General features: G+C 42.0%; 3 protein-coding genes and 2 long non-coding RNA genes across 7 annotated transcripts; 3 read left to right on the top strand and 2 right to left on the bottom strand.

The window, feature by feature from the left end:
- Nucleotides 1-5,720: 5,720 nt before the first annotated feature.
- On the top strand, nucleotides 5,721-22,426 carry LOC142150635 (uncharacterized). The gene is made up of 4 exons (XR_012691097.1): nucleotides 5,721-5,777; nucleotides 8,780-8,920; nucleotides 20,463-20,558; nucleotides 22,332-22,426. It is a non-coding gene; the product is annotated as an uncharacterized LOC142150635 (long non-coding RNA).
- ATP5F1D (ATP synthase F1 subunit delta) lies at nucleotides 15,416-33,681 on the bottom strand. The gene is made up of 5 exons (XM_075205824.1): nucleotides 33,493-33,681; nucleotides 20,873-21,026; nucleotides 18,852-18,940; nucleotides 16,495-16,623; nucleotides 15,416-15,481 (listed from the first exon to the last, which is right to left on the bottom strand). Exons 1-4 carry the CDS (start codon nucleotides 33,613-33,615, stop codon nucleotides 16,501-16,503), a joined length of 489 nt encoding a protein of 162 aa, XP_075061925.1. The 5' UTR covers nucleotides 33,616-33,681; the 3' UTR covers nucleotides 15,416-15,481; nucleotides 16,495-16,500.
- LOC142150643 (uncharacterized) lies at nucleotides 25,704-27,476 on the top strand. The gene is made up of 2 exons (XR_012691098.1): nucleotides 25,704-25,909; nucleotides 27,055-27,476. It is a non-coding gene; the product is annotated as an uncharacterized LOC142150643 (long non-coding RNA).
- Nucleotides 33,682-58,161: 24,480 nt separating the features above from the next.
- On the top strand, nucleotides 58,162-65,797 carry CBARP (CACN subunit beta associated regulatory protein). Of its 2 annotated transcripts, none has more exons than XM_075205849.1 (10): nucleotides 58,162-58,302; nucleotides 59,479-59,536; nucleotides 61,578-61,720; nucleotides 61,799-61,860; nucleotides 61,937-62,099; nucleotides 62,360-62,555; nucleotides 62,807-62,962; nucleotides 63,075-63,267; nucleotides 63,727-63,889; nucleotides 64,063-65,797. In XM_075205849.1, the coding sequence occupies exons 2-10, from the start codon at nucleotides 59,489-59,491 to the stop codon at nucleotides 65,132-65,134; spliced, it is 2,196 nt and encodes a 731-aa protein (XP_075061950.1). In that variant the 5' UTR covers nucleotides 58,162-58,302; nucleotides 59,479-59,488; the 3' UTR covers nucleotides 65,135-65,797. The 2 variants fall into 2 exon arrangements, with proteins under 2 accessions (XP_075061950.1, XP_075061956.1); XM_075205855.1 differs by having other exon boundaries at nucleotides 63,102-63,267.
- Nucleotides 65,798-65,981: 184 nt separating this feature from the next.
- Nucleotides 65,982-100,787, bottom strand: STK11 (serine/threonine kinase 11). 2 transcript variants are annotated; one of them, XM_075205866.1, is made up of 10 exons: nucleotides 99,785-100,569; nucleotides 98,041-98,124; nucleotides 96,530-96,619; nucleotides 96,015-96,147; nucleotides 95,786-95,922; nucleotides 95,432-95,559; nucleotides 86,047-86,104; nucleotides 69,855-70,042; nucleotides 68,299-68,500; nucleotides 65,982-66,405 (listed from the first exon to the last, which is right to left on the bottom strand). In XM_075205866.1, exons 1-9 carry the CDS (start codon nucleotides 100,063-100,065, stop codon nucleotides 68,319-68,321), a joined length of 1,281 nt encoding a protein of 426 aa, XP_075061967.1. In that variant the 5' UTR covers nucleotides 100,066-100,569; the 3' UTR covers nucleotides 65,982-66,405; nucleotides 68,299-68,318. The 2 variants fall into 2 exon arrangements, with proteins under 2 accessions (XP_075061967.1, XP_075061975.1); XM_075205874.1 differs by lacking the exon at nucleotides 65,982-66,405 and adding an exon at nucleotides 69,184-69,253 and having other exon boundaries at nucleotides 68,411-68,500; nucleotides 99,785-100,787.
- Between the last annotated feature and the right edge of the window lie 43,392 nt (nucleotides 100,788-144,179).

The following is a 144,179-nucleotide window of genomic DNA, read 5'->3' on the forward strand; positions in this document are numbered from 1 at the left end:
TTGTGTGGGGGGGGGGTGCCTTAATATAATGTGGGAGGTAGGCTATGTTTATATATTAAATGTGTTTGCTATCTAATGTCAGGGTTGGTTGGAGGAAAGAGATCTATTTAGCAAATGTGAATATTATTTTAATGTTGTGGTTGAAGGGAGGCATAATTATAAAATGTGGGTGCTATTGATTCAACACTGTGACTGGTTGGAGTTTTCTAAATTTTATGTACCCATTTTTTTTCCAAATAGGGCCTCCAATATTCCAGGATCCAGACAACCAGCAAATGAGCTAAAGTAACCAACAAGTGGTGACAGTGACAAGAACAGGTAGGAGAGAGTAGGTAGGAACTGTCCTGAATCTGATGGGAGAGTCACAAATTTGGGTGACTGTTTCGCTTAGGACAGTTGGGAGGTATGTCCCGTGTACTGCTCGTGAAGGCAGAACTGTGTGCACCTAACAGTATTGCACACAGTATTGCCTGTGTATTTGTGTAAAATGATAACCATGTAACCATGCTACATCATAGGAGGTTACCCTGTCTAAAGTGCCCAGGCCCCCCAGAGCCTTAATCCAGCTCTGGGCCTGGGCATAAAAATATATATATAGATTAAGCAACACTAAAAAAGCCTCTTTTTATATAGATAAATATATATTATACCAAAAACCACCCTTTAGGGATGGGCCTACTTATGGGCCAGTGCTGTGTGCTTGCCCCCCGGAATAAAGTCTGCCAGCTCTCCCCTGAATGTAGCCCTAAACTTGCAAGGAACCTCCACCATTCTGGTAATCAATTCCCATCTAATGTCAGGTGATCCTTTAAGATGAATACTTTTTGATCCTGCAGGTAGAAGATCATCTTATATTATAATTAAACAGTGGATTCTGATCCTGTCCTAATAATCTTCACTAAAAAGAACATAATATGTTACAAAGAATTGGCACACTAATTACAAAGTTGTGCAATGGGATATATGATCAATAAATCCCTAAACAATAACTATAAATCGGGCACTGATACTTTAGCTATACTTTAAAATAGGGCTGTATACTGCAAGCTAATATGGCACCCCCCGAGGTAATTATTTTGCAGCCACAGCGCTCTTTAAATCTCAACTGTGCATTATATTATGATAATGTCTTTAACAGGATCCAGTGCATGAATATATATGCTTTCAAATAAAAAAAAATCATAATATATATTAAATATATAGCACTTCACTATGGTAACATCATTCTTTATTTGAACCCAACATTACTCTGACCCTGTCCGTGACACCTGAAGTTTCACTAAATAATACAGAAACTTAGCTCTGTCTAACCACTCTGGAATAGATTGGGGGGAGTAAACTTTGTTAACCCTGTATATAGCATTGCTTCATTGTGTAGTGTTCAGAGTTCTATGGGATATTCCCTCACATGAATTACTCTATTAATAAGGATCACACATCCCTCTCTATGCCCCGACTTCCCGCAGCCCGTGAGTTGCTATTGTGAGTAAGAGACACATCCTGGGCAGACAAAGGACACAGTGTACAGCAGGGAGGAAGCTGCTTTTCCTTCCGCAGGTCACTCTGACCTTGTAGGTTCTGCAGTTGGAGATTCCCTTCATTAGACACAGTAAGAGTTTACACCAAGGAGACATGGTTATATAGATCCTAGAAAATGGCCTTTTGAAATCACAAGTATTACTTGGTACAACCCACACTATAATGTGCCCTGCTACCCATTACATATGTCAAGGTCATGATCTATCTATAAGGTTCACATTATCCATAAGTTAAGAACGGGAGATTATGTGATAATAATGTTCCATTTGTTGTCAGAAATATAGACCAGACATTTGAATAGCTAAATCCATATAATGATCAGTACGATAAAAACAGCTAAATATTGTAACCGGTGCATAAATAAACACTAAGGGCTTGAGTCATTAAGGAAAGCAAGACAAAAAAGAAGTACATTTTCTCCTGGACAAACCATGTTACAATGCAAGGGGTGCAAATTAGTTTATTATTTTGCACCTATGTTAAATACTTGCTGTTTTTCCATGTAGCACACAAATACTTGTTTGCTTTATAGTTTGATCTAGGACATGCCCTGTCCCAAATATAAATGTGTCTGCACTTTTTAAAAATTTACCTCCCCCTCCAATGTAACATGGTTCTGCCCAGGTGCAAAGTTACTCCTTTTTTGTTTGCTTTGCTCTCCTTATTCTCTTAGGTCCTAAAGATACAATTAAACTTTTCCTTTTTTTTTTTTTTTTTTTTTAAAGTTACCCTGAAGCACTTAACTTCAGATACACTTCTAAAATGCCCCTTCAGTCACTTGAAGGGTGTTAAAAAAAAATAGGTGTGTGTGCCAAGAACACACTTTTTGAGTGAAAATTCTTTGCGTTTTTACATTGTTTGGGTGCAAAAGCCAGTGAAGGGCACACGGGGGGGGGAGGGGGTGGGGTGTCTGCTCACATCCATGGAGGGCACGGGTGTGAGTGCGCTCATGTCCATGGAGGGCACGGGTGTGTGTGCTCACGTCCATGGATGGTACGGGTGTGAGAGTGCTCACGTCCATGGAGGGCACCGGTGTGAGAGTGCTCACGTCCATGGAGGGCACAGGTGTGAGAGTGCTCATGTCCATGGAGGGCACGGGTGTGTGTGCTCACGTCCATGGATGGTACGGGTGTGAGAGTGCTCACGTCCATGGAGGGTACGGGTGTGAGAGTGCTCACGTCCATGGATGGCACGGGTGTGAGAGTGCTCACGTCCATGGAGGGCACAGGTGTGAGAGTGCTCACGTCCATGGAGGGCACGGGTGTGAGAGTGCTCACGTCCATGGAGGGCACAAGTGTGAGTGTGCTCACGTATGCAAGTCAGGTTGTTTACAGCATTAATATTACATAGAAAGAGAATGAGGTGGTATATTCAAGCAAGTCACAACAAATATTGCCCTCCGCTCTGATTGTTTGAGAGACTGTAGGCACAGGGGCACCAATGCTTCATATATGGTGGTCATGTCATTTATCAACTCCCTTTTGTGCTAAAGTACACAGACTCCTTAACATTCTCTTTAAAGGCCCGGTGGTAAAGGACCCTTGGATATTCTTGTTTTGTTACCCTCCCCAAGAGCTCAATAGATGTTACAGGAAGCTAGCTGCACAAAATTGGAAAAGCTCACTCTCGATTCCCTTGGTCCATGCCTGGCGATAAGTCAACCGCTCATACTACCCCTGCCCCCCCATCTTTGTGATGGTGCCTTCTCGATATTCCCAGTACCTAGCGACTCTTCTCTGTGAATTATCAAGGACACTGCTCTCCTCTCCTTATTAGTTCTGCACCATTTTTTCCCCCCACTCCTCTCCAATCTTAAGTTTTGTTACCCTTAAAACACTGGTCATATTTTATCACACCTTAGTTCTATGTTCATGCTTTTGTTAAGCCACTCATGTTTGACTATTACATTTCACCTTACATTTGTGGTTTACTATTTACAATTCAATTGTAGTGTTATATGTACTCGTTACATAATTCACCGGCTAAAATAAAGAATTCGGAAAGAAAAAAAACCCATTCAGGATAAGGATTATATTTGAGCAGTATTGAAACAGACATTAAATCTAAAATAGGAGTTCATCCCAATATAAGAATGTTTCTTTTCATTACATTACTACAAGTGTAATATAAGTGACCTTATTCTCTAGTTCCCTGTAAGCTCTATTATCAGTCAATTTAGACTATGTAGTGTTTCTGACCAGAAGTATGGCATCATGGAGAGAGCTATTCATTCTATTATAAATGTTAACTTTAGTTCTAATAAGATGCTATTAGTAGCTAGATTAAATTGCGGCTTGTTACAATAATGTTTGTGCCTTCCAGGTTCTGAGAGTTGAAGGATAGTCCGAGTCTATGTGTTGGAGAGAGGTCTGTAAATGGTTGGTAAAGATGGGGTGCGAACAACTAGGATACCATGAAAGTGGACCTCAGAGTAGGAAGTTACTTACTGCTGATTATAAATAGCAACTATCAGTTTATTACATGGTTTATTCCCATATTGGAAATTCAATTTGTCACCGTGTGGGAGATCCTACGGACAGTAGCACAATCTTGCTAGTCTATAATCGAAGCATATGCAAACACAAGGCATGAGCCAGAGCTACAGCGCTGAGCCTTTCAGCACTAGTTATTTCATCTCCAGAAACTATTTTTATTAGGTGGTGCCAAAAAAAAAAAAGTTTCTAAAATTTGCCAGCCAGCCCTTCAAAAAAAAGTAAAAAAAATTTTTTTTATTCTATCTTAACTAATTCTGTTTTATGTTAGCTACACGTACGTATTTTCAACTGAGTAAAACTCAGTTGAAATGAAGAAGGGTGGTGGTATAAAAATCTGAATGTGTATTATTATAAAGTATAGACCAAATTATTTCATCAACATGACATCCTGTGTGTACATGTGTACAATAACTTCCTGCGTTGCTCCTCCCCTTTTCAGGAATCCCTGCTCACTTCCTCTTTCACACTGGCTGTCAGAGTAGTGTACTGAGTCAGCATTACTTTTGAAGACGGCATGTTCTTGTCACACAGTACCCCACCTTCATACAAAGGCTCTTCACGAGTCACCTACAAGTTCTTTCTAGAAGAAGAGAACATTGGTGAAGGGATTCCAGTAAAGTAAAGGAAGGGAAGGGTACCCTAGGTGACACAGTCATGAATAATTTATGATGGGAAAGAACACAGCAGGAATACACTTTTGGTTTTCTATACTTCAGGAACACACGTTATGGGACATATTCAATTGTCGGCGGAAACGCAGAAAATCTTGCGGCGCACGCACTATTACCGTAAATGCGCGTAAAAAACTATTTCAGCTCGCAGCTCCCTGAGCCGCGCGCTGACATCCAGCTAACCACTACCGTAATAACGGTAGTTTTAACGCCGCAGAAGCCCGCAACAATTGAATATGCCCCTATGAACTTAATAATTTGAAGCAGTCCTAGGGAACACGGACTGACCACTTAAACTGGACACACTAATTACACGTTTTATGGCTTCACGGCATTAGTTCACACACTAGCTGCCTGCAGCTTTACCATGCACACGTGCATATGTAATTCATATGCCCAATATGACAACCCTCCTAGCAGATCTCTGACATTTTGTTGGCATATATAGCAGAGTATGGGAAGTAGCTATGCAGAGCAGCACACTAGGACTGCCAAAAAAAAAAAAAAAAAAAAAAAAAAAAGAGACTACCCACAATTTAAGGCAACTCAACATGGTGACCCCACACACATCAGAAACATTTGGTGTAGGATTTTCTACATTATGGTTATTTTTCTAGGACAGGAAGAACTTTACATCCTATTTCATACCTGGCAACGATTCTCTCACAGTGAGATAGTACAACACCTCTTTTTTTTTATTTATTTATTTTTAACTTGTTTTACAACTACAATGACATGAGATGGGTTAATTATGTAGAGTTAGGGGCATTTTTATTTTTAACATCAGTTAACAAATTCAACCCTGGCTATTGACATTGGAAAACTAGTGTGAATAAAATAAACTATTCTCTCACTGTGAAAAAAAAAAAAAAAAAAAAATCAGGTTGGCCAGTAGGCCATGCATTTCAGAAAACAATTCTAGATTCATGTTTCAATAATGTGTCTATGGTCATACAGCTCTGATGGCTGTCTGACAACATGTCTTGTAGTGAATGAGTCATAGCTAGGGAAGGGAGAGATGTTGAAGCCCAGAATAAAGACAGATTGGCTGGATTCAGCTTCAAACAAGCAGGTATATATAACATTAATATATGCTTACATCAATCAAAAGGAAGCAGATACCTTAAAAATATAATTGCAAATTAACTTAATTAGTAATAAAGATTAGAATAATGCTTCTTTTAATGTTTAATTATTATGATTGCTAACTATTCTGTATATTTAAACTAGCAATTCTTCTTCTCTATTAATCCAATATATGTCAATAAAATCTACTAGGTGACAGAGTGAATACATTATTACCAATAACTTGAGGCTTTTTACTATGTACCACAAGGGATTCACACTAAAATGGTCAAAATGTTATAGAATTTATTTTCCCATTTTACCTGGATATTGGAAACGTAAAATCAAAATTGATCATCCTGAAGTCAAATTAGGTTATTTCAAATTAGTTTAAAAAAAAAAAGAAACACAAAGGAGCTTAATTATTTCAGCAACAGCATTCAAGCCAGAAAAGGTCAATGTCACTAAAGGGTCCTTCAGCAATTTGGACAGGTAACCTGGACATTCAATTTTCCTAATCTCCGCATGGAAAAGATCACATCAGGACCAACCATGTTGGTCCAAATGGTCTTCAAATGCTATGAGAGCAAGCTGCCCAACGTGTGATGATGAGCAATGCACAGGCTAAGTTCCTATGTGAGCTGGCCTCATCCATCCAGTTTGGTCAGACGATTGTGTGGCCAACTTCAACACAAACCTGATTACTCAGCTCTTATTTTAAGAAACAAACATCCACAAAGCTGTTTACCTTTGTAATGATGAGCTATCATATCTTTAAAGGCTAAAGCCTTAGTTTCATGGGGCTCCTAACTTTTTCCCAGCATGTCTGTGGGAAATGCTGTTTTATTGGTTTGGATATACAGGACTCAATGGCCAGCTAGGATTTCTAGATTAAGTGGCATTACTCATATTCTCATTTACAGCACTTTGAATAATACAAACAAACTTATTCAACACTGGGAATTCAGTGTATTTTTACAATACAGTATATGTCTAGATGGTCCAACATCACTGCCAACCCAATTTTCTATCTTGTCAGTTTAGAGTGTCCGGTTTATAAGACCTTGTGAGTAGGGCCCTATTTGCAGCAAGTCTTTAATTGGCTGATATACTCACAACAGTGGAGAATATGGTAGAGCTGTAAGAAATTATAATCATATACAAGAGAACTCTTTGTCTGTTTTACCCAGTTTGTTTATTAGTTTATTATGTCTGTCCCCAATTATATAGCGCTACGGAATATGTTGGCGCTATATAAATAAATGATGATGATGATGATAACTGCACATGAAGTGTGAAAGGAAGTATCATAACAGGAACTAGTTTCTGATCTCTAAAACATATGTGTCCTTGTGTACAGAGATTGGCAATTACTCCAGTCACAGGAGATGACACAAGTGATGTGCGCACTGGTAACACCCAAACTGCCTGTAATTGCACATGAAATATGACCACAGCCATGAGCATTACAGTAGAGTTATGGAGTCATCCTCATTTCCAATTTTAGGATAACCAATGGATTCAGCAACACCATTAGTGTTCTTGCTTCCAGTGAGTTACATAAACCCAATACCTGTCACTGCAAGCTTTTAAAAGGACTATCATCATAATGAAAATATTCCTCTATAATTGTTACACCTCATATACATTTCCTTTTTAATATAGTATTGAAATTCATGTATCGCTTCTACATATCTTTTGATTGTTCAGAACACAAGAAAATGTCCCTATAACCGATGTCAGTCAAAGCACATCTTTCATAAGTGCTTCAATTTCTTTAACCTTAAAAATAGGTCTTCTACACTACAGCATGTGGCCTTTAATCATTGAGGGTAAATGTAGGCTACTCTTGTACTATAATCTACATGCTGCTTACAGGACATCCTTAAATTGACTATTTATCTAGTTGTCTATCAACACATTACTTAATCTCTCACCAATAATTTTTAATTTATTATCTTTATCTCCTTTTAGCTTTTCACTGGCAGGGTACTTGCTTGTCTGTGAAATGTATAAGTGACCCCTCCCCCCCCCCCACCTCCTCAACGTCAAGGGCTTTCTCTGGACGTCATAGAGGATATTTTCAGGAAGGTCGGAATTTCAACATCCTGCATTGCAAAGAGCTGACATTTACACTAACACTTCATTCACAGGTCTGTCAAGCAATCGTCTGTCCTTAAATCTATTTGACATTTAAGAAATATGATGGTGTGTGTACATATATATATATATATATATATATATATATTATACATACATACATACATAGATCAGCCACATACATAATGTGTAGGCCACCCTCAAGACGCCAAAACAGCTCTGACCTGTCGAGGCAAACACTCCTGAAGGAGTCCTGTGGTATATGGCACCAAGACGTTAGCAGCAGATCCTTTAAGCCCTGTAAGTTGCGAGGTGGGGCCTTGTCTATGCTTCGAAGGGTCAGAGCTGTTTTGGCGGCACGAGGGACCCTACACATTATTAGGCAGGTGGTTTTAATGCTGTGGCTGATCGGTGTATGTACATATACACATTTTGAAGGCTGTGATCCAGCACCCAACTATCCATAGATGTTATCAATCATAGCAGCATACAGTCATGCTTACACTAAATGAGACAAGTTCCATAGTATAAAATGATATAGGTACCCATCTGAATGAGGTCACGTGACATGGTAAATGGGCATCCACAGTTTGATCAAACTGTGCAGTAAGAACCATTTTTATTCTAGAATTTATATATTATAGTTTATATTATTGTACAGTTTAACATATCTGTCTTTAATTATGTATAAACATGTTCTATGTGCCTCTGCATTTTGGATTGTATGTATATATACCAGTTTAGTTAGACATTAACTTCTCCAATTCATGTCACTTCTTTGGAGGCTAAAAGGATATGTTTTTCATAAAATACTTTAAAAAGATAAAAAAACAAAAGTAAATGTAGAGGTTAAACTAGAACGTGACCATATGTCCTTTGTACATGCAGTTTTATTATCCTACTTCGCAGGAGTATGAGTCATCAGATGCTGTCACCTGTCCAGGTGTGTGCATGAGGGGCGGAATACAATGACACACAGGATGTGCACATTCCATGCAATGACACAAAAGTCAGGAATGAATTCCCGAAATTTGGAACTCCCAGAGAAAGGTGCGTCTTTCAGCATGTCTGTCATCTGTTCACTATCTATCATTTTCCTGTGTGTCAGATGTCTACATGGGCATGCTGATCCAAAGCTGTCCCTGCTTGCTGGGTGGTATAGATACATTCCATACAGGAGTTCAAAAGCAGAGACCACCAGCATAAATGGTTAACACTGTGCGTCAAACTCCCCCTTATACGGCAAAGCCTGGTAAGACAGCTATTCGAGTGTGACGTGGAAGGGAGAGTTGTGGGCTGCAAGGGAGGGAGGATAATGAGAGTAAGAGCAGGGAGGGAGCATGAAGGGGAAGGCGGTTGTAGAGGGGGAAGAGAGCTGGGAGGAGAGGACTTCCAAGAAAAAGCAGAACAGCCTGTAAGGAAGCTAGGACAAAGGAGGGAGGGAGGGATAGGGGTAGTGGGAGTTAACCTATTGACTGCCTGTAAAGTCACAATAATGTTTGCATACATAGAATAGTTCTTCACTGAGGTTATTAGGCAGGACATCTGAAATAAATGGACACCCATTAACTGCAGCCCACTGGTAGCAGTGATGAATCACCTCCGGTTTATTTAGAAAGTAATAGGGAAGTCATGGTCATGCTTACAAAGAGTTAACTATACTGAAAGTCAACCGAGGTATAACATCTACATTTCCTATAAGCTTATGTGATATATATGTTCATAGATTTTCTTTAAAAATAAGAAAAATACCAAATGGATGAGCAGACCTGCTACTATTCTTACAGTGATAAAGATATATTACATAAAGCTTCTATAATGCAGCCTTACATATCCATACCACAATGAGTTAATCAGTCAGGTTCGTCATGGCCCGGCTGAGTCACACATGACGTGTTTATAGAGTAGTTGGTGACAGGACCTGATATTACCTTAGAGTGACACTCGGCCAGACCTGGGCGAGTCTCACCTGCACCCAGCTCTATTATTTTCTCCTCCTTTCCAAGAGTAGCAATAAAAATTAGAGCGACAAAAACAAATGTTGCAATAACACAGGTATCCGGTAGATCTAATCATCATTACATATACACAACATCTCTACATTTCAGAATATTTCACGCCGTTAACAAGGGTAGGTTGAAAATTATGGCTGAGGACCAAAGATAGGAGCAAGCACATCCTCAGGGCTAAGATGTCCGACTTACCTATAGTCCTGCCCCAAAGAATGCATCACAAGATGATGCAACAATTAAAAAAAAAGACCACAAAAATAAACTAGTCAACAACCACAAGAATCCATTCAGCATATTAAAATTGAAAGGGTCACTTTTCAGGTATTATCTTAATATACCTCAAACCACCTTTAACTGCTAAGGGCATGTGGGACTCACGCTCTACATGCAGCCTAAATGGCAAAGGAAGTGCCAATCATCATGCAGATAAAGGGTTAAAAACCCACTGATCAGTCTACAATGATCAGTAGGATTTCTCACACCAACATGAGGTTACTTGTGTGCTTAACATCACATCATATATCGTGAGATCACAACTAGCATATACTGCCCTAGACAATAAGCACTACTGTCTTTCAAAGCCTCAATATCCCTATTCCTGGCTAAATACAGCGCTTGGGGGCACCCTTGTTTGGGGGGGGGGGGGGGGGGGGGCGGGCGGTGAGGGGGGTCCCTCTTCCAAAAGAGGCTGTTTAAATAGGCAGTACATTACATTGATAAATAGCAGAAGGATGGGGGGCTCTAAAAGCCTTAATAGCTCACCACTTTGGCAACAAAATAAATGGAACACAACTTAGAGGGGTGCCCCTCTGTCAAACTAGAGTGCTCCCCTTTAGTTTCAAGAATTTTCTTTGAGAGTCATGTTTCAAAGGAAAGAGAAAAAAAAAAAAAAAAAAAGGGGGGGGTGGGGGAGTCCCCTCTTTCAAACTAGAGATCCACTATTTATCTATTGTCTGGTGAGCAACCGTGAACAAAAAACCTAAAACACACAATATTCCAAAACGAGTGGGGCAGCACTATTATAACCGAAAGTTCTAAACCCACTTTGTAAAATATGTAGTAGCACCTACCTTTCAGAGAGGGAAGTCGTCTGTTTATGTAAATTAAAGTGGGAGGTGCATATTTGTACTACTGGATCCCCACTTTCCCCTATGTCAGCCCATACAAATGGGATACCATTATTATTGTCATGCCTGCAGCTGGTCAGAAAGGTTAAAATAAAAAAATATTCACTTGTTTGCTCCACTATAATTATGCAAGTAATGAAAAATGTACAATATCTGCTATTACACCACCTTCTGGAAATTATTGTGCATTACAGACTTGGGATAAAAAGATATCTGACCCTTAATTTGATACAGTGGGTTGCCTACTTTTGTAAATTTGGAGGCCCCCCCGCTATTTCCCTCCGCAAATTATACAATGCACATGTCTCACTTTAGAGAAAAACCTTCCCCCCCCACCCTCCAAATAAAAACAAAAAACAGGTAGTTGTATATTTGTATTCCTGGCTCCCTCTAAGCCAAGTAAATTGATGTACCATTGAATCTGGTGACCTGAAGTTATTCGGAAAGGTATGATCACTCCTTCTTTCAACTTTTTGCTCAACATTTTTTAGATCACAAGTGAAAAATGTGTTATTTTCCACGATTGCATCACTTTATGGAAACTACTATATGCAATCTCATCTTGAGTTATAAAGGAATTTTCTAAAAAATGCAAGGTCTTATGAAAAAATAGATGTATTATTTGTGTAGGTACTGAATAGTAAAAATACTATTGAAGTTTGAATGTAATTAGTACAAAAGTAACAAAATAGGCTCAGCTAAGAGGTGAAAACAAAATGCTTTAGCATAGAAAGAAGTTAAAGGTTTAAAGATCTGTAACATGCTCACCACTGGATTCAAGCGATCATTTGAGTATCTAGCAGAGAGCACTTCTATCAATATATATAACTGATGATCTAACATTTTCAAACCAGCAGGTTTGAGTTTACAGCAGTTTTTGCTAGTTTCCTTACCTTGTTTGTAGTGTGCATGCCCTCTTGAAATGGAGAACATTCAGAGTTGGACGTACATCTATTTGTGGAGAATATATGCATTTCCATACCACAAATGCATTTAAAAAGGTTCCTTATTTAAATTTGAGCGTCAGTCTCGCGGCTCCTTACCCCAGCAAGGCAGAATAGGGACGGAAGGTGTAAGGTAAGCAAGAGTGTGTTTTTAATTAAGTTTAGCACACCTCCTGGAGATGTAACCTAATGAGATTTGGACGCATTCCCAGATATGCTTCTTAGGAGATGCATTTTTTTGGGGGTACCAAAGGCCTTGTGTATGTAGTGACAACACCACCTGCAGCACTATTTAACCATTTCTGATCTTACCTTATTCCTTGGCATTGCAGCTATATTATGTCAAATTGTGACTTAATTTTTTTTTTTACTAGTCATTCCTATATGAAAGTGCAACTTTCACATTTTTAACACTGTCATAGCAAAGAGATGTGGCCTCATTTGCCTTACGTAGAAATATGCTCTTTTTGAGTTGGACATTGTCACGAACGCTCAGCCTGTCTCAGATACAGCAATCTGAACAGCTGGCTGTGACTGGTGTTACCTCATTTAATTAACAATGAACACACCTTTTCTGCAACCACAACGGATTTATTATGGTGTCCTTACGTTCACCAGAACCACTAATTAATGTTTCACACTTAAATCACATAGATATGTAGCATGAGCCTGCCTGGGCTTCGCAAGTTCACAAAGAATCACGGGGAGTATATTAGATAAAATATAGTTAATTTGAAAAATGTTTCCAAGACTTATTTACAAAAAGGTAATAAACAGACATACAATAGGTTGCACAAATGAGTTTCAGAAAATAAAACAGGAAATAAAACCAAACCAAAAGAAGAATGGCACATTTCAGTCGTGGTAGACCTTCTTTAAAGAAATGGACACTACTATTGATACAAGGGATTTTTTTTTATTTTTTTTTAAACCCTTTTTTGCTGGCTCTTCACCCCCCCCTTAGGAATTTCATTTTTCACCTAAGTTAGATCGATGCCCAAAATGACACAGTGCTTTTAAAGTAAATTATGGATGTCCGAGACCTGGGATTTTCACATGACCCGAGTGCTCGCCTCTGCTGTTCGGCCTGGCTAACTCCTCTGCATACACAAACTACTCAGATGTTATCTGTCGGCCTGGCTACTTTCACAAGACCATTGACACTTGCCTAGGTCAGACACAGATCAGTTAACAAAATACACTTTGAAAGGTTACATAAAATATTCAGAATGTTACATATAAATTCAACAGAAAATATCAGTCATTAGATATACTACATAATCGCCACAACATCTCTCATACGTGCAATTTAAAATACAAACATACAACCGCAACTTTTGCGACCAAATTTTTATGTGTATGTTTGGGGGACAGAATGCGTCAAACTCTAAACCAGGCCCTTTATGTGTGTACACACAATCAGCAGACACTTTATTAGGTATACTTTTCAAGTACTGGGTAGGATACCTGAATTCTTTGTAGCATAGATTCAAAGTGTTGGAAACAGTACATTCTGGTCCATGTTGACATGATAGCAACACACTGTTGCTTCAGATTTGTCGGCTGCATATTCATACTGCAAATTTCCCTTTCCATCACATCCAAAAGGTGCTCTGCTGGATTGATATCTAGTGAATTTGGCAGCTATTGGAGTACACTAAACTCACAAGGGAAGATTCAATTAGCCAAAAGTGGCACTGATGTGTCTCCGGAACAGTACGCGGAGACACTTCATCTGAGGTTTTTCTCAAGTCTCCACTTATTTTCCTTCACATCCCAGAGATGAGTGAAGAACATGAGTGGAGACTCTAATGTATTGGTCAGCAATGTGTACAGCTGGACATTGAGCCAATGTCCATCAGCACCTCAAGGCCAATTGAAGTACCCCCATAGTCATGGAACCAGCTTGAGAGGACATGGGTTTTATGACCTGGCAGCTTACCCTGCTGGAAGTAGCTCATATAAGATGGGTAGATTGTGGCCATAAATGGATGCACATGGTTAGCAACATCTCAGGTAGGTGGTATATAAACAATGCTCAATGTGTGCCAAGAAAACACTCCCCACATCATTACACCAGTAGCCTGTACCATAGACTGTAAATTTGCAAGCAAGGTCCTCTTACCTCTCTGTTTGTATTGTTTTATTACTTTGCTTGTTCCCAATTGTAAAGCAGTATGGAATTTCCTGGCGCTATCTAAATGTTGATAACTGGCACAATGTAGGATGGATCCAAGAATTCATGTTATTTGTGCCAAATTCTGACCCTTCCATATCACTGCTGAAATAGAGACTCGTCATGCAAAGTGACGTTTTTCCAATCTTAAACTCCATTTTTGGCGAGCCTGTGCCCACTGTAGCCTATTTCCTGTCCTTCACCAACAAGAGTGGAACCCAGTGTGATCTTTTGCCGCTGTAGCCCATCCAAAAACAGACATTCAGGAGCATTGCCTCAGATTTTGAAAAAGTTAATCTTATAACCTGACAGCGCTCCATAATGGTCCATGATTTTGAAGAGTTTAGAAAGGGATATATTGGGTTGTTGGAGTTAATAGGACATCAGCAAATAATGATATTTCAGTTGTCGAAGGCCTCCTCAGTGTTAATGGAGAAGATTATAGCTGGAGTTTTTCTGAATCAGGTCAATGGCCCTCCTTGTTTTATTACTGGCCTGTCGGCTCAGGGTGAAGCCCATCTGGTCATAGTGATTCAGGAATGGTAGGACAATGTTCTGTCTGCTTGCCAGGATCTTGGCGTACAGTTGGAGATCACTGAGCAACAAAGGTATTGGGCGGTAGCTGGCACAGGATTGGGGTCTTTGCCCTCTTTATGAATCACCGAAATTCTGGCTTCTGGTGCTTCACTCAACCAGGGGGTACCAAGAACTGCCACTCATTGGATGTTTGTTTTGTACACCATTCTCTGTAAACACTAGAGACTGTTGTGAGTGAAAATCCCAGGAGATCAGCAGTTTCTTAGATACTCAAACCCAATTGGCACCAACAATCATTCCATGGTCAAAGCCATTTCAATCACATTTCTTCCCCATTCTGGTGTCTGTTGTGAACAAGATGTCTGCATGCTTTTATGCATGGAATTTCTGCCACATAATTGACTGATTAGGTCTATGCATTAACAAGCAGGTGTATCTAATAAAATGGCCACCGAGTATATTTTACAGTCTGGTATATCAGATTGATATACATCTGCTAGATTTGATTGTTATATCTGATATTTGTTCTGTTCTTAATTTCACCAATAGTATTGTGGTCATACATTTTATAGTGCTGCAGTTTACTCTAAACATTGAACTTCACATTTGTTTTTTTATTTGCTTTCGATAATTAGAGGGATCCATCTATAGCTTGCATACATATTTATATTTTCTCAAAGCAGGTTTTGTTTTTTAAAAAAACACAACCGATTTTCTAGGCTCACATAAATCACACAAAGACCGGCAAGGAAGATTATTTTTTTTTATTGGGGGGAGGTGGAGCTGGAAACAATGATGTAGACGAGGTAGAAGTCCTGCAAGAGAACATAAAATGACTTAGAAATAAGTGTAATTAAAATCACTCTCAAGCTTCTATGAATCCAATGATAGATGTAATGATAAATGAGACATTACAACGTTACCGCCACCTGGTGGCGCAATCCTATATGAAAGGTCAACACCTAGCTCAGTCTACTTACAAAGTGTAGTCTCATTTGATACAATGATTTGTAATTTTACATCTGTTTACATACCTGTTATAAACACATCTCAAACACAAAGATTTAAAGCCAAAGTGTACATAGCCTTAAGCAAAACACTGATGAGGTATAAGATCAATGGCTTATTAAACAAGACTGTGCTTTAAAAGGAGAAGAAAAAAAGCACAACACAACCATAAAATTACATACTATTCAATCTACTGTACAGTGCTATACAGGTGCTCAAGTTTTACTATTTAATCATTTTTAATTGTAAAACATCTACATATTTCAGAGCATACAGGGGGTTGGGGAAGAAACACATTTAAAGCAATGAAGAAGGATAATAGAAAATGCAAAAGCCTTGCTAGAGTATAATGTGTAAAAGTAAATTACATTTGTGTTTGCTACATGTGCTGAAATGCTTATGCTGTACTCTAAATACAACCTCACTTTTAACATAAATGTACAGAAACGGATATATGCAGAAGACAGCAGATGAAAGAATGTGCATCTGAACTAGTAGTATGACGGAGGAAGTACATGCACAGAATGAATGAATATCTGTGTGCGCACAGACTGGAGAGGAGAGTGGGGATGAGAGAATGAGGAAGTATTATACATAGCATACAGACAGATCTATGTACTCAACCATACAACAAGAAATGTGCAAGAAGCCGTTGGCTTTATAATATACATACTGCTGGACTACACGTAATATGGAAGCACATTTGTTTTAGTTAATGTGCAGTAGTGCTAAACAGAAAAATATGCAGATTATACCAGGAGTATGTGATAAGTGAATGCTCAAAAGACCAGCTGTACAAAGGGGGAAGCGAGATACATACCTGCCGTTATTCCAGGGCTTTAACAATGGCTTCACAGGCCTCCACATTAATTTGAGCCTCTGCCTTTGCCACCTCATCTCCTGCGCTTTGCAGAGCTGCCTGTGCCTTTTCCAGGTTTGACTTTGCAACCTATTGGAGAAGAACTTGTATTGTAGATCAAAGTGGTATTCCATTATCATTCTCTCTCATTCAGACAATGATAATAAATATAAATATGAATATAAATTGGAACCAGGATAATAATGACCTCTGTTTTTTTCATTAATAACTATGGTCTAAGCAACCCTCTACAATTTTTGCCAGCAGGATTAGCTGTAAACACACTATGGCAGTTTTCCTCATTCTAAGTTTTCAGTTCCCTGTTCTCTACAGAAGCAACTGCAAACTTTCCATTAACCACGTAATGACAGGCTGATTTTCTATTTGTTATATGAATTAGATCTCATTAAACTTTATACAATTGAAAGTTTCAAATCTGAAACATTTTGAGCAGTAAACTGGCAACATGCATCATTCCTGAAATGTGCAGTGTTTCATAAATCTATATAATTCTTTACCACCCCCTTTCAGGTATTTCTCCAGCAAGAGAGCACACCAACACTTTGCGCAGCTCCTTTAGTTAAATCCAGCATATCCCTGTGCATGACAACATGAGTCAGCATTTACACATATAGCACCATAGTATATGGGTGTGGAAGAGTTAAACTACCAATTTGCCTCCTAATTGCTGCATATGTGAGCCACACAAACTGATCATCATCAGATCATCACGTCAGTTAAATATGCCTGCAATCTAACAATGTGCACCAGCACTGGCTGACCACATTAAAATGACTAAAGCAGCACGTTGGCTTAGCGGTTATCACTTCTGCTTCACAGCACTGGGGTCATTAGTTTGATTCCTGACCATATGGCCTTATCTGTGTGGAGTATGTGTGTTCTCCCCGTGTTTGTGTGGGTTTCCTCCGGGTGCTCTGGTTTCCTTCCACACTCCAAAAACATGCGAGTAGGTTAATTGGCTGCTATTACATTGACCTTAGTCGTGTGTGTGTGTGTGTGTGTGTGTGTGTGTGTGTGTGTGTGTTAGGGGATTTAGACTGTAAGCACCTATGGGGCAGGGACTGATTGATGCGAGTGAGTTCTCTGTACAGCGCACTGGAGAATTAGTGGTGCTTTACAAATCGATGATGATGATTGACTCCATAATCGTCTAGCTAGACTGCTAAATAAGAGAATGTCCATGACCAATGAAACAAACATGAGTTACCAAAATGTACAAAGAGGCAGCTTAAGATAACGGCTTATGGGTTTGGTTACCAACACAGTATTTGTAAAATGGCAAGAGCTTGGGAGTTCATTTACAAAGAGTTGGTTGTTTATTTACCAAAAATATAAGAGTGCATGTGCCTTCCTGGGAACAATGAGGAGTATGTTTGGGTTTGGAGTAACACATGACAAAAAGAAAGGAAATATTTTCCAAAAACAAATATATTTGCAAGAAAGAAAGCAGAGGCTATCTGCAAGCAGGGCTGCAGTATAGCAACAGGGTTGTGTGTGTTTTGTTTACTACTAAGGAGAAGGAGATATAGCAGAGATATATAAAAGGGCAGGATGCTAAGAACTTGTAGAGAAGGGTAGTTTTGGAAATAGAGTGGGCTGTTTAGCAGAAAATAATTTGGACACTAGCCAGGGGGCGTAAAACTACGAATAAGGCAACTAGAAGAGGGCAGTGGTTGTTTTCTCCCCAGAGTAAATGTGTTGTCTGAGTAGGTCCGTTCTGGTTGTAGAAAGCAAAATACATATCACTGGGATCAAAGACAACATTACATCTCTCTCTTCAATCTGTCCATTTAGACAAATGTAAATAAAAACCAGACTAGTCTTCTAAACAAATTAAAAACAAAAAAAAATAAAATCATATTTTTCATAGCTAGTTAAATTGTTTCAACCTGGAGCAATTTGTGCTCTGCACCCTACTTGATATTTCCATTTGCCTGTATAGTGGTCTCCTTAATCTGTGTTTACACACTTCTCATTATAGTGTATATGTGGACACAGTATCCAACATGGCTACAGGTGGTTAGAAGACTTGTTATACCACTTTTATGTGACCACTTTCATCATTTCATATAACGTAAGCTTTGTCACCACATTGCTACTGTACTAAATCTACAATTTTGAAAAAAATACTCTTGTAAAGAAGCTGACTTTGGGATAGTGGAGAATACTGGCTAAACACATAAGCCACTAAATGTGCCTGTCCTTCATCCAACCAGCTACCCATTGTATTCCCTACTTCTCACCAACACTGTACCTCTCAGCTTTCACCATTCCACTGAGAGCAGCTATGAACTTACACTTGGATCCAGCATGTCCAGGGTCGCTGCTTCCTCAGCCAACAGCTGCACAGAAGAGTCTGCATTCACTGTCACTGAACCGCTGCTTACTAGAGAGAAGGAAAGTGTTTTGCTATGATTACACTATTCTACTATAGGTTTTATGGTCCATTTAAAAAAAATAAGCAATCTTATTTATTGGTAATACAAACTACATTAACAGTCAGTTCCCCATAACACTATTAAGAGAAAAAGTTTAAACAGATTTAAAAATCCAAAACATCTCATGAAGCATCTGCCCAATGTGATGTAACTGGATCTGTCACATAGTTGATTCTAATTAGGTTACATCCACCAAGATGGTTTCTCATTGCTAATGTGTGTAAGCATGGCAACATGTATACCTCCGACTTGAAGACTATGGTTGCAAGCCTTTAAAGGGGGCGTTTATTAACAATACCTCTTCATTATTTGCTGAAAAAACAAAGTATTGTTAAAGAGTTTCATGGTGATCAACAAAATACGGTAATCTTCCTTTGAATGTACTGCTGTGCAACACACAACAAGTAGGTATAAAACGGCCTGTAAGAAGAATAGTGTCTCCTAATACAACCGATTAAACACTTGTTGGATTCTACTAGCAAAGGAAGGTTTAACCATTGTTGGATTTACTTATTCTTATAGCCTTAATGCTACTATTACTTCAAACCCACAAAAGACAATCTGAAAAAGGGTTATGAAAAGTAAATGAAAGCAGATCTGGACACCAAAGATGAAAGAGGTCCACTATATTTATAGTGGGTGGCCTGTTCTTAGTCTATGACGGATTAGACATAGGTCTGCACAGAACAAGGGATATTTGTGGACAGGTTGAGACTGACCATGTCTAAAAGCCTCATCTGATCCACATGTAGAGCACATTGATTGAGTGTACACAAGTTCTAAAAGAGGGATTACAATGTAAACACTCCACCATATTAATAGAATGGTAGGGATTCCTATTTCTTAAACAATGTGGATGAGCAGGAGATTTACATTTGGCTGGATTGATTTCACTCTAGATTGGTAAAGAATACTCAAACCAATATAATGTTTACATACAGCCTGACAGGTCTGTCTTCAACTTTCAATCCCCCTATACAAATTTTGTATCCTTGATTGATAACCATGCACACACATTCTATATTTTATGTTCTTCATGGTTTCCAGTCCAGTATTGTATATTTATTAATAACTACCTCACCAGTAACGATTATGTTATTTTTCACTGCTCTATCTTTAGTATCTCAGTGCATGCACCGGCAATTTAATGCATTGCGAGTCCAGCTGTTCATAGAGAGTTAAATAAGTATATGCATGGTGGATGCACAATGCCACCTATGCATACGCAATGCACTATGTCCCATTTTTAGTTTGCCATTAAAAAGGGCGAGGGGGACAGTTTATTTTATGCTCAAGATGAAGTTCTACACTATTTGGAGGAAACATGAAGTGTATTTTTTCTGTACATTGGATTGTAGGACTTTGCGTCTGGAAGGAAATTAAGAACTTGGACTAAGTTACCATAAGTGTACCAGATATGCCCATTATGTTTTTATATTGATGTATGTGCATTTTTACTACTTATTAAAGGATATTTTACACAAGCGGTTTTCTCTGCTATCTCTGTTCCTGTACTCCAGTGAGAGGGATCAACATTGGACAACTGCAGATCCAGTCACCCAACAGGTATGCTTTCACATTACTCTCTGTATGCAGTCACTGACCTTTAAATCCAAGCAGGTCGACATAATACACTATTAAGGTGCCATGTACTTATTATTTAATTACAGATTAGGCAACTGCTACCAAGAGGTGCCTTCAAGAGAAGGCCGTCACCTTAATATTGAGCAGAAGTGTGCCATTTTTAACATTCACTATTTGTTTCTTCTACACCATCTTCTCACTGGCGCTTTTTGCCTCAACATTTGCCGATAAATGTTTACATAGGTTAAAGTTCCAGTTTCAGCCCCACACATAATTGTGATTATGGGTATACTCACCAAAGAACTTGGTTGCTGTTCCATCATCACTCAACACCGTGACAAGGCCAGGCCTAAGAACTTGTAGTGTTGGTACATGATTTGAGAGGATTCCAAACATTCCTGTTGTTGTGGGAACATCCACTTGCTTCACACTAGCACCATTATAAAACACCTGTTTAAAAACAAAACTGGTTACAACTAATGGCACAGCCATGTATAGTTATTCTTTGTTTTGTAGCCAATCTACAGATTGCATTCACACTTACTGACCACTACAGCATTGTAGACAATATGAAATCAGTGTAGATCATACTTACAACAAGAACATGCATACAAACAGTTTTCATAAAAGAAGTTTAACTTATGGAACCCATTAACTTCTGCACATAGTGGATGTGTAATGTTTTAGTTCAGATCAAAAGATGTCAGGAGGGAATTATGAGACAAATGGTCACTTATGCATACGTATGCAGCATACATGGGCAGTTTAAATTAAACTTTTACCAATTGCATTTGACAGGTGAATGGAAGTGAAATGATTATATAGAGCTCACTGAAGCACCATTAATAGAAGACAAGCTGCGTTGTTCTTCATATAGATCAACCTTAAATCATCCATTTCCCAACATTAACCTGTCAAAACTGAACAGATGAAAGATGGATATAAAGATGCCCAATACACATATACCTCTAGTAACCACGGCATAAAAACTTAACTTCTTATAACAAGTATGCCATGCATTCACATCTAAATATTTCTTTAGCCAAATACAAAGAAAAACAAAATCTACCTTTAAAGAGCAACCACACCTAACACATAAGTTGCCTTACACAAACCTATCTGTAAAATGTTAATAGCTTATGTACAATTTCCGATAATTTGGCCGTAATGGAGATATGTTACATTGTATAAATCTTTTGCCATGTAGTAATTGTTGTTCTACGTTGACAATCATTTCAGGCTGAGGTGGAGACTTGCTATGTCAGTGGTTCGAGTACCTTAGATCAGAGAAGAACATTGACATAAAGCAGGTGGCCACTGGTGCAGAATCCAAGCAATGCTCAGTGACTGACTAGCATAATCTCCTGTTTGGGCTACTACAGTATCCAACAAAGGTAAAAAGTGCACACAGGATTGCTGCGCTTCCCAAATTGACAGTGCTCTTTGGAAACACAGCAATATACTAGTATGGAGAAGAGTGTTAGGTGGAAGATCTCTTAAGAATTCTAAAAGTTTAATTTAAGGAAACCCTCAATGCAGTTCTGAAAATACGGTGTAAACTTAAATAGAAGTGTACTTTGCAATTTTACAGTCCGTTTTCCCCCTTTACCAAACCCATTCTTTTGAATATTTCCTGACTCACTATCTATATACATAAACATTATATAGACACACAAATACATAGAATACTGACAATGCATGCATGGAATTTATAGTCTATGAATAGAACTGTGACGGAGTTTGTCGATTCTGTAGTGTGGTGGGAGTAGGACTGGGAACACTCAGAGGCCAAATCCTGATGACGAAACAGAAAATTGTGCAGCTCAGTGCAGAAAGAGGTGAATATTTTGTGGAACAGTTGGAAAAATGTTGCCTATATCCATTCAGCAGCTTTGATGGCATCATACTGTGTACTCTAACAAGTGTAGTGGGAATATTATTATATAACTGTTTGATGCACTGCTGTTCTTTTCTTATTTACATGTACTTTTTATTTCATGTCTTGTATCGTGTTTGCAAAGTTTTTTCTTTTGTGCTACATTGCAATCATTGTAGTTACCACTTTGGTTCCTCATTTTCTGGCACAATGCCAATTCTTATTATTTATATATGTTATTCAGATTTTAATTGTATACAAATGTTCTGGCATTAGACAAGGTCTTTTTAAAGTTACAACAAAACCCAATACAAAAGATGCCCTATAGTCGAAGCAAATAAATCACTGTAAATTTCCTTTCCACTAAGGCAGCCATTACGAATAGGTTAGCTTCTTGCTCAGTTAACAGACAGGAAAAGGAAACACCTCACCAGGTATATAACCTAGCTCCTCCCCCTCATGTGTAACTTCCCAAGCTGTTCCCGATACATAACATACAACAAGGACAGTATACATCAGGGCTGTCATTGAGTCCTTTCGAGGAAAGGAAATTAAATAATTTGCTTATTTCCTCCTCAAAGTCCCTTACAGCCAATATGAATGGGATGTACCGAAGCAATGCCAGGATGGCAAATAAGGTGAACTGACCCCAGTATAATGCAAATAAAAGATATTTATTCACCATCCTTAAATGGTATCACATCCAGGAGATAATGCCTATAAAAAGTATGCAGTGGTGACCATCGTGCTACTCTACAAATATCACTTGTTAAGGCATAAGCTTTTTGAGCCCAGGATGAAGCGACTGCTGATTGAATGAGCTCCGACAATTTCCAGCACCTCATGCTCTTTCCCCTTATATGCCTGTATTATAACTTTTCTGATCCATCTTGCAATAGTATCTTTTGAGGAGCAAATACTTTCCAAGCTCCCGTAGGAAGGATAAATAGCTGGTCAGTCTTCTAAAATTCTTTAGTTCTGGAGAGATAAGTAGAAATTTCTCTCACAAAGTCAAGAGTATGTAAGAGTTCTTCTTTACTTGATAGTTGTGAACAAAAGGAGGTTGAATCTTCTCACTGATATAGAAGGTTGTCCCTACTTTGGTAGGAATTCAGCATTTGTCCAAATTCAAGAAAGGCTGTTTGCACCATAGGACATGTAAGCTTTCTAAACCTTCTAGCAGAAGTGGTTGCCACTAGAAATATTACTTTAAGAGTGAGCCACTGAAGTGAGACTTCCTGCAAAAGGTCTAATTCTCTTTACTGCTGGATATAATTTTAATACAAGGTCATTTGATGCAAGTCTCGTTTCCAAAACAAGAATCAAAGTTTATATCTCTACCTTGAAGGTATTGAATGCAAGACCTTTCTCTAGTCCTTCCTGAAGGAAGTCAAGTACCTGAGGCAGACCAGAACTGCCCAACTATATTCTTCTTAGTTCAGAAGATAAACTTTTCCAGCTTATGTAATAAGTCATGGATGAATTCTTCTTGCTAGCTTGTAAAAGCACTTCAATTAGCTTACTGGAAATTCCATTCTGTTTGAGCAGTGCCTGCTCAACCTCCATCCCATCAAAGCAAGCGTGCCTGGATTTGGGTGATAAACTGCACCCTGACATAGAATGTCTGGTCGAAGGGGCAGCAAAGAAGGGTGCTTTAAGAGCATTTGCCATGCTATCAAGAACCATGGTCTGCAAGCCCAAAAACGGAGAACCGCTATTACTTCCACTTTCTCTCTTCTGATTTTCTTCAGTACTTAGTGAATGAGGGAAAAAGGAGGGACTACATAGCTCAGATTAAAGACCCAAAGTATTTTTAGGGAATCTGTACATTCTGCTTTGGTGTCCTTGTGACAAAAAAAGAACCATTTTAGCTTGGTATTTTGATATGTTGCTATCAGATCTATTTGTGAGTAGCCAAACTTCTCTGTAAGCATGCGGAACACATCTTTGTGCAATGTCCATTCTCCATGTATCTGACAACAACTCAGGTAATACACCATCACATTGTTTTTCATTGCTAAATGGAGTGCAGAGAGGGGGACTTCAGGTTGTTCTCTGTCCATGCCATCATTGTTGGCAGTTCAGTCATCGCTGCTTAAGGTACACCTCCTTGTATGTTTATAAAGGCCACCACTGTCCAGTTGTCGCAGATATTTTTTCAAATGATTGTGCCACAGAAGGCACTGGAAGTGTAACATTGCATTCCAGACAGCTCTTAGCTCTAGGCTGTTCACATGGACATTCTTTATGTCTGGTTGCAATGAACCTTGAACCACGCGAGTGAACGTGTGCACCCCAGCCTGTGGAGCTGGAATTTGTAGTCATTATCTCCCATTCTAGGTCTTTGAAAACTGAGCAATCGGGCAATGACTCTCAAAGTGATTTTCTTTCTTCTTTGGTGACTGACGTCCTGATCTAAATCTTCCTGACTGGGACTCAAATTTGTTAATTTTAATTGGAAATCACGCATGTGCCACGTTGCTCAAGGTATAATTCCTATCATGGAAGAAAACATTTTTACTGACTCCAGGCTAGGTACTGGAGAAGAAATAATTACTAACCAATGTCTCTAAAAGAACAATACCCACCTTTGAGTTGGTGCTTTTTAGCTTCTTTGGAGCAAACTCCTCGTCCATAATGTATAATACTTGTGCATAAAATGGACAAATTACTTTAGGGAGCAGCCGGCTATGCAGCTCCACGCTGCTGTTCATATGCCAAATAACTCGCAAGTACGCGGCAGATTGGCACCTATTAATGAAGCATCCGCTTGTTCTCTCTTTAAAGAGAAATCCATCATGCCCCTGCTTTTCCTGCATCAGAGCAAGCGCGCTGCGGCCTGGAGAGTCATCCCCATCTCGACCAGCATTCCAACATTGGCGCAACACAGAGTTCTTCGTGATCCATCCCAGGTAAAAACCAAGATAAGTATCTTTATAATAGACAGGAAAAAGATATGTGGGAAGGAGGAGCTAGGTTATATACCTGGTGAGGCATTTCCTTTTCCTATCTCTGTCAGCTGAGAAATGGTTTAAGACAGGTAGTCCAAGGAGGTAAAAAAACATTGCTAAACATACTTTCTTTTTAAGAAAACCCAAACTGAAAATATCAAATGAAATTATCACCACGGAGAAGATTATTTATGTGGGTACATCAGAATTCCTCTCTTTAAAGCACAAGATTGATGATCCTTTATGTGCTCAGTAGTTTTTTTTGTTTTTTGTTGGGGGGGTGAGCAGGGCTGGGGGGGTTATAGCAAAGCCCCTCTCAAACATGTGTGTGCTGTGACCAACACATACTGTATATGTAAATGCTTTTTAACTGCAACTCATACTATTTACAGTGCTCTCCTATTGAGATTTATAGGTTTTCAACTGTGTGATGCACTGAAATGGAGCATGTGTAAAAGAAAAAAGAAAAAGAAAAACTGCAACGCATATTAAAAGCACGTGAAAATGTAAATATGTATGCTCCTATTTGTCATTCCAATGTTACTAAAATACATTTAAAAGTCCTGTATATTAATATACAGGGTGATTCAAAAGTCGCAGTACACCCTTTTATTTCAAAAACTCTACAGGAATTGGGCCGATTGGCTGATTTCAAGATGGCGCCCATGTTTGGTACATACCGTAAAAAATAGACCACGTCACCCATACCTTACTAGAGTATTCAGGTTTCCCAATTCCTGTAAAGTTTTTGAAATAAAAGGGTGTACTGCGACTTTTGAATCACCCTGTATATTCCTAAATACTATCCCAATGTTTGCACCAACTATAGGCCTACAACTTTGCTCAATGTATACCAAGTTATTCACAAAATTTCTAGCAAACGATTTGTATTTGTTACTGCAACACTAGTGCATCCTTACAAAATAGGTTTCATACCTACCCATCAAGTTTCTTAGAACCTTAGGAGAATAGTTTATCCATACCACAAACAAACTTGTAGCACCTGCACTGGTGTTGACCTTAGATGTGGAAAAGGTCTTCGAAAGGCCTGATCATTCCTGCAATCACCATTATCTAATCATAATGCTAATCACTAAGCCACCATGCCTGCAACAAACTTTCTCCAACATAACTATTAAGGAGACTGTTTGACGGAAAATATATTGGCACTATATCATAAGCCTTCAGCTTCTGGTTATGCCAACAGCTATGCTTCTCCTATATAACGGCACCAGACAGGAATGCCTCACCAGTATTTCAGGGATAAGAGAACAGATGAAATATATCTGTAGGCAGATGATATTGTACTCATCATTGATTGACCTCACATGTAAATCCATAATCTTTCAAGGAGTTCCAGACATACAATGAGCTATTAAACTAAGATTAACGTGGATAAAACCAGAAATACTAGCCTTTAATCTCCTATCAGGTACTCATTACTTAAGAACAACTCTGCATTCTGCTGCCAACCCCACAATTTTAAATATGTGGGTACCTATACTCAATTGCATATGGAAACTTTCCAGCCCCTAATTGAGTTAGTAAAGAAGGCCTTACATAAGTTGGACAAACTATTTTTTATAATGGAATGGATGAATCACTGCACAAAAAATGGACATGCTGCTAAATCTTTTATTATCCATTTCAGATCCCTCCACACGTCCTTAGTAATTTACAATAGAAGATATCAAAATGAATCTGGTCAGGCTGGAAACCCAGGATGCACATGCAATTGAAGGGAAGGTGGTCTAGGCATCCCTGACAAACTAAAATACTATGCAGCTGTAAACTGTAAACAATGCAGCCTCTGGCACACAGCCACCTTGACTACAAGCAGAATTAGTTGGGCTACTCTCCACATGCACGCTTCTTTGACACAAAGCCAATGATAGACCAATGACTGCTAAAATTTGCCATCTATATGGGATTGTTGCACGCACGCTTATAGCTTGAACTCCAATCCCGCCTGGATGACCCCTTTTTGGATAATCCTGCTTTCCTTCCTGCTCTTACTCCAAAAACTTGTCACCAGCTGGACCAAAAATAAATAATTAAATTCTTCCTCTACAATACTTCCAAAATACAGCCACATTTTATTCTGCCTAACCCATTTCTACCACACTTTCAACATTGACACTTTTACGCTAATGTACGCACATGTCAAGCCGCATTACAAGCCTCTACACTAGAATCTCTTTGCCTGCACAAATCTATATTAAGAGTTCTAATATTTACAATCTACTGTTTGCTGATTGCTCACAATCATGGATATTAAATGGGAAGAGGACATAGCGAAGACGCTTGACCATGAGTAGAGGGCACGCATTTGTTTGCTGTGTTTTCTCTAATACAATATATCTAAACTTCACAAACTTAAGAAATTTACCATCTTAAGTCAATCACGTAGATCCAACTCCTCATACTGCCTATTACAACACCACTTTCCAGGAATGCCCAAACACAAATTAAAGCTTCTAGGGTACATATTAAATTCATCCAAATGCTAAACAGCCAGCTGGAAATACACAGATCCACCTTCTTTCACATCTATTAACTGGATATAGCAAAGCCATCATCTAGAACATATAGGATATAAGATGCTTACAACTCAGCATACGTAAATAAGCGATTTTTACAGGAGCAGCATTTAGGAACGTAAATTATGCCCCCAACTCAGCACCATGATTGTATTCTTGCAACGTTACATGTGGTGGTGTTAGATATTGGTATCCATTTGCAGACACTCTTAGAGAAGTTGTTCTTATGGAGCTTTCATAATATAAATAGGTTTTATTTCAACATACTGAATATATATTACATATATCCAGTGCTGCGGATAAGCTGTTGGGTTATCTTGGAGTTTCTGATTTTCAAGGGGAGCTGGCAATTCCCTTTATTGTGTGTGTAAATTTATATATATATATATATATATATATATATATACACACACACACACACACCGTATATACTCGAGTATAAGTCGACTGGGAAAACTTATTGACTCGAGTATAAGCCTAGGGTGGGAAATGCAGCAGCTACTGGTAAACAGGAGACATATGTAAGTGATGGAGGGGAACTAATATCTTACAGTTTCTGGTGGATCCAGCAGGACATTGCAGATAGGTTGGGAAAATAGGAGTCTAATATCTCCCTGAATATGTTACCTAAACTAACATTTTAGTTCCTGTTTTTAGCAACCATTGCTATCAGCGCCTGAAATATGAGCAAATTGATGCTGTAGTGATTAAAACCCTGGTTGTGGCGGGCTACTAAAAGTTGCTGCACCTTACCAGAATCATGGAGTTTTCCTCCCTCGGGGTCTTCTCCACTGCGCTGTTGGGATCGCTAGATTTTTATAATGAGTGTCCACAATTAAGGGTCCAATGTGCAAATAGGCTGCAAGTCAAAGCCCCAGTTCCATGTCTCCTCATTGCGCCAGTTAATGCCAATTACATTTGATGCTATTGTTGCTGAGACCTCCTCCGCAGTGGAACGCATGTGCGTTCCACAGACAGGAAGTTCGGCATTTGGAACGCAAGTTTGCGTTCCAAATGCCGAACTTCCTGTCAGTGGAACACACATACGTTCCACTGTGGAAGTTAAAAGCTGAGGGACGGGAGACAGGAGTTCACTCGTGTATAAGCCGAGGAGGGCTTTTTTCAGCACAAAAAATGTGCTGAAAAACTCGGCTTATACACGAGTATATACGGTATATATATATATATATATATATATATATATATATATATATATATATATATATATATATATATAGCACTATATAAATGTTGATGATGATGGAGATGCTTCTATGCCTCCAGGACAAGAAAACTTGTCAAAATAGCCAAGTGGATGGCACAAGATATAGATAAATCTTGAAAAGAAAACCTACCATTTGTCTGAAAGGAATTTAGGAGATGGTGGGATTCAGCCGGTTCTCACCAGTTCGCCAGAACAGATACCTAATTTTAGGCTCGGTTTGGCGAACCGGTGACTACAGGCTGAGTCCACCTTCTTCAGGGTCCGCGTCGACACTCCTCCTCTTTGCTCCATCCGCACTGTCGTGTGTGACGTCATCACACCCAACTTTCAGTGAGGAGCGGTGCAGAGAAAAAAAGAAGCCGATAGAAAAGGTAAGTAAAGGAACGGAAGCAAGGGGCAGCACAGGCAGAATGATGAAGAGGGGTAGCATAATTTGAAATGGGGCACTACTGTGTGGCATAAAATGACTCATTACTATTATTATCTTGATATCAGCAACATAAAATATTATTTGAGTCTTAAATGTATTATTTGAATATTAATATGCATTACATGCATATCAATTTAAGTATTAAATGCATGAAATATTAAACTACCTTTCGGTATATCTTTTTGTATACTTAAAACGGTCATTAGGGCAGAGAAAGGGTTGTTTATTTATTTGAATCTCACCGCTGAATATATTCTTGCAGGACAATGATACAGCAAAAGCCACATTTGAGTGACTTAGATGTAAACAACCCAATTTCCTACAGCAACTAAGTCAAAGTTAGTTCAGATGTTAATCCCATTAAGAACCTGTACAATGATTTGAAAATTGACATTCAGCAGCAATTACCTATCCATCCTGATGGAGCTCGAGCAAAAGTGCTTACAAAAATGGAGAAAAATGCAGGGTCCAGACATATGAATGTAGTAGAAACATACCCAAATAACATCCTCATGTGTCATTGGAGCTAAAGGTAGCTCTACCAAATACACTACAGAATCAAAATGGATATAGGAAAATAAAATGTGAAAAATGCCAATTAGAGAAACTTTTTTTTTTTTTTTTTTTTAATTTAGCCACTCCATATAATACTTGCAAATATGACACTTGTATGGGAAAAATATTATTTCAACTTTGGTTGCCAAGAAGGACACTGCAGACTTTAATAATAAGCACTTCTGGTATTGGGATGCTACAATGAATTATGTGGGTTATCACAAAGTAATCTTAGATACAAAATTGGAAGGGTTGGGTGGCAACTTCCCTTTTAAAAAGAAACTGCCCTGTAATTTGTGGCATAAGCAGCATTCCTATGACAAAGTTGAGGGTATGTTTTCATACGTTGCATGTGAAAAATCTGGTATACAACAAAAAAAAATATCATGGTAAATTTTGGTGACATTTTTGCAAACACCCATGTGAATGCTGTAAAGAAATCCTATTAGGATGAATGGCCTCATTTCCTTCTCCATGTACATTTCAAAACCTTAGGGTCTATTTATCAACAGGTCCTGTTTTCATACTGAATTTTTTTACTGCACTAAAAATTCTTTACCGCTGAAATTTCTCCAACAAAATTATTGCCATGTCAGATGCGTGATCGTCAGCTGCCCCAGCGATACTGGTACAGAAAGGTAAGGGTTAACTTACCGCCATCAAACACTAAAAACAGCACTGGATTTCAAAGTTGCCCGTAAAGAAAAAGTGAATGAGTTCATGAATATATTGGTAGACACACCATTCATATTGCCTCTGAGGAAATCGTGCTTTACGATAAAACGCGTCAGTAAGGTGTTATTGAATTATAAAAGCTAGGATTGTTTATACTCTCAACCTGTCCACTGAAGTCTGTACCTCTGCTGTGAAAAGATTACAAATTGGATAACAGATTTGGAGAGCACAGGATCTATGATTTACAGCACTGAGTGAATGAGCTACAAAGCGCCTCAGACATCTATCCGGACGTTTTTAATGGTGAACTTGCATATGTATTGGAGTGATCACTCAGTATAAGCTGTGGCTAATCATATAGTGCCGGGCGGGATCCTGACATTTTATTCACTAGTTATACACGTGTGGAACCAAGTGTGTTAATTAGAACTTCTCTCCCACAAACTTTAACATTTCAATTAGCCCTTATTTGTTATAAGACTGTTGCTTCAAACTCTCCACTTACCATTGCTAAAACACCTGCCCTTTGTATTATACGGAGGTTATATTGAATGATCAGGTGTCCAACTATTATTGCACATTACTGAGGGCTAAGGAGCTGGAATTGAGACATCTCCGTGATATTCAAGATCACATTTATATCGGGACTTTGATCTATGGAATGTTATACTCTAAACACACATATATATTTATTTTTAAGATGGTCCATGTTTAAAAAGCGACAGTCAATTTATTGAACTGCAGCTTTTTTGAGATTTTGCCTTTTGAACAAAAGTGATATTAGCTCCGACATCATTGGAGTGTTTTCGCTCCTAATCTATTGATTTGCATATTTATATACATATGTGTACATTATTAGAGGCACCTATTGGATTCAGTTTACAAAGCTATTGGACAGAATTATTTAGGTGTCAGGTGATCAGTCGTTTTGTGTTATTTGTGGTATGTTTTAATAAAGTATATACTTTTAATATATTCATGAACTCATTCACTATTTTTTTTTATTACAGGCACCTTTGTATCCAGTGCTGTTTTTAGTGTTGATTGCTCACTTTTTCAGAAGAGTTCACAGACTCTTCTATAGCTGCAGGTGCATTCTTGTCTTGGTATAGTTAGTTCGTTTAAGATCTTCCAGATTCATCTGCCAGCGTCAGGGTTTCTTTTAACTTACTGGGACAGTTTCTGGCAATAGTGAAACTGAAATACCAGATTTGCCCCAAAAAATTGTTTTAAAATAAAAAAACATTTAAAGGCCTAAACACAAAAAATGCTTTATTCAAATAGCAAGCCTGAAATTGTGATAAACAGAAGAGGTATGGTAGCAGCACCGCTACTTGCTAAACAGGCTTCCCCATGCAAAAGCACAGGAAAGCCTATGAGGCCTATTTATCAATTAGATTTTTACATAGAAAAATCCTGAAAAATTGCAGTTTTTTGGAGACAGCAACATTTTTAAATATAGTTAAAATTTATTAATAGTGCATGGCTTTGACTTTCTTCAAACTAAAAAGCAGTCCCCATAAATGTCTAGGGGGAATGCTATTTAGTGCAATTTAACAAGTTCTGAAAATCAAAGATCTTCGGAACTTGTGGCCGATGGCTAATGCCAGCTGAAGCTGGTGTTAGCCATTAAAGCCTATGGGGAGAGCATTGTGGTAGAGGAATCTTCGGATCCCTCATCGCATATACCTGCTCTCCTTTACAGTCACTATTGCAAATGTGGCTACTTTGCGATAGTGACCATAGAGGACATAAGAGACAGGTCTTCACAGGAACAGCAGTTTTTAGTGACTGCTGTTGCAAAAGAAGAATTTTAATAAGTAGTCACAATATTTAAATTTTTAATCTTTGCGATAAGGAACTAAATTGATTGCGTTTAAAATGCAGTTCATAATAAATATGCCCCTATAAAACAAGTATCAATACAGTAGTGTCATCACTTGCAATAACCCTTTGTGCTATAGGTTCAAACTGAAAATAAATTATCCCCTATGAGTACAGCATGAAATAAAACAAAACGAATAACCATGTGTGATATGCAAGGGTATCTCAATAAAGGTCAGACCAAGAACTTATTGTGATCCAGTAATAACCTTTAGAAACTACATAAGCCTCATATCCTTTCCTGAAAAACACCACAAATGAACACATTAAAGTATGTTTGCTTTAAATGTAACTGGTAGATTAGTGTAGCTCCTGCAATGTACATTTTAGACTTCTCTCAAAACATTGTTCACATCAGTATATTAAAAGAGATTATTAGTGCCATGGAATCCAAGGACAATACAAATTAGACGAGTTGGAATAAGTAACGCTTCTCAAGCCATTACATAAAAACGATACAATGTGTATGTAGTCATGAAAATGGGCAATAAGCAGGTGAAATGAGGTGTGAAAATCAAAATGTGACCATGTATAAAGGTCGTTTGCCCTATGCTGTCTATCCACTTATAGAGAAACAATATTGGTTTTAGCAAATTTCTACAATGAAAGTGACAAGAGACAACGTACGTATATACTTTGAAAAGTAGTATAACCATCATACATTAGAATGAAGTCAACATAAAACATGATTACTAAATATGCACTTACTCTATAAAGACATACATAAAACACAAGTGCAGACCACACACAATATACACTATATACTATATACTATACGACCTGGCTAGGAGAGGCAAATGTAAAACTCATGCCCGGTGACCCAGCGGGCGCTGCCTCGGCATAGCTTCGTACGTGCCCCAATACCGACCGGCGGAGACTCAAAAACACTCGGGCAGACAGCATGGTGAAGCCGGGCAAACTGTGACCGAAACCAAGGACACCGGATCAGAAGCTAGGCCTGTGTGCAAGGCATCATGGGAATTGTAGTCTGCAGCCTGGCGTAATGCACCGCCTACACCATAACAAGGACTTCATGTCCCAGCATGGTGTGTCAGAGAGGAAGGAGGAGGCTGTCTTGCTGTCATTGCACTGGTTGATATATTTGTTAAAGGAGATGCTCAGGTTTAACAGAAAGTTACACATTTAATCTCTGGTGGATCATATTATTTCAATTAGAATGACATATAAATCAACACGGGAATACTAATAGTAGTGAAAGTAGTTATCAAGATTAATTTATTACATAAAACACAGGGGGACTAAATGTTGATGTTTATTAGTCATGTTTCTATCTTATTGTTGCCAACTTTTATACTCATTTGTGGACAGTACATGCAGGGGCTGGCTGGGCTGGGGCACAGGGTGCGTCTGGTCCCATAGTGTCCTTGGGCTGGGTTACCTGCATTTTTTTTACCTTTTTAAATGTTTCTAATAGGCTGCTGAGTCTTCCCCCTAACTAAAATGTGACAGCCAGCCCATGAGTAAATAGAATGAACCATAAAATGGGTAACTATGTATGGGACTGGCTAAAAGTGCTCACCCCTGTGGTTGGACAAAGCACACTGCTAGATGAGTCATTTGCCGGCAGAATAATAAGGGGGACTGAGCAGGATGCTTAACTAAAAAGAAAAAGCTCCCTGAACTGTACAGTGAGACAAGTTTACTTTGAATTTGGCAGATAGATGGTGAAACACTGTCTTCATTTGTAATTGAGTGACAATAAAAACAATTACAGTTTTATATATATATATATATATATATATATATATATATATATATATATATGTGTGTGTGTGTGTGTGTGTATAGCAAATTGAAAACGCGAGGTATTAGTTCATATTTTGATCATATATATATATATATATATATATATATATATATATATATATATATATCTGTCAATAACATTACTGCCAGAATTAATTGACAGCATATGAATGATACTGAACTTGTATACATAAGCTTGTTAAAGGTTTTCTCTAGGTTAGAACTGTTAGAATAGGTATTCTATCATGACACGAGTAAGCATCAGTGGCAGGACAAGATACCAAACTGCAGTGGTGTCCTTAGATCATGATCATCATACTTGGCTTTCATACTAATATTATACAGATGGGTATTCTGACACAAAAAAATGTATTTCAGAAGATATGGCAATATAGAGTCTTTGCAGCAAGAGACAACTTTTATTTCCATTGTTGAACTGGCATCCCAAGTCACTGTGAATTTTAAGCAGTTGCCTCTTCTGCCCAGCCATGGTCTGAGTCCCAGTGGCCTAGATCACTCAGATTCTAAAGTTAGATTTTACCCTAGCTATTATCCTTAGAAATATTGTTTTAAAATATTTCTTTTTCTTGCTTTGTATCACTTTCTAAGGCAGCTAAGGTGCAGCACCAGAATAAAAAGGCTGATAATCAGGGCAACAAGCAAATGAAGTCAAACAAGCCAAGTTGGTACACAGTAATTTAGTAGAAGATAGAAGATTTCAGAGACAGAATATGTTGCTCGGGCACTGGTCAAGTGGTAGAAATGTTTCAACATGGGTTTCTTATTATTCCATCCTTGGGAGGATAAATGAAAGCTTAAAAGGCACTGATACCAGGCTTATGGACACCTTTCTATTTGAAATATTTATTATGTAGTATATTTGACAATAAAAAGGGGGCAGGGTAATCCCCATTCACCTGGTAGACAGCCTATAATTTAGTGCGCCCTGTATGCTAATTGCTCAACTCATCTTACAAGTTTAGATTAATATCTGCCAAGTTTTATCTGATGCCAGCTTCCTATATATGTTAGAGCTTAAGCACACAAGTTATGAGAGAAACCAGCTCGATAGAGTCTGATGCCTGCGTCAGAAGGGGAGTCTTCAAACTGTTAGTTGTCACAAATTCTGAGGATGATCTAAGGATCCCCTCAATCTGCCAGGTTTAACACGGCTCACTCAAGGGTGTGGGTAAGTGGTATTCACCAGGAACCCCCGCAAGGAGGTATGGTCTTAGCAGCCCCTATCCGCAGCTCGCGGTCCCCTGAGAGAGTATTGGGCAGAGTGGTAGGAGGAGCCAGAAGCAGAGGAAACAGGCGAGAGCTGGACACAAAGAGGTAAGTCAGGAAAGAAGCAATAGAGCCACTGGAACAGCGGTAGTTCAATATAGGCAGCAGAGTGGAGATGTAGAACTAAAGTCCTCCCCTCCACTCACTGACACTAGTGAGTGGAGGGGAGGAGACGGAGCAGAGAGGCAGCGGTGGTGAGCAATAGCCTCTCCCCCTCCCCCGTGCATCTGAATGCTGTGCGGCGGCCGTGACAGGTATGGTCAGTGGTCGCCGCACAGTTTTAGAGTAATTTACATTCTTGTGGCGCCCTCCAGAGCCCGGCGCCCTAGGCAAGTGCCTAACCTTGCCTAATGGGAGCGCCGGGCCTGGTACTGAGTGATGCTCAGTGATAGTCCACCGAGAGATAGTAGGTGATTTGCAGCAGCACACTTGGAGAGATGATAGCGATGATCTGCAGAAGTGACCACTAACGAGTGGAGCAGGTAATAGGTGATTTGCAGCAGTATACTTGGAGAGATGGCAGCGATGATCTGCAGTAGTTACCACTAACGAGTGGAGCAGGTAATAGGTGAGTTGCAGCAATACACTTGGAGAGATGGTAGCGATCAACTGCAGGAGTTGCCACTAACAAGTGGAGCAGGTAATATGTGATGGCAGCAGCCCAGCACTGAGAGGTGCTGGGAGGAGCCTTATAAATGAGAGGTAACCAATGGATGAGCGGGACAGGTGAACACAGGTGAGATGATTACCTGCACATGTGCAGAGCCGATTGCTGGCCTGACAGCCGGCGAAGAAGCAGGGAATGAGGAATGAATAATATTCAGGTTACCGGGTGGCAGCTGTGGGCGTGTGACACTTAGGATACTGGCTATAGAGTCACTGGAGCAGCAGTAGTTCAATGTAGGCAGTGGAGTGGAGATGTAAAACTACAGTTGAGACAATGATGGTAACTCAGGATAATAGCAATGGAGTCACTGGAACAGCAGTGTTACGATCTTGATGCCTTAGTCAGTATTAGCACAGGCTTACCTAGGGCGCGGAGTCTAACGGCCTTCCGGTCTTCACCAAGAACCACCGCAAGGTAGTGTGGGCTTAGCTGCCGAAGAACCGCAGGTCGCGGCCCCCAGATTAGCCTACTGACGTAAGGGAGAAAGTTCTAAGTGATGGCAGGCAGACAAGAAAATAGACAATGCGGTGCAAGTACAGGCACTAACCGTGAATTCCAGGCGTAGTAGGTCTGGAACAGTAACCGGTAGATGCACGGAGGCAATGGGTGGGTGGCAGGATCCAGAGAATAGTCGGTAACACAGCCGGGTCGGTACACAGAAGGAAACAGGTATACGGTGCCAGAGGGAGATCCAGAGAATAGTCGGTCACACAGCCGGGTCGGTACACAGGAGGTATCAGGTATACGGTGCCAGAGGGAGATCCAGAGAATAGTCGGTCACACAGCCGGGTCGGTACACAGGAGGTATCAGGTATACGGTGCCAGAGGGAGATCCAGAGAATAGTCGGTCACACAGCCAGGTAGGTACACAGGAGTAGGAGGAATAGAGGGGTTAACAGGGAGCAGGATCACAGGAGTCAGGACACAGGAACTGTAGCCAGGAACAGGAAACACATTGCTCTGACACAGGCAGCGTGTCAGAGCAGGGAAGATATAGGAGTTTGAATTCCCCGCCCAGGAGTCACATGATCAGCAGCAGAGAGAAGCAGGAAGTGCGGCAGCGCTAACAGAAGCAGCGCTGAAGACATGGACACCGCTGTCAGCTCCCTCTGACAGCGCAGCGGAACGGGGACAAGGTAAGTTCCTAACAGTACCCCCCCCTTCAGGGGTGGCCTCCGGACAACCTATAAGGCTTTAGAGGGAACTTGGTATGGAATTTCTTCAACAAACTCGGAGCATGAAGGTCTCGTGCAGGAATCCAAGAACGCTCTTCAGGACCGTAACCTTTCCAGTCAACCAGGAACTGCAAGGAACCTCTGGAAATCCGAGAATCTAGAATCTCCTTCACCTCAAATTCCTGATCTGGTGCAGAAATAGCAGCAGGAGGTCTTCTTGAAGAGAAGAATTTGTTAACAACAAGTGGTTTGAGAAGGGAAATGTGGAAGACATTGGGAATCCTCAAGGTAGGGGGTAATTTTAATCTAAAGGCCACCGGATTAATCACCTCAATGATCTTGAAGGGACCGATAAATCGGGGAGCGAATTTCCTAGAAGGAACCAACAGGCGAAGATTCCTTGTAGACAACCACACTTGGTCACCAGGAGTGAGTAGTGGAGACGGTCTTCTTCTTTTGTCAAATGCTTTTTTACTGATGGCAGAGGTGTGAAGTAATTTGCGTTTGATAAGATCCCACCTAGACGAGAAGTCCGATAGAAGGGAATCCACTGCAGGAACCCCAGAAGCGGTTAATTCTTTGAAGGGTGGAACTTTAGGATGAAATCCCTGAAGAGCAAAAAAGGGAGAAATGGAGGTAGAGTCGTGTGAATTATTATTGTGGGCGAATTCTGCCCAAGGTAATAAATCAACCCAATCATCATGTTTAGCTGAAATGAAACATCTGAGGAATTTCTCCAATTCTTGATTCGTCCTTTCCGTGAGACCATTACTTTGCGGATGATATGCAGAAGAGAAATTTAACTTAATTCCACAAAGACGAGAAAAGGCCCTCCAAAATCTTGCCACAAACTGAGTTCCTCGATCAGAAACGATAATATCTGGACAGCCGTGTAGGCGGAAAATTTCTTTAATGAAGAGTTGAGCCAGAACAGGAGCAGAAGGGAGACCTTTTAATGCCACAAAATGAGCGGCTCGGGAAAGGCGATCGGTGACCACCCACACTACTGAGAACCCTCTGGAGGAGGGTAAATCTGTGATAAAATCCATGGAGAGATGACTCCAAGGTCGATCCGGAATAGGCAGAGGCTGCAGCAGACCGTATGGAGCCTGACGAGGAACTTTATTCTGAGCGCAAGTGGAACACGCCGTCACAAACTGTCGAACGTCCGAACGGATAGCCGGCCACCAATAACTACGGGAGATAAATTCCAAGGTCTTCTTTATACCGGCATGACCAGAAAAACGGGAGGCATGAGCCCATTTAAGGAGTTTAGTTTGGAGATGTGGAGGAACCAAAGTCTTCCCGTGAGGAATGATCACCCGAGTAGGAGTAGTAGCCAAAATACATTCTGGATCTAGAATAGACCTAACACTCTCTTCTTCGGTATCCATAGAATCAAAGGAACGAGAGAGGGCATCAGCCTTCTTGTTCTTGGACCCTGGTCTGAAGGTAATGATCATATTGAATCGTGAAAAAAATAACGACCATCTGGCCTGACGGGGATTGAGGCAGGATGCAGTTTGTAGATAAAGCAGGTTCTTGTGATCCGTAAAAATAGTAACAGGAAATCTGGCTCCCTCCAAATGATGTCTCCAGGCCTCCAAGGCCAATTTGATAGCAAGTAGTTCTCTGTCTCCAATGCCGTAGTTTTTTTCGGTGGATGAGAATTTACGAGAAAAGAAGCCACAGGGAGAAAACTTTCCAGTAGAATTCTTCTGAGACAAAATAGCTCCTACTCCAGTGGAGGATGCGTCAACTTCGAGAAAAAAGGGGAAGGAAGAATCTGGCTGTTGAAGAATAGGTGCCGATATGAAGGCTTCTTTAAGATACTTGAAGGCCTCTACCGCCTCTGGTGGCCAGGTCTTAGCGTTGGCAGATTTCTTGGTCAGGGAAGTGATGGGAGCAATAACAGACGAAAACCCTTTAATAAAGTGGCGGTAATAATTAGAGAATCCAATAAACCGCTGGATGGCCTTAAGTCCAACCGGTTGGGGCCAATCAGAAATCGCCTTTAATTTCTCAGGGTCCATACGTAATCCGGAGCCAGAAACCACGTGACCAAGAAAAGGAAGATGCGTTTTTTCAAAGACACACTTGTCCACATTACAGTACAGATGATGCGACCGAAGGCGTTGAAGAATCAAGGAGACATGATGGCGATGAGTAATAATATCAGGTGAAAAAATAAGAATATCGTCAAGGTAGATGACAACAAATTGATACAGGAAATCCTGAAAGACTTCGTTAATAAAATTTTGAAAAACCGCAGGAGCGTTACAAAGTCCAAATGGCATGACAAGATACTCAAAATGCCCATCGTGCGTATTGAACGCCGTCTTCCATTCATCCCCTTGTTTAATACGGATAAGGTTGTAGGCCCCTTTCAAATCCAGCTTAGAAAAAATTGAAGCTCCCTTGATCCTATCAAAGAGTTCAGAGATTAATGGTAAGGGGTACCTATTCTTTTTCGTTATGGCGTTGAGGCCACGGTAGTCTATGCAAGGACGCAATCCGCCGTCCTTCTTTTTTACGAAAAAGAACCCTGCTCCTGCTGGTGACGAGGATTTCCGGATAAAACCCCTGTTTAGATTCTCCTTAATATATAGGGACATGGCCTCTGATTCGGGTAGAGATAATGGAAATACCCGTCCTCTAGGTGGTATCTTATCCGGCAACAATTCAATGGAGCAATCCCAAGGTCTATGAGGGGGTAACTTGGAAGCCTCCTTTTTACAAAAGACATCAGAAAACGAATGATATTGAGGAGGAATACCGGAGGGTGTTGGGAGGCAACCCATAGCGGGTCTATGAATCCTGGGAAGACATCGGGAATGACACTCTGAACCCCATGCAAGAACTTCCGGTTTCTGCCAATCTAAAGTGGGGGAGTGAAGTCTGAGCCAAGGTAGGCCTAAGATCAACGGGTTGATAGCCTTTGGAATGACTAAGAAGGAGATTTCCTCAGTGTGCAAGGCTCCAATGCGTAGAGACATGTTAACAGTTCTGTTCTTAATGGATCCTCCAATGATACGACTGCCATCTATAGCTGTAATGGCAATAGGTGGATCTAAGGGTTGCCTAGGCAATGATAACCGCTCTACAATGTCAGCTCGTAAAAAGTTCCCCGCTGCACCGGAGTCAATAAGCGCTGGAAGAGACAATTGTTTATCAGTATATTGCAGAATAACTTGGATAGAAAAACTAGAATCCATAGGAGAGAGAATGTTCATACCTAACTTAGTCTCTCCGTCATCAGTTAGGTCCGATCGTTTCCCGGGCGCTTCCCACATTGACTCAGGACATGACCGGGTTCCCCGCAATAAAGGCATAAACGATTCTTGAACCGCCTCTCTCTTTCCTCCTGGGATAAACGTGCTCTTCCCAACTGCATAGGCTCTTCCTCCGGTGTAATAGGACTTTGGAAGCGAGGAGCCAAACGGAAGGTAGATCGACGGGAACTCTCTCTTTCCTGAGTGCGTTCACGGAAACGTATATCAATCTGGTTACAGAGAGAGATCAAAGCATCCAGGTTAGTGGGTAACTCTCGGGCTGCTAGCTCGTCCTTAATACGATCGGACAAGCCTTGCCAAAAGGTGGCCACTAAAGCTTCATTGTTCCAACGAAGTTCGGCCGCCATAGTGTGAAATTGAAGGGCATACTGGCCCAGAGTAAGGGTACCCTGGCGCAGACGGAGGAGTCCAGAAGCTGCACTGGAGACTCGTCCGGGTTCATCAAAGATGCGTCTGAAGGTTTCCAAGAAAGTGGCACAATTATGGAGAATGGGGTCATCATGTTCCCAGAGAGGAGAAGCCCAGGCAAGCGCTTGACCAGACAATAAGGAAATAATATAGGCGACTTTAGTTTTCTGTGTGGGAAAGTTCCCGGGCAAAAGTTCGAATTGAATAGCACACTGGTTCAAGAAGCCTCGGCATTCCTTAGGATCCCCATTGAACTTGGGTGGGTTAGGTATGCGGAGTTGAGAGGTGGTGGGGGCAGATACAGCTGAACCGCTTGGAGCGGGGGCAGGCTGTGGGGCCGGAGCAGGTGGAGGATTAGGAGCTGCCACCTGAGCTGCTTGGAGCGTATCCAACCTGTTAGACAGAGTCTGCAGAATCTGTAATAACTGTTCTTGATTTTTCCCCTGTTCCTCAACCTGCGCCGCTAAGTTATCCAGTAGTACTCTCGCAGTGGGATTCCCTGTCGCTTCCATCAGTTAGATAGGGGTCAGAGCAAACTGTTACGATCTTGATGCCTTAGTCAGTATTAGCACAGGCTTACCTAGGGCGCGGAGTCTAACGGCCTTCCGGTCTTCACCAAGAACCACCGCAAGGTAGTGTGGGCTTAGCTGCCGAAGAACCGCAGGTCGCGGCCCCCAGATTAGCCTACTGACGTAAGGGAGAAAGTTCTAAGTGATGGCAGGCAGACAAGAAAATAGACAATGCGGTGCAAGTACAGGCACTAACCGTGAATTCCAGGCGTAGTAGGTCTGGAACAGTAACCGGTAGATGCACGGAGGCAATGGGTGGGTGGCAGGATCCAGAGAATAGTCGGTAACACAGCCGGGTCGGTACACAGAAGGAAACAGGTATACGGTGCCAGAGGGAGATCCAGAGAATAGTCGGTCACACAGCCGGGTCGGTACACAGGAGGTATCAGGTATACGGTGCCAGAGGGAGATCCAGAGAATAGTCGGTCACACAGCCGGGTCGGTACACAGGAGGTATCAGGTATACGGTGCCAGAGGGAGATCCAGAGAATAGTCGGTCACACAGCCAGGTAGGTACACAGGAGTAGGAGGAATAGAGGGGTTAACAGGGAGCAGGATCACAGGAGTCAGGACACAGGAACTGTAGCCAGGAACAGGAAACACATTGCTTTGACACAGGCAGCGTGTCAGAGCAGGGAAGATATAGGAGTTTGAATTCCCCGCCCAGGAGTCACATGATCAGCAGCAGAGAGAAGCAGGAAGTGCGGCAGCGCTAACAGAAGCAGCGCTGAAGACATGAACACCGCTGTCAGCTCCCGCTGACAGCGCAGCGGAACGGGGACAAGGTAAGTTCCTAACAAGCAGTAGTTCAATATAGGCAGCGAAGTGGAGATGTAGAACTATAGCTGACACAATGGTGGTAACTCAGGAGAGTAGCAATGGAGTCACTGGAACAGCGGTAGTTCTGAAGGAGGAAGAGCGGATCTGTGCATGCACAGACCCGACGGAAACATGGCGGCCACCATCGGAGGATGCGGCTGAAACGCTGGGATCACCGCCTGCAGGATGAAGGTAAGGGAGCTGGTGCCCGTTTGCAGGGCCGGCGTGTGACATTAGTACACAGAATAAGCTAATTGCAGGCTTGTATTTTGTACAGGTTTGTATTTTGTTCAAACCTGTACAAGGTAGGCTAATCAGAACAAATTTCTGATTTTTTTATCTGCTAATTGCAGGCTCTGTCGTGAGTGACTGGTGGTAAAAAGGGAAAATATTTTAGACTGTAGATATCTGAGAGCATTCTACAGTGGATAGATAGATGTACTTAGATATGTACACTGGATTGTTACATTGTTTGTGTCATGGCAATAGGGTTTTTGGGATCCGTCTCGTGACCCTTGGGACTAGCTGTGGCTGGAGTGTAAAGGAAACTGGGAGGCCGGATGAATGTCTTGCTCATAGAGCTTGATCTAATCCTGTATACTGGATGTTAGAAGGAGGAATGCTGGACTGGACTCCGTACTGGAATTAATGACTAAAATCTGGAGCTGATGGACTGGAACCTGGACGTGGGAACAGGGATCTGAACCCACGACTAGAGACTTAGTACCTCCAAGAACTCAGAGACTCAGACAAATATAGTACCACAACTGGGACCGGGAAGACTCATAACTCAGGCAGAGAATATACAGGGGTGCCAGCCTCCTCAACAAAATAAGCCTGGAACTGTCCCTGAACAACTCAGAACCTGGGGTAGGCCTGGAACTGGAAGCCGATACCCCAAGACACAGAGATGGCTCCAGAATGTAGATGACTCAGAATAACAACCTACTACCCCAGAAAGCCAGTAGGAGAAACAGGAATAGATTGGTGAAAGGAGGATCCACACAGAAGGTAACAGCTAGAATCAGTCTACAAGCAGATAGAATGAAGGTGAATCCACACGAGGAATAAATAAGCAAAGTATTTTTTATTTTATCAGGCATAATTAATCTGAATTCACACAAGGGGTTAATGGTAGCAGTCCATATAACAGAAACAGGGAGAAGCTGAACTCACTCAGAGGGTTAATGGTAAAAGTCCATATAACAGCAAAGAGGGTGAAGCTGAATTCCCACAAAGGGTTGATGGTTGAAATTTGTATACAGCAGGCAGATTGAGACAGCAAACAAACAGCACTTGTGTTAATCTGGAGCCAGGAACTACGAAAGTGTTGCTCTGGCAATTTGCTGAGTATAGGAGGAGACTCTTATAGTCTGCCAATTGGTGGGTGAAATCAGGTGTTCAAACTTAGCAGGATATTTAGCAAATGTCTCACCCAAGATGACAGCCTCCAGTACTGCAGATAGAAGTCACGCTTGTCCCAGGATAGAATGCTGCATACGACCAAAAGGGAGATGTACAGTGATATGGTACCGCCGATTGGTGTAAACAGGACTAAGACCCCGATTTGTGACAGTACGCCCCCTCGAAGAGTGCCCACTGGACAACTAAGATGGAGCTTAGCTGGGAATTTCTGATGGAATTTTTTGACTAAGGCGGGAGCATGAACATCAGAGGTTTTGATCCAATATCTCTCCTCAGGGCCATAGCCCTTCCAATCGACCAGATATTGCAGGCGATTATGTTCAAAGCGAGAGTCCATGATGGTCTTTAACTCGTATTCCTCACCTTGTTTAGTCAGAATGGGGGGGTGAACCGGCTTTAGGAGAATAAAATCTGTTTAATACCAGTGGCTTTAGAAGGGAATGTGAAAGGTGTTTGGTACCTTGAGGTACTCTGGAAACTGAAGTTTGTAGGAAACAGGGTTGATTTTGAATGGACCGATGAAGCGAGGAGCGAACTTCATGGAAGTTACTCTGAGGCGGAGATTGCGGGTAGATAGTCAAACTCTGTCTCCAATTTTCAGGTTAGAAATGGCTCTACATTTTTAATCGCTCAAATCTTATAGTTGTGAGAGGCTTTCAATAAGGATTCACGGACCTGCCGCCAGTTGTCTGCAAATTTTTTCAGGGCTGTTTCAGAGGCTGAAACAGAAGTTGCAGGTAACGGGGTAAATACTGGCACTCGAGGATGAAGTCCATAAACCGTCAAAAATGGAGTAGAAGAGGTTTCATGATAGTGAGAGTTGTGAGCAAACTCTGCCCAGAAAGCAGAGTTGACCAATCGTCCTGAGAGGAGGATACATAGAGCCTGATAAAGGTTTCTAGATCCTGGTTGACTCAGTCTGACCATTGGACTGTGGATGGTATGAGGAAGAGAACTTCAGTTTAACTTGGAGGGCCTGACACAGAGAACGCCAGAATTTAGCTACAAACTGAACTCCTCAGTCAAACACAATCTCCTCAGAACATCTATGTAATCGGAAGATCTGTTTGATGAAAAGCTGGGCAAGTATAGGAGCAGCTGGAAGACCTTGCAGTGGGATGAAGTGTGTGATTTTTGAAAATCTGTCAACCACTACCCATATAGTGTTAAAGTTGTTAGAACTCGGCAGATCAAACCGGCTGGAGATTGCCTGGAACTCTTATGTTGGGCATACTTAGAACATGCTGCGACAAACAGTTCAACATCTTTAAGAAGAGTAGGCCACCAATAACTCCTTTGTTTAAAGGCATGCGTTTTCCGCACACCAGCATGTCCTGCAAAATTTAGAACAATGTGCCCAGTGGAGAAGTTTCTTGTGTAGAGGTTCTGCCACATAAGTTTTGCCATGAGGAGGAATTGGCTCAGGTTTGGTGGGATGTGCGTGCGCATAGGACTGATGATAGGTTGTGGTTCAGTAGGATTGGGACCCTCATTCTTACTGTTGACCGTGACAGGGCATCTGGCTTACAGTTCTTAGAGCCAGGACAGTAGGTAACATGAATGTCGAACCGAGAGAAGAACAGCGCCCAGTGAGACTGACGAGGGTTCATACACTGTGCAGTCTTTAGGTACAACATGTTCTTACGGAGACATTGAAAGACATCCTTGGCTCTATGAGACTTGATATCTGGAGAGAAAATAAGAATGTCATTGTCACTCACCGGGTCACTGGCTCAGGATCTGGGTCTCTCTCTGCCTTGCCGGCGCCTGTGTTGCGCCGCGGCCGTCCGCCATCTTGACTAGCGGTCTGCGCATGTGCAGACCTAAGGACTGATAAAAACTTTTTCCCTCTCCTCATTGGTTGATTAATCACTTCTCACTATTTAAGACACCTGCTGCCATACTACCTTTGCCTGTTCTTGGTCCTCATTACTCTGAGGTAATCAAGCAGTCCATTGCTCCTGTTCGTGGTTCCTGCCTGCCGTGGAAGCTCTCCTGCGCACCAGTGGTAATACCTGTCAGCCGCAGATCGTTCCACGCTACCTTGTATCTTACCTGCAATCTGGACAAGTCTCTACTCCACGCCAGTGGTAATACCTGTCAGCCGCAGATCGTTCCACACTACCTTGTATCTTACCTGCAATCTGGACAAGTCTCTACTCCACGCCAGTGGTAATACCTGTCAGCCGCAGATCGTTCCACGCTACCTTGTATCTTACCTGCAATCTGGACAAGTCTCTACTCCACACCAGTGGTAATACCTGTCAGACGCAGACCTCTCCTCCACCTTATATTATACTTGTCATCTGGACAAAGTCTCTACTCCGCATCAGTGGTAATAACTGTCAGACGCTGACCACTCCGCTACCTCGTATTGCATTGGCAGCCTGAACAAGTCTTTACTCCATGTTAGTGATGTATCTATCGGCCACAGTTCATCCGCATACTATTTATCCTTGAACTACTTATTCCCTGCTACTACTGGTCATTGCATTCAATACTCGCTGTCTCAGTACAGCTCCTACTACTCAGCTCAAGGAGGTACCTGCTCCCATCATGTATAGCTGTATCCGTCAGTTTACCATACTCTCCAGAGGGCCGCGACCTGCACAGTGGAAGCCGCTAAAACCCATACTTCTTTGCTGGAGTTCTTGGAGAAGACCAGCCACTGTGTTAGACTCCGCGCCTCTGGTGAGTAGAAGTCTATTCTGGTAAATTCTAGGTCGAGACTCCTAGTGACCGTGACAGTCATCCAGGTAAACTACTAGGGTGTTGTACAAGAGATCTCAGAAAATGTCATTCATGAAGCCTTGAAAGACCGCAGGGGCATTACTGAGGCCGAAGGGCATAACAAGATACTCATAATGTCCATCCCTGGTGTTAAAGGCTGTCTTCCACTCATCACCTTGTCTAATCCGGATCAAGTTATAGGCGCCATGGAGATCTAGTTTGGTAAAGATGGTAGCTCCCTTGACTCGATCATTGTTAAGTCACCGATAGTCTATACAGGGGCGAAGGCTGCCATCCTTCTTTTTAACAATAAAAATCCGGCCCCAGCAGGTGAAGAAGACGGGCGAGTGAAGCCCCTTTCTAAATTCTCCTTGATATGTTCAAACATAGCCAGTGTCTTAGGAACCCTACCCTTTAGGTAAACCCTTCCACGGGGTGAAATCTTGCCTGGTATCAAGCCTAAGGGGCAGTCCCAGACCCAAGGAGATGGCAAAGTCTCTGCAGCTCGTTTACTAAAGACATCCATGTAGTCTTGGTAAGGCATAGGAATAACAGGAGACTCTTTGTTGGAGGGATTGCGATGAGGCAATATCTTCTGAAGACAGGTTTTAGTGCATTCCGGGCCTTAGGAGAGCACTTGGAGAGAAGACCAGTCGATACGGGGGTTGTGGAGTTGGAGCCACGGGAAACCAAGAACAATGGAATTGGTGGCCTCGGGAATCACTAGGAATTGAATGATCTCAGAGTGCAGGACCCCTACCTGCAAGGTTACTGGAGATGTTTGGCAGGAGATGGTGCCACCAGTGATATGTCTCCCATCTACAGCTGTTAGAAAGATGGGTGGAAACATCTGGACCAGAGGAATGGCTAACTTTTCGCTAACTGAGCTGACATGATGTTGCCTGGAGCTCCAGGGTCCAAGAGAGCAGAGATGTACACAGAATTTTGAGACAGTCTCATAGTCACAGGGAGAACACAGTCTCTAGCTTGAGGAGGACGAACAGTAACTCCTAACCCAACCTTCTCACTATTGGTTAGGAAGTGGCATTTCCCGACCCCTGGGAGCAAGATTTCAGATAGTGGCTAGAAGCACCACAGTAGATGCAGAGTTTCTGCTTGACCAATCCGCTCACACCCTGCCCAATTGCATGGGTTTTCCTTGAGGGGGAGAAGGAGACTGGACTCGAGGTGTCTGACATGGCTTGCTATACTCTGATCCCCTTTCATCCAAAAGTCTTTCTCGGAACCTCAGATCTCTCCGGTTGCACAACGTGATCAGTTCATCCAGGTTGGTGGGCAAGTCTTGTGTGACTAACTCATCCTTAATGCAGTCGGAGAGACCTTGCCAAAAGGCTGCCAATAATGCGTCATTGTTCCATGAGAGTTCTGATGAAAGGGTTCTAAATTGGACCACGTATTGTCCTACAGATGATAGGCCCTATCGCAACCGCAGGATGTCGGCACCGGCAGATGATGATCTCCCAGGCTCATCAAATATTCTCTGGAATAGGCTTAGGAACCCTCTGGTGTTGAACAGAATGGGATCAGACTTCTCCCTTAGGTAAGATGCCCAGGCTAAGGCTTGCCCTGAAAGAAGGGAGATAATGTAAGCAGTCTTAGTTCAGTCTGTAGGAAAATAAGCCGGCTGCAGCTCAAAGTTAATACTGCATTGGTTCAGGAACCATCTACAGTTGTTTGGGTCTCCATCGTATTTGGCTGGCGAAGGGAGAACCAACTGAGATGGTGGACCTGGTATAACAATGGCACTGGTATTCTCTGAAAGAATTTGTGTGGGTGACCATGTCAATGCGGTCTGTAGGTTTGCCATACAAACAGATAACTCTTGCAAATATCACTTGCTCTTGGGTAGTTTCCTGTTTTTCCATGCCTTCAGCTAGGCTTCGGACTAAGACTTCCCTTGGGGTATGTTCCCCTGTCGGATCCATTGGGCCAGTGCAAACTGTCACTGCAATAGGGTTTCTGGGATCCATCTCGGGACCCTTGGGACTAGCTATGGCTGGAGTGTAGAGGAAACAGAGAGGCCGGATAAATGTCTTGCTCATAGAGCTTGATCTAATCTTGTATACTGGATGTTAGGAGGAGGAATGCTGGATTGGACTCCGTACTGGAATAAATGACTTGAATCTGGACCTGATGGACTGGAACCTGGACATGGGAACAGGGAGGACCTGCACCCACGACTAGAGGCTCAGTACCTCCAAGAACTCAGAGACTCCGACAAATATAGTACCACAACTGGGACTGGGAAGACTCATAACTCAGGCAGAGGATATACAGGGATGCAACCTCCTGAACAGAATAAGCCTGGAACTGGCCCTGGAAAACTCAGAACTCAGAACCAGGGGTAGGCCTGGAACTGTAAGTTGATACCCCGAGACACAGAGATGGCTCCAGAATGTGGATAACTCAGAACAGAATCCTACTACCCCAGATAGCCAGTAGGAGAGACAGGAATAGATTGGTGAAAGGAGGAGCCACACAGAAGGTAACAGCTGGAATCTGTACACGAGCAGATAGAAGGAAGGTGAATCTATACAAGGAATAAATAAGCAAAGTCTTTATTTCAGCAGGCAGAATGAAGTTGAATTCACACAAGGGGTTAATGGTAGCAGTCCATATAACAGCAAACACGATGAACCTGAACTCACTCAGATGGTTAATGGTAGAAATCCATAGAACAGCAAACAGGGTGAAGCTGAACTAACTCAGAGGGTTGATGATAAAGTCCATATAACAGCAAACACGATGAAGCTAAACTCACTCAGAAGGTTAATGGTAGAAATCCATATAACAGCTAACAGGGTAGGATCTTAACACAGACATAAGGAACAGTGGAGTTAGAGAGGGCTTTGTAGGTGAGGATAAGGTGCATGAAGAGGATTCTATAATGGAGGGGGAGCCAGTGCAGTGCTTGACAGAGAGAAGAGGCAGATGTAGACCAGTGGGAGAAGAAGATTTGTCAGGCTACAGCATTGAGTATGGACTGAATAGGAGTGAAGTGGGTGCGAGGGAGGACATTGAGGAGGAGGGTGCAGTAATCAAGTGGGGAGATGATTGATGATCAGAGAATGGATGAGAGTTTTGGTGGCATCAATGGAAAGGGAGGGTCTAATACAAGATATATTGCAGATATCGAAGCAACAGGTTTGGGTGAGGGATTGGATGTGTGGGGTGAAAGAGAGGGAGCAGTCAAGGATGACACCCAGGCATTGAACTTGGGAAAAAGATGAGATGTTGGTATTTCCAATAATGAAAGAGATGGTGGAAGGGGAGGATAGTCTTGAAGGAGGGAAGACTATGAGTTCAGATATGGCCATGTTAAGTTTAAGGAAACGATGGAGGAGAGGCAGCATGACACCTTAGTGAAGAGGTACAGGGAGAGGTCAGGAGAGGAGAGATAGATTTGGGTGTTGTCGGCACAGAGGTGGTATTGGAGGCTGAAGAAATTGACAGGTTCACGGAGGACAGACCCTGAGCGACTCCTATGGGCTGTGGAGAAAATGGAGAGGAGGAGTCCGAAGTTTAAACTGAGAAAGATTTAAACCATGAGAAGACAGTGTCAGACAGGCCAATGGTGCAAAGGGTGTGCAGCAGGACAGGGTGATCAATTGTGTTGAAGGCTTTAGATAGGTCCAAAAGGATGAGAAGGCAGTATTGGCCTTTACATTTGGCAGACAGAAGATCATTAGTGACTTAAGTCAGTGCAGTTTCTGTAGAGTGGAGGAGGTGGAAACCAGGTTGGAAAGGATCGAGGATGGAGTTGTCAGAGAGGTAGCTAGTGAGACTGCTGTAGACAAGTCGTTCAAGCAGTTTAGAAGCAAAAGGGAGGAGAGAGATGTGACATTAATTGGACAGGGTGGTGGGGTCAAGATTAGGGACCTGATTCATTAAGAATCTTAACTTAAGAAACTTCTTATTATTCAAATTAGTATTCTGTTTTGCACATAAGTTAAATACTGACTGTTTTTTCATGTAGCACACAAATACTTGATAGCTTATTTGTACACTGAAATTGATATTTGTGTGCTACATGAAAAACAGTCAGTATTTAACTTATGTGCAAAACAGAACACTCATTTGCATCCCTTGCAATGTAACATGGTTTTGTCCAGGAGACTGAAATAAGAATCCTCTTCATTTAAGATCCTTAATGAATCAGGCCCTAGGTTTTTAAAAATTGGTGAAAAAAGAGCATTTTTGAAAGGTGAAAGAAAGATACCAGAGGAGAGGGATAATTTGAAGAGGTGGGCTAAGTGGGAGCAGGCAGTAGGCAAGGAGGTTCTAAAAATTTAGGAGGGAATGGGATCTAAGGGCCGGTTAATGGTGAAATATTTATTTTTATACAGATATTTTTGCAGTGATATTTAGAATTAGAAATCTGCTCTTCCTATCCAGCATTTATTGTATCAATATTAACTGTGTAGTTATGTGGTAACTGTATAGACTCACAATAAAGGCATATTATTATTCTCAATTTCAGTTAGGTTTTAAAGCTGGTATCATAGATATCTTGTTTTTCTTTTAATTCTGAAAATCTCAATTCTTTATGTTTGATGCCCCTTACATTAACTTGCTTGACCCACTAGTTCCACACTATGGCTGAGCCATTGATCTATTTAACTACTACTTTGTCTACTTAGCAGGATCTGTTATACACAGGCTGCTGCTCTCCTGCAGTGATGAGTGGTCTATCAAGAAGTTAACCCTGCCCCTAGTCTTCTGTGCCCTTTGGGAATTGCTCCACTTGTGCTATGACCAAATGCCCATCTTTGCACTTCCTCATCATTACCCATTTATCTGATAACACAGATGACATATGATTTTTTTTTCATACCACACCAATAATAAAAAATAATAATGAAAAACAAAACCATATATAAGTATTAGAGATGCTCAGGCTCGGTTCCCCGAGAACCGAACACACCCGAACTTAGCAGATCCGAGTTTACTTTCGCGCGCCCTCCGAATTTTAAACGAGGCAAAACGTCATCGTTGCATTGTCAGATCTTGTGAGCTTTGGATTCTATAAGTACCACCCTCCATGGCGATCAAGCGCCATTTCCCAGAGGGACACAGAAGGGATAGCACAGTTCTTGGCAGTCTCTAGAGCAGTTGGGCAGCGTCATAGGTAGAAAAGAAAGTGGAGGGGTAGCAGTGTTCTTCAAAGTCTCCAGTGACATTCAGGAGAATTCCATTGCTCCATTGCTAATTGTCATTGCTGAAATGGAAATAATAGGTCTGGCAGGCTTGGTCTTCTAAATCTGCAGTCACATAATGTACTGTGTTATATAAGTAACACACAAATAGGAGAGTTCCATTGCTTCATTGCTAATTGTCATTCCTGGGTGCCGATTCAATTGTTATTATAACACAGTGTAAAAAAATTCCAACGCTATTTAGTGTGATTTCGAAGCACAATAATGCTCCCCGCAATTCAATTGTCCATCAAAGTTTTTGTTTTTTTTACTGAAAACAGTGTATCGCTGCGAGTTAGAGCCTGATATAAAGGTATAGGCTAAAGCACAAGTGAGCAATTCAATTATATGTTAACCCAGCGATGTAAACTGTCAAACAGGCAGTTATATCTCTCACCTCTCCTCGCCGGGTAAAAAATTGTAAACCCCCTAAAATTAATGAAATAACAAAGTATATATTAAAAATGTGATAGTTGATTGGTGTTTTTTTTTTAATACAATTACAAAGAACTGAAAAAAAGCATTATAAAGCCCACAAATATTTTTTACAAAAATTGCAAATCTACCCTATTATGTATATATGTTTGTAGTAATGTGTGTTGAGGTACTTTGGTATGAATATAACTGGAAATTAGTGTAGTGTAATTAAAATATAATAAAAAAAAATGGGTAGTGTAATGTAATGCAATTAAAATTTTCACTGCAAAAAATTGATAGATCCTATGGAGTCACAAGGGAATCACCAGAAATCCCAGAGATAACAGTGATATTGCTGGAGATTTTTGTTATACCTTAAACATGGAGGCGTTAAACCCTGCCCTCTCCTCCCATAACATTCACATTCACCTATGTTTAAAGCGCGGAGGGGGCATTTATAGTTTTTGAATTGAATTGCACTATTTTGAACACGGCGAAAAGTGAAAACGGCAGCGGGTTCTGAGTTAATGCAAAGTGTTTTTTTTTTGTTGTTTAACCGTAGCGTTACAAGAATTAATTGAATCGGCCCCAGTCTTGCTGTAAATCTGCAGTCACATTGTACTGTGTAACACACATGGGATCCATGGGATCGCTCTCCCTCCTGCTTGTGCTGACCTTGCAGTCCACCCCCAGTGAAAGGAAGCCTAGCGATTTACTTCCAGGACTGCTTGACTGTCCGCCGGCGGTGTTCAGATTAAAAACAACATGCAAAAAAAAAAAAGAATGAATGAAAATGAAAATGAAAAGATAAGATAGCAGGCAGCCTCAGTAGACCACCGGCCTACTGGGAAAATTCCCGGTAAGGCCTGTGGCCAATCTGCTCCTAGGAGAGTCTGTCCACGAGTGCTATGTGTAATCCTGACCATTCTGATAGTGTACCCATAAAGAAGGCCCCTTTCAGCATTTCTGCAGATGTGTGCATGAACAGCCCGAGTGTAGCCGGTGATACACAAATTGAGGATGCCACATTGGAATTGCAATAGGATGAGGGGGATATTTGTGTAGCTGATGAGAGCACTAATGAGGATGTTGATGAGGATGATGTTGTTTGTGTAAGTCCTGTACCAGTGGAATCAGTTCTGGCACGTGATAAGAAGAAGGCCATTGTCATGCCTGGACATAAACCAAAAAATCCACCTCTTATATGTGGAATTATTTTTACCCAAATATTGACAACAGTTGTCTAGCCATTTGTAGTTTATGTAAAGCCACAGTCGAGGTGGGGACCTTAACCATCTAGGAACCTCATCCATGTTACGCCATTTGAAGCAAGTTCATGGCAAGGTGTTGGGAAAATTGGAAACTTATGCTAAAAAAATAACAACAAGCAGTCCAGCATCAGCTAGGTCCCTTCTGTCAGCTAGATCCCAGCACCTGCAGTCTACACCCACAACACCGTCCTAGATCTGCATCCAATATTCACTATTATTGCAGCTGGTTTTATACAGTTACTTGAGATCTTGTGTCCCCGTTATCAAATGCCATCACGACACCATTTCACTAGAAAAGCTATTCCTTACCTCTACCAGAAGGTTTGTAAAAATGTAATTATTGGGCTACAAAATGCCATTCTACCCACTGTACACTTAACCACAGATATGTGGACAAGTGGAACTGGGCAAACTAAAGATTATATGACTGTGACAGCCCACTGGGTTGGTCATTGGCCTTCACCAGCAGGAACAGCAGCAGCATGTACCCAAGTATGTCACATTTGTCAGAGGCAGGCTATTCTGTGTATCACCGGCTTCACTAAGAGGCATACAGCTGGGTGAATTCCATCACATTCCCAGTTTTGCTCACACAATAAACTTGGTGGCGCAGAGCTTTTTAAAAAATGACAGGGACGTGCAGGAGATGCTGTCTGTGGCCCGTAAAATACAGTGTAGGAGGTTGCTGAAGCTACAAGAGCAATTTAATTTGCCCTGCCACCAACTGAAGCAAGAGGTGGTGACAAGATGGAATTCCACCCTGTATATGCTTCTGCGGACGGAGGAACAGCGAAAAGCCATCCACGCTTACTCCACAAGCCATGACATTGGGAAAGGAGGGGGGATGTATTTTAGACCAGCGCAGTGGAGAATACTTTCCGTGTTGTGCAAGGTGCTGAAACCATTCAAAGTAGTCACCTGTGAAGTGAGTTACATGGGAGTGGGAGGAGGTTGACACTGGGGACAGTATGTGAGTCATAGCTGTATGTCAATTATTTATAGGATGTGGCAAATAGGGAGAAATGAGATGAGGGGATCAGGGGAGAGATATGAGTGGGAGAAAAATAGTAGAGAACGATGAGCTCAGAAGAAATTGGGAAGCATTCGAACAAAGAGGAGACCATGACTGTTACGTACACAAATATGCAGCTACCTGGGTTGGTAATGTCACAGAATTCTCTTCAATCTGATTGGTGGAAAACAGCTGTTTACACTTGATGATGATGATGATGATGAAAGAGGAGACCGTGACTGTTACGTACACAAATATGTAGCAGTGTGTAAAAAGCAATGTGCATAGCTATGATATAATAACGTTTTCCTGCTAGGAAAAAACTTAGCTTTCCCAAGAGACCCAGGGATGATGCAGATGACTCAGCACAACATTTTGACATCTGGTCTGGTCTAAAAGAATTGACCAAAAAACGTGACACCTCTGCCGTAACTCCACCTGGTCCTACTATCAACATCCAAAGGATGGTGGAGGATTAGATACATCAGCATATAAATAGATACATCAGATAGTCCCTTTACATACTGGGAGGAAAAAAAGGGAATTTGGAGACCCATGTACCAACTCGCTTTGCACTGCCTAAGCTGCCCACCCTCCAGTGTGTACTCGGAAAGAGTTTTCAGCACAGACGGGAGCCTTTTCAGCGATTGGCGTAGGAGGCTACTTCCTCAAAATGTGGAAAAGATGATGTTCATAAAAATGAACTTCAAGTTCCACAAGGAAGGCCTTTCCCACCAGTTGCATCAAAATACTGAGACTTCTGCAATAGTGGATTCCAGCGGTGATGAATTAATAATGTGTGAGGATGAGGCTTAGGATGATGACAACAACATCTTGCCACAGTAGAGTTCATTAACAGCACTGTTACCTTAGGTGCCTTAAGCCCATTGTTAGCTTGTTTTGTGGGGGCCCAAACAAACCAAGCACTTCAGACACAAGGAGTGGCACTTTTGTGCCTGAAGTGCTTGGTTTGTTAAAGTGTGCATGTCCTTTTTAAGTTCCAACATAAGGGTGGCTGGGTGGACCCAAGGACAATTCCATCTTGCACCACTTTTCCTTTCAGCTACCGCTGTGTGCCAATGTTACCTACATGTGCTATATACTGTTGTGTACTTAGCAAAGATCTTAGACACCATTGATGATGCAGGTGACTCAGCACAACATATTGACAACCTGGTCTTGTCTACTGTAAAAGAATTGAGCAGAATTAGTGACACCTCTGCTGTAACTCCACCTGATCCTACTATCAACTATTAACACCCAAAGAATGGTGGAGGATTATTTTTAATTTTTTTGAACGGTATAAAGACAACAGTTTTATTAACAAAGAACAACTTAGCTTTCAGAAGTAATGTAAGCATGGATGTCTAACTAGATGTGTATATGTATTACCTTCCACTTTGCTGCTGTTTCATCAAGTGTTTGTAATCTGCACTTTACATCAAAGGTACCTAACTATATTTTAATTTTGTGGGAATTGGGGCTGATTTTAGTTATGAACATGCTTTTTGCTGGGTATTACAATGTCTCTTTTTAGTACATTGTCTGGCAACCTGGATTGGTCTGGGTCTGATAAAAGCACGCATCCCCATGTATTAGCTGTAGAATTACCATAGTTATCCAAGAAATGGGTGGAGTGATCAAATGAACCATATATGGTTCATGATCCAAGGACAAGTCCATCTTGCACCACTTTTCTTTTCTGCCACTGCTGTGTGCCGATGTTACCTAGATGTGCTAGGAACTGCCGTGTGTTTCAGTCATTGCTCTGTCGCTTAGCATCCAGCCAGGTCGTTGCAGTCTTTGTTTGAAAGTGTATGAAAATAATATTGTGACCTGTGAGATGGTCAAAATTGACTGCAAACGACTTGAAATTAGTGTTATTAAGGTTAATAATAATAATGTAGGGGGAAAAAAGCAATATTATGTGATTTTAGATTAGAAAAAAACCAATAGGGATTTTAGAAAAAAATTGGGATCCAAAACCAAAACACACAAGGGCGGTTTTGCCAAAACCAAAACACGAAGTTAATCCAGATCTAAAACCAAAACAAGAACACGGGGTCAGTGAACATCTCTAATAAATATGTATTCATATTTTTTCCCAATCTCAATTATGGCCAATTTAATTTACAAATAAAACAGGTCACTTTTAATCCTGATGGTATATCTTCAACTTATTTTATAAATTAAAAATTAATGTGAGACATCCAGCCTAATATGACATACACATATGTCAGGACAACTGGTTGGAAATCAATGTGGTATACTCTAGTTATTATATATTAAAATACTTAGCAATATGAAATGGTTCTGCATGTTATTGTATTATACAGCATGACAAAATACATTTGCGCTTTATACATGAAAAATAATAATTCTATAACCATTTTATAGTCTTTTGTATGCTGTTGTATAACTACATATCATAAAATCTCTTTGTATTTTATTATATAATAATGCTATGATACTTATCATGCTGTCCTAACTATTGTTCTATATCACTCTGCACTATGTATTTCTGCATATAATAATGTACAATATCCCAGTTAATCTTTCTTCTTGGCATATTCATTGTGTAACTCTGCATGATATTCCATTGATTTGTTACATTCTTCCATATGTTGTTACATAACTGTGCATATATACTAATACCAATGCAAATTCAAGTATCTGAATGTTATTCTATCATGTTATTGTCTAACCCTAAACGTTATTATATCATAGCTATGCACATTACTTTTTACACACTGCCACATATTTGTGTACGTTACAGTCATGGTCTCCTCTTTGTTCGAATGCTTCCCAATTTCTTCTGAGCTCATCGTTCTCTACCATTTTTCTCCCACTCATATCTCTCCCCTGATCCCCTCATCTCATTTCTCCCTATTTGCCACATCCTATAAATAATCACATACAGCTATGACTCACATACTGTCCCCCGTGTCAACCTCCTCCCACTCCCATGTAACTCACTGTCCTGTCACTGTATTACACAGTGGCAAAGTAGTCGTGTATCCAGCATCAATATAATTAACTGTATTGTAACTTATTTTCTTTGTGTTTAGCATATAGACCACTTTATTGTTTAATTACAACCTGTGTTGACAGAAAAAGATCTATTTATCTATATACACACATTTATCTATCTATATATAGATAGATATATGTATAGAAGGCTACATAGATGTATATATATATATATATATATATATATATATATATATATGTAATGACAATATAAATCCCTAGATTAACACTCAGTCCGATGAGCATGTGCATGTACGCATACCCTCCTGTAATTAGGATACACGGTGAGTCCCCTTTTCTCTCTGTCTCCTACCACCTCCCCTGCCTTGCAGCCTTTACAATCACGTGTGTCATGTGGGCGGGGCTTCTTCTCCGGGCTTCATTCATAAATCCTGAGGCTGGTGACTGAGCCGCAGCACGAAGCAGGACCCGGTGGTGAGGATCGGGCAGCAGACCACGCCAGGTGGGAGTAGCAGGGTGTGTAGAAGGTCCGCAAGGGTAGAGGTGGGTATTGCCCGTCTATTATAATTAAAATGATTTTGCATCGTTTGTAAATTGTCCAAGCATCAAATGGGCACTCCCTAGGTATCTTTTGGGTGCAGCATGTAGGTCATTTGGGCACCAACTAATATAAATTAGCATTTTATTTATACTAACCGAGCTTTATTTGGGGACAACATTCTATAAATACATACACTGCGCCGGTACCATGTGAGTGCTTATTGAATATCATTTGGTCATCACCCAGGAGCTACAGTTGACTAAGGCCATACTTAGATGTTGCCATGTAATATGTTGGCGTTACCCTATATTATTGGCACACTGTGGACAGGATGAAGAAAGCGAAGGTGGGGCTCCGTTTTTCAACCAGCTGTTTGTTTCTTGTGTCGGCGATATTTATTTTAATTTGTGTCCGTTTTTTAATATATTCCCCTGCCTTAAAAGTCGTCTAGTTGTTGCTGTGAGCTCTGCCTTGGTACCATCTAGACATTACACTGAGAAGGATGCTGGCCTGACTTATAATATTAGAAGTAGTAGAGGCTGTTGTTGTATAACATATAGAATAGCCGGTAAGCTGTACAGTAAGTATTATGTGATTTTGATAATGTAGTTTAAATATTTACTAAATCTTAATTATTACTGTATATATTTTAAGCATTGTTTAATTTGTTTGGTGTATGTTATTACTGGCAACTGTTATTTCCCCCAAAAACAATGAATTACTTGACTGTCTAGTTCTGTTCGCTATCATGAGTACTGATTATGTAAAAGTATGATTTTTCATTATTTAGGTGTTCCTTGGTGATTTACTTTACATATGAATATAGGTCCTGCAACTTTAACATGTGTGTGTGATGAATTGATAATACTTCCCTGATACTAATCAGACAATATGCATATTAAGTCACAAGTCTACCTTGCATATGCTGATGTAAACTAATGAATGAAGAAACCACTTTCCTATACTATGTTCAGGGTATAGTATATATTCTTTTGCAGTTTTTAGTTTTGGGAGTGGGTTCTGAAGGTTTGTCAAAAGCATAAAAGGTATTAATGTTTTATGCTTGCTCAGAACGATCTTATTTCATAATTAACCACATGGACTTGATTTTTCCTCCAGCTCACCATCTCTTTTTTATAACAGCACCCCCCCCCCCCCCCCCCATCCTATTTCTGCAGGTGTCAGATCATGAGCAATGAGTCACCTACATGGGAGAATATAACTGACAGTTCTACGGTGAGAATCTTTGCAGTATATTATGTATTTGCATAAATAAGTTTGTAGTGGTACACTAATGTTGGTCAATACATTGATTTCACTACAGGGATTAATGAATCAAGTTACTGGGTCACAATTTTCCATTTAGGTTGTGAATTTGATCAGTTACATTTAAACCAAGTTCAGCACATAAGTAAATTATTTTCTTTCCCATTGATAAATTATAGAAGTATGTGTTATGACTGGTATTTGAAATCATACATTTCAAAATGGTCCATGCATCCACTATGCCAGTCTGTGGTTGAGTAGTAATGCCTATAGGTGAGGACTGTGTGGGTGTGAGGTTTTACATTAGTATAAATTTCTGCCATTATCTAATAATTTACTTGAAATACTGTCCAAATAGGCCTAGGAAATCCCATCTAAAATTGTTTAGTTACCCTAATGGGTCATTAATCCCACTTTCATTTGTGCTAGCCCTTCTCTGTCTGAAGATATTTCAATCACATCTACTGAACATAAAAAGTGATAGAATAGGACGGTAACATAAACCTGGTCTGTCCCTTACCAAAACATTATCTAATCATACTATCAACTGGGGCAAAATATTTATATGAAGACACAAACACATGTTTAAACAGCACTTCAAAATAACAATGTCTTCTGGATCAACTTCAAATAAAACTAGTTCTAAAATGTGCAAAATATTATTATTTACACAGCACTTTCATCTTTCGAAGTATCATTATGTATATAACAGGAGATGTAGCATGTCACCTACATGTCATTGCCAACACCAATGTAGGATTTCAGCAAAGTAATACTTAAAATACATGGTCTCAAATAAGAGCTAAAGCCTCATCATTGTCAGTCCCAAATCAGAGTTGGGCATGTGGCAGATTTGTAGAAAGGATTATTAATACAGCTTGGCACACATCTGAAATGGAAACTTGGAGTAAGTGTGATGAACCGTGGTATGGGTTCATACAAATCACATATTTATATCTAGTGAGCAGAATTAGATCATGGATAAAAAATGAAGACATGGGGGTAAATTTATCAAGTTGCGCGTCTCCGTCAGGTTTGAAAAATTGAGATGTTGCCTATAGCAACATCTCCACTTTTCAAACCCATAGCTTGATACATTTACCCCATGATGCTTTAGAGAGAGACTTAGCTCATGGTTGATCCAAGCACTGGGGTCATGAGTTTGATTCCCGACCATGGCCTTATCTGTATGGAGTTTGTATGTTCTCCCCGTGTTTACGTGGGTTTTCTCCAGGTGCTCCGGTTTCCTCCCACACGCCATAGACATACTCTTAGGTTAATTGGCTGCTTTTAAATTGACCTTAGTCTCTCTGTTTGTGTGTATGTTAGGGAAATTTAGACTATAAGGTCCAATGGAGCAGGGACTGATGTAAGAAAGTTCTCTGTACAGAATTAGTGGCGCTATATAAATAGCTACTGCTAATGGTTAGGTCAAATAGTAATTTTCATAGATCTTTCACATTTACCTTTCATTTTCAATGAATTTCTGAGCAATGCAATACTCGCTTGCAGTGGGTTCATGTAATGCTTAAGTTACATCATTTCAATAAGGCATATAATAAAAGATCACAATTAATAAAATATATACAATTATATTACGATTATGGAAAAGCACCAGATAACATTTTGAGATCAGAGTAGCAGCTTGAATCGTTCACACAGCCCAAATTGTAAGTAATTATGCTGTACAATCAAGCTGGTGAGAAGACCTCACCATACCATCACATATTATCACCATCACATATTAACCTGATGCATAGACCTTGTGACTGCACAGTGCTCACTCAGAGATTAGGATCGTCACGGGCCACTTGTTGCACCTTCATTTTGAGATGAGCATCAAATGGTCAGGAATATTGGTTTAAAATATATTTCAGTAACATCGAAGGTTTAAGACACATTTGCATCCTAGAACCAGTCAACAGATAACACATTATGCTCAACTTTCAATTTATTGCACAAACAGTACTAAAACAGTTGTAGAGTGACACTGTCAAATGTATCCCTGCAGACTGCACCGGGTGCACCCATTCAGGATGGGTACGTCTTGATCCTGGTTCTGTTGTCCATCTTCATTGGAGGAACACTCCTCCTTCTCACTGGGGTCCTGATCCTTTGCAAACACTGCTGTGACTCACGCCTGAGACTCTCTAGGTACTGAAGTATTCTACTTTTTGTAATTTCGGTTAAATTTACATATATCTTTTATCAGCAATGTTATTTTCCTTTCAGACCCAGTGATGATGCAGAGAAAACCAACACTTCCTATGTGGATGAAACACAACCCACCCATGGTAAGAAGACTTCTGATCATAAAACTTTGCCTTTTAGTATCTTTTTGTTATCCCTAACGTCTAATATATTTCTCAGACATTACTATCCGCATAGAAGATGCAGAATCTGTGTCAACTTCAGGCCTCCGAGAAGTGGAGTCGGAGAGATTTCTGTGCACTGCATCCAGTGGTCGACGAGTCTCATTCAATGAAGGAGCCTTATGTGGACAAGAAAAGAGAGAGCGCGAGAGAGGAAGAAGGTGATGAGCGGTTCAAAATGAAAAAATGTAGATTAAATAGGTATTTGAATAATGGTGAGGTAGTGGCAGCTGCAACAGAGGTGAATTAAGAAAAAAAAAAAGGAAGAATTGATTTTTCCTTCTAATCGGTGATGGCTCATTGTGGAATTGAGAAGGGATTTAGGGAAGAAAAACAAAACGTAATGTCCTTGAAGGAGCATAGAACAAATGTGTTACACAAATGGTGTTATGTCGAATTTCACTGTTACACGTCCTTTCAGGTACACTTTGACAGAGGGGGATTTTCACTATCTGAAGAATGCACGGCTGACACTCCCTCCTCTTCCATCTTTACCACCAACTGCTCTACACATTTTAACCATACATGAAAGTGAAGGCGGGGAAAGTAGCAGCAGTGGAGCAGCATCAGAGACATATGCCACCTCTCCCAGCAAATCCAATATCTCTATATATCAGGTTAGCTATTGTAAATGTATTTGAGCTTTTCATTTCAGTGACTTACAGCTGGACTTTTCAACTCTGGTCCCCCAGAACCCCTAATTGGTCATGTTTTTAATCAGATAAGATTAATCCACCTGAGCAGGATTAAGTAAATCCTCAAACCATTAGCAGTTAGAAGATCAGAGTTGAGAAACTGTTCCACACAATTTTTTTATGCGCTTTTTTTTTTGTGTTCTTTTCTCATTGCTTTTTCTATCTCCTGTTAGCCCCCTCGAAGCAATCTGGCACCACTGACTCGACTATCTCTCAGTTTAACCTCTGCTCTTCCTGGAGATGTGTACAACTCTGTTGCGGATACAAGTTTTATGGAGACCCCAAAACATAGTCCACCCTCCTCCAGGCAGAGTCCTGCCAACACCAGGGTGAGTAACAACTTGTTGTAAAGGGTGTGAAGGTGTGATCAGAAACAGAAGACCAGAAGAACACAGGGGTATTATGGGTGCACTAGTTTTACACCCTCCCTCCCTTTCCCAGTTTGACAACACCAGTCATCTTCCTCAGGGTGGCGCCAGTTCTGATGGGGGTCCCACCCGAAGTCATGGTGCCGTGCTTCACTTCTTCAGCCGTCTACGGCGTCATGCAAGCTTAGAAGGAGCAAGCCCCTACCTAAAAATCAAGAAATGGAAACTGGGCACTGTGCAGAGAGCAAGCAGCTTAGACACCAGAGGTGAGGGGGAGGAATGACCTGGATGCACAAGATGAAATAGGAGCAGCCTGTTACCTGATTCACGGATGGGGGCAGCCTCGATATCTAAGGTGATGGGAGGGGTGTAATCTGAATAACCAAGGGTGGAGCACACAATAGCTAACTGTGGGGAAAATAGGAGATGAGGGAAGACCAAGAACATGACCAGCCACGTGCAGAACTGAAACATTTCCTCATATACATGACAAGAATAGTATGAGTACTAAAGGAAAATTAAGCTTCCAAGACAATAACCCAGCAGTGTCAAACTGTAAATGAGCTGGGTGTATTAAAAAAACAAATAAATAAAATGTGAACTGTGTATTTTTTTGAAACGTTGGTGAACGTATATCAAACAGCTTTAATCACAAAGAGAATGAGCAGAACAGTGTAGGTGTGCAGAAATAGATGTGCTGACAGCTTATTCACATTACTTGACAGGTTCTCCAAAGCGTCATCAGTTCCAGCGACAGAGAGCAGCAAGTGAAAGTGCTGAACGTGATGATATCATACAGTACATAGTCCATACACAAGATACTGCTTTTGCTTCTAATCAAGGATCTTTCATTCAACACCATGGAACACCACCACACTCTCTTGGCAGGTATTCTTCTATTACCCTTTCCACATGATAAAATAAATTAAAAAATCCTTGTGTCCCAGAATACTAAAAAATAAAGTTTTCTACTTCCCTTTCCCCTCCTTCTTACATATCACTTATGAAAGATTTTCATTTTTTCTTGGCTTTGTTGCTTATTATAATTTTTTATTTTTCAGATTAGACCATGGGGAGGATGGGGTGGCCGATGTGGGAAGCACAGATCAGGGTCAGCTCCCGCCCCAATGTGACATTTGGAGCCTACGTGCATCTCTGGAGCTTTGTGCCTCTGATCAAAGCAGTAGCAACAATGATCGTGACTCTGTTCGTAGTGATGCAGAAAGTGTGAGCTCCTTCAGTGGGCTCCCTAGCCTTCCATCTCAAGATCTGCCCGAGGGGAGGTCAGTGAGGGGACCAGAACAAGAGACTGGGCCTCGAAAGCTTCTACAGATGGACAGTGGCTATGCCTCTATTGAAGCTCCATGCCGTCCATCGGAGGAGTCATGCAGTCCCAAGACTGCATCAGAGAAACGTCTCTTTTTCACTCATGCTGGACGTAAAGGGACAGTATTTGAAAGTCTGGAGGGGCGTTTATTTGAACAAGGAGCATCTGGTGGAGAAGAAGAACAATGGTTTCCACAACACACTCAAGCCCTCAGTCCCTGGGAGGCAATGTCCCGACGAGATTACAGTATTGATGAAAAAACTGATGCACTGTTTAATGAGTTCCTCCGGCATGACCCACAGTATGATGAATCTCCCCTACGCATGAAGCATCGCTCCCGTGCACATCTGCGCAAGCAATGGCAGAGAACAAAGCAGTACAGCGATCCAGGTATTCGTTTTCCACCTGCATTGGACAGACATCGTGCATCCCCTTTACGTAGAGGCGACAGCACTAGCTACCTTCCAGACACACGTTACCACAGTACACTGCCCCGAATAGCAAGCACTACAGATGAGGAAGGAGCAGATAGCTGCCCCCTTAGCCCAACCTCACTCACACCTGAAGACAAAATCCAGGCCATTGAGGAGGAACCATGTGAGCATGGGCCAGCTCTTGAAGAATCCAAACCTCCTACAGAGGACCCTGAACAAGACTTTGGTTATGGCCCTCAAACAACTGAGCTGCTGGACAAAATAGGTGCAGGCCTGGAAGAACGTTTGTACCCAATTGTGCAGTGGACAGCATGCAGCCCAGAGAGGCTCTGCACAGTGGCACATATCTCACCTGATCATAGTCCCGTGTAGCAGCCACAAAAAGTTTCCATCTGGTATGTAGGACAATAAGGTGGGATTCAGTGACTGAGCACATGTGCAACTCACTGTTTTTGAATAGTGCAGTGCCAAATGATACCCACCCAGTCACTCATTTTGCCCAATCACTTATGTGCCATACAAACACAAGCATGACTATAAATACAGTTCACACATGTACACAGCATTTTCACAAACCAAATGGGCATACACACTGCATTATTCACAGAAGGCTGTATAATTCTCTTCCAAGCAATATGAAGCTCGTTCCAGGAGGCCCTCAGGGAAATGGGGGCAAAGTGTGGATCCGTTGGCTTTCAATCTTGTTGCTACAGATCTATTACTCATTGTCCAAAAACTGAACTTACAGGCACAAGGGATGAAGCTGGTGGGCACAGGATCTACAAATGGTGTGTGTTTAATTAATTATTTATTTATTTTGCAAAGATGCTTTGTTCCTGAGAGATGGTGCAGTCTTGCCCTTGTAATCCACTGTAGCACATAACAGGGTGCAAGAATTGTTCATGCTCTCCCCACCACCGCTGTGCATTTTCCCCTATTAAAATTAGACAGCACATTCTAATTGGCAATGTCTGAATGTACACCGTGTGTATGTAAGATATGGGGAGGGTGGGGAAATAAATATTTAAAAAAATATTGTAGTCTTTTGGACATGTAATCAGCAGTGATGTGTCATACTAATACAATCATTCTTGATTTAAAGTTTTAACAAGCCACTTTTGTAAGAAGTGTTTAACAACTGCCAGGGCAGATGCTCCCAAAACAACATAAAATAGATTAATCAAGAATATTTTATCTATATGGTTCAGGAACTAGAAACTTGTGGAAACCAAATAAACGTTTAATCACTAAAGAGAAAAAAAAAAACCTGTGGTGGTTAACACATGGCTCCTTTTCTTCCAAATGCACACACACAACTGCTGGGTTTGGGTGGAGGAGTGCAGTGCTCCCTTTCCCTTCCCACTTTTGCATTTATTGTGTATGAGGGCTCAGATAGGGCTGATGCTGTGACCTCCATCTCCTTTATGTCTAATACATGTGGTATACAGCCAGACAAACGAAGTGGAGCAAGAATTAAGTTCAAGTCATAAAGTGCAGCAGATGCTGGACACTGCGCAAGTCCTAGAGGTCCAGAAGGGGAAAAGGGGATAGGAGAACAATTAAAGGGTAGTTCCCTTTACTGCAGCAATCCGGCTGTAGCATCTGGTGGGCACAGGAAGGAGTCTGCATGAGTGGATCACTGGCTAAAGAAAAAACAAAAACAAAAAAACAATTAACATGACATATTCCACAGTAGCCAATTGTGTCTAGGGACTGGAAATGGAACAATTCAATGAAGCAAATTGCAATCTCTCACTTTAGTATGTTTATGCCATACATATATACAAGCAACAAAACTGTAATAATCCCATATATATGTTAACTATGTTTTCAAGGGTTTTTTGGATGATCAGCTATCGTTATTGTTAGTGTATCTTATGTGCGGCCCAAACCAACTCGTCGTCTTCCAATGTGGCCCAGGGAAGCTAAAAGGTTGGACACCCCTGCACTAAAGCCTCTCATTCCTCCACTGCTCCAACCTCAGGGCAAGAAAGGAAAAACAAAGTATATATATTTTTAATGGCTCTCTCAGACACCCATCATTGTGATCAAAGCTACCTAGTGGGATCATTGATCTTTAGATACAACCATTGTAATCATGTGGACCCTTCACATTTGCTAACTGAACAATGCAACAAAACATCATCGTTCACACATGCACTGGAACAAACCTAACACCTTAACACGACAAAGTGTGCCTTTTCTGTTTAAATTCATGGCCAATTTCAAGACATTCATGCATTCACAAACAGGTAGGTAACCTACCCACAAAATATAAGGAAATTAAATAAAACTGATATGGATGTGAGGAAGTTGTGATAAAAGTGGCGTGAAAAGAGGAAGTTAAGAGAATGGGTAACACAAATATTAAAATTAATAAAGGAGTATTGAAATAATAGGTATAGCATAGAGAGGAAAGGATAAGGAGTAATAGTGAGCAGAGGTACTTAGAAATAGTATGATTACATGAAACTGATGGTAAAGACATATGGATAAGATCCCTCTCCCACCTCCAAAAATAAAAGGAAATAGACCTCAAAAAAGCGAGGAATGGATTGTAAAATTTGAGCAATTAAGGGGTTTGGGAGAGTTGAAATATAGTAACTTATGAGATACTATGGTGAATGAACAGTAGAATGAGTTTACAAAAAAGAGAGAGGAAGAGAATTACAATAGTAAATGTGAGGGCAGAATGGAGACACGTCTCTTCATTCTCCTTTTGCTGGGAAGCATCACGAAAATACAGAGAGTGAGATTAAGAATGGATGAGGTTGAGTCAACGTCAGAGAAGACCTGCTGTCATTGGCAAAGGCTATGACTCATTCTCTGCAGGATGCGAATGAAGACACCTCTTTATTCAGACCTCATTATCTCTGCTGATGCCTCTCCATCCTCCTGCCGCCCACACACTGCCTCAGTGTTGGGGAACACAATCTGACCCTCCACCGCGCCATGAATTTTTATTTGAACAAGAGAGAGAAGCAAAAATATACTGCAAATTAACCCTTGGGTTGTCAGAGCGGCTTTCCTTAGGGTAAATACACAAGTGGGCCGAGTCTCCATTATCACATCAACCAAAAGTATATAAAAATGTTCAAATCTTTTCCTTTGGAAATTAAATCAGTGCACTGTATGCCAGTCTGAAAATCCATAACACCTGCCAAATAAAAATCTTTTCTGGAGGAATTTTTCCTGATCAGTGAATGTTTCCTAGGATGAAGGGTTGTGCTTTCATCTCAAGGGAATACCCATATAAACTCACATTTCTCTTATCATTCTCTTTGCATTGCTGGTGGGCGAGGACCCTTATTAAGTCTCCACACTCCACTTAACTGGCATCTCATCAGATACTCTGTCTTATTGGTAAATGACCACGTGTTCATCTGCCTCTAAAGATTTCACTGCACGTTTACAAAACCCCTTATGTATTATTCTTTCATATATTTATGGATACTCCATAATAGTAGTTCAAGACGTGTCCCTCCCCTTGTTGTTGCCCTTTCATTATAATGAATTTAATGGTCAATGTCTAATACCTTGCAGAGAAGTCCCCTGGTCACTGTTGTTTGCAGGCCGATAGTTTGCGTACTTTGCCCCCTGATGTGCTAGCCTTGCGCTGGGATGCAGAGCTGACTCTCCTTTCTGTCTTTAACTGATTCTCTGTGCCATTCATACACAGCTGTTTGGTAGGTGCATTGCCCTGCGTCTGTGCAAACATGTCCTCTTCAGGCACCTGTCCTGATTCGGGATAAAAAGGATTGTTAGGAGGGTACAAAAAAAAGTTTAAGCACTGACTGTCTCTCCTATCCATCAGGAATATTCTATATTGCTTTCCCTTTCTTGTACTCCCATCCGAATACGATCCTCAGGATACTTTGTTCTATTTGCTCACAAAGCTTTTCTACTCCCCACCCTTGTCACCTTGTCTGTTTGATGAGGATAAGTAGACACATTACATCTAATGTGTCTACTTATCTTTTGCCTCATTCACCAACATTTTATTGTGGTTCTCTCGCTAAATTCACCATCTATTCATTTTTTGTTTTCCCTGTCTCCAGACCCTCATATTTCAAACTCTTGCTTGTCCACTCATTGAAATCAATTTAGTATTTTCTTTGGTATCTCTCAAAGACAGTAATATATCCTAGCTTTTAAGCCAAACAATGTGTTAGGTTGAACATATATTGAAGAAATTCAGAAATAAGATGTTATAATACAATTATAATGCAAAAGCTGGAGCTCACTGAAAGAAAATATAGAAGACCAAAGAAAATAGAACAAAATGTTTCTCAGCATTGTATATAATAAGTGGTGGTACCTAAATACAATCCATAGCATACAGAACACCTCTCTTTCTGGGTAAAATGTTCTTCTGAAAACACTCTGGCAGAGGATACAGTCTTGCATGTGACCTCACTCACTTGTGGCTCTAATTCAGGCCCTTGTCTGTCCCTGTCTCTTTACTTATAAGCATATTCTGCCTCTCCTCATCTGGGAAATATCAAGTGAGAGACAATGGTTACAAATACAAAAGATTAGTTCAGTAGTAATTAGTTTTACCATGCTGCCCACATGCACACTGCATTGAAAATACAGCGGTCTTTGGGATCATTGATGCCTATCCCAGAATACTGCCCACATTTATACCAACATGTCCAGGAATCCTCATCAGTAAATATGCATGAGTGCCAGGAATATTGAATGCAGAAAAGGCTGTATGAAATGTTCTCAATGTGGGGGATTTTAATGCTTGTTTCAGTGTGAATGAAGTTGGAGCACTGACATAGGAATAATCCCAAAGCCTAGTGTAGTTTCAGAGTACCATGCCATTAAGTGTCAGCACAGTAAAATCACACATGACTCTATACGAGCCCAAAGAAAACAAACTTGGAAAAGTAGTCCAAATGCAACGAATATAGATGTGGATAACTTTTATAGTGACTTCTCCAGCTTTTAAAGTAACAAAGTAATTATTTCTTCTGTAATAAAGACAGTAAAGTCTCAATTAAAATAGCAATAGCTAAAATTCCCTGCCAACAAGCAGCAATAATATTAAATGCATTGGCCAGAGGTGAATGAAAGCCAGCTTTACCTGGAACTGTGAAGTCCTGTGTGTAGATGATTTCATCCTCTAAGTCACACAGATCCTCATCCTCACTATACCCGTGCAGATCCTCCAGGTAAGGCACAACTGTCAGGCTTCTCCAGCGGTCCTTGGTTTCTGAGCTAGGGGGAATGGGTACAAGAGGGTCCATCTGTGGGTGCTTCTTCCGGAACCAGCTGCAACAGATTGAGTAAAGAACTACATGAACTAAGAGTTGGGCACAGTGTGTTGCAGTTGGACATTATACATGTATGAATAACCACCTTTTGTATACAAATACTTTAGGTCTCCTTCACAAATCTATACATTTTTTACCAAACATATCAACTTATATTGATTCTCTATCATTTCCAGCAATACTTTTTACTTTTTATTTCTTGCCCCCTTTGTTTTGTTCCATCTTCCTCCTTATTTCTATGCTCGGTGAACTACTTTTACCAAGTACACAGCTTGTTCTCTAGTCATTTCTTCTTACACGTCTAAACCAGTACCTTCCTATCTCTTATTTAATAGTTTGATGTGTGAAGCTGTGAGCCAGGTCAACATGGTCACATCTCTCTATGCAGGGTCACAGAAATAATGTAAAAACAGAAACAGTAGGCATGGAATATCCTGCTTCTAAGAGCTAGTCTGTAATTCCCATTCCTTGTTTCTGCTCATCTTGTCTCTGATGGAGTGTAGCACATACAGAGAGGTGACCCAGTTGCTGTGGCAACTAGCTGAGGATTGGGGAAGGAAGGGAAGGGGGGGGGGGGGTGTTGATACTCTGCACATCTCTCCACACTCAGTGGATGAGTCATACAGTGTCTTATCCACATTGTCACTAAGGGGAGGGGGGGGAATGATAGAGAGAGTAAAGGCTGCAGTAGAAAGTGATGTGAAAGAGAAAAATGAGAACGAAAAGAGAAAAACGAAAAAGAGACAGAGAAAGGAAAAAGAGAAAAAGAGCACAGGGTCAACACTTCATTGCACACACGCTGCTTGCCCCCTCATACCTCCAAACTTGCCCCAATTTGTGGAGCAAGCTTACCTTGTTTGATTATAATATAGAATATATATAGGTGTGGACCCAGCAGATAGGGGATAGGATGAGTACAGAGATAAGAAACTTACCCCATGGGAAACAAAAGGGGTTGGCAAAAACAGATGGGTAAAAAACCAAACCCCCCCAGAAAATTGGGGAGAGAAGAGGATAAAAAAAAAAGTAGGTGTCTGTTGCGGAACAATGTGGAACTAAGAGGAGAAAATATGGTAAAAGAAAGAAATGATACAGGGCTTATTCACTTGTAAAGGTTTCTGTGAGCTGTGCATACTGACCACATACATAATGCACTGAAAATGGAGCATCATCATGGATTTCCTCAGAAACACATTGCAGACAGCAGAGCAATGGAGTTCGAATACGTGAATGAAAAAGGACAACAATGGAACAAAGAAGAGTGTCAAGAAGAGGAATGAAAAATATAAATGGCAAGTAAGACTGCAGGTCAGCAGTGGGAATAGAAACAATATACATAAAGTAACAACCTATCTAACTTCCACATATCTTTAAATGGACTGCTCAATTGTGCTTAGCACAGGGAATTACATATGCTAGACCAGGAGTCAGCATCATCCAGCAGACAGATGTTTCCTCTGGCATGCCAGAGCTGCTTCACTCAAGCAGTCGAAGATGGCCGAAACACAGCTGCTGCACATGTGCCGAAGCTCCTCCCATGTTCCGTTGCAGAACTGAAGACATCTGTGTGCTGACTCCAGAGGTGAGTCGTACATAAGAAAACAGAGCTGCCTACATACGCTTTATGAATATATGTTTTTTAATGGTAAATTGTGAGTATACATGAAATTAGAGGGCAGTACTGTGTGGCATAATAGGACCTGGGTTCACTACATTAATACATTTCAAACCACACAACTATGACATTTTATATGCAATAATTACATAAATTAAGAATATGCGTTATGTTTATTTGTTGATCCAATTACAATATAACCATGTTATTAGCATCAAACAAAATTAAATGTATGCTTGCCAAAATATATTTCTCTCTCTCTTTTCATGGCATTATCTTTCATCAACATCATCATCAACATTTGTTTATATAGCGCCAGCAAATTCTGTAGCGCTTTACAATTGGGAACAAACATTAATAAGACAATACTGGGTAATACATACAGAGAGGTAAGAGAACCCTGCTCGAAAGCTTACAATCTATAGATCTATATCTTTAGGACTATATCATCCCTCACCCATCCTGCAACACAAACCTCTGTCCATATTGCCCCTTCATTACTTCACTCACCTCTAGTGAACACTTATGAACTGTTTTCCTATTTAAATTCAATAACTTTAACAGCCTCACCCTGCCGCCAGAAACTAAAAGGACATCTTACAATCATCTTTCCTACCTTTTTTCCTCCCTGTTTCTATTAGCTGGTGCTATATCACCTAATCCAGGTCCCCCTCACTTCTCCCACACGCATATATCTGAACTCTACAGAAATCGAGCAAGCCTCAAACGCATCACCTGTCTCCCCTCTCTTCCAAAGTCCTTGAAATGTGCCCTTTGGAATGCACGCACTGTTTGTAGCAAACTTACCTCCGTACACAATCTCTTGCTCTCAAACAATCTAAATCTTCTAGCAATAACAGAAACATGGCTCACGCATTCAGACACTGCCTCACCTGCAGTCCTTTCACATGGTGGTCCACATTTCACCCACACCCCCAGACCTGGAGGCAGACAAGGAGGTGGGGTTGGACTACTTCTCTCCCCACAGTGCACATTCACAGTTCTCCCAAATGTCCCATCACTCACGTTCACATCTTTTGAAGTACATGCTGTTAGGATTTTTAACCCATTCTCTATGCGTGTTGCTGTCATCTATTGCCCCCCTGGACCTCACCAACAATTTCTTAAACACTTCTCTGCGTGGCTCCCTCACTTCTTATCCTCTGACATCCCTACAATCATCATGGGCGATTTCAACATCCCTATTTCTAATCCACTTTCCAATGCTGCTTTCAAACTACTCTAACATCCTCACTTGACCTCTCCCAGTGGATTGAATCCGCTACTTAGCAGGATGGCCACTGTCTTGATCTTGTTTCCTCTAGACTATGCTCAGTTTCTGATTTCCTTAACACTCCTTTCCCCCTCTCGTATCATCACCTTATTAGCTACTCGCTCACCCCCAGTTCTTTACCCTCCCTAGTGTCAAACTCTTCCAAGCTTCCTCACAACCGCAGGAATATCAACTCTATTGATCTTCAACAGTTTTCCGCCTCTCTCAAACACCTTCTCTGCCAAATTTCTACATTCTCCTCCCCTGATCGGGCAGTACCCCATTTTCATCAAACCCTAGCAACTGCCCTTGATGAAGTGGCTCCAGCGACACTACATACTCCGTCTTACTTTAGTGTGCCACGGTTGGCAACGAAGTCTACGCGAACTCTACAAAAACTATCTCGTAAAGCAGAACGTCACTGGCGTAAATCTTGTACCTCTAATGTTTTCATCACATATACTGGTATCTACCACTCCTATAGAAATTCTCTGGACACTGCTAAACAAACAAACATACTTCCAATCTCTCATCTATGCTCAGGCTTCTAACCCCAAATGCCTTTTTAACACATTTAAATGTCTTCTCAATCCTCCCACTCCAAATCCTCCGACTATCACCAGTGCCCAGGATCTTGCTTCCTATTTCAAGGACAAAATAGATAAGATCAGACTTGAAATGGTATCATCTCCCTCGACAAGCAATCAGATCAATTCCTTTGTAGCACCCGCTGACACTCTCTCTTCATTTGATTCCACAAATGAAGAGGAAGTTTCTACTCTCTTCTCATCTTCCTACTCTACCTCCTGTCCTCTTGATCCCATTCCATTACAAAATAGTAGGTCCCTGTCTCATGTGCTCATTCCACCACTAACTAAAATCTGTAATCTGTTTCTACTGATATATTTTTCCATCACTATTCAAGCATGCATTGATTACTCCCATTTTAAAAAAACAAAATTCTGACCCAAACACGCTCTCAAATTACCACCCCACCTCTCAGCTCCCATGCCCCTCCAAGCTTCTTGAGAGAATTGCCTACACTCTCGCCTCACACACTTTCTTACAGCAAACAACCTAGTGGATCATCTTCAGTCAGGCTTTCGCTCTCAACACTCCACAGAGACTGCGCTGACCAAGGTTGTCAATGATTTGATCACAGCAAAAAGTAAAAGCCATTACTCTCTTCTAATTCTCCTGGATCTCTCTGCTGCATTTGACACTGTTGACCACTCTCTCCTCATACAAATGCTACAATCCCTAGGTCTTGAAGGCACTGTCCTATCCTGGCTCTCATCCTACCTATCTAATCGCTCCTTCAGTGTTAATTTCTTTGGATCCACCTCTGCTCCACTTTCTTTATCAGTTGGAGTACCACAAGGCTCAGTCCTAGGTCCTCTGCTATTCTCTATCTACACCACTTCTCTTGGAAAACTAAAAAGCCCTTTGGATTTCAGTATCATCTCTATGTGGATGATACATAAATCTATCAAACCTCTCCTGATCTTTCACCATCTGTGTTGTCTCACGTTACAGACAGACTTTCTGCCATTTCATCGTGGATGTCTTCGCACCAACTCAAACTCAATCTTTCAAATACTGAATTAATAATATTCCCACCCAAAAACAGAAGCTTCCTGCCTGACATTTCTATTTCTGTTGAGAACATGACCATAAATCCCACCCCGAAAGCTCGCTGCCTAGGTGTAATTCTTGACTCACAACTATAATTTATTCCCCACATCGACTCTATATCTAAATCATGTTACATACATCTAAAGATTATGTCCAGAATACGCACATATCTCACACAAGACACCGCAAAAACCTTAATTCATTCACTCATCATCTCCCGTATCGACTATTGCAATATCCTCTTTACTGGTCTTCCCAAAATAAGACTTCAACCCCTGCAATCTATTTTGCATGCAGCGGCTAGATTGATTTTCCTTGCAAACCGTTCTTCCTCTGCTGAGCCACTCTGTCAGTCTCTACATTTTCTACTTACATACAAGGCAGTCAACAAAATTGCACAGACATACATCTCCTCACTTGTATCAAAATATCTCCCAACTAGACACCTCCGTTCTGCACAAGATCTGCGTCTCTCTTCTACTCTCATCACATCCTCCCATTCCCGGTTACAGGAATTTTTTCGGGCTGCATCCACTTTGAGGAATTCCCTCCCTCGCACAGCAAGACTTTCCTCTAGTCTTCAAACTTTCAAGTTTTCTCTGAAACCCCACCTCTTCAGGCAAGCTCATGATATTCCTCAACCACCATCTTAATCTCCCTAGATTACCCTATTACCACCCTCTACTCAGCTAACACAAAACAACCCTCTTACCAACATTGCTACACACAGAGCCCACTCAATACTTTTACCTTTGCATTCTAGCTGGTCCAGTGTGCAATATGATGTAGCACATGCCCTTGTGTTTCAAACTCCCATTGTCCTATAGATTGTAAGCTTGCGAGCAGTAAAAGTAAATAAATCAAGTGGCTCCAGCGACAATTTTAAAAGCACTAAAAAACAACTAGAGTCTCTAGAGATGGGGCTTTCTGGTTAAGCGCATCATCCAAAGAAACAACTCTACACACGCCTGGGAAATTTGGATCCAAGATATGGCTATCTCCAGGGCACGTATCCGAAAATATAGGTCAAAATCTGATAAAAACTGGCATGGTTCTGTTGGATCTCCATTTCTTTCCTGACTGCTTGATGAATCCAAAATAATTTCAAATGACACTCTTCCTCTGTGCCCACCCCTGTGGAGAGGCACAGTTCTCGTAAGTGGCAGTCGCTCACTGTCACTTTCAGTGTTATCTCGTTCGAGGGCTCTCTATTAATCCTATGCGCTTAGTTTTGACTGTTTACAGTTGCCCTCCAGGTGTTTTGATATACTTGCTGAAGAGGGCCTTCATATGTGTGTGCTTGTGTAAACTTGATTTCTCATTTCTCTCAGGGGTTTTTTACTTCTTAATTTTCAATGCTCACTTTTTTCCCCCTCTATCAACACACAGATTAGGTTGCTATAGGTTGAAAAAGTGTATATATTTTTTTTATTGTTTATTTTATTTCTATTATATATGTATTAACTAAACTAAAACCAATGTATCAGAAAATATATTAACTGTGTGTAGTGCGATGTTTAAAACCACACGCTAGGATTGTCTCCTATACAGCATATAGTATAATTAAGTGCATTATAATATGTCCTAAATATTCTACAATAATCCTTAGTTGTTAGGTTTACAACTTGTTGTACAGCAATTTATAAATTAATTGTCTTTTAACATTATTTCTCTCCACATTATACTTGTAGGGCCTGAGTCATTACTGAGAACAAAGCATAAAAAAGAGCAAGTTTGCACCTTGGCAAAACCATGTTGTATTGGAGGGGGAATATTAAAATGTGGGGACAAATTTCTAGTTGGAGTAGGGCATGTCCTAGATCAACTTTATTTTTTTTTTTAAATCTGTTTATTTTCGCCAACAACAGGAACATAAAGTGAAAAACAATTGGCATTAGATATTGAACTAAATAAAAAATGACATTATTGCATATAATTTATATAGCTAGAAAATAGAGTCTATATATGTGCTACTTGATATATTCGTAGAGTAGGACGCATGTTCCAAAGAAACTTATTGCAATAGTGAAATACAGTAAATTGGCGTCTGACAGGTAATAGTTAGAACAAAGATGCAGTGCTCGCACAAGGAAAGGAACCTGCCTCATCAAATATAACATTATTACAATAAGAATGAACAGTATCAAATTGTATGTATGTATCTTAATATTACATGAGGGGGTGCACTACCAACATAAACAGCTAGCATGGATAAGGAAAAAATTAGTTGGGTTTCTCAGAACACTATAGGGCACTCCAGTTCATTGATGTGTAAAGATAATGACACATAAATTTATACGTATCAGGGCCGAAGCCTTTATTAAGAAATTATGGGCGAAATATAGGAATAAAAAGAAGCGAAAAGAAATGAAAAAATACAGTTAAAATCTGTTAGCCCTTCCGTGACTGCAGCAATCAATATAGCTAGTAAGAATTTTAAATCGGTATAAATGATCAGATATTCCACTGACATAAGCCTATTTACCACTGAAACATCGGGGACATTAGGTGATTAATAAAGATAAGTATTGAAACCAGACTAACACTGTGGGTAGAGGATACAGATACTTAGAATCAACTACTGATGGTTTGTGTCTAATATTGTTACATGTCCAATATCAACATGAGAGTTCAGAATCAGAAATATGTTTCTGTATTATGTGGTTACACCGATCACCCTTATCCAGCTCTTTGTATTTGTAGCTATTATATAGACTCTGTCTTAAAAAGATGTAAGCTGACTATAAAGAGTTAGTATAATGCGCTACACAGAGACTCCCATCATAGCAGCTGCATGAATTACAGCCATTGGAGACACCCGGCGGTAATGCCTGGATTGGAATCTAATCCCGGAATCCAGGCTGGGAAAAGTACAATGTTGTTGGATTTTTGTATTTAAAATGTAGGAAAGGGGAAGGGAAAGGGAGTGGTAAGGGAAGAGAAGATATATGTCTATCTAGGGCGGGGTGATCTGCATCGCTACCGCTCCAGGGGGTAAAAGAGACAATACTTTGGGAGAAGAAAAGAGAAAAATACTTAAATGTCAATAAGTGAGGAAGTGGTCAGGTAATGGAGTGTGAGAAAATGTGTACCATGAATCCCATGTCTTATGAAAGTTTAAAACCTTATCATTTAAGAGGTTTGTAATGTACTCCATCAACACTATACACCACACCCGAGAGATCAACACCTGGAGGCATGGAGGGGATGAGGATTTCCAATCTGCAGCAATTTGTAAGCGGGTAGCTGCACAGACGTGTTGTACAAGTTTGTCCCTATGTTTATCAATGGTTTTCCCCGGAGAGCAAAGCAGCATGACCAGGGAGTCGAGGATTATGTCCATGTCCAGGATATGAGTAAGTAGCGCAGTTACCTGTCGCCGCAAAGTTGAGATGTGAGGGCATTGCCACCAAATATGGTAAAAGGTCCCCACTCCTCCGCGCACTCTCCAGCAGCGATCGGAAGTGCCCGGATAAAGTCTGTAATCGTGTGGGAACCAGATACCAACGTGTGTAAACTGTGTTTTCCTTAATTGAGGTGTTAATTGATACCTTACATATCCTGAGCCTCAGCTTGGACCAACCCTCCTTGTTCAGTCTTCTGTCACAATCCCATGTTGTCTCAAACCGTTCCAAGGTCTCAGTGGTCGATGATAAGATATCATAGTATATGAGGGGCACCAATCCTGGGAAACCCACTCTGTGCATGCAAAACTTCTCAAAGGATGTAGGTTTCCGGAATTTGGAGAATTTTCATTGGGCCTGGATAAGCCCTCTGATTTGAATATAGGAGAAATGCAAGGAAGACGGGAGGCCTGCTCTTTCACCAAGATCAGAAAATGTGCATGGAGCATATTCCCCCGAGATGTGTTGGAATTGGGTTATACCTGCTCTTTGCCAGGGTGTGATATATGAGATTGAATTTCCTGAAGGAAATGCCGGATGGTGCCAAAGTGGAGTAAGAGGTGAATGGAATGTAGAGATGTCCGTCTTCTTCCTGATAAGTTTGTCCCATATATTTAGCTTGAATTGTATATTGGGGTGACAGTATACCGAGGCTGGTCTCTGGGTACATGGGAGCCAGGGAAGGTATTGTACAATGTGGTCAGGTGTTAGGAAAAAAAAGAGATGGGTAGATTTAGAGAATGCACTGAGGTCGTATGCCAGGAGATAATGTGGCTGAGGTTGACCGCCTGGTAGTAACTTTATAAAATCGGTAGCCCGTACCCCCCAGATACAGCCGGTTTGGCTAAACAGGTGTGTCGAAGTCTAGGTTTTTTACTGTGCCACACGAATTCTCCACATATCTGTTGTAGGGAGAGTCCTCGGAACAGAGATCGGGAGCGTTTGAAATAGGTATAAAACCTTTCAGGACATTCATTTTTATCACGTTTATTCTACCAAACCACAAGATGTAGAGGGGATCCCATTTGATTAAGTCCCTTTTAATTGTGTCTAAAAGTGGGATATAGTTAGTTTGGAAAAGTGTGTTGTATTCCTGGTGATGAGTATCCCTAGGTAACAGAGATTTGGGGCGCCATTGAAAGGCAAATTTAGTCTCGAGTTTAATCCCTGGAGGACAAGGGCCTCCGATTTAGAATTATTAATTTTATAATTTGAAACTGAGCCATATTCCGCCAGCTCCTTAAGCAAGTTGGGAAGTGAGATTATGAGGTTGGAGAGTGTTAATAAGACATCATCCGCAAATAAGGACAGTTTAAAATGGCAAGGTCCTATTTGAATCCCCAGAATATCTGGATTCCGGCGAATTGCAGCTGCTAGGGGTTCTATACAAAGGGTGTAGAGGGCATCCCTGTCTTGTACCGTTTCTTAAGGAGAAGGCAGAAGACAGTAACCCATTGAATAGCAGTGAGAAAGGCTCCTTGGAAGCCAAAGTGTCTAAGTGTGTGGAACATAAAGGACCACGAAAGCCTGTCAAAGGCATTCTCCGCGTCTAGAGCTAGGATGACCGAGGAAACTTTATTTTTGTTGATGTGTGCGATGATGGCTATGGTTCTCCTTAGTATTGTCCATGGCTTGTCTGGTGGGAACAAAGTCTACCTGGTCGGGAAAAATTAAAGATGTTAGGTGGGAGTTTAGATGAGTAGCTAATACCTTGGCAAATAGTTTTATATCTGCATTGAGAAGTCAGATTGGGCGATAATTGGTGCAACACGTCGGGTCCTTGTTTGGTTTTGGAATTAATACTATAGTAGAACGTGTGGTTTAGTTATAGAATGTCCCTCCCTGCATTATGTGGTTATACATCGAAGTTAGTTGTGGTATTAGTTCTTTGGAAAAGATCTTATAATATGACATCATAAATCCCTCAGGGCCTGGAGCCTTAGAGCTCTTCTGGGATTTGAGGACCAATGTTACTTCTTCCGTGATCTCACAGTTGAGGGCGGTTATCTGCGGTGGGAAAGCCTGGGTAGGGAGCATTTATCCAGATAGGTGTTTATCATCTGGGCTTCTGGGTCTGAGGTAGACTGTGTGGGGTGGAGGATGTACAGCACCTCGTAATAGGAACGGAATGTGTTGTTGATAACTCTTGGGTCAAAAAGACAAGGCTCCTTTTTTAGCCCTAATTGAGGGAATGGCCTGCGAGGCGCGTTTTGCCCTAAACCTGTCGGCCAGTATTCTATCCGCCTTGTCTCCCCATTCATAAACTGTCTGCTTTAACCTAAGCTGATGTTCCGTTCGCTCTGAATGCATCGTTTGGCTCTCTCCTGATTTTTTGTATACTTTGAAATAGCGTGTGGCAATGAGTATGCTTGTGTAGAGTTTTGAGATCTCTGAGTTGGTCAGACAATTTATGGAGTGTCAGAGAGTGTTCTTTTTTTCCACCTGGAAGCAAATTGAATAATCTCCCCCCGTATAACTTCCTTAAGGGTCTCCCAAATTGTGGACATAGGGACATCCGGATCAGAATTTAACGTGAAGTGCTGTATGATGGAGGCCGAAACGGTCTGCTTGAATTGGGATAGTTTAAGGAGTGTCTCATTCAGTTTCCACAAGGTCCGTCCCCGAGGGTTTTGAAGGAGGTTGATCATCAGTGAAAGGATGGAGTGGTCAGACCATGTTTTTGGTATGATGTTCGCCGAAGTAATGTACCGAACCGATACGCGAGTAGGATTTATGTAGGAAGGAATAAAACGTGTAATCCCAGGAGGTTGGATACAGTGCACACCAGATATCAAAGAGACCAGCCTCAATTATAGGGTATAATTTTGACATGGGTGGAGGTTTTTCCAGCTACAGCCAGGCACCCCTAGTTTTAACTTGAATGGTTAAATTTCTTCCCTTAAATGTTCAGGGTCTGAACTCACCCAATAAAAAGACGCTTAGCTCTAGTCTTCTTTTAGATATATATAGCGGATTTTATTATGCTGCAAGAGACTCTTTTTTTTCGGATTGACTCCCCCTCTCTTTAAAGATAACCATTTTACCTGTTTCACTGCTAATGGACCACTCAAGCGTAATGGAGTAGCCATTTTAGTCAGCACAAAAATATTTCACACTCAAATCCAAAATAGCAGACAAATTCCTGTAGATTTGTAATCTTAATAGGGTCAGTTGAAAATAAATTGGTGACTATTGTTTCTATTTATGCCCCAAATTCTTGCCGTTTTAAGATATGATACCTTTCTTGTGTTTATCAATTTCGTGGAATGCATGTCATTTTGGGAGACCTTAATATCGTGGCACATCCCAAATTTGACAGAGCCACACAACAGCATCCCCTCTCTACTCCTGATCCCATAAGCCCTTCAATGGTATTTGTGAAACTTCTAGCAGAGTATGGCTTAAAGACCATAAACATATTTCTCTTTCGTCCATAATTACTATTCATATAATGATTTTATTCTTTCCAACAAATGAACTATAAAAAGGTACTATTCGCATCAAGATTCGCGCAATGACGTGGTCTGACCATGCTCCACTGCTATGCACCTGGCAGCCGACGAACGAACACACACACACACACACACACACACACACACACACCTACCTACCTATTCCCTAGGCCTTGGCATTTGCCAAATTACTTGTTAACTCTACTAGAAGCTTAAATTACTCATGAAACTAGGGGCCTTGATTAAACCTCTGCTCATGTAGGGAATGCAGAGATATATTCCGTAGTCTGCCAGAACCCAGAGTAGCACTAACAGAAAGCAAATAGAAATGGGACTGCAGTCTGTGCCAGAATATGGCACTGAAACTCGCAGCTGTATGAATCTGGAACCATTGGTGAAGAGCTCAACCCCAGCACACTGTGCTGGAACCCACTACTGGGAACTCAGAAGGATGCAACCCACAAAAACTCAGAACAGAATAAAGCTGGAAACAAGAACTCAGAACTGAAACCAGGAGTAGAAAACTCTGGACTACGAGCTAGCTACAGGCACACAGATTTGGAACCCACACACAGATTTGCAGAACTGGAAATAAGCCCTCAGACTTAGAGCTAGCCCTAGCTACAAGACTCAAGATAACGGCAGAACACCAGGCTACTGCAGAGTGGAAGTGCTGTAGGAAACCCAGAGGTTTGGCAGTATGGAATGGAGATCCTTGAAGAAGATAGAAATGTCTTTAGGAGTCAGAGATGCAGAGGCACCACTTGCAGACAACAGTTACTTTTTGTAAGCTGAGCACTTGATGGGAAACAGGCACTTTGGGAAAAATACAGCGTTCTCGAGGAGAGACAGACCCTTTTGTAAATGCAGAGTATATATCAGGAACAGAGCTGGAACAAACTGAAGCCTGGAGCTAGGGAACAATCCTCATAAGAAAGTATGTTGTTCTGGCAATGAGCTGAACTCAGGAGCTGGTTTAAATAGGCTCCCAGTGCCTATTGGTGGCACAGGTCATGTAAGTGCAGCTGCTGGAGTCTGGATGGACTGAAAAGATCACATGAAAGAATCCAATATGGCTGCACCCATGCAGCATAACAAACGGGAACGGTTTGTTTACAAGTGGTAATAAGAGTGCTCAGGAATGCCACAGGTGGCCAGGAGAGGCCCAGATGGCAGTCAGTCACATTTATGACATCCGTTGGTGTCATCTGAGATACTATTGCATTGTCAAACTAATTGTCCAGAATACACCTCTATATTTAATTTTCGGTCCTCTTTGAAAAGCAGTGAGGTAGAGAGTAGCTATCCAGATGGGTTCCAGACTAAAGCAAACTAATATAAAGATTCAAAAGGAGTTGAAAACCAAACTCAAAAGCCTTGAATCTCAAAATAAATCTCACACTTCTCACAATCTAGTCTAGTCTAAACTTGCACAGGTGAGAAGCACAGTGCAAAAGCTGCTTATGACACATACTCAAAATGCTCTGACTAGACAGACAGAAATGCAATGTGTCAGATAACAGAGCTGGTAGACTGTTAGCTAGAAAACGGAGATGGCACCAAACTAAAAATAGAATAAAACATCTCCTTAATGAAAAGGAGATGAAAGAATCTAATCCTTGCAATATTATATATCTGCTAGATACTATACCAATTTATATAATTTGAAAGACAGTTACTCCTCAGCCTCGAGATAATGATGTTCCAAACTGAACAAAATCTTGAACAACTATTTAATGCAGTTACGGAGAGGGGGAGCTGTCCGGCGGAAATGCTGGCGTCCCAAATGTAACCATACCCAAACCACCATTGCTTTACTCAATAACACTGTTAAAGCATACACAAAACTTATGGCGAACAGACTTAACCTTAAGTTGATGCACCCTGACCAGGTGAGCCTTGTAAGAGGAAGCCAGGCCTCTGCTAATACAATACGGGTCATCAATATAATTTAACAAGTCACAAAGGCGCAGAAAGAGTTGTTGGTGTTTTCTCTTGACGCAGAGAAAGCAGTAGACAGATTACTATATGCAACAGGTCCTACTTCATTTTTGCTTCCACGACCACATCTTAAGCATAAGTCTAGCCCAATACATTGGTCTCTCTACCAAGGTGTTTAGTAATGGCTTTCTATCAGATAGCTTCACAATCACTAATGGCATTAAGCTAGGTACACACCACAGAATTTTCCACCAAATTTTTATGCCGATCGATTTTACATGTGATCGATGTTCCGATCGCTCGGTCCATGGACTGCATACACACTAGTCTTGTTTAGGACGATAAAGGGAAGAGCGGACGTCCCTTTAGCGACTTTTTACAGCCATGTTGTCGTGAGCAATGACTGTAATTTCGTACTCACTGTTGTGGATCGGTCGGAAGTTTATACACACTACACAACGGAAACGAGATTGGAACGTAAATATTAAACGGTACGACCAACCAAATGAGGCGACAATCGTCCATTTGGGCAGACTGTCGACCATCGTGTCACTACACACACTGACCCGACTTTTGAACGAGCGTCGTATGTCCGCTGATTGAGCCGATTATTGGACGAAAACCGTGTAGTGTGTACCCAGCTTTAGACAGCAGTGTCTCCTGTCCCCACTTAATTTTATATTGGCTATTGAACATTTAGCAGCAACAGTTAGACTTCCCCATTGTTTCCTGGGTGTTGTTTTGAATAACACTTTGAATAAATTATGTTTGTTTGTGAACGATTTCTTACTTTTTTGTTACTGACCCGAAGACCTCGTTGCCTTTTATAGGATTTTAGACTCGTAAAGCAAGGTCTATTACTACAAGTCCAAGGGCCTTTCACTAGTCATGTTAAACTTCTGCCCTATCTTACATTGGGATACAGATTACGTCAAATTTTGACGATATTCTTGGCTCAAATTTTTCTACCTTAATACTACAACTTACCAACCTTACAACTTGCAGCATTTAAAATGATGTTATTACCAAAAATTATATATATTTTTCACACATTACACTTCCTTTTACCAAAGACTCTCTTAACCAAACTTCACTCCATTATTTCTTCTTACATCTGAAAAAACAAACCCCCACGTATAGCTTATGCCAAAATGTCCACCCATAAACAGCGAGGTGGCTTAGCTCTCCCAAACCTTAGTATCAGGAAGTATCCCTCTTATCCCAACTAAGAGATTGGTCCTTCATCCCACACCACCAGAAACCATGGGTTGACTTAGAGAGCATTTAATTAATATTTTCCTCTATAGTATTTGCTCTGGGTGGCCAAAGCCTGGAGGCCATTTAATGCTCTTTTACCTAAACTGACCAGAGATTCATTTAGTGGGCTGGGACAATGTAACAGCAGTGAATTTAGGTATTGCCATCCCTACCAAAAATCTGTCTTTAAAAGCACTGACCAAGTTGATCCCTGATATTAACTTTAACACCTGGCGAGCCAACAGCAATACTACTCTTAATTCTCTATTCAACTTGGACAGTCTGCTTTCCTTTATGCAACTCGGGGATCAGTTCCATCTTCCTGCCTTTATAAACACAGTTTATGACGAGGGTCGATTTAAAGGAGATACTAAAGTGGGCATCACAGTCTGGTATAAATTTACGTCTAGTCAACACATCTCAGAAATCAACTGTCCAAATGCAATGAGAAGTAGATCTCCACTTGAAACTTTTCATTAGAGCAAAGGGAAGCCATTTTCTTGCATTTTACTGCATGTCCAAGTGCCTCAATCACACAGAAATGCAATTAATAGGTCATACCTCACCCCTGCTAGACTCCACAAAATGAGGACTACTCAGTCGAAATGTTGGCATCATTGTAATTCAGTGGAAGACATTCTTCATATCATTTTCTAGCTGCCCGGTTATTCAACCTCTATAGACACAAGTCTTTGACCTCGCCAGTAAAGTTACTAGTCAAATACTTCCTCCCTCACTTGAAATGGCACTTCTACACCATTTCCCTTCGCAAGTCCAAATCAGCACTAGATAAATGACTGGTCATATTTTAATTGCAGATAGGGCTAATACAGTTCAATCTTAGAAATCTCCTACTCGCCCCCTCTTCATAGGAGTTATCTCCAAGGTCCAATTTAGTTTGGAGACGGAAACACTGTATTAACCTACTCTACTGGAGCATCATCCCCATTAATGAAATAGTTTGACTGGCATAAAGGTAAGGTATCCCCTCAAGTCCGACCTAGCCTCACCATACTACAATCATCCCAAAATCTCATAGAAAGCCCCCCAACCCACCCAGGCTTCAACCTCTATAATTGTACAGCGATACCTTTAGAATATTGCTATCATCATTTGCCTTTTTATGCTTTGTGTTCGCAACGAAGAATATATCATGTTCTTATCCCACTATGTACCACTCTCCATGTCTTTTTTTTCCCCTGTACCCACACCCCCTCCTTTTGCTATCTCCCACCACTGCCATAGATGATTATAAAGATCAAAAACTCAAATAGCAAAATAAAAAAAAAGTATATTAGTTATTTCCCAGTAAAATTGCTAGGACTACACTGGCCATGTCTCTGTTAGAAGTCCACCAATCTGTACAAAGCCTGTTTATATAGGGGTAGCACAGATACAATTATTGGTGCAATAGCTTTAACTCACTTGTGCCGACGAATCTGTTGTATTGAAAACCTCTTGGTAGGGTCATATTCCAGCATTCCTAGAGGGATATAAATAATGAATAACTTGTTTGCATCAATAAAAATTCACACTATCAGTAGAAGGAAAAATACTCTGCACAGAATAGATGACTGGAGACGGAAAAAAGAAACATAACATTAGATTAAACTGCTCAAATAACCCTGTGGACAGACAGGTTTGTAGGACTCAACCTACAATAAATAAATAGAAATCCTATTACATCACACCAGTACCTTACCATCGGATTTATACAATTGCTCGGTCCAACTGCCCTACTTTGTGACCAAATTTCCACACAACTGGTGGACTAAATAGCATTAATCCAGTTGTTTAACGGGCGGGATGAATGAATGCTACATGGAGGTGCACACCCCCTCTGCCAAGATTTAATCATCAGCTTAACCAACATACTCAAAACATGTATTCAGGTGAAATATAATAAAGGTTTCTTATTTATTTATTTTACTTTAAAATTATATTTTAAATTGACATTTGCAAGCCACAATGTGCATGTAGCAGTAGAACAAGTAAAATAAAAATACATCTGAAATCACATTTGCAATCTTTTGCCAGCTTTCCTTTATAGACTGGAGATGGTGGGGCTTTACCTAGTTTCTGCAATTATAAATTTCTAAGTAGCCAAGAAATCTACCAAGAAGGAGGTATAAGAAAAACAAAGCTCCAATATTTGATTACATTTTCCTCCCCTATTGTTTAAATAGTGAGTATTTTTTCTATGCCATCCATAAAGCATATGTTATTTTTAAATGCTTGGATGCTTTTTCTGACAATACACTTTGCAACATGCAATAATTGAAGTACTAATTTACTCAAGGCTCTTATTAAGATTAGGAATTGGTAAACATAAGAGGGGCTGGTCAAGGATATAAGTGAATATTTATTTGCAATATATCTTACAGCGGAGTTTGAATTTCCCACCAGAAGGTATGGATTTTGGGGCAAGGTCAAAAAACGTGGAAGAAATCTACTGTTTTTTCATGTTTAACGCCAACATAACAATATAGCAGGACCCAGTACTATGTTGTATATATTGTAGGATTTCCCCTAATTAACCCCTTCAGTGAAAAGGGGTTAATTAGTGGGACCAATCCTCCACATATGCCTCCAAAGTGTCATGGTCGAGCCGCACTCATTCTTAGTATTCATGGTGTTAAACACCTAACTGGAACACACACAGTTCCTGTACTGGAGGAACAGCGAGCGTGTCTTGCAGGAGGAAGAGGTAGCACGCAACAACGTCACTGTGCAGGCCAGAGCTCAGCCTTACACTACAGGAAAATAAATAAATAAATAATCTGTAGAGCCAGTCCATGGGGGGAATGCAATAAAAGTGTGCCATCTCCCCCATCATGGCACCTACGCAAACTCTTGTTCATCCCTGATGATAACACCCTACACTACAGAAAGCATTAAAAAGTCCAGAAATTGGAGTGCAGGGAGGTTTGCAAAGCAAATATCTCTCCCATTCTGGCTTCAATAAACTCATGGGGTTTTCAAAATGCAATTCTTTTGGGCTACACATTTTATGCATCTCTTTTAAAATAATGCAAACAAACAAAAAAATAATTATATATATATATATATATATATATATATATATATATATATATATATATATATATATATATATATATATATATATATAATTATTTATCAAGTGCAGTTTTTCTTATGAAAACCTATGGTTTTTTTGGAAAGGTGGATTGATGTCAAGGCAAAAAAACAACGTATTTCTTGGAGGCATTTAGAAAAAAAAAATATAAATAAATAAATACAAAGACAAAAACACAAACAAAAAAATCCAAAACCAAAACATTAATTTGCTTATAGTTCACTTTCTTGCACTTTTGTATAAAAAACCCCCAAAACAAAACGAAGAAACAAAAACACTTTTTTGGTACTGCATAAACAAATGACAGATATTGATAATGGAATGTGACCAGGCCTAAAAAGTGAAAATAAGCTCTGCACAAGGGTGAGAAAAGCTTCAGCTTGCCCTGTAGCGGGCAAATCTGAGCTTGTCTCTATCTTGCTTCATTAATGTTTGGTGCTTAGAAGATCTCACACTAGTAGTAAGTGATCTGAATATCTTGCCCCTTGGGATTGTATGTAGAAAGGAATGTACCTGCAAATATTCAAAAAAACTTCGGTAGAGAGGTATTATACCTTTCAGATTATTATTATTTATAATAAGCTAACAAGTGCCATGAGGTCCCATCTATAAAATGGTATGCTATTTTCAGCCTCAATCTCAACTCCCTCCAAGAATGGGATGGTGTGTTAAATAGTCCTGGTGGAAAATATGTACTATGGCAGATCAAGTTAATTTAATTTTTTTTCAACATACCTATTTCAGAGCAGAATTTGAATATAGTGTTCAGATCAGTTAAAATTCTACTCTTAAGACCCTTAAAATGGATAAAATGAGGTCACCGAGAAACTCTCAATCTGCACCCAACCCAATGTTCCAGGTGTTAAACTAAGCCATAGACGGACTCTAATGAGTAACGCAATAGTATTTCTTAATCTAATCAAGGCCACTACGAGGGTCATTGATCAGATGCAAATGATAAATAGCAGAAATACCCCAGCTATAATCCTCTCATTTGATGCGAAAAAGGTTTTTGACAGGATTTCAAAGATATTTATGATCCAAACTTTGAAGGCCTCTGGGATCTCTGTAGACTTTAACAGGTATTCAAGCCATATATTCAAACTCTACCGTTAACGCAATGATTAATTGCACCCCGTGAGACAGTTCTGATAAATAATTGAACTAGGCAAGGTTGCCCCCTGCCCCCCTTGATTTTTGCCCTGGTGATAGAACCTCTAGCAGTGACTATCAGAGCCTTCACAAGTGTCCATGGAGAGGAGGTAGGTGACGCTATTTTCAAAATATTCCTATTTGCAGACATATTTATTTCCCCTAACCAGCCTCAGATCACATTATCATTCCTGTATAAATTCCTTGCTGCTTCTTCAAGTTGGAGTCCATGCTGCTACACGTTCACCTCTGATTAAGGACCATCTTGCAGCTTTAAACGCAAATGGCAAACTAACAAAATCATGCATTTATCCATATCTACTACGACCACATATAATGAAGATACTCTCTGAAATAAAGTGAAACCTCTTGAAGAATGTTTATAATATTGTGGTGAAGCAAAATTGTTGCAATTAAAATACAATTCCAAGCATCTATGTTTTTCCAGACTTTGCATGTCAAGGTGCCATATACAATGTTCAACAATAGTCAAGGCCTTTCCTTTTGTAAAGTGTCACCTATTTCCCTTAAAAAGAATTCGCCTCCAATACCATGTCTGTAAGAGAATGATTTATTCTTTACATAACTTAACTTGAGCTCTAAATTAAGTCCCAGGGATGTCAGAAGAGGGACCTGGAAAAAGACCTATGACTGACTTCCAGGTGGAGATGGCTAACAGGAGGATGAGGAGAGAAGGGATAGTCTATAGCTCAGTCTCAACCCTTAACAGAAACGAAAAAAAACAAACAAAAAAAAAAAAAACGGCCCACAAACTTAATTGTAGGTGGTACTATGTCCTGGACTATCCAACATATTTGCTACAGTTAATCCTGTATGCTGGAGGAATTGTGGCTACATGAAAACATCACATATCCACATAGAACTTCAGTTTAGGATAAATCTTAATTCATTGGTGGAATGCCTATTCCTAAAGACCTGTGGATTTTTCTTTAATCTTGTACACCACACATTTAAGATAGTATATTCGCAAAAAAATAATGGCGGGACGAAACTAAGTTGTGGACAGTATTAATACCTAGTCACTTCACTCTTGCCTCCCAAAATGACAGTTTAGAAGTCAAGGTAAGTGGGGAACAGTTTCCGATGAACCCACATGCAAATGTGAATATAAGAATTAAGCTGGGTACACAGCCATGCACAGTGTTCTCCCCAGACAATTTTGCCAGCCAGGTAGCATTAAAAAGCACCCAGTTCTTTCCTGTATGTGTCACTTATGCTTTCATATAATAAAAATTTTGAGTTTAAAAAAAACAAACAAAAAAAACTAACAAAACACCCAGGTGGCATTAAGAAGTTGCCGGGTGGGAGCAATTGTAATACTTTGCAATAATATTGAAAAATGTTGGAGATTTTTGCCCACACCTGCCAGGACTGGTGGCAGTGCTCTAGCACACCCTTATGGATGTAGTGCTCACATAGTGCATGTTCTAATAGGAGAAACAATATTTATTCTATTATAATAGGACTCTGTTGGACTCCAAAGAGCTGGGTGGTAAGTAAAACCAACCAGGTGGAGCACCCAGGGAATAGGTGTTGGGGAGAACTCTGATGCAATTATCTTGCAGATCACACAACAATACAGGACCGTTTGGTCAGATATTGCAAGAGTGTACGCTCCGACAATCATGTTTTATCCTACCAACACACATCGCATCTGTTGATTTCGTTTTATAAAACTTCCTAAAAATTATGATCAATGATGGAATGTCTTTTCAGCGAATGGTCATGAGAAATCTAGCTCACAGATCTGAAGTTAAATGGTGTAGGTGTATACGCATGAATCGTCATGCTCATCGGAACTTTCAATTGTTGGTGAAATTGTTAGAGACATTGGATAGCTGTGTACTCTGCTTTACAGTACAATGTCACATATAATAATCTAGTCTAGAATGGAAGAGATGAATTACAAAAATACATTGTTGAAGCTATGCATCAGTTATTTAAACATCACACTTTTCATCTGCTTTTGTGGTTACTGTTCGCATAGTGAACCCAGAACAACAAACTGCTGAATTGTGCAAAATTTACTACAGCCAATACAAACCTGCAGATGATGCAGTGCAATAACACTATTAACACAATAAAACTATTGTTGTTTTAGTTGTTTTTTTCTTGAAGTGCCACAAAGATAGTCAAGAAATGGAAAGAGGATTAAAGTGAACAACAAGATGAACTAGACATATAGTTTGAAGCTTCAACCCCCCCCCCCCCCCAAAAAAAACCCCCACGAAAAACAAAAACCTCAGGGTAGCTATCTTAAACCTCTGAAGCCAGGCATAATTCAGCCCACCCTAAATATATGAATCCAATCTCCAAGCATTCTCAGAAATGCACATTGGGCATATTCCAACATTTTGCTTACCCCCTTTAGTTCCCTCCTCTTTTCTAGACCATTCTGTCTCACCGAAACAGACAAGCTTATCAACCTTCAAAGAACTCCACTTGAAATTAAAATTCACTGTAATAGCCAAGATCTCAGCCTGTGGTACAAGTGTGTGCCAAAGGTGTACCTGTGTTAGATTTAAGGGGTACATCAGCCTGTTAACTACAACTGAGACTAATGTTTATATATATATTTATTGTTAAAGAAAGAAAAACCCCCAAAAAACTCCATACAAAACTAATGGGTATTTCTAAAACCTGATAAAATGTCTAATGAGTGCCAAGGTATTGTATTCAAAATAAAGGATTATAAAAATAACTCAGAGAAATGGAGAACATTGGATACACTTAAAAACACTATTCGGTACCATCACACAGGTGGTATTTACATATTTAAAAAAAAAAAAAAAAGTATTTAGCAACTCTATTATAATACCTCCAAAACCAAGCTAGAAGGGGGTGGGGAGATTAGTGGGCAAGGGGGTTCAGATAACTAGCATAATTCCAATTCTGAGATACCCCACTGATTAATCTTGTGTTCTGCTTACACGTCTGCCCAAGTATTAAGGTTTAAGCAGTGCTTTAAATTCAAAATTATTCTGCCTCTTTCAGCAAGAAAACTGACCATTTATCAAGTACCAGTGGGGGGAGAATCTTTCTATGGCGAAGGTGCAAAACTCAGTTCTGCACAGTGGGGGAGGACAGCGTTACGGAACAGACATAGCTCTTAAGGGGTTGTGTAGATGCCAACGCCTGCTGTCCACTTTTTGTCCTCGCCATTACCAATGCTATTTCCAACACAATTTAATTTTCACTAATTCATGCTTAATATTATGAAGTTAAGTACTGGTGCTATCAATAAATAGTGGGTTAATAAATTACAAGTAATCAAGGTATTTCTTCTTGTTACTACAATTTCATCCATCAAAAATGTGCAGAATTTAATTTATAGGTAAATATTAAATTATTAAAGAAACCCATTTACATTCCACAAGTGTACGCGTTTCTCTCTCCAGCCACTGCAATTCTAGGCTCTCCTCATTCCCAGCTACGACGCCCACACATAAACTCGCAGCTCTGCACCACTGAATGGAGGTTTACATTAATAACCACTGTGGAGTTTGCTATGAATGAAAAGACGTCAGAGCTGCTCCTGGACAGACTGAGGAGGGGGTGTTTGAGCGCATATTAAACACTCAGGTAAACCATGTCATGATGAGGTAGCACCACACACTGTGCACAAGAGGTATTGCAAAAGACCCCATCCACGCTTTACATATACAGCTGTAACATATTTGTTGTATTGCTGCTGTGTGGGACAGAACCCCTGCCCAAAGTAAAAACAAACAAACAAGAAAAACAAAATCAGCTATAAACAAAATAGAAACAGGAGAGTGTAATGGTGTATTTCTACAAACCTCCAACTTAATGCAACAAAATATAACTCTATATATTTTCTTGAAATAATATTTCCTTGCCGGGAGAAAAACAAACAAACATGTAAAACCACTAAGCTCCTTTCTCATAAACTTCCACTACTTTTAAATTTCACCAACTGCTGATTTTTTTTACTTCACTCATTGTCCTACAGACTGTAAGCTTGTGAGCAAGGCCCCCTTATCTCTCCGTCTGCCTGTAATACTGTGTTTGTTCCCAATTGTAAAGCACTACGGAATATGCTAGCACTATGTCAATAAATAAGTCATTCTATATTTGCTAGAGACAAACTACCACAATATTTCTGAATGATAGATTTTAAAAGAACAAGAATTGGTCAATTATTCTGTTTGTACACTCCCCTCCCCTACTGTTTTCTTCAGTTCTTAATGTCTCAAAATCTCAGCCCTTTCTGATGTACTGTCCTTCATTACAGGTCTTGTAGATTATTAAAACAAGAACTCAAATTTTGCATAATTGCCTTGAACTGTACATGCTGATATACAGCAGTGAGGTTTAATGCTACCATTTTTATACAGAATTTCATTAGACAGCTTTCTGCTCTTACATAACCTTTTCTTTCTTCAATCAGTCCTATGCACGCACCATACTATTCATTATCTCTTCCTGTTTGGGTGTACAATACACACATTACATGGACAAAAGTATGTGGACACCTCTTCTAATTAGTGTTTGGCTGTTTAAGCAGCACAGCCATTGACAATAGGTGCATAAAACAAAGTATAAAGCCATGCAATCTCCATAGCCAGACATTAGTAGTAGAACGGTCGTACTAAAGAGCTCAGTGACTTTCAACTTGGCATTGTCATAAGATGCCACCTTCTCAACAGGTCAGTATGTCACTTTCTGCACTGATAGAGTTGCCCTCATCAACTGTAGCTGTGGTTATTGTGAAGTGAAAACATCTAGCAGCAACAACAGTTCAGCTGCGTAGCGTTAGGCCACACAAGCTCACGGCATGGGACCATCAAGTGCTGAAGGCCTGGCCAACCTGTGGCTCTCCAGGTGTTGTGAAATAGTATGCTGGGGCTTGTAGTTTCACAACACCTGGAGAGACATAGGTTAGTCAAGCCTGAAATAATCTGTCCTCAGCTGCGACACTCACTACTAAAGTTTAACAACTGCCTCTGGAAGCAATGTCAGCACAATATCTGTTCATTCAGAGCTTTATGGATTGGGTTTCCATGTTCGAGCAGTAGCACAGACAAACATCAGATCAACATGTGCAATACCAAACGTCAAATTAATTGATATAAAGCACACCTCTATTGGACTCTGGAGCAGTGGAAATGCTATAACTATCTGGCAGTCTGATGGAAGAATCCGGGTTTGGCGAAAGCAAAGAGAATGTTTCCTTCCTGAATGTGTAATGCCACCTGTAAAGGTTTTGTGGTTGTGTTTGGTTTATTGTGGAGGAGCAATAATGCTATTTGGCTGCTTATCATCTTTTGGCCTGGGCGTCTTAGTTCTAGTGAAAGGGAACCTTAATGCTGGAGCATACAATGACATTCAAGAAAATTGTTTGCTTCCAACTTTGCAGCAACAATTTGGGGAATGCCCTTTCCTGTTTCAGCATGTCAATGTCCCTGTGCTCAAGGCAAGGTCCATCATAAATGGTTTCTTGACTCCATATTACTGCTCATGGTTTGGGAATTGGATATTCAACAAGCACACATGAATTGATGCTCAGGATGTCCATATATTTTTGGGCATGCAGTGTGATAGAGATAGATATATATATTTATATATATATATATATATATATATATATATATATATATATATATATATATATAATCTATAATATAAATGTCTAGTGGCGTGTGTTAGTCTGTCTGTGTGTGTGTGTGTGTGTGGAAAAAATAAAACCAAGCTGCAGCGCCACCTGCTGGGCGAATTTATACACTGACCTACTAAATTCTTAGGGGCATATTCAATTCCGATCCGATGTAACGCGGAAAATGCGCAGTACTGCCGGTAATACGGTACCGCAATAACGCGGATTAGGTTCGCGGCCGTTCCGGCGCGATCCCGCGGATCGGGATCGGAATTGAATATGCCCCTTAGTGTGTGTGGAAAGAAAAATTCAGAAAGGGCTGAAATTTGGTATACTAAGATGTTTTTAATTTGTTAATTTAATTTGTTAATTGTTAAAAGTGTTTATAAAGATTTAAAAAAAAAAATATATATATTTCTTGAAGGAGAAGTGACAGTGGGGAATGGTTGGTGGTTGAGGCCTGGGCTATGGCCCAAATGCATGACAAGAACCTTTTTAACACCTTAAGTAGCTTGATTTGACTGGAATGCATGAGTATCATGCACGGGTTAATATATATATATATATTTTTATTATTTTATTTCAGTCTCCCCCTTCAACAGTCAACATCTTTGCATATTAGTGACTTTCCATCATTATTATTCTCTAAACCAATCTGCCCACATTTTTAATTTTCTCAACCTCTGAACCCAGATCATGCCCTCTCTTTTACTGACTGTTCTACTCCTTCACCTTCAACATTTTTTTTTTTTTAAATCTACTTTACTCATTTAAATTTATTGTGCCCATCCTATACAAACTTCTATTTTTCACGTAATTTTCACATATTTCATATATGTATCATCCAAAAACAAGTTTACTCTCTCCATCTCAATAATTCAACATTTCAATTTCCTTATTTTATCCATTTAGCAACATCTTACCTCTCAGCAGGTCAGAGAGCAGTGGACCGCAGTCCTCCGGAATGGAGTAGTCTCCCTTTCCAATATTCTCAAACAGTTTGTATATATTGTCCCCTTCAAAGGGGTACAGCCCAGTAGTGATATTATACCTGTGCATTGAAAGACTGCAGTTAATCATATTTGCAGTTAATGCTATTTCCATAAGTGAAAAAAGGTAGCAGATTGGGGAAAAAAAAAAAAAAGAAAAAGAAAGAAAGGTACATACAACAAACCATTTTTAAGTTAACACTTCATTTTGGTCTGCGGGTATAGCAACAGGGGTATGGGAGTTGATTGGAAATTAAGTTTGGAAGAAATGCACGATGGCAAACTCACAAGGTGACGCCTGCTGACCAGATGTCCACTTTGAACCCTGAGAAAGTGTCCAGGCCATTTGCGATCTCTGGAGGCTGAAAAGCAGGGGACCCCTGGCTGGTCCTGCATGTATCACCCTCTGCAAATGGGTGTAAGGCCTGTGGAGAAAGAGGAGGTGACCCCATACTGCCTTACCCAAATTATGGAGCAGCTTTATTTAGGAGTGACCCCCTGATCTCTTATAACCTACCTCCGCAACGCCTAGGTCTGAGATTTTGAGCGTCCCGTCTGTTGTAAGCAGCAAGTTCCCAGGTTTGATGTCTTTATGCACAATGCCCTGACTATGGAGATACTCCAGACCATCCACAAGCTGGCAAAAATAACTGCAAGGAAAAAAGGAGGCAAAAATAATGAGGAGTACTCCAAAACATATAGGGCATAGCAAAAATAAATGTAAAATGCAAAAATTGCAACACAAGGGCATATTTCAAAAAGAGTGATTATTAAAAATTAAAAACAAAACAAAAACAAAAAAACACCTCATAATATAACTGGAGAGTAGGCCACAAACAAGGAAAGGCTGAAGAAATAAAGAGCAGGACACATAAGCGAAGATAAGTGAAACCTAGTACAACCACAAGGTGGACGAGAGAGTATGTACGCTAGTGACATATGTTATTGAAGTGTAACAACAGTGAAACAGTAAACCAGATTTAGGTGGGAAGACCGATAAAAAGGAACAAAACAAACGATCACAGTACTTACCCATGAGCCTGAAAGACAGGGAATCGTTTCTCTGGTACACTGTCCAGCATCTCCTGCATTCCACACACACAGTACTCCATAACCATATACGTAATTTAAGATTAAGGAAACATACAAATATATAAAGGGAACATTTGCACAAGAGCTATTTGTACCCTGCCCTCTATTTTAATACTGGACTTTCCCTTGTAAGGTAGTCATGCTGTACATATTATACAGACAGCAAGGTGGCACAGTGGTTAGGTTTGCCAAGCTGACTAGAGCACTATAGCTGTGGAGTTTTTATATTCTTGCTGTATTTAGTGGGGTTCCCAGAAATACATACTGGGAAATTAAAAGTTACAGTGTTTGTGTGTGCATGCGCATTTCAGTGGTAAAGAATTTAGATTGGTAATTTCCCCAGTTGAGCATACAATTTGATTAAACTGTCTGGAAAGCACTGCGCAATATCTTCGTACTATAGGAATAGTTTTTTAAAAAAAAAAAAAAAAACAATACTGAGGGGCAAGGCTAGTGTGTCTAAATTGCTGGTTTCGAAAAAGTAGAATAATTTGTTGAGCCCTGAATTTAGATCTAAAGTACACACAAAAGTTAGGAGAAGGCAAGGAATTTTTTTTTAGATACAATGGGCTTGATTCATTAAGGAAAGTAAAGAGAAAAAACTTGGAACCTTGGCAAAACCATGTTACATGGGAGGGGGAGGTAAATGTAAAATGTGGGGACAGATTTATAGGCGGGGAAGGGCATGTCCTAGATCAACTTTAAATTTCAGTGTAAAAATAAAACTATCAAGTATTTTTGTACTACATGAAAAAAACACACAGCCAGTATTTAACTTACGTGAAAAATACAAAACTAATTTGCACCCCTTGCATTGTGACATGGTTTTGTCCAGGAGAAAACTTAGTCATTTTTTTGCCTTCCTTTCCTTAATGAATCAGGCCCAATCTGTACCTAGCTCCTGGAATACGCCAAAATCAGGTCTACAATGCTAAAACAAACAAAAATAAAACAGAATATTTGTAATGCGCCAAATTAAAAGATATTTGCAACCGTTGACTGTGATATACACAAGAAAACATTGACAATTGATGCACTATTGGAAAGAAAAAGTTAAAGAATTTAGTTCACGGGTGACCTCTCTCCTCACCTTATGATGAACACTGGATCCAACCCAGCCTTGCAGTGGCTTTTCAAATAGAAGAACGCGTCATACCTGATGGTATAGGTGCCCCTTCACATCCCTCACAGAAATCATTTAAAAATGTGAGGTAAAAGGACTGGGTCTCAAAAGAATGGACCAGCACAAGACCATTTACTCTGAGTGACTGAAATAGATATATTGTGCAAATTTACACACCGTTGAGCACTAATAGAGAATAACCTTCTATGAGGGCAAAGCAAGCTCTGCGAGACCAGAAACACACTTCTTTCACTATGTAGGAATTCAACAGAAAACAAAAATAGGCGGCAATAAGACATAAATAGCACACTAACACTTCAAAGGATATATCTTTTGCTTTTCTTCATTATATAAAACGTCCACCAGCTGAATCACGTTCCGATGCCTTAATCGACGCAGTAGTTGAATTTCCCTAATTAAACAAAAGGAAACTGGCAGTACTACCACAATAGACTAAAGATCGGTGGACTACAGATAACAGAATAACAAAACAAAAAAACAACAACTGCAAAGCGGTATGGCGTGTCGTAACCAAACTGTACTAATAAAAGTTAAATAAAAATAAAGAACCAACTATTTAGATACATGAAATCATAGCGCTCACTAGAAGATGGTGGAATTATACCACCAAGAGATGTTATATTGCCTGTCACCTGTCTCTGTGAATGAACCTGCTCTCATCCAAAAGTATGTATCAAAGCAACTCATGCATGTATCCACTTGGTATAGAAATACAAATTTAGCCCTATAGTCATCCCTCCTCTCTGCTTTTCTAGTTGTCCTTTGCCAATGCCAGTGGCATGTTATGCAATAAAGGGACAGATTCACCTGATATTTTTGAAGCTTAAAAGGAAAGGGGAGCCTTGCCACATCGTTCAGTAGTGAGAAAAGAATAGGCCATAACAAAATATTTTCAGTTTTTATAAATTTAACATGACCTTTTAAATACACCAATGCAATTTTAAAATCAGGGAATTACAGATTGCCCATGAAATCAGAAGTTATCACATGGAAGGATACATGAAAGTAACAAAAATATGGATTTGACCAATGAGTGCCATGAAAGCTTGGTTACGGAGAACAGACTAGCAATGCAATGGAAGGAGAAGCAACAGGGCAGTTTAATGCCAATACACTGTTCACAAACATGCGCTGAACTAACCCGGAAACTAGAAGGTCCCCAAATTGCTTCCGAGAAAAAAAACTACATAAAAAGAACCTTTTACTTCACTGCCAAAAAGACCCCAAACAGTTCCCAAAATACAAACATGAACATTGCTAAACAAAATAATGAAAATATAGTAGTGCATGTGGTAACTGTAAACAAACATTTATTCATATCAACTTATTTAAGCCTAAAAAATATAAACAGTAACATGTAAATGAAAAAAGGGCTGTCCCCAGAATACACAGGATTTAACAACAAATCGCTGTAGGACTACAGATGTAGAGAAAGTAGTATGTGGTGTGTTTTATACACACACGCAAGTTCCAAATATTTGCCAGCCTGATGACAATGATTATAGAGACTGCAATGCTAACTTTATCCTTTCCTTACAGGGGTTAAACAAGATAATAGATGCTCTAGCCAGGTCTACGCATTTCATAAAACAACAACAACTGACTTATGTCAGGGACACCCATACTTGATTATTCAACCTGCCTCTATTACATTACTTGATCAGCCTGAGCCATTACAAGTTACCAAACAATCCAAAGGCAAACTCCAGTATAAAGTAGGATTTAGTAAAATGTATAACACATTAAACAAGATGACATTATTTCTCTGCAATAGTTTAAAACCATTAAATTAAAGATGTATCTTATATACACTGTTTCATTAGAGTTTACAATGCATGCGCTAAATAAACTATATTTTCAGGCTTACCTTGGACCCTTATAACTAAATTTACTAACAGCTCAGTCAACACTGCTTCTTGACATTCTCACATTGCAATCCTCAAAGTACAATACAGCTTATTTTCAAATACTAATAATCAATATTCACTACATCACAACCTCAAATGTTCTTACGTTGACAACAGGCATTCACCACTTTAGTTAAAACTCACTTCTTAACATTTGCCTCTCCATTTGGGATTCTTCGCAATTTCTTTTTCTTGAGAATTTTGACAGCACGGCGACACAGCGTATCTGAGTCCAGCATCTCCTTTACCTTACCATAGGAGCCCTCACCCAACAGGTCACCCATAAGGTACTTTCCTACCAACTTTGCACGTTTGCGGCGAGGCTGGTAGATAACTTCAGTGGAGTCAATGCGGTGAATAAAGGTGTCCATACCCACTGAAAGGTCTCCCAAGAAAACCATTTCTTGAGACTCCCCCTCATCCATACTGGGTTGGCACAAGCCTGACCCCTTACAATAGTGTCACAACTTACAGCAATGATGTCACTGGGAAGTCGCGCCCTGACAGGACAGCCCAGAGATTCCCAGCCCAGGGTTGTGATGTCACAGAACACTCACAGGATGACCCAGTAACACTGAGGTCAGAGGGCAGACAGAGGACGTCACGAGATGATGACCTCCACAAAACAATTCCCAGGGATGTCAGCTGTGATGTCACTGCAACCAGGATCTTCAGATAACACGGTGAGCGACTATGACACTTGTTCCCGGCGATGACAGTGCCACCGGCACCCTAGTCCAACCGCACAGTGGCCCACTGTCCCGAATTAGCCGCATTTCCCGAGACACGATCGATTTTTACCGATTCGTCCTGCACAAATTTTGTCCCGGCTGATATCCCGGTTTCTAAACTGTCATGGGCCGCCGCGCCTGCGCCGGACACAAGGTAAACAGAGCATGTGCGGGGCACAACTTTGCGCATGCGCACACAAGACGGGGGTTTTAATCTGAGCACGCGTAGTTGAGCAAGCCGCAGCTGATTTATTTGTCTCGATCAATGCCTGAACCTGAATAATACAATCCAACATAAAGAACAACTACGTTGACAATGTGAGTTTTCCACAGAAATTGTGAAGTAGGTCTGCTGCACCCTCATACTTCATTTGATTGAAATACCCGTGAGAAGGCAGCAGTGAGGGCAACCTAGGGTCCTGCCAAATAAGTTAGAGGGCGGAGTCATCTCAAAAGTGAGAGAAAATCGCCCGGACTGCAGTGTGGGGGAGTGGTTGGGCTGCTGCAGGGGCGGGGTTAGGCAGACATGGATAGAGCAAGAACGCTGCACAGTGCGTAAGAACAAGTTACTATCATAGACACATAAATACCTGTTCTTTAATTTCTCGTTTTGCTAATGTCTGGACCTCTGTAATATAATCTAGGTTTAGTTAATTAACTGAAGAAAAACGTTGAGCTGCACTACAGACAGCGCCCTGTCATCTGTCCCCTGCATCCCTACCTGATTGTTAGAAGACATTGCGATAGTAAGCTATATAGAATATTCAGTACCAACAACAACAGAAGACAAGTTGTTGGTTAGTAGTGCCATATGACTGCCATGTACTAGTATCAGGGTAGTGTTGCTCTATACCGAAAGAGAAATTTGAATCTCGATAAATGCAGTCTAGGCCACTGCAATTGGTAGGTAATAGTAGAAGTTAAAGAAGACTTGTCACACTGTAAAGTGCCATCTGGTTGTCAGTTATGTTACTTTATGTACTTTAGCAATACATACTAACACCAGCAATTTCAGTGCATTTAAACTGACACTGTTTTAAAGACCTGTGTGGTACTTTTGGGCTAGGGAATAAAAGCACAATGCTTTGATGCTATGTGGAAGTCTGCTGTAATGTAAGTGTGGTGGCAATATTGATCTTCCTCTCACTGGTCCGAACTCACCTCCCTCTTCTGTTAGTTCCTTCACTGGCTTCCTATCATTTATAATTTATCCAATTCAAACTCTTCAATCATACTTAAAAAGCATTTGTTCTCTCCCCATTACATTTCCAACCACATCTCCCTCCACACTCTTGCCCTCTCTGCTAGGCCAATGATCCCTCCTCACTGTTCCAGTTTATATGTTTGCCAAAAATTATTAATAAGGGTGGCAATTATGGAGGGGTGGGGGTTTCTTCCAATTTATAGGTATTCAGCACTTAACAGCTGTATGTAACCAGCGAGCTTCCATGTCTGTTTTGGGATTTCTGGAACTGGTCAAGGTAGAAGGTCAAAGGAGAGGTTTGGAGGAAGCTGTATCTGTGTAATCATCTTTACTAAATCGTCCTGCCAAAAGTTCTATATCTTGGGACAGCTCCACCATATACTGGAGGGAGATCCCAGTGCACCTCAGTTCTGACAAATAGGTTAAAGGCCGTCTCGTATATAGCTCATAGTCTGGTGGGGACCATGTGCCCTCAAAACTAGTTTATATAAATTTTATTTAATCCAAATTGAAGATTTGGCAACCGCTTCCCTAATAAGAGACCACTTGTCAGGTTAGGTTTCTTTCCCATGTCCTCATCCCAACGAATCTCATGGATCTCCATAATCATTTCATGGCATTTGTGCAATAGGGAATAAAAAGTGTAAATAAGGCCTCTATATTAGGACCTGAGTAGACAAATTGGCACAAGGGGGGAGGGTTGACAGGGGAATTGTGGCTATATCTTACAATATACAAATGGCTGATTTGTAAAAAGTTATCCCTTGGCAATGGGACGCCATACTGAGCTCTGGCTGCGGTCAGTGACTTCACTGGCCAATGGAGACTCTTAATCAGTCTAATGAGCCTCCCTTTTTAAGGAGACTCTGGCATCATTAGGGTGCCAAAGTATTAAATCTCACCCTGTTCCAGTGCTGCTCATTGTTTCTGCATCTTGCACCTAGTTGCCTTCTCCCTGTTCCCAGCATGCGGTTATCCCCAGGTTCCTGAATCGACTTTGTGACTACTCTCTTGGATTCCGATTTCTGTACTGCTGCTAATGTTCGGCTTCTAACCTCAGGCTTCTCTGACCACTCTTTTGGAAGCTAATTCTGTACTTTGCTCCTGTCTGACTTGAACCTAGGCTGTCTGACCATTCTCTGTTTACCTATCTACTTTGCTAGTAACTGACTTGGAGAACCGTGACTTGAGTGTCTTGCAGACCAAACCTTCTTGGGGGATAGGCACGTTAGATTCCGTGAATCCTTCCTCAGTAGTGTAAATACTGGCAAGTAGCTACCATCTTCTGCCTATATCCGTGACAGCATTTTGGGCTAGCAATATTACAGTAAATCAAAATGGGAGTGCAAAATTTCTGCCCTATGAGAAAGTTTGTTATTTGGGTGTGACAAAATGCTAGCTTGTTTAGGAAAGAGGAAGAGCAGCACAGACCTAGTGAGGAGAAACAAATATGCTAGATCTACAGTTTATGGTAAGAGGGAGACTTGGGGGTATATATACATTCTACAAAATGACTGCTAGAATCTGATTGGTTGCTATAGGCATCTCCACATTTTCAAAACCTTGAAGTAGGTGGACAGGACTCAGAACCTGCAAAAAAAACTAGACAAAAACCAAGCATAATAATAGCAACATAGTCTAGTCCAGCTTAGCATTATGCCCTATAGAGAGTTTAAGCTTTTGTCCATTCAGAAATTGGGGCCTTCCATGCAGGCGGAGGAGGTGGGCTTGCCATTTTAGGAGCTAGTGGGCTTGCAAGATTCTTGAGTATTGTATGGACTTTTTAAAGAGTTTTGATTCTATGCAAAATTCCTTTGTGAATGGCGAGGAGGTGAAATGGTTAATCCCAGCGATAGTGAATTCTATGAATCCTGAGGGCTTTTGTAATGGTAATGAGATCCCTCCTTTTTTCAGGGTAAAAGTGCCACATTATCATCATCATCATCATTTATTTAGCGCTAGCAGATCAAGTAGCGCTTTACAATTGGAACAAATAGTAATAAAACAATACTGGGTAATGCATACAGAGAGGTAAGAGCTCTGTTTGCAAGCTTACAATCTATGGTACAATGATACACAAGGGTAAGTGCTACATCATGTTGATGATGCATATCTGTTCAGCTAGAATGCAAAGGTTACAAAGTATTTAGTGGGCTGTATGCTCAGTCACACATGTATGTTGGTCAGAGCGTTGTTATCTTGTGTTAGCTGTGTAGAGGGTAGTAATAGGGTAACCTAGGGAGATTAAGGGGGTGGTTGAGGAATATTATAAGCTTGTCTGAAGAGGTGGATTTTCAGAGAACGCTTGAAGGTTTGAAGACTAGAAGAAAGTTGTGTTGTGCGAGGGAGTAAATTCCATAGTGGTTCAGCCAGAAAAAAGTCCTGTAACCGAAAACGAGAAGAAGTGATGATAGTGGAAGAGAGACGCAGATCTTGTGCAGAATGGAGGTGTCAACTTGGGAGGTATTTTGAGACAAGTGAGGAGATGTTTGATGGTGCAATTTTGTTGATGGCCTGCTATGTTAGTAGAAGAATTTTATATTGGATTAATTGAAAAATGAATCCAATCTAAAATTCCCGGTCCTGGGCTTCTCCTGCTGCTCCGGTCCTGGGATTCTCCTGCTGCCCCGGTCCTGGTCCTCCGGCTGTCTCCGGTCCTGTGGCCCTCTCTTCTACGTTCCTCCGCTGCTCTCCTCCGGTCCTTCTGATCCTCTCCTGGGATGCCGGCCGTGATTTCCAGCTGCTCCTTCCAAGCCTCCCGTCCTGCTGCTCCGTTTACTGTGGTCCCCTGCTGCTCCTACTGATGTTCCGATGCTTCCTCACTTGGCCCTCCTGATCTCTGGTCCTCCTGAACTCTGGGCTCTCCTGGACCTTCATCATCTCTGGTCTCCTGTACTCTGGTCCTACCTGCTCTCTGTGACTCTCCGGATCTCTCATCTAGCCTGAACTCTGATCCCTTAGATCACTGTCCCTCCAGCAACTACCTGTGACCCGTGATCTGCCTGGACTCGCTTGTTTCCTGCGATCTCCTTCCTCATCGCCTGGTACCTGCTCTCTTTAGTCCTCCATTACTTCTTTTACATTGTATTTTTTTATTTCAATTTTACATTGTATTTTTCATTTCAATTTTACATTGTATTTTTCATTTAATTTTTACATTGTATTTTTTCATTTCAATTTTACATTGTATTTTTCATTTAATTTTTACATTGTATTTTTTCATTTCAATTTTACCATTAGGTCACCTTAACCTACTCTTATTTTAAGCTTATTTTATTGTATTTTATTTTACTGCATCTGATTTTATTTTTATTCCAATTTTATTTTATGCTTACTGTACCCCATATTGTCTCTGACACAGCCTTTCTTTTCCACTCTGGTCTTTAGCCCTCTACAGTCCTACTCCATTTATTGTCCATGTCTTCCTCGCCCTAACTTTGTTATTGTCTTCCATATTGCTATTGTCTTCCATTTTGCCATTGTCTTCCATATCGCTATTGACTCCCTGGTATTATTCTTACCTGTTATTCTCTGTCCTCTTTATCTCACTGTTCTGTTAGTCCTTGCCTTCCCTGCCCTATTTTCTGTTATTGTCTTCCTAGCCCTCCTTGACTTATCTTTAGCTCCGTCATTACTAGGCCTCTCTAACCGACCTCATCCCTTTCGCTCTTGGTCTCCTTTCCTCCTCCCTCCACCCTCTTTTCTGCCCTCCCTCCTCCCTTCTGTCACCCTACTTCTCTCTCCCTACTATGGCCTCCCCCCTCTCGTTCCATACCCATACTCTCCCCCTGACCTACCTCTCTCGCCCCTCCCCGCCCTCCCCCGCGCACTGCCCATCTTGCTAACCTCATCCCCATCTTCCCCCTCTCCTCTCCCCCTTTCTCTTGTGCCCTCCGGAATGCTAGATCAGTCCGCAACAAGCTGACTGCTATCCACGACCTCTTTTTATCCACCTCCCTTAACCTTCTTGCGCTTACTGAAACCTGGCTCTCTGACTCGGACACAGCCTCCCCCGCAGCCTTCTCCTATGGTGGCCTCTCCTTCACCCACTCCGCCAGACCTGGTGCCCACCCAGGCGGGGAAGTGGGCTTTCTCTTATCCCCCACCTGTACTTTTCGTGTCATTCCCCCTGAACCCTCCCTCTCCTTCTCCTCCTTTGAAGCCCACTCCATCCGCCTCTTCTACACCATCGATCTCCATGTCATTGTCATCTACCGCCCCCCTGGCACCACCTCCCTCTTCCTTGACAAGTTTGCTGCCTGGCTTCCTCACCACCTCTCCTCCGACCTCCCCTTCATCATCCTCGGCTACTTTAACTTCCCCTTGGACAATCCCACCGACCCTGCTTCCTGCAAACTGGTCATCCTTTCTTCCTCCCTTGGTCTTACCCAATGGACCTCCTCCTCTACCCAATGCCTTGGCCACTCCTTTGATGTTGTCTTCTCCTACCTATGTAGTCTCTCTGACTTCTCCATCTCTCCTTTTCCTCTATCCGATCACCATCTCCTCTCCTTCTCTCTCTCCTCTTCTCCCACCCCCTGCCCAAACCTACTCTGTCCATACGCAACATTGACTCTCTTGATCCGGCCACTCTGTCCTCCTCTCTTGATCCTTTCTCCCCTTTCCTCCCTGGCTTGCCCCAACCAGGCGGTCTCCCTCTACAATCTCGCCCTCACCTCTGCTCTGGATGCAGTCGCCCCTGCCCACTCCGTCCACCCTCGCTGCTCCAAACCCCAACCCTGGCACTCCAAACTTACCCGCTTCCTCCAAAAATGCTCCCGTACCGCTGAACGCCATTGGAGAAAATCCCGCTCCCTGGCTGACTTCCTCCACTTTAAATTCATCCTTTCATCCTACAGCTCTGCCCTCTCACTCGCTAAACAATCTTTCTTTAAATCCCTCATCTCTTCCCAATCCTCTAACCCCCGCCGCCTCTTCGCCACCTTCAGCACTCTCCTGGCCCCACCCCCCTCCTCCCTGACTGCCTCCGACTTTGCCTCCTTTTTCTCCTCTAAAATTGAGGCCATCCGACTTGAAATCTCCTCCTCCACTCTCTCGTCCACCCCCCCCCCCCTAGCCACCTTCACCTCCACTCCTTCCGCCCTACCACGGGCGAGGAAGTCCACTCTCTCATTTCATCCTCCCCCCCCCCCCTCTACCTGTCCCCTGGATCCCATCCCCTCCCACCTTCTTCGCTCCCTTTCCCTCACCACCTGCTCCCACCTCGCTCAACTCTTTAATCTCTCCCTCTCCTCCGGCATCTTCCCCTCCTCCTTCAAACATGCTCTCATTTCCCCCATTCTTAAGAAACCTAATCTTGATCCCACTTCTCCCTCTAACTATCGCCCCATATCTCTTCTCCCCTTTGCCTCCAAAATTCTCGAGAGGCTCGTCGTAGCCGTCTCTCCTCCTACCTTTCTGAACACTCCCTCCTTGATCCTCTCCAGTCTGGTTTCCGCCCCCTTCACTCCACTGAAACTGCCCTGGCTAAAGTCACCCATGATCTCCTCTCTGCTAAAGCCAGGGGGCACTTCTCCCTTGTGATCCCCCTTGATCTCTCTGCAGCCTTCGACACCGTTGACCACCCTCTCCTCCTCCACACCCTCCAGTCCTTTGGCCTCTTCGGCCCAGTCCTGGCCGGGTTCACCTCTTACATTGCTGACCGTTCCTTCTCCGTCACCACCTCTGGGTCTCTTCCCCCCCCCCCGTCCACCCTTCCAGTCGGGGTCCCTCAGGGCTCTGTTTTGGGACCCTTACTCTTCTCTCTATAGACCTCTTCCCTGGGTGAACTCATCAGCTCCTACGGCCTCAACTACCATCTCTACGCTGACAACACTCAACTTTACTTCTCCTCTCCTGATCTCTCTCCCTCCCTCCTCTCTAGGATGTCTGCCTGCCTCTCTGCCATCTCCTCCTGGATGTTCTCTCGATTCCTCAAACTTAACCTCGCCAAAACTGAACTCATAGTCTTTCCTCCCCCTCGCACCTCGCCCCCTTCTGACCTCTCTATCACTGTCGACAACACCTCTATCTCCCCTGTCCCCCAACTTCGCTGTCTCGGTGTCATCCTCAACTCCTCTCTCTCCTTTGGCCCCCACATTCTCTCTCTTGTTAATCCTGCCGCTTCCAGCTGCGTAACATCGCTCGCATCCGGCCCTTCCTTTAAATAAGATGCAACCAGATGTCTTATTCACTCTCTGATCATCTCCCGCTTGGACTACTGCAACCTCCTCCTTACTGGCCTCCCCCACGCTCATCTCACTCCCCTTACCCTACAGAATCCTGTTCAAGCTCCTCACTCTTACATACAAGGCCCTCGCCAACTGCACAGCACCCTACATCTCCACCCTCCTCTCTATTCATGCTCCATCCCGCCCTCTCTGATCTGCCAATGACTGTCGCCTCTCTTCCTCCCTGATCACCTCCTCCCACGCGCGTATCCAAGACTTCGCCCACGCTGCCCCCCTCCACTGGAACAAGCTCCCTGCTTCCATCAGAACTTTCCTTAATCTGTCCAGTTTGAAACGGGCTTTAAAAACCCACCTTTTTCTTAAAGCCTTCCAGTCGCCCACTTAACTTCCTACCTTTTCTTCTGCCTCTTCCCTTCATTCCCCTTCACTTATCCTTATCCTCCGTTCCTCCTCCTCTCCCTCTTTCCCCCGTGTCTCTCTGTCTGTCTACCCCACCCCTTAGATTGTACGCTCCTTTGAGCAGGGTCATCTCTCCTCCTGTCTTCACCACTTTTAACTCTGCTCTCCAGCTACCTATCCTTTCTCCTCAAGGACCCTCTCCCCCGTCCCCTCTCGCTCCCTCCTCTCCCCCCTGGGTGTCTCCCTGTCATCCGTGCCCTCTCTCTTGGGTTCCATCGTTGGCGGACCTGCCCCTCTCCCCTCCCCCGCCTTTCTAGCTGTGCTTTGAGCTCACTGAGTTACTGTGCTTATTGTTTACTGTGCTGTCTCACCTCGTATTGTAATTTTGTTTGTCCCTCTTCGGCGCTACGGACACCTAGTGGCGCCCTATAAATGAAAATTAATAATAATTACTAATAATTGAAAAACAGGGAAACAATGTAGAGACAGAGTGGCTCGACAGAGGAAAAACGATTTGCAAGGAAAATCAATCTAGCCGCTGCGTGCAAAATAGATTGTAGTGGCTCGAATCTGATTTTGTGAAGACTAGGGTTATGAGCGTCTAGTTGCTGTCCAATAACGATTGTCCACTTCCAGTGATGTGGCTCTAAAGCACAATTTGATTTATTAGCAAAAGTAGCAAAGTAACAAGTGAGAATAAAATAAGTACAGCCGTTACTTATCGCAGCTGCTCTGAATCCAGTGTACAGTCATTCAGGTCTGAAGGCTGTGGTCAAGTAGACTGGCTACTGGGTCCAGAGCTCCGGCTTATATACAGTCCGTGAATACAGTAGAACAATATAGATGATGTGGCTTGCTTCCATAGGTCCAGGCTTCAGGAGGGTCCAGTGTAATGCAGGTCATTGGCCAGTTCAAACGAAAATATCCAAGGGTGGGGGTCAGCTCTCCAGGAGATGCATTCCTACTTTCCCACCAAGAATCCAGTTTGAACTGGTCAATTTACATTACACAGACAATTTCATTCTAACCATTTATTCCCTATCATCGATAACTAGAGTACGCAATGTGCGATCCCTTCGGCGAATGAACCAGACAACTGCGGATAAATAGGGGATTAGAATGATATTAAATATAATATGTTTCCTGTGACCTCATCCACCTGCACCTTGGCTTAGTGGTTTGACAATCCATCTTTCAACAGTGGAGACCTGAGTTCGAATTCTCACCAACGCACTTATCTCTCTGGAGTTTATATATCCTCCCCATGTTTGTGTGGATTTCCTATGTATCCCTGATGTAAGAGTACGCTTGGTTTAAGTCCACACAATTTATCCGAAACAAATTAAGCTGTTATGCTTTCATATTATTACTAGCGTATTGTTAGTCGTTTGTACAAATATCAGCAACTAACTATTAGACACGTCAACCACTTTACATTGCAATTTATTACAATTGTGGTTGAAATTTAAAAAAGGTTGCTTTAAAAAAAAATATACAATGTTTAATGTTTGACATAAATATAAAATAAAAAAAATGTATATGAAGTGCATTCAGATGTATGTTGTGCATATTTAGTTGTGAGTGTTTTAAAAGAACGAAGCTATTTGAACAGTTTAGTGTTGTTATTCAGCGCTGCTGCTCTAGCTGCTTTGGATTTAAACATGACCCTGAGCTTCCTTAAGTTTAAGCAAGAAGTTAAGAAGAAATACTGTAAGTTTTATCTTAACTATCCGACGTATATGGAGGTAACACCTACACTTCTTAAATCTGTACAGATAACGCCTACTCTTCTTAACTTCATATGAATCTCTGCCCATTCCCCTCCCATTCCTTTTTTCTTAAGTGTAGAAAATCTTCTTAAGTGCAGTTAAGAAAGATTTTCATCTTAACTTAAGAAATTCTCAGCTTACGCAATGGATTTTTCTTCTTATCTCCCTTTTCTGGGCATGCGCAAAGAAGATTTTCATAAGATCCGCAAAAAAACGGCAGATCCGTTTGCTAATGAATCAGGACCATTGTGTGCTTTCTCGACACAGGCAAAAAATGAGTTGTAATAATCCCAATAGCCACTAGGTGGCAATCAGGTTCACCATAACGATCTGCTGCTATAAAATATGTGAGTCATGAAATGAAATGTCCAATATAAAAATAAATGGAGGCACCCTCCTGAAAATGCACACTAGTCTTTGAGTGTTACACCTTTTTTGTGAGATATACTGTATTATTTGTGTAAGACACTGTGACTCTGCAGCTTTGTGCAGACAGAGAAAGTATACAAGCAGTAAGTAAGTAGTGTACCTCTGATCCAGGTGAGTAATAGAGGGTTTTTAGGAGCAGATGTGTTGATCTGTAATCTTCCCAGTTCAAGTCTGTTTATATTATGGGTTTCTGCTCGCCCAGCTCTGTTACCCAGCACTATTCGTGCCAAAAGTTTTCCGGACGCTCCTAGTCTCCAAACGGCAGACCTCTGGTGCCAAATAAATGTTGCTGGAAAAACAGGGGTCTGACGTGGGATGTACCCAGTCTCACAACTGCAATATATAATACATAAGAACGGCAAAGCCTAACGTGAAAGTAACTCAATGGCGCCAAAACAAACTCTGGGGGGGAGAGCAGACCGCTGCCGCCAGGGAGTCCAAACTGCAACTATATATCGCCAGGAATAACTGTTGCAGGATTGATACCAGATGGTGGGTCACTTTAAATTCTCTCTGGACTTCCCATAACGGGTCTCGTCAGTGTGTATGAACCGTAGCTCTCATCAAAAGCAGCCGGCCTTGGGGCGTGGCCTGGCAGCCATCAGGAGAAGTCGCATAGTTCCTGAGCTCCTCAAAATCCGCAAGAAAAACGTCCTTTATCCCACCCCTTTCGGGGTAATCGCCGGACATACTAACTAGAGGGACGTTACCCTCTGCATTCCCCACACCTCAGACGCAGAGTGGCTGTACCCCTGCCCCTGCACACCGTGATCCGCTTGAAGCAACCTGCACTCGCAGTCCACATCAAGTAAGAGTTTGTCCCATTGAAGCATTCCTTCTCTGCATCACTGCAATCGGGTGGCCAGCACAGTTCTGGCAGGGACCCCTCTGTCACAGGAAGATTCCTCAGAACTGAAGAGACAGCAGCCCCTCGTGCAAGCTGAGGGGGACCCCCTGTTGTAATCTTCTACAGCAACTCCACTAGTTGTACTAATTTCACCTTGGGCTCATTCACAGCTGCATGCCACTAGAGTGAATATCCCCCCCCAAGGAAAAATAAATATATAAATAAAAAATAAATAAAAAATAAACAGCAGAGACCAACAACATGGTCCCGCACTAATTACAAATATACCGTATCCCACCTATTGTAAGGACAGATCCCAGAGGACGTCCTGAGGTGGACCTCTCTTTTCTATCATTCTAACAGCTCAACACAGCTAATGTCCTCCTAAACCAAATGGACTTGTCCCCCACCTGTCTGTTATACTCTCATTATTGAGACGAACGGTCTTCCAGAGCTAAAATCTCCAATATGAACAGATCTGCAGGTAGAGGCCGCCGGGGCACGGCCGGCGAAATCACACAGCATTTCTCTCGTCAAGACAAACCTGGCTCATCATCTTCTTCTCCCCCTTCCCCTCAAGAACCCCACAACGGTGGAGAGCCATCAAGCACGTCAAATCCATCCACTAAGGCCGACTTTGCTGAACTGAGAAACTTAATTGTTGACCGTACCAACGCCTTCTCGGTAGATTTGCAAAAAGCAATAGGGGACCTCAAAACGGAAATGGTCATAATTGCTAAAAGAACTTCATCGCTAGAAAACAAGATGGAGTCCTCACTCAAATTCCAAAACGACGCTTCTCAGGACTTGGACTTCCTACTGAAAGAAAACGATTTCTTCAGAGACAAACTGGAAGATATGGAAAATAGGGACCCAAGGACCTTGAAGATTTCGTATGCAAGTTCTTCTCTTTAGACCCCATGCTCTCTAATCAACCAATACAGATAGAAAGGGTCCATAGAGCTCTAAGACCACGTCCAAAGGACTCTGAACCCCCCCCCCGTGACGTGATCCTACGCCTCCTCTCTTTCAAGACTAAGGACATTATTTCCAAGGCAGTCAGGAACTCTCCCTACATACTCTTTGACGGTAACCGCATCCAAGTGTATCAAGACCTCGCCCCATCAACTATTGCTAAACGTCGTGATCTTAGGGATGTGACACGCACTCTCAGGGAGAACGGCTACAAGTATCGTTGGGGATTCCCTTTCCGTCTGATAGTTGAGGTGGAAGGTCATCAAGAAACGATCCGTACACCCAACGAAGGGAAAGACTTGATCCACAAACTCAATCTCTCACGCTCTGACAGATCCTCTGGAGAGGATCCGCAAACTTCATCTAGCCAACAACCACCCTGATTTAACTCTCTGTCTTCCTCACTAGAGAGGATGTTAATACCTAGTCGCATCTCTAAACTCATATAACGTTATGTTCTGCATTGTCTTGCACACTATGTTTTTTTCCTTTTTTCCTTTTGCATTGTTTGCATTCGTTCACTCAGGTTTGTTCTTGTTAAAATAACTTTTGCTGTACTGCAGTATTAATCACTTCTGGTTGGCCGTTTCACCAATAATCTATTATATTTGGATAATTTGCAAGACAGACGGGGGACACTCCTTTCGCTCCCCTGGCCACGCACCCACACATATTGGGAATTATACATTTATAGTTCTAAATCTACATTTGGATATATGAAACATTATCGCATTCCCGCACCTAGTGCCCTCATTTGTAACGTTCTATAGGTTTATTCTACCTATCTTTAGTTTATCTTGGTATTCAGGCACTTCACCTGTGGATTCTTCCTCTGCCTTTGAGGCCTGAGTCCACCCCCCTCACCCTCTCTCACCCTAAAACCTCTTCACCTTTTTATATCTACTGTCCCTTTCTTCCTACGCCTTTCTTTTCTGGCGCATACTCTGCCCTTTCTTCTACTTGGTGTCCCTCCTTTTTGACATTTGGCATTTGGCGAGCACTTTATCCCTCTTCCAGGGACTACACATTCTATTCATTCCCCCATCAATCCTATTCCAGAATAGATATGTTCATGTGTTGCACTAACCTCTTCCAACACATAAAGAAAGCTGACATAATCCCCAACACCTGGTCTGACCACTCAATACTCTCCCTCTCGGTCGACCTTTTTCAGAACCCCCGGGGCAGAACTTCATGGAGACTAAATGAGACATTACTTAAGCTACCGCACTTTAAAGAGCAAATAGCAGAAGCGTTAACAGGTTATTTCGACATCAACAATAACCTAGAAGTTCCGATCCCAACAATTTGGGAAGCTCATAAAGCGGTAATCCGAGGAAACATTATACAGTTCGCTTCCCGTAGGAAGAAAGAACGCAACGAGACATACAACAAGCTATTCTCCCAGCTCAAAATCCTAGAACTACAACATAAGCAATCTAACTCCCGTTCTCTTGGACAGCAGATTCAAAAAATTAGAGGGGAAATTCAGGCTATATTGGCAGAGAAGACTGAGCGTCAACTCCGTTGGCTCAACCAATCCTTTTACGAGAAAGGAGATAAGGCCGACACTCTCTTGGCCAAAAGAATTAGAGCTAAAAGGGCATCCCAAACAATCTCTTCCATTAGAAACAAGAAGGGAAACATATCTTACGACCCCAGGGTCATTAACAGCACTTTCCATGAATACTATGAAAACCTCTATAACCTGCACAAAGCTCAACACACCCCAGAAGCCTCTCCCCAGGCCATCAAATCATACCTAGACAAATGCTCACTGCCCACCCTGTCCCCTCACCAGATCACATCTTTAAATCAGGAAATTACTGGGGAGGAAGTTACCTTGGCCTTGAAATCACAAAAAAACTCCAAAGCCCCCGGCCCCGACGGCTTCATGATGCTCTACTATAAAACATTTTCTAAAGAACTTGTACCCCAACTGACCCAGTTATTTAACAACATACTACATGGCGGTAAATTTTATGAAGAATCCACCCGCTCTACCATAGTGGTCATCCCCAAACCAAACAAAGACATTTCCTGTTGCTCTAGTTATCGCCCCATCTCATTAATTAACGCAGATATAAAACTATTCGCTAAAGTTTTGACAAACAGTGTCACTCACCGGACTGTGAGTGCTTCTTCCCGGACATTTAGGAACCGTGGCCGTCCTCCATCCTGAGGGACTGCGCATGCGCAGCCCTTTCCATACCTCCAGTGTATGTTCCTTTAACTAAATTGGCAGATCAGGCAACCTCCCTATATTAAGCACCTGTGGTCAACACCACGTGGCCTGATCTTGGAGTCTCATTCCCCATGAGTCTCTGAAGGTGTTCCTGTGTTTCCTCGTTTATTCAGCCCAGCTGATTCCTGTGGTTTCCAAACCACTTCTACCTCTGTGGTTTCCAAACCACTTCTACTACTGTGGTTCCCATACCACTTCTACCATCTACTGTTTCATCGTGACTGTGAGCTGATCCCTATCCGCTGCCTCCGTGCACTACAGTCTTCTAATCACTTCAACTCTACCATGCATCATTGGGACTGTTAGCTGATGCCTATCCGCTGCCTCCGTGCACTACAGTCTTTCATTCACATCCACTCACCTGTTCATGATTGTGACTGCCAGCTGATTCCTATCCGCTGCCTCCGTGCACTACAGGCTTCAACCTGCAACTCGTCTGTGTTTCATCATCGTGACTGTTTGGCTGATTCCTATCCGCTGCCTCCGTGCACTCCAGTCTTCAACCTGCAACTCGTCTGTGTTTCATCATCGTGACTACTAGCTGATTCCTATCCGCTGCCTCCGTGCACTACAGTCTTCAACCTGCAACCCGTCTGTGTTTCATCGCGACTGTTTGGCTGATTCCTATCCGCTGCCCCTGTGCGCTTCAGTCTTCAGTCCTTGTCAACTCTCCCGTGTTTCCTTGAGTCTGCTGCCACTATTGCTACCCGCTACTCTCCGTGACCAACTGTTCCAGTTCAACTCTGCTCCGGTGTCCCATCATTACTGCACCTGCTGGTTGCTATTGGCTACCTCCGTGTTCCCGCAGAGACCCGCTGCTGTTACATCTCAGCGCTACTCATCCATCTACTGCTGATCCGCTCTCCACGCCTTCCTGTGTTCCCTGCTGGTCTACCTACTTGTGCTCCGCACCTGCTAGACCACCGCTTCACCCATCCAGGGACTTTGGATCCTGCCGGCCTCCTGCCCTTCAGGTATCTCTGCACTCCTGTCTGACTGCCTTCTCCTGAACCACGGTATGCATACTTCCCATTGACTGTGCTGTGTATTGCATACCTTGCTGGACTGTGTTGGTTCTCCTCTGGAGTGTACTATCCGCTGAGTCTATTGCCATCATTGACTGTGTTGGTTCTCCTCTGGAGTGTACTATCCGCTGAGTCTATTGCCATCATTGACTGTGTTGGTTCTCCTCTGGAGTGTACTATCTGCTGACTCTATTGCCATCATTGACTGTGTTATCTCATGCTGGATTACTTCAAGAGACTTTCTATATTGGCAGTGTTGTTCAGTCATTTATACATTTATATTGTGCATATTACTGTGGATCAAAGTCAAGGTGCCCGTGTATATATTGTGTTGCAGTCTCTCCCCGTGCACCTCCTCACATATATATTCAGTGGTCCAACTTGCTAGTGGCAGACCACTGACTCCTGTTTACAGTTTCACCCGTTCCAGTATCCTCTCACATAGCAGTGGTACAACTTGCTAACGCAGACCACTGACTCCCCGGATACCTCCACTTGGATTCCATTCCTTCACTCAGACAGCGGTACAACTTGCTATCCGCAGACCGCTGACTCTCATCACCTCCTCGTTTCTGTTGGACATTCCTCCTCACTATAGCAGTGGTACAACTTGCTACCGCAGACCACTGACTACCTGACTACCTTCACGTGTCCTTTGTCCATACAGTTCCTCGTGTATTACTACTTCCATATTGCCAGTGCTGCTAGTCATAGACTTTCCTGAGCATCTCATCATCTGCTATTTCCTGTTCCGTGATCACCCTGCTACCAGAGTACCATATTACCACCTATACTGCTCTGGTAAGCCTATCACCTGGTGATCCCTGGGTAAAGACTCCTAGTGCCCGTGACAGTAAGATCAGGCCATGACAGACCCAGATACGGAACCTACAGCCAAGGAGATGCTGCAGCATCTGGTCAACCGTGTGGAGCAACAGGATGCTCGCCAACAGCTGTTACTTCAATGTTACCAATCTTTAACCTCCCAAGGAACATCTGGACAGACAGTTTCCCCAGTGCCATCCCAGGTGTCTACAGTTCCTACGCTACACCTGCCTACTCCGTCAAAATATGACGGGGACCCCAAAACTTGTAGAGGTTTCCTTAACCAATGTTCAGTCCATTTTGAACTTCAACCTCAAAATTTTTCTACCCATCGTTCCAGAGTGGCCTATCTTATCTCATTGTTTTCTGGACAAGCCCTGGCTTGGGCCTCCCCTCTGTGGGAGAGAAACGATCCAATTCTACAAGATAGTGCCAAATTCATTTCCACGTTCCGAAGTGTGTTCGATGAACCAGGTCGTGTGACCTCCGCTGCTTCCAGCATTCTTCGTTTGCGACAAGGCTCCCATACAGTAGGACAGTATGTCATTCAATTTAGGATCTTAGCCTCTGAACTTCAGTGGAACTCTGAAGCATTAGTTGCCGCCTTCTGGCAGGGGCTTTCCGATAAAATTAAGGATGTACTGACTACCCAAGAACTTCCTTCGTCACTAGAAGATTTGATCTCTCTTTGCCATCGTGTAGATATGAGATTTCGTGAGAGAGAGTCTGAGAAAACAACGGCTGTCAAAGCACCTCTTCGTTCTAACCCTCAATTTCGTCCAGCTCCATCCTCTGCGATTCCCATGGAGATAGGACGTTCCAAATTATCTTCAGAGGAGAGGAAACGAAGAGTAAAGAATAGACTCTGTATCTATTGTGCTGATTCCACGCATATGCTCAGCTCTTGCCCTAAGAGATCGGGAAATGCCAGGCCCTAACTAGTTCTGGAGAGGTGAAGTTAGGGTCCCTGGAGTCCTCTCCATTGTCTATGAAATCTAAAGTCTGCGCTTTCGATGTTACGATTTCCTTTGCTACCAAATCCTTTGAGTCACAGGCATTGATTGATTCCGGAGCAGCAGGAAATTTCATTTCTAAATCACTAGTGAATCAATGGTCCCTACCAGTGATCACTTTAAAAACACCCATTACTGTGACGGCTATAGATGGATCACGCCTCATCAATGGTCTCATCACCCAGAGTACGTCTCCAGTAACCCTTCAGATTGGTGTACTACACCATGAAGAAATTTCGTTTTTAATTCTTCCAGTTACGACAAGTCCGATTGTCTTAGGCCTTCCATGGCTTCAGTGTCACTCTCCCCAGATTGACTGGCGCACCCCTCAAGTTACGTCTTGGGGGTCTGAATGTCACCATCGTTGCCTCTCTCAAGTTATTCCTCTTAAAGTACAGCAATCTTCCATCTCATCTTCCTCCCCGGGACTCCCTCCTCAGTATGCTTCATATGCCGATGTGTTTGATAAAGCTCAGTCTGAACGTCTTCCTCCTCATCGTTCTTGGGATTGTCCGATCGACCTTCTACCTGGCAAGACTCCTCCCAGGGGTCGGGTCTATCCTCTCTCATTACCTGAAACTCAAGCCACATCTGAGTACATACAGGAGAATCTCCAGCGTGGGTTCATTCGACCTTCCACCTCTCCCGCTGGAGCTGGGTTCTTCTTCGTCAAAAAGAAGGATGGATCATTACGCCCTTGTATAGATTTTCGTGGACTCAACGCCATTACTATCAAGAATCGGTATCCCATTCCGCTGATCACTGAGCTATTTGATCGCATCAAGGGAGCTCGGATATTTACTAAGTTGGATCTTCGTGGTGCCTACAATTTAATTAGAATCCGTTCCGGTGACGAATGGAAGACCGCGTTTAACACCAGAGATGGGCATTACGAATATTTAGTAATGCCCTTCGGGCTGTGTAATGCCCCCGCGGTTTTCCAGGGTTTCATCAATGAGATCTTTCGGGACTTATTATATGTATGTGTCGTTGTCTACCTGGACGACATATTGATCTTCTCACAGGACCTGCCTTCTCATCACCAACATGTGGCAGAGGTCCTCTCCAGACTACGGAAAAACTCGTTGTTCTGTAAATTGGAGAAATGTTCATTCGAGTTACCCCAGATTCCATTCTTGGGGTATATAGTTTCCGGAGTTGGCCTGAAGATGGATCCAGACAAAGTAAATGCTGTACTACATTGGCCTCAGCCAACTACTCTTCGTGCCATCCAGCGTTTTTTAGGTTTTGCCAATTACTATAGACGCTTCATTCAAGACTTTTCATCCATTGCATCTCCCATTGTGGCCCTAACTCGGAAAGGGGCTAATACTAAGCAATGGTCATCTGAGGCTCTCCAAGCCTTTCAAATCCTCAAAGAGTCCTTCTCGTCTGCTCCCATTCTGCGACAGCCTGATGTGACACTCCCCTTCTTCCTAGAAGTAGATGCCTCTAATGTGGGCTTAGGAGCTATTCTCTCCCAACGCTCGGAGCAACAAAAATTACACCCTTGTGCCTTCTACTCTCGGGGTCTTCTGCCCGCAGAGAAAAATTATACTATCGGGGACAAGGAGTTGCTGGCCATCAAAGCTGCATTAGAGGAATGGAGATACTTGTTGGAAGGAGCTCGCCATCCGGTGACGATCTTCACGGATCATAAGAACTTGTCATATTTGCAATCTGCTCAATGCTTGAACCCTCGTCAAGCAAGATGGTCTCTTTTCTTTTCCCGTTTTGAATTAATTATAACCTTCAAACCAGCCGCTAAGAACAAGAAAGCTGACGCTCTATCTCGAGCTTTTGTGACGTCCTCTGATGTAGAAGAGGTTCCCAACCATGCTATTCTAGACCCCAAATGTATTTCTCTGGCTGCTTCATCCACCAAAATGCTACCATTTGGGAAGACCCTTGTGCCTCCTACTCTGAGGAGGAAAATCCTTTCGTGGTTCCATGCCTCTCGTTTTTCTGGACACGCCGGTGAACACAAGACCTTTGAGATTCTCTCTCGTAGTTACTGGTGGCCTTCAATGAGGAGAGACGTCAAAGAGTTTGTTGCTTCCTGTGATTTATGTTCTCAGTTCAAATCCTCCCGCAGAACTCCAGCAGGGTTGCTGCGACCACTACCCATTCCGTCCAAGCCTTGGACCCATATTAGTATGGATTTCGTTACTGATTTGCCACCAAGTAAGAATCACAATACTATTTGGGTAGTGGTAGACAGATTTTCGAAGATGGCCCATTTCGTCCCTCTGTCCGGTTTACCTTCCTCGTCTACTCTGGCTGAACATTTCATTAAAGAAATCTTCCGCATCCATGGATGTCCGTCTGAGATTGTGTCGGATAGAGGAGTACAATTCGTTTCCAGATTCTGGCGGGCCCTTTGTAAAACCTTGGGCATACGATTAGCACTCTCATCTTCTTACCATCCGCAATCTAACGGACAAACGGAACGAGTCAATCAAGATCTTGAGACCTTTATTAGGATGTTCTCTTCAGCCAACCAAGACAACTGGGTAGAATTGCTCCCTTGGGCTGAATTCGCCCATAACAACATGTACCATGAGTCATCATCCAAAACTCCATTCTTTGTGGTCTACGGTCACCATCCGTCTTTTCCGGAATTTCCTGCCCTCCCGCCCACCCAAGTTCCTGCTGTGGAGACTGCTTGTCAGACCTTCAAAAATATCTGGTCTCAGGTCAAAACCTGTTTAAAGAAGACATCTAACAAATATAAGTCTTTCGCAGATAAGAAGAGGCGGGCTATTCCACCACTAAAAATTGGAGATCGTGTCTGGTTATCTACCAAAAATATTCGTTTGAAGGTTCCATCTATGAAATTCGCCCCTTGTTTATTGGTCCATATAGGATCATTCAAGTTATCAATCCAGTATGTGTTAAACTTCTTCTTCCTAAGAATCTTCGGATCTCCAATGCCTTCCATGTGTCCTTGCTCAAACCTCTCATCATCAACCGTTTCTCGACTCCTCCCTCAGCACCGCAGCCAGTTCAAGTTCATCAGGAGGAGGATTTCGAGATTACTGAGGTATTGGATGCAAAAATCTCGCGAGGAGTCCTCCGTTTCCTCGTTCATTGGAAGGGCTTTGGTCCTGAAGAGCGTTCATGGATCAAAGCTGAAGATCTTAATGCTCCTGCCCTTCTGAAGAAGTTTTATGCCAAAAATCCGGACAAGCCCGGTTCCAGGCGTTCTGTGCCCACCTTTAAAAGGGGGGGTACTGTCACTCACCGGACTGTGAGTGCTTCTTCCCGGACATTTAGGAACCGTGGCCGTCCTCCATCCTGAGGGACTGCGCATGCGCAGCCCTTTCCATACCTCCAGTGTATGTTCCTTTAACTAAATTGGCAGATCAGGCAACCTCCCTATATTAAGCACCTGTGGTCAACACCACGTGGCCTGATCTTGGAGTCTCATTCCCCATGAGTCTCTGAAGGTGTTCCTGTGTTTCCTCGTTTATTCAGCCCAGCTGATTCCTGTGGTTTCCAAACCACTTCTACCTCTGTGGTTTCCAAACCACTTCTACTACTGTGGTTCCCATACCACTTCTACCATCTACTGTTTCATCGTGACTGTGAGCTGATCCCTATCCGCTGCCTCCGTGCACTACAGTCTTCTAATCACTTCAACTCTACCATGCATCATTGGGACTGTTAGCTGATGCCTATCCGCTGCCTCCGTGCACTACAGTCTTTCATTCACATCCACTCACCTGTTCATGATTGTGACTGCCAGCTGATTCCTATCCGCTGCCTCCGTGCACTACAGGCTTCAACCTGCAACTCGTCTGTGTTTCATCATCGTGACTGTTTGGCTGATTCCTATCCGCTGCCTCCGTGCACTCCAGTCTTCAACCTGCAACTCGTCTGTGTTTCATCATCGTGACTACTAGCTGATTCCTATCCGCTGCCTCCGTGCACTACAGTCTTCAACCTGCAACCCGTCTGTGTTTCATCGCGACTGTTTGGCTGATTCCTATCCGCTGCCCCTGTGCGCTTCAGTCTTCAGTCCTTGTCAACTCTCCCGTGTTTCCTTGAGTCTGCTGCCACTATTGCTACCCGCTACTCTCCGTGACCAACTGTTCCAGTTCAACTCTGCTCCGGTGTCCCATCGTTACTGCACCTGCTGGTTGCTATTGGCTACCTCCGTGTTCCCGCAGAGACCCGCTGCTGTTACATCTCAGCGCTACTCATCCATCTACTGCTGATCCGCTCTCCACGCCTTCCTGTGTTCCCTGCTGGTCTACCTACTTGTGCTCCGCACCTGCTAGACCACCGCTTCACCCATCCAGGGACTTTGGATCCTGCCGGCCTCCTGCCCTTCAGGTATCTCTGCACTCCTGTCTGACTGCCTTCTCCTGAACCACGGTATGCATACTTCCCATTGACTGTGCTGTGTATTGCATACCTTGCTGGACTGTGTTGGTTCTCCTCTGGAGTGTACTATCCGCTGAGTCTATTGCCATCATTGACTGTGTTGGTTCTCCTCTGGAGTGTACTATCCGCTGAGTCTATTGCCATCATTGACTGTGTTGGTTCTCCTCTGGAGTGTACTATCTGCTGACTCTATTGCCATCATTGACTGTGTTATCTCATGCTGGATTACTTCAAGAGACTTTCTATATTGGCAGTGTTGTTCAGTCATTTATACATTTATATTGTGCATATTACTGTGGATCAAAGTCAAGGTGCCCGTGTATATATTGTGTTGCAGTCTCTCCCCGTGCACCTCCTCACATATATATTCAGTGGTCCAACTTGCTAGTGGCAGACCACTGACTCCTGTTTACAGTTTCACCCGTTCCAGTATCCTCTCACATAGCAGTGGTACAACTTGCTAACGCAGACCACTGACTCCCCGGATACCTCCACTTGGATTCCATTCCTTCACTCAGACAGCGGTACAACTTGCTATCCGCAGACCGCTGACTCTCATCACCTCCTCGTTTCTGTTGGACATTCCTCCTCACTATAGCAGTGGTACAACTTGCTACCGCAGACCACTGACTACCTGACTACCTTCACGTGTCCTTTGTCCATACAGTTCCTCGTGTATTACTACTTCCATATTGCCAGTGCTGCTAGTCATAGACTTTCCTGAGCATCTCATCATCTGCTATTTCCTGTTCCGTGATCACCCTGCTACCAGAGTACCATATTACCACCTATACTGCTCTGGTAAGCCTATCACCTGGTGATCCCTGGGTAAAGACTCCTAGTGCCCGTGACAAACAGATTAAATAACTACATGTCGACCCTGATATCCCCTCTAGACAAGCCCTAGACAATACTAGGCGCACCATAGATATTATAACCTATGTCAACCAGCACAAAATTCCCACAGTGGTCCTAGCCCTTGACGCCGAAAAGGCATTTGACAGGCTTTCCTGGCCCTTCATGTTCAACACCCTCAAACAATTTGGTCTGAGGGGGGAATTCATGTCGGCCATCCAAGCCTTATACCACCGCCCGTCCTCGTCAGTCTTGACGAATGGATTACTGTCCCCCACCTTCTCCCTGGGCAATGGCACAAGACAAAGATGCCCTTTGTCACCCTTACTATACGCACTATGTATCGAACCCTTAGCTGCTGCCATAAGACGAAACCCAGACATCTCTGGGATTCAAATCGGTCCCCGACACTTCAAAATATCACTATTCGCTGACGATGTCTTTCTGACACTTTCCAACCCCCTAATTTTGCTCCCAAATTTACTCGAGGAACTAAAGACATACAGTTCTCTATCAGACTATAAAATAAACAATTCCAAATCTGAGGCTCTTGCGCTCCAAACACCTGACACGGTAAAACGCATCCTAGAGTCGTCATTTAATTTCCAATGGCGCCCTAAAGCGGTTCGCTATCTCGGGGTCCAGATAACCAAGGAATACAGCTAACTGTTTAACGCTAATTATTCCCCCCTTCTAAACTCCATTAAAGGTGACCTCATAAGATGGGACCCACTGTTCATCTCCTGGTTTGGCAGAATAAATGCAATAAAAATGAACGTCTTACCCCGAATTCTGTATCTGTTCCAGACATTACCTATACCAGTCCCAGGGGCATACTTAGCGAATCTCCAACTATTGTGTAGTAGATTTATTTGGCAGGGGAAAAAAATCGAGACTCAAAAGATCCTGTCTGGCCAAGCACTCACGATCAGGTGGCTGCGGATTACCGCTTTTTGACCAATATTACCACGCGGTTAACCTAAGCCATATAGTCTCTTGGCAGACGCCCCCGGGGCTCAAGAGATGGGTCGACCTCGAAAATGCACTCACATCAAAACATAATCTCAGCTCCCTCCCCTGGCTTCCCCGTAGTCAGAGACCGGCCTCGACTTATTCTCACCCCACTTTACAGTTCACACTCGATCTATGGGATAAACTACACAGGAGATGGAAACTCACCTCATTTCCCTCCCCTCTCACGCCACTCTGGCACAATCCAGATTTCCCCCCCGGGAACTCCAAATCCTATGCTGTACCCTGGCAAAAAGCGGGGATTACTCAATTTACCCACATTTTAGGGACATATGCCCCCCAGTCCTTCTCGGATCTGAGAGAAAAGTCTAAACTCCCGCCGTCCCTGTTTTTTGCTTACATTCAAATAAGCTTTATACAGTCAAACTGCAGATCTTCCAAACTACGTAGCCCCACGCCCTATGAGAGATGCTGTACTAATCGAGTTGGAGCTCAGGGACTGATTTCCCTTATATATCACGTATACCTAAAACCAGAAAGTAGTCCCATCGAACTGTTCGAGACTGCTTGGGAACGGAACATTGGCAAAACTCTGGATCAGGAGGGATGGTCCCGGCTCAGAACCAGGATCTCCAAGTTATCCATTAACACGTCGATTAAAGAAAACACATTTAAGGTCTACACAAGATGGTACCTGGTACCCACGAGATTTCACAAGATTTACCCAGGTACGTCAGACTTATGCTGGAGATCATGTGGTGGGGTGGGATCTTTTTATCACATTTGGTGGACTTGCCCTTTTATATCCAATCTATGGGCGCAGGTTTCCAATTTTATCTCCAAAATTCTGAAGGTCGGAGTTTCCCCGGATCCATTGGTTATGCTATTATGCTCTCGAGACAAATCACTTAATAAGTTCAGCAATAAACTGGCACAAAATATATATGCCGCAACACGCCTCCAAATAGCTAAGAACTGGAAGTCATCTTGCCTTCCGAACCTTCATAGCATAACCTCCCAAGTTTGGTATATAGCTTCAATGGAATACATTACAAGCCTTCTCCATGATAAAGTCAACAACTTCCACAAAACCTGGGATCCATGGTACTCCTTTCACCAGTCCAACATGCCTGCCATCCAGTAACTTGTTCCTCCTCCTCATTCCGTTCTTTTAACCCCCTGTATCACCGCCCCCTCTAGATTTAATCTCTCTCTATTACTAAGTTATCCCTAGTTCACCGGGAAGGTTGACACCAACTCTTTCCTCATTCTATTCACTAGCATCTCTTTTGAGACATATGGCCCTTTGAAGGTGGGTTGCGCAGGCTGCCCCTCCCTCCTTGGGGATCCCATTGAACCTTTCTTCTTTCTCTTCTCTCTCCATCCTCTTCTTCTTTCCTTCTCCCTATCTTTCTATCCCTCTCTCACCCTCCTATAACTTAACCAAAAAATAAAACAAAAACAACAAAAAGATAGTCCAGGGAATTAAGGGAAAGTAAGTGTGCAATTTAGAACGCAACTAAGGATAATTTTGCCTGTACTCTCAGACTCTGTTCTATATTGTATATTCTCAGAATTTCTTCCTTCTATCTTCCTTCCCTGTTACACAATTATTTTTCATTATTTGTATTGTTGTCAAAAATAAAGAGTTAAAAAAAAAAAAAAAAGCAGCCGGCCTTGTTGGCTTGCAAGCCACCTTCCCTTGATTACCTGATTTTGCCCTGAACTCTGCCAGCACTAACCTCCACTTGTTTATAGACCCCGCTTTAGATCTCAGCCCCCTGACTTAGTCTGTATATAGGACTGTATCCCGCAGCTTTCACCCACAACCTGCTTCCATCTCCATGTCCTGTCCACCCCATTCATCAATATCGAGTTTAATAAACCTTTACTACCACAAGTTAGGACCTGGGGGAAACTGAATACTCTGAAACATATTGGGCCTGATTCATTAAGGAAAGTAAGGCAAAAAAGGAGTACAGTTTCTCCTGTACAAACCATGTTACAATGCCATGGGTGCAAATTACTTTATTATTTTGCATACAAGTTAAATACTGGCTGCTTTTTCATCTAGCACACAAACACTTCATAGCTTTATTTTTACACTAAAATGTAAAGCTGATCAAGGACATGCCCTATGCCAACTAGAAATCTGTACCCACATTTTAAATTTACCTCCCCCACCAACTCCAACATAGTTTTTTTGCTTTACTTTCTTTAATGAATCAGGTCCATTGTGTTTTTGGAAAGGGGGCTGCTATAGGCTAATACCTTGTGAAGAAGGTTCTAGGAGTTTATTATCCTGTTCGATATTACCATAACACCAGGGCGCAGGCAATAAATGTCAGAATGCTGTTCATCTGTGTTCCAACACAAATTAAGCACTGGTTACTATCCCGAACAACTGCAGCCACTGTGCCCCCTCCATTGTCCTGCCTGGTGCCAGACCATCTCTATATTGCAAAATATAAACTTTATTTACATTCCTTCAGTCCAACACAATATTTGGTTTGTAAAAAATAAAGTAAATTTATACATCACCTGTCTTCTCCAACATAGTCCTTAAGCAGTTGTTCAGTTATGGTTACAAAACAGATCTCCTCCTGCACAGGTCTTAAGCATATCTCATTTGCAAAGACAATAGTTCACAGATTAAGCAATTCAGTTACATTGCATACCAAGTTCTCCTGGGCACATCCATTCTCATGTGGGCTGTCTTTCTTGCCTCTTAACACATGCTGCGCATATGCCCCGTAGCAAAGAGTGAGTAAAGATACGCCTTACTTCTCCTGGTCAGTACCGCTCAGCTGCCCTGGCAATATTTTATTGACAAATGGCGTTGTAACAGAAAATTAATGTTATTGCTGCTTTTTAATAAATTGACCCATAAGTGACACTTAACAGGATGGAACATCGGGAACACAGAGCAGATGTCAGATGTTTGAAGACAAGAAGAAGAATGCACAATGGTTTAGAGATGGGAGAGAAAACAGTTGTGGCAGCAGTAGTAGCAGGTGACAACACATCAGATGTAGCAGTTGTTTTTCAGGATCGAGAAGAACAGAGGGGGATGTAACCTGAGAAAACTGAGGCAAATAGTCCACCTAATTGGAGCAAATTGTAGGGGGACAACACACATAAGTGTTAATCATAAAATTTAGAGCAGTATATTGTACAATAACACTAATGAAGACTTTATGACAAGCTTCATGATTACCGTTTATTTGCTTTGGGTGTGGATAAGTGGTAGGAGAAATGGTGTGGTATTAACTTGCAATTTTGCAGTATTAAACAATTGTATGTCATTGTTTCATAGACACTATCCTGCTGATTTTGTTTTAAACAATTATTGTAACTGGCAAAATGAGGAATTTGGCTGTTGGAAGGTTTGGGGAAACCCAGGCTGAATTATGAGGAAGTGATTTAACTGATTGTAAGTGAAAGGAGTGGCTGAATTTTGATCTCTGTGAGTCTGCAAGTTCGAAGGTGACAATCTGACAATTTAATTTCAATATTTGTTGCTATATAAAAAAAACAGTGGCAACTATATACAGTTACAAAGCATACCTAATCCTTAGGGGAATTTACAAATTCTGTCCGACTGGAATGCATTGTAGCAGCTGTTGTCCACATGTACTCCACTGAATAAGTACAGCGTGATACTGATTTGTCAAAGGAGAGAAGCTATCATGAAAAGTGAGTTATGTTCTTCTTACTAATCTGAATCAAAATTTTTACAGAAATTAAGCCTGCTAATCAAAATCAAAGGCCTCTAAAACAGTGTGGTATAGTAATTGCTACATTATCTCCTGTTTAATTTGGCACATGCCAATCAATCAGATTATGGGCTCTATTTAACAAAGTGACAAATGTTCAATTTATCAAGGGATTAACATCGGTTATAGCACTGCTATCGCCAGAGGTAATCCCCCTCACTGGTGATAAGATTTGCTGGTTTTCTCCAGGGACCGCTTTCACAAGATTGTTGGAACTGAAAGCCCAAGTCAGTTTCAGATTCACTGCGCATGTGTGCACCTGCTAGGTGAGACACGCATGGTCATATCTGTGTATACAGTAAGTCTTATTGCTATCGGACAGTATCACAATATTTTAGCAGTAGATTATGGCTATAGGAGGTTTCCTATGGATTCGATAATCAGAAAAAAACATCCATATTTTAAGTTTTTTAAAAAGTGGGCCCGTTAATGGGGCTCAAGTAGTGGGTTCAGTTGATGCCCACGTACTGTGTATATAGTGGTCCTTTTTGCCAATCAGATTTCCCAACATGCCAAATACAAATCTAATAAATTCTGATCATTTCGATCCCACACAGAATGATGTCAATTAATAACACTCAGAACCTGAATGAAAAATTAGCTTGTAACTATAGCCATACAAAAAGGATGCAGAAAATGACAAAATTACACCAAAAAATAAATTACTGCACTTAAATAAAATCACATTTTCTCGTTATAGATAACTTACACATCCTTTTAGATAAGTCTCTAGTCTTCAAGGTTTCATTCAAGCCTATCAGCCATCCTACTCCTTATTCCTCTGCCTTTGCTACCCCTGTTACTCCCTACTCAGTGCCGCCTTATTTGTGTGTCCCCTTCCCTCAAGGATGTAAGCTTCATGAGCTTACATCCTTGAGGAAAGGGGATACACAAATATAGTGTCCCTCCTTCTTTGTGTTTTTCTTCTTACCATTGCACCTCTAGGCCTGTCTCCCCAGCCCTGTTTCTTGAGCCCATGCTCCTGGGCACAGGCCTACATCATACGAGTGCTACTTATCACTTATACTCACAGTCTCATTCTCTGTTCACACCCTGTTAATTCATTGTTGACTGATCATATAATTTTGTATTGTGTGATTATGTATTATTTATAGTTGTCTGTGTATTGTGTATTACTGCTAAATATGTACTATGTTCACCCCATATGTGCAGCACTGAGTACCATTTGTCGCCTTTATAAAGCAAAGATAATAATAATAATGATACCAGGCTTTCAGTAAGTACACAAATTATTACACATACAGAAATCTGTAGGAGAAAAGCAAAAAATATGGTTGTTTAGTCAGTGATACAAAAAATAAGAATACAGAAAATCAATAAATTTAGCATAACTCCCAACATGTCAGTTTCCGGTAGCGGAAAAGGGGGCTAGGCTGCCCATTAGATATCTTCCCCCCCCCCCCCTGTCAAATAGCATTACATTTGTGCATATAGACAATAGTAATAAATAATGGTGTGTAATAATATGCAAAATATAGAAACAATAAAACATTGTGACACTCAACCAAAGCACTCACAAGTAATTCATAGAACAGTTCACAGATGGCAGAATTAATCACATGAACTGCAACCCTTAAAAAGGACAAATTATTAGGCGATTTACTCAGCTCCCAATTTTTAACTCATTTTAATATGTTACTAACTCTTCTGTATTGCATTCCTCTCCACTCAAGGTGCATGTATTTTTCTTTGGATTCATTTATACAGATATATATACATATACACACATTCTGTTCGTGAGAGAAGTTTTATTAGACATAAGGTGCGCCATAGGGTTTAAACGTTAGCTTTTGTAAGCAATACTAACAGGTCAGAGAGATAAACCGGTTACAAAACACTTTCTTAAAAAAAAAGCACCAGCCCTCAACCCTAATGTGTATGTTAATAGATTGGGAACTGCTGCAATCCAGGGGAGGTGACAGAGAGATGATTTTTCTGGAATGATTTGCTGGCATAAATTATAGTGTAATTTATTTGTTTATTTCTGTTGTCTTTCCCCTGTTCCTCCACAACCCCCCTCTTTTCTTCAACTTTTCCTCTCCCTTTCCTCTATTACTCCCCGCTTTTCCCCTTCCCCTCCCGTTCTCCCCCTTTTCACCCTCCATCCCCTCACGGTATCTGGTTCCCCCTCTTCTCCTCGGCGATCCTTCACTTCTCAGTCCGGGGGCCCCCCGAGGTCAGTTTGGACGTTCCGCAAAGTGAGATCAATATGTGTGAATTACCTGGTTACAGTCTTTGTGTTTGATGGTTATATTTCAGGGTGACATCTTTTGGCTCCCTGAATCTTGTTAGGTATTTGCGCAAGCAATCGGTAACAGGCGAGGCTTATAGGGCGCTGAGGCGACGGGCTGTTGTTATGGAGGTTTGCGTTTCCCGGGGGTGGAAATGTGCTAGCATTGCCTTGGTTTCACTAGGTTAGAGTTTTTAAATGCAGGTGGTGCAAGAAACGTGTACTTCATACCCTCCAGGATGGTGGGATTTAGCCTGTGGCATTTAGGAAGAAATACGATGGGCATGGAAACCTCTTGCTAGGTTGTCGTGATGTGGAGACATGGGGGAAGGTGTCCCAGGATGGTTGGGGGTAGTCGTTCCCCGGCCTCGATGTGGCCTCGGTGGCCAGTATGAGGTAGGGTTGGCCCCTCCGCTTTTTTTCTCTGCAAGGGCTAACAGTGGTTAGTGGCATCGGAGGGGGGGGCATGTAGGTTCTCCCGCACTGGCCAAATGTGAGGGATGATACTGGTGACAAGCCAGTCAGTGGGGGAGGGACAAGTGATCAGCCCTCCTCCTGGCCCTACAGACGGTAGAATTACCAATTAAGTTGGTTCGTTTAAGCTGACAACTTGATCTGTACCCACTCCAGTTAGAAGCGGGATTCTAAGGGATGGGCTTGGACAAGGGTTTCGGTTACTTATCGTTGGGGTCTGTCAAGTCGGCCACTGTAATACTCTTGAAGCCCTCCAGTTGAGTTTGAGGTTTTAGCGGGCAAAGTTCATAGGGAAATGGGGCGGGGCAGATGTGCACCCCCACCGGATGCACGTCTAACACCAACATAGCTGTTAAGGCCGCAGTTATTTTTGGGTACAGCAGCAACAGTGAACGTAGTTTGACTTTGAAATAGCGGTACCTAGTATTTTTTGGTACAGCAGCAACAGTGAACGTAGTTTGACTTTTAAATAGCAGTACCTTTTATTTTTGGGTACAGCAGCAACAGTGAACGTAGTTTGACTTTGAAATAGCAGTACCTAGTATTTTTGGGTACAGCAGCAACAGTGAACGTAGTTTGACTTTTAAATAGCAGTACCTAGTATTTTTGGGTACAGCAGCAACAGAGAACATAGTTTGACTTTTAAATATCAGTACCTAGAGATGAGCGCACTCGGATTTTGTGAATCCGAGCCCACCCGAACCTTTCCGTTCCGAGTCGGGTCCGAGACAGATCCGGGTATTGGCGCCAAATGAAAACTTGTCATAATCCCGCTGTCGGATCTCACGATACTCGGATCCTATAAATTCCCCGCTAGTCGCCGCCATCTTCACTCGGGCATTGATCAGGGTAGAGGGAGGGTGTGTTAGGTGGTCCTCTGTCCTGGTAGATCTCGTGCTGTGCTGTTTAGTTCTGTGCTGTGCTGTTTAGTGCAGTTTAGTGCTGTGCTGTGTTCTGCAGTATCAGTCCAGTGGTGCTGTGTGCTGTGCTCTGTCAATTTTGAGTTCAGTGGTGCTGCTGGGTCCTGTGCTGTGTCCTGTTCAGTCCAGTGGTCCAGTGTCCTGTGCTTCTAAGGGCATAGTTATTTCCCTATTATTCCCAAGTGTTTAAAAAAATTTAAAAAAAAATACAAAAAAATAATTTTAAAAAAAATTAATTACAACAAAATTTGCAAAACCAATCCTGCAGTATAAGTCCATTGGTACTATCTGCAATATTACCAGGTTCACACATTCTGCAGTATCTTGTGCTACATAAAATGGAGACCAAAAATTTGGAGGATAAAGTAGGGAAAGATCCAGACCCACTTCCTCCTAATGCGTTGGCAATATGCCATTTACGACACGTAGTGGCAAGGAACGGCTTAGGCCCTGGCCCGTGTTCATGACTAGTGGTCCATCTTCACCCAAAGATCTTACCCCTCCTCCTCCTCCTACAAAAAATTGAAGAGAGTTATGCTGTCAGCAACAAAACAGCAAACAACTCTGCCTTCTAAAGAGAAATTATCACAAAACCCCAAGGCGAGTCCAAGGGTGTTTGTGGTTGTCAAGCCTGACCTTCCCATCACTGTATGGGAAGAGGTGGCTCGGGAGGAGGCTATTGATGATGTAGCTGGCGCTGTGGAGGAACTTGATGATGAGGATGGTGATGTGGTTATTGTAAATGAGGCACCAGGGGGGGAAACGGCTGATGTCCATGGGATGAAAAAGCCCATCGTCATGCCTGGTCAGAAGACCAAAAAATGCACCTCTTCGGTCTGGAGTTATTTTTATCCAAAACCGGACAACCAATGTATGGCCATATGTAGCTTATGGAAAGCTCAAATAAGCAGGGTTAAGGATCTTGCCCACCTAGGGACATCCTCCCTTATACGTCACCTGAATAACCTTCATAGTTCAGTGGTTAGTTCAGGAACTGGGTCTAGGACCGTCATCGGTACATGGACACCTAAATCCTGTGGTCCAGTTGGATACACACCAGCAACACCCTCCTCGTCAACTTCCTCCACGATCTCCATCAGATTGAGTCCTGCAGCCCAAGTCAGCAGCCAGACTGAGTCCTCTCCAATACGGGATTTATCCGAGGAATCCTGCAGCGGTACGCCTACTACTGCCACTGCTGCTGTTGCTGCTGTTAGTCGGTCATCTTCCCAGAGGGGAAGTCGTAAGACCGCTAAGTCTTTCACAAAACAATTGACCGTCCAACAGTCGTTTGCCATGACCACAAAATACGATAGTAGTCACCCTATTGCAAAGCGTATTACTGCGGCTGTAACTGCTATGTTGGTGTTAGACGTGCGCCCGGTGTCCGCCATCAGTGGAGTGGGATTTAGAGGGTTGATGGAGGTATTGTGTCCCCGGTACCAAATCCCGTCGAGATTCCACTTCACAAGGCAGGCGATACCAAAAATGTACAGAGAAGTACGATCAAGTGTCCTCAGTGCTCTGAAAAATGCGGTTGTACCCACTGTCCACTTAACCACGGACATGTGGACAAGTGGTTCTGGGCAAACGAAGGACTATATGACTGTGACAGCCCACTGGGTAGATGCATCGCCTTCCGCAGCAACAGCAACAGCTGCATCAGTAGCAGCATCTACAAAATGGCTGCTCGTGCAAAGGCAGGCAACATTGTGTATTACAGGCTTTAATAAGAGGCACAACGCTGACAACATATCAGAGAAACTGAGGGAAATTATCTCCCAGTGGCTTACCCCACTTAGACTCTCATGGGGATTTGTGGTGTCAGACAATGCCAGTAACATTGTGCAGGCATTAAATATGGGCAATTTCCAGCACGTCCCATGTTTTGCACACACCATTAATTTGGTGGTGCAGCATTACCTCAAGAGTGACAGGGGTGTGCAGGATATGCTTGCGGTGGCGCGCAAAATTGCTGGACACTTTCAGCATTCAGCCAGTGCCTACCGCAGACTAGAGGCACATCAAAAAAGCCTGAACCTGCCCTGCCATCACCTCAAACGAGAGGTTGTGATGCGCTGGAACTCCACCCTCTATATGCTGCAGAGGATGGAGGAGCAGCAAAAGGCCATTCAGGCCTACACAGCCACCTACGACATAGGCAAAGGAGTGGGGATGCGCCTGAGTCAAGCGCAGTGGATACTGATTTCCGTGTTGTGCAAGGTTCTCCAGCCGTTTGAACTTGCCACACGAGAAGTCAGTTCCGACACTGCCAGCTTGAGTCAGGTCATTCCCCTGATCAGGCTGTTGCAGAAGCAGCTGGAGAAAGTGAGGGAGGAGCTGGTAAAGCATTGCGATCCAACAAAGCATGTAGCTCTTGTGGATGAAGCCCTTCGTACGCTTTGCCAGGATCCAAGGGTGGTCACTCTTTTAAAGTCAGAGGAATACATTCTGGCCACCGTGCTCGATCCTCGGTTTAAAGCGTATGTTGTGTCTCTGTTTCCGGCGGACACAAGTCTACAGCGGTGCAAAGACCTTCTGGTCAGGAGATTGTCCTCTGAAGAGGACCGTGTGACAAAACGAGTGTGATATGTGAATTATAGCAAATACTTTTTATAGCCTTCTTTTGTTTCCCCAGCTCACCAGACTATAACTGCATTGTCCAATAACATGTGGCTAAGGGGACATTGTAGTTCAGTGTACATATGTATATTGTTTATTGTATATTGATAACTTGAAGTAAGGTTGCTATTCATTGTATTTAAAGTAAAGCCAGGGGGATTATGGGTAGGGATCAGGTTGCCATGTGCCTGAGTAGGAAAACTAATTAGTGTCCATTGTTCTCACCAGGCTAGTCAAGACAGGCCATCTAACAGGGGAGGTTCTCTGAAAGGACAGCTCATCTTCACTCCCCTGTCCAACCCCCCCCCCTTTAGTCCAGCACTGACCAATGGTTAAGTAGAATAGACGCAGGGGTTTGCCCAGGGAGGGGAAAGACTGTGGAAATTAGACCTGTGATATATAAGGAACAACTCCAGGGGGGAGGGGTGTTCATGCTTGGATTTCATTCAGGAAGGTGCAAAATGGAGTTTTGAATTGTCGTTTTCTAACTTGAGTATATATATGCAGCTGAGAGGGATCCATGGGTCATGAAGTCTGGACAGCAGGTGACAATATCTCCTTAAGTTATTGGGGTAAGGGACAGATGATGTGGTAAATCTGCCTGGCATTTATTTACTGTTTGTACATAATATTGTAGTGTGATTTGTATGACAATAAATATACTGTTGTATTTTTATAACTGCATTTTGCCTGAGTGACCATACGAATCCTAGAAGGTACTGAGTAGCACTGGGCCAGATAAACCCGGTATCTTCACATTTTTGGTGGCAAGCAGTGGGGTCACTCAGTCCCAGGTCCTATCTGGGTAGAGCTGCAGGGGAACTGTATCGTGATACATTCCAGGGCTCTGCAAAGCAGTTAGCACTAGAAACCAGTTACCACATTATCCTGAACTTACTCCTAAAGGCTTTAAGGTAGAAAGTGTCACGAAAAGCGTTGTGGGCTTTAGGCGAGGGAAGATGCCGTCTAAGTGCCGATTTGATAAGGGGAAGCGCACCCCGCCAGAGGAAAGCGGAAGAACCGTGTCTCAAAGAGAGGAAATCACAGTGAGGTGATCCCTGGAAGTAAAATGGGTGTGAGCTCTAGGAACAAGAGAGCAGGTCACAGCCCAGTGTTGCAAAAGTTCCCAAAGGAAGGGATGAAGCAGTCCAGTACACCCAGGAGAAAGGCGTACTGGGATGAAGGACTGTGGCAGTGTCTGCAGGATGGGGATATGGATGTGTTGCACCACCCCACCACAATGCAGCACATTTTGGATTATTGGGATGAGGAGTGCCCAAAGATTATTATGTGGGAAGGAGCCAGTCTACAGGAGAAATTGGAGAACCTGCTGGATGTGTTCCTAATGTTGAAAGAGGAGGCAAGTGCCTGTAATTTTCGGGATGAACCAGCATGGGATGATTTTACACATGAAGTTATTTGTATTATGCAGAATCTGGCCAAGGGAGAATCCAGATACAACAATAATCAGCAATACAAACAAGACGTAAATGGACTATTACAGCACAGGGACATGCCTGATGAATCCCCTGCAAATGTATTAATAGAATCTGTCCCATTAGCAGATTCTACAGATCCACTAGAGACAATGAGTATGGAGGAGCTGATAGTGGAATGCCAGATCCGGGGTGTACCTTACCTGTACTGCACGCACATGGATATTCTGAAACGTTTGTTAAAAGATCAGGAGAATCCCATCAATGCCTTTAGTGTTTATAGAAAATGGATGCTCACTTTAGGTCCCCACATACCTCTCTGGGAACAAATGCAATGTCTGCAACAGAGTTTTGAAGAAGCAGAGGATGAGGTATGGCGGCAAGGATTTACAGACACTGAAATGTGGCAGGATCAGTGTTATCGAGTGAATACTGAAAAATGCCAATTGGAATATCTTTTGTCACACTCTAAAAAGATGGCTGCTCAGTCTGTTAATCAGGGGGAGGTCCATCCCAGTGGATTAAATACAGTTGCCCAAGCTACTATCTTGGGGGAGACTGGAGAAGAACTGCTTGGTGAGGATGTTGTACCTCCGACTACTCAGAAAGGATTAGGAGAAATTCTCGCATTTGGTGACTTGGATCGAAAAGAGCTACCAAGTAAGTACCATGTAGCAGCATCTTCTGATAATTTGCCAGTGTTATTGGAACCTGAGACTGTGTCTGAGTTAGAACAGAATTACAGAAAAGATCAGTTATCCATCCCTGTTGTGCCTGAAAAGAATTTGTTTAATGAAGTAACGCAGGATACCGCATGTGTGCTCTCCGGGGCAAGTGATGTACAGCTGTACCCAATTGTGACAGAAGAGAATCATAAACTTGCACAACATATGATCTCAGCAGAAATCATGTTTACAGACTGTAGGACAGAATTAATGGGAGAGGATAAAGGAATTGTCATGTCAGAGGCCACTACCATGGGGCCCTGGGAAAATTACACTTATGCCTTCCCCTATGCAGAACTGGCAGATGAGGAGATGTTGACTGAGTGGGTGTCTGAGAGGGCACCAGTACAGCAAGATTCACCAGCCCCACCAGCTTTGATGCATCGCACTCCAGCTCCAAATCTGGGAATCCAGGACCCAATACCAGAGGCCTGCACTGGACCATCCACTTTGTTTTGCTGCCAGGAGGACAAGTCTGTGTCCAATGAGGATTCACACTACCCCGATGCGCCAGAGGAGAGGGAAGTAGTGCAACAGTTGGATGTGGTAGCAGGGGAGGGGAGATGCACACCAACATACTTACAGGGGCACCCACATGTGGTTTGGGAGGGGGACAGAGGATTCCCCATAAGCAAAGAATTAATGGAGCCCCCACGCTTGCCTGCCACTGGGCAGTTGTCTCTTGAGTGTTTGGGGGAGGGGGGATTGGATCTTTGCCAGAAACAAACGGACAAGGTGCCAGAAAGTTTTCCTGCCACTTGGCAGTTTTCCCTCGGATATGTGGGGGAGGGGAGCATGGCCTCCAGAAACAAAGGACAGGCCAAGGGACTATTTTCAGTTGGGCAATTAAGGGTGGACAAGGCACCCAAGGGATGGTGGACTACAACTCTCCTACCATGGATGTGTGCACCGGAGTGGCCCAGTTTTATTGTTGACTCATCTTATGACACAGGACAGCATAAACCCCCACTCCAGCTGGGTGGGAAGATATGTCTGCAGCCATGGGACCCTGGTGGGAGAAAGTGGAACTGTGTACTGCTGTCTACCTTACCATCAGACCCAGGAGAAACCACAGCAGGCCAGAAACTTTGGACTTGTAAGAAATGATTACTTGGGGCTAGGGAGCCACTGGGAAACAAGGGCTAAAAAAAGTAGGGGAGGAATGTGACAAAACGAGTGTGATATGTGAATTATAGCAAATACTTTTTATAGCCTTCTTTTGTTTCCCCAGCTCACCAGACTATAACTGCATTGTCCAATAACATGTGGCTAAGGGGACATTGTAGTTCAGTGTACATATGTATATTGTTTATTGTATATTGATAACTTGAAGTAAGGTTGCTATTCATTGTATTTAAAGTAAAGCCAGGGGGATTATGGGTAGGGATCAGGTTGCCATGTGCCTGAGTAGGAAAACTAATTAGTGTCCATTGTTCTCACCAGGCTAGTCAAGACAGGCCATCTAACAGGGGAGGTTCTCTGAAAGGACAGCTCATCTTCACTCCCCTGTCCAACCCCCCCCCTTTAGTCCAGCACTGACCAATGGTTAAGTAGAATAGACGCAGGGGTTTGCCCAGGGAGGGGAAAGACTGTGGAAATTAGACCTGTGATATATAAGGAACAACTCCAGGGGGGAGGGGTGTTCATGCTTGGATTTCATTCAGGAAGGTGCAAAATGGAGTTTTGAATTGTCGTTTTCTAACTTGAGTCTATATATGCAGCTGAGAAGGATCCATGGGTCATGAAGTCTGGACAGCAGGTGACAATATCTCCTTAAGTTATTGGGGTAAGGGACAGATGATGTGGTAAATCTGCCTGGCATTTATTTACTGTTTGTACATAATATTGTAGTGTGATTTGTATGACAATAAATATACTGTTGTATTTTTATAACTGCATTTTGCCTGAGTGACCATACGAATCCTAGAAGGTACTGAGTAGCACTGGGCCAGATAAACCCGGTATCTTCACAGACCGTGACATGCCAACAGCTCCACCCTCATTTTCTTCCACATCTATGGCTGCGAGGAAAAAGCTCAGTTTTCCTAAAAGAGCCGCTGGCGGGGATGCTGATAACATCTGGTCCGGACTGAAGGACCTGCCAACCATTGCAGACATGTCTACTGTCGCTGCATTGGATGCTGTCACAATTGAAAAAATGGTGGAGGATTATTTTGCTGACACCATCCAAATAGACATGTCAGACAGTCCATATTGTTACTGGCAGGAAAAAAAGGCAGTTTGGAAGCCCCTGTACAAACTGGCTCTATTTTACCTGAGTTGTCCCCCCTCCAGTGTGTACTCGGAAAGAGTTTTTAGTGCAGCGGGGAACCTGGTCAGTGAGCGGCGAAGGAGGTTGCTTCCTCACAACGTTGAAAAAATTATGTTTAGATACATTTTATTGGTGCGATTCATACAAGTTTAGGGTTTTTAAATTATATTGTGGTGACCCACTCCTCTACGCAGTCCAGATACATTTATTGGTGCGACTGCGAATCATACAAGTTTAGGGTTTTTAAATTATATTGTGGTGACCCACTCCTCTACGCAGTCCAGGTACATTTTTTGGTGCGATTAAGACCAGTTGATGGTTTTCTTATTATATTGTGGTGACCCACTCCTCTACGCAGTCCAGATACATTTATTGTTGCGATTCATACAAGTTCAGGGTTTTTAAATTATATTGTGGTGACCTACTCCTCTACGCAGTCCAGATACATTTATTGGTGCGACTGCGAATCATACAAGTTCAGGGTTTTTTATTAATTATATTGTGGTGACCCACTCCTCTACGCAGTCCAGGTACATTTTTTGGTGTAATTAAGACCAGTTGATGGTTTTCTTATTATATTGTGGGGACCACTCCACTACGCAGTCCAGAAAGATACCTCGTTGCAACGTTTTGGACTAATAACTATATTGCGAGGTGTTCAGAATACACGGTAAATTAGTGGAAATGCTTGTTATTGAATGTTATTGAGGTTAATAATAGCGTAGGAGTGAAAATAAGCCCAAAAACTTGATTTTTGAACTTTTTATGCTTTTTTCAAAAAAAATCCGAATCCAAAACCTTAAATCCGAACCAAAACCTTTCTGCAGGTGTTTTGCGAAACAAATCCGAACCCAAAACATCGCGGAAATCCGAATCCAAAACACGAGACACCAAAAGTCGCCGGTGCACATCCCTAGTATTTTTTAACTAATTTTTTTATATTTTTTTAAAATTTTTGTATAATTTTTTTGAAATTATTTTTGTATAGGTTTTTTATAATTTTTTTACATTTTTTTTTATAACTTTTGAATAATTTTGAAATAACAATGCCCTTAGCAGAACAGAGCACAGGACACAGGCAGCACCACTGGATTCAGCAGGACAGAGCACAGGACAAAAGCACCACTGGACTCAGCAGGACAGAGCACTGGACAAAGAACAAAGAACCACTAAACTGATCAGGAGCTCCCTAACTACAACCTCCCTCATGAGTGATCACAGCCAGAATGAAGATGGCGCCCGCAAGGTGAGTATCTATGACATCAGAGTCTCGCGAGATCCGACGCGAGACTTGGATGTCATAGCCTCGGTTTGGCTCCGTTTGGCGCCCGGAAGTTCCCGAACAGTGCTCGGATCCCGTCGGATCCGCACTGTTCGGGTGGGCTCGGATTTGCGGAATCCGAGCCCGCTCATCCTTAAAATATATATATATATATATATATATATATATATATATATATATATATATATATGAAGAAATTAATTTTATTCTTTGTTTGTTGGCGATGATTATCTTCCATGGCTCTCAAGGTAAAGCTGCCAAATCTTACATAGTTATTTAAAGTCACGCACCAGGCTCTCAGGTCCTGTTACATACCCCTCTCCTGTCTTTCTAAGCTGTCCCTGTGGTCCACAGGCTCTACTACTCTTAGATCTCTCTACAGGATGCTGCTCAATCTGTCTCCACTCCAGAGATCCCTCCAAAATCAGTGCCTGGGAGCCACCATCTTAGATTTAGTTACCTGCTCTCTCTCTCAGCCAGTCAGAGTGCTGCTCCAGCTCAGCTGATCACAGTCTCCAATCAGAGGATAGCAGTTACCATAAAAGGACTTCCTGGAGCTCTAACCTTTTGTTAGTGCAACGTTGATTACTGAGATGCCAACTTGATATTCTAGCAGTCTACAATCTACTCGGTTCCTTTTGACAGCACAGCCTGCATTCCGGTTCTGTTCTGGTTCCAGCAATCCAGTTCCGTTCCGGTCTCAGCATTCTGGTTCCAGTCTGGTCCAATATTTTGGTTCCGGTCCGGTCTTCTTTGCTAATCTGATCACCATGTTGCTACTCATCATCATCATCAACATTTATTGCTACTCTTGACTTCTTGCCAGTCTCCTGTGCCACTCATACTTAGTGATTTCCAGAACTCTCAACAACTACCATCTGCACTTATTCTTTCCCTCTCATGCAAAAGGACATAATCAGGCCAGCCAGCCGTGGACACGTAGCCAACAGTTCAGCTCCAGAGACACAACCCAGTCTAGGTACAGACAAATCCCCAGGCGTGATATTTAATGACATTTAATAATGAAAAAGTAAGCTATTTGACTACAATGCGACAGAGCGACAAATATTGAAAATCTCATTTTTTGGGTTGTAAACAATTGTTTGACTGCTGGAAGGAAACTTTACAACATGACATAACGACAACATGACAAAGCAACAAATCTAGGGACAATTGCATTTTTTAAGTGAAAGTATAACTTTAAAATAAAATAAATCATTGTCGCAATAAAATTTCTTTACTTTTACTGAAATAAAATTGTTTAGTTAAAATTGTATTTTATTTCTCTAATCGGAGCTTTTATATATTTTCTAAATAGCATTTTCGTATATTTACCAAATAATTTGCTAACACAAAAACTGCTACACATTACAAATTGGACCCATGCGATGCCGGTTGACCATGCTTGTATATAGTTATATGGTGGGATGAAATTAAGGAGGAGCACTTGGCTGACATGAGGTGTACATGTAGGGAATGTATATTGTAAGCTTCACTGGAGCAGGGACTGAAGTGAATGAGTATATTCTCTGTAAAGTGCTGCGTAATAGATGATATATAAACAACTGTTAATAAATATCTCCCACGTCATTACAGTTTCAACAGCTATAATCAATATCCCAGAGTGTTTAAGGCATGTATAGATGTGGTGGTAATTTGTAAAGATTTGCTCCTAGTTTTCCTGTGTGAGTGTGATGTTTAAGTCAGATTGCCATTGCAGTTAAGTGGTATATTTATGGGAAATTTTAGGGAGTAATATGTATTAGTACAAAAGGAAGATTTCTCCCTTTTATCTTTTAAAAGCAGTTAACAAAATAGAGTGGGGGTCGGGGGGCATTTTCAGGTTATTATTTGAAGTTGACAACATCTGCAAACAATTCCTGAGTTGCAATTATTTCTAAAAGTCTTAGGTTAGGATGTGCAATTGTGCTTGGATCAAAAGAAAGTAGGCTTGGGAAGTCAAACAAATTGTTCAGTGCTATGAGCTGACTTGTCCTATGTACCCAACGTTTCTAAAGTAGCTGGTGGAATAGTTTTATGGTTGGATTTTGGGAAAAAGACACTATAAGGACAAAAGTATTCAAACGCTTAACCATTACACTAACATAGACTGTAATGACATTGTATTCAAATACATATACTTTAATATGGAGTTTGTCCCCATTTTGCAGCGATAACAGCTTCCAATCTTCTTGGAAGTTCTTTCTACAAGATGTTGGAGTGTTTCTGTGGGAATTTATGCCCATTTATTCTGTAGAGCATTTCTGAGGTCAGGCACTGATGCTGGATGAGAAGGCCTGGCTTGTAATCTCCGTTACAGTTCATCCCAAAAGCATTCTATGGGGTTGATGTCAGGGCTCTGTACGGGCTAGTCAAGTTTTTCCACACCAAACTCATCAAACCATGTCTTTGTAGTGCTTGCTTTGTGTACAGGGGTACAGTCATGTTGGAATATGTGTGGACCACGAAGTTAAACAGTGTTAATATTCAGAGGGCAATTAGGGTATAAAGAGCCAAGAGAAATGAGAGGGGTGCATGTCAGGAGAGTCTATGGGTCATGCTGAGGGAAACAATAGGTTGAGGGGGAACAGCGTTTTCCGCACTTAGCCATGGGGCCCATACTTGGTTGAAGACATGGCCTCTATCATGGAGGTAGAATGTAATCTCCTCCATGGCGGCCATGTACCAAACCTGCTTTTTGAGGGCCGAAAAAGACGGGTGAGGTATTTTTCCAATTGCGGGCTATAAGTGATTTGGCGGCTGCCAAGATGTGGGCAGTTAATTTTTGGGAGAATTTATCCAAGTCTTGGGGAGGGTAGCACAAAAGGAATACCCGGGATCTTTCGGGATGGGAGCTTCAAATAGGGTGTTTAAGAAATTATGGCCTGAGTCCCAGAAGGAGATGATTGTTGGGCAAGTCCACCAAATATAAAGCACAGTACCCCTGTGGCCACAACCCCGCCAACAGTAGGGCAAGGAAGAGGGAAACATTCTATGTGTAACGCTTCGGTCCCGCAAGTAGTACCTGTCCCGTTACCCGCATTTCATTTATCTGGAAACTGCTATGTTCCAGCATCAGACTAACTTCATTCATTCAGCTATATTCAGATCTGTGCAGGTGCAAGCCTATTGCACTTCAGGATCTCCTCCCTCTTTTTCATTGGCTAAGCACTTCTGGAGCACTATTTAAACCTCCTGGATTCACCTGTCTGATGCCTGTTCTTCAAGCTCACTTCCTGTAGCCTGTGGTTCTGGTTCCTGTTCTCCTCGCGGTTTGCCTGTGTTGCAGTCTGCTCTCAGTCTCCTGCTGTGTTGAACTATTGCTGCTCCAGCACTGCTACTACCATCTCCAGTGTACTTCATCGCGCCAGCTTCAGTTCTCTCATCGCTACCACTCAGAGCTGCTACTACACCTGTGACTCATCAGCTGTTACTACGGGTTACTTTCACCACGTCAGTTTACTCTCAGTCTCCTGCTGTACTGAACTATTGCTGCTGCTCTAGTACGTTTATACCACAATTTTAACAGCCTCTGCTTTTCCTCGTTGTACCACAGGACATCTATTCTCCTTGTGCCTCATTTGTCTCTACCTGTGTTACCTGGCTCCTCCACACATTTCTGCTGTTCACCCACTCACAGGACCGCGACCTGCAGGTTTTGTGCCAATAAATCCATACCTCCTTGCGGTGGTTCCTGGTGAAAACCACCTGCCTGTTAGACTCCGCGCCTGTGGGTGGGCTCAGCCATGTCCAGCAGAGTATAGGGATCAATTTCCCATAAGCCAACCGTGACACTATGGAGTCTGATGGGGGTGTAATACTGTCACGGAACTCAGGAATATTCTGCTTACTGGTTTTAACACTACTCACCAAAGAGGCGCGGAGTCTAACGTGTCCCAGGTCTTCGCCAGGAACCCCCGCAAGGGAGTATGGTCTTTGCTGCGGGAGATACGCAGGTCGCGGTCCTCAGAGGGAGCAACCAGTGAAGCGATAGGATGGCAGAGGTGTCAGATGGTCCCCGTCAAGCCGTGGGGTCAGGAGATGCCAGTGGGAGAATCCGTAATCGTAGTCAGGAACTTGGCCATGTCAAATATCAGGAGCACAGAAGATAGCAGAATGGTCAAACGTAGCCTTGGTCAATTCATGAGGGGCACAGAGAGCAGGGATAGTCAGGTAAGCCGGGTCATACACAGAAAGCACCAAGATATAAACACACTGGAACGCTGGAGATTAGACCTAATACTCTGGCACCCACTAGGTGTCAGAGCTGACTATAAATAGTATAAGGGGGTAGGGCTACCTATTGGCGGTGGTGACTCTGATTACCACCGCCGGAATTAGTGCTAGGCAACGGGACACGCTGCTGCTGCCTACCCGGAAGTGTGCCTGGTTGCGCTCATTTAAGGAAGCAGGCGTCCGTCCCTGTGTGACGGACACAGCACAGGGACGGCGCCTGACAGTACCTCCTCCCTTTCTTAGTTGGATAGATCTTCCTTCAAGAAATTGTTTTAGTAGACGTGGAGCATGAAGGTCCTCTCTCTCTACCCAGGATCTCTCTTCTGGACCGAATCCCTTCCAGTGGACCAAGAATTGGTGCCGTCCATGGAGAACATGGGAATCCAGGATACGACTCACTTCAAATTCTTCACCAGTAGAAGTCCGGATAGGAGCAGGATGATGAGGCTGGCGATGGAATTTATTGAGTATGAGAGGTTTGAGAAGAGAAACGTGGAAGACATTATGGATCTTCAGGGAAGGAGGTAAAAGGAGTCTATAGGTCACCGGGTTGATAACATGAATTATGGGGAAGGGACCAATATAACGAGGAGCCAATTTTTGAGAAGGTACCCGCAGTTTGAGGTTACGTGTAGACAACCATACTTTGTCGTAAACAGAGGAATAAGTCTCCGGT

This window comes from Mixophyes fleayi, chromosome 1 (genome assembly GCF_038048845.1).
Source record: "Mixophyes fleayi isolate aMixFle1 chromosome 1, aMixFle1.hap1, whole genome shotgun sequence".
Classification (NCBI taxonomy): domain Eukaryota; kingdom Metazoa; phylum Chordata; class Amphibia; order Anura; family Limnodynastidae; genus Mixophyes; species Mixophyes fleayi.

Excerpts from the sequence above, each read along its gene's own strand:
- ATP5F1D (XM_075205824.1), bottom strand. The coding sequence starts at position 33,615 with ATGCTGTCTGCCCGAGTGTTTTTGAGTCTCCGCCGGTCGGTATTGGGG. Across the intron at positions 21,027-33,492 it reads CATTTGCCTCTCCTAGCCAG|GTGTTTTATAATGGTGCTAG; the intron begins GTCGTATAGTAT and ends GTTTTTAAACAG. Across the intron at positions 18,941-20,872 it reads AACAGCAACCAAGTTCTTTG|TAAGCAGCGGTTCAGTGACA; the intron begins GTGAGTATACCC and ends CCTTCTCTCTAG.
- CBARP (XM_075205849.1), top strand. The coding sequence starts at position 59,489 with ATGAGCAATGAGTCACCTACATGGGAGAATATAACTGACAGTTCTACG. Across the intron at positions 62,100-62,359 it reads GAGCGCGAGAGAGGAAGAAG|GTACACTTTGACAGAGGGGG; the intron begins GTGATGAGCGGT and ends ACGTCCTTTCAG. Across the intron at positions 63,890-64,062 it reads CCACCACACTCTCTTGGCAG|ATTAGACCATGGGGAGGATG; the intron begins GTATTCTTCTAT and ends TTTATTTTTCAG.
- STK11 (XM_075205866.1), bottom strand. The coding sequence starts at position 100,065 with ATGGATGAGGGGGAGTCTCAAGAAATGGTTTTCTTGGGAGACCTTTCA. Across the intron at positions 95,923-96,014 it reads CAGACCTAGGCGTTGCGGAG|GCCTTACACCCATTTGCAGA; the intron begins GTAGGTTATAAG and ends CTTTCTCCACAG. Across the intron at positions 70,043-86,046 it reads CAACAGATTCGTCGGCACAA|CTGGTTCCGGAAGAAGCACC; the intron begins GTGAGTTAAAGC and ends AATCTGTTGCAG.